Source organism: Aedes aegypti, chromosome 1 (genome assembly GCF_002204515.2).
Source record: "Aedes aegypti strain LVP_AGWG chromosome 1, AaegL5.0 Primary Assembly, whole genome shotgun sequence".
NCBI lineage: Eukaryota > Metazoa > Arthropoda > Insecta > Diptera > Culicidae > Aedes > Aedes aegypti.
The window spans coordinates 270,367,078-270,488,852 of record NC_035107.1 but is presented as its reverse complement, the minus strand read 5'-3'; the positions used below and the strand labels follow the sequence as shown (position 1 = coordinate 270,488,852).

At 39.5% G+C, this 121,775-nt stretch overlaps 4 protein-coding genes and 1 long non-coding RNA gene across 6 annotated transcripts; all 5 read right to left on the bottom strand.

Annotated features, from left to right (window-relative positions):
- Positions 1–10,195: 10,195 nt before the first annotated feature.
- LOC5575791 lies at positions 10,196–11,202 on the bottom strand. Its single transcript, XM_001662163.2, has 2 exons — positions 10,947–11,202; positions 10,196–10,884 (listed from the first exon to the last, which is right to left on the bottom strand). Exons 1-2 carry the CDS (start codon positions 11,163–11,165, stop codon positions 10,549–10,551), a joined length of 555 nt encoding a protein of 184 aa, XP_001662213.2. The 5' UTR covers positions 11,166–11,202; the 3' UTR covers positions 10,196–10,548.
- Positions 11,203–22,080: 10,878 nt separating this feature from the next.
- LOC5575794 (PBAN-type neuropeptides) lies at positions 22,081–23,060 on the bottom strand. Its single transcript, XM_001662162.2, has 3 exons — positions 22,841–23,060; positions 22,679–22,776; positions 22,081–22,613 (listed from the first exon to the last, which is right to left on the bottom strand). Exons 1-3 carry the CDS (start codon positions 22,925–22,927, stop codon positions 22,283–22,285), a joined length of 516 nt encoding a protein of 171 aa, XP_001662212.2. The 5' UTR covers positions 22,928–23,060; the 3' UTR covers positions 22,081–22,282.
- Positions 23,061–35,153: 12,093 nt separating this feature from the next.
- Positions 35,154–66,640, bottom strand: LOC5575788 (intraflagellar transport protein 81 homolog). Its single transcript, XM_021837785.1, has 3 exons — positions 66,213–66,640; positions 64,934–66,155; positions 35,154–35,849 (listed from the first exon to the last, which is right to left on the bottom strand). Exons 1-3 carry the CDS (start codon positions 66,566–66,568, stop codon positions 35,391–35,393), a joined length of 2,037 nt encoding a protein of 678 aa, XP_021693477.1. The 5' UTR covers positions 66,569–66,640; the 3' UTR covers positions 35,154–35,390.
- A 15,080-nt stretch (positions 66,641–81,720) lies between these two features.
- LOC5575789 (protein asunder) lies at positions 81,721–98,508 on the bottom strand. 2 transcript variants are annotated; one of them, XM_021837784.1, is made up of 4 exons: positions 98,421–98,508; positions 97,770–98,328; positions 97,145–97,587; positions 81,721–82,885 (listed from the first exon to the last, which is right to left on the bottom strand). In XM_021837784.1, exons 2-4 carry the CDS (start codon positions 98,308–98,310, stop codon positions 81,872–81,874), a joined length of 1,998 nt encoding a protein of 665 aa, XP_021693476.1. In that variant the 5' UTR covers positions 98,311–98,328; positions 98,421–98,508; the 3' UTR covers positions 81,721–81,871. The 2 variants fall into 2 exon arrangements, with proteins under 2 accessions (XP_021693476.1, XP_001662210.1); XM_001662160.2 differs by having other exon boundaries at positions 97,770–98,315; positions 98,421–98,491.
- A 13,227-nt stretch (positions 98,509–111,735) lies between these two features.
- Positions 111,736–121,169, bottom strand: LOC110674116. The gene is made up of 2 exons (XR_002498681.1): positions 117,442–121,169; positions 111,736–111,877 (listed from the first exon to the last, which is right to left on the bottom strand). It is a non-coding gene; the product is annotated as an uncharacterized LOC110674116 (long non-coding RNA).
- Positions 121,170–121,775: the final 606 nt, after the last annotated feature.

Genomic DNA, 121,775 nt, shown 5'->3' with positions numbered 1-121,775 from the left:
CGGTTTGACAAGTCATGATGAGTCTTGAGTCATGATTTTTAAACGAAAAGGCATGTATGGCAAATCTTTGCATTTTTTACAAAATTGACCATAGAGTAAGTACATCCTAAAAGTTACCAGAATTGAAGTTTATAAAGTTTCCTTCTCAAAAATATTTTATTTAAAAATTTCCGCGATTTCGGGCATAGATTTTCCAGCTTTTCTTTATGAATTTCCCCAACGGTGGAAAATTTTGTAGAAAACTTTTTTCAGTTCATATTTTTTTGGATTTCTGAGAAAATTTGCTTAAATTTTCATATAAAAACTTTGTTTCTACAATGTTTCGTTCTTGAGTTATGATTTTTCAAAGAAAAGTCTTATATGGCACATCTGGACATTTTTCACAAAATTGGCCATAACTCAAAAACGAAAAAAAAGTGCATTCCAAAAATTTCAGTGATTGAAGCTTATAAAATTACCTTCCCGAAAATATTTTTTTGAAAATTTTCCACGAGTTCGGGCATAATTTTTCCGGCTTTTCTTTACGAATTTTCCCAACGGTGGAAAATTTTGTGGAAAACTTTTTCCAGTTCATATCTTTTTTGGATTTTTGAGAAAATTTGCTTAAATTTTCATATAAAAACTTTGTTTTTACGATGCTTCGTTCTTGAGTTATGATTTTTCAAAGTAAGTAGTGTCAAGGGAAAACCAAAAATTTCCACCTGAGTTTTCCGGAAAAATAGACGGCCCTGAATTTTTCTCAATTTTTTTTATTCATATATCCATGAGCCCTGCCTGTAGAAAAAGCTTCATGAAAATCTGAGACCCTTCGGCCCAAACCCGTACGGTAATAAAAAAAAATCCCCAAATGATATTTGGTGCTCCTAAACATAATAATCAGTTGCTACAGATATCAATAGGTCCATCAAAAAGTCCAATTACCTGTTAAATCAACTCAAAAAAACTCCGAACTCTGCACGCGGGAACTTTTGCAACCGTCATTTTTTACTACAATTGACAAGGATTATTTAATGTCTAGCACCATTAGTCTTCAATATGACATTCAGAAAAAAATTGAATGATTTTTGATTTGGGACATGGTAGAAATTATTATCCTTTAAAATAAGTACATTATTCATTCGTGTTGCCATAATTCAAATATCAACTTATGTTCATACGGATTCATGCTGAATGCCATCACAGAATCGGATGATTTTTGTTTAACAAATAGTGGATGCATCATATTCACTCAAAATCATTCAAAATAAGGAATTTTGAGATATGCAGCCGTGTAAATTACGAATCATTTAGTTCATGGCGGGAGATTTTGTTCAGTGTACGGCAATATACTGGGTGTCAATTTAAAATCTAAAATGTTGCGACCGTCACGATATTTTGTTAGAGTTTGAACTAAAGGAAGGCTGCAACTATGAAAATCGACTAAAATTCAAATGCAGAAAATCACTTGGCGTAGTTAACGTCTGCGGTCGTGTCTTGTACACAACCCCCTTTGATTTTTTTTATTATGTTGAGAGGGGCCAACATAATAAAGTTAACTGTGAAAATGATGCGATGATCCATAGGACTCTTATAATACAGCGTTTTGTTTATCAAAACGAATCCCTACACTTTTTTATTAAATTTAGGGGAGGGATAAACAACATTTTTAAGAGAAAAAACTACAAATTTAACTTTAACACTTCACTTTTGCAAAAAAAAATAAAACACTAAAATCACTTGTAAGGCGAGCAAATACCTTGCTCATATGATGCTCATTAGAGTGGTTCAAAAAATCGTTTTTGCTCCACACCGCTTATTCGATTCTAGATCAAATTCTGAATGTCCTCCCAAAGTTTGAGCTCATTTGGCTGAAAACTGAGACTGCGCAAGCCCTTCAAAGTTTATATGGGAATTACTATGAGAAAAGCAACCAATTCATTCAATCGCTCATGGCATTTGTCAATGTGTTCTTGGGGTTTAGAACTACGTTGATACTGTGAGATACATTCATCAGCTACAACTTTGTCGAAGGCCGTTTTCAAATCGGACGAAATTAGTTATTGATTTATATCCAGTCACAAATTCTTCAGCAGTGCTCATTCAACTTCTGAACAGGCAACATTGCCGCACCTGGCGCGAAAGATAGCACGCACAAATCATGGCTACTATGTTTTGCTGCATACATCCAGTGATGCCTGCAGAACAGCCCAATAATTATAGCCAAAGTTTTACAACTCATTCAAAAATCAATAACTAATTACTGGGGCATCCGATTTAAAAACTGTCTTCGGCGCACACTGTAGCCGTCGCTGAAAAAACGTGATCGAAATTGTTTTGACCTTGAAAACATGATTTTAGTACTATAGTGTCTTCGGGAAAGTTTTTCCATAAAATAATCGCTATTTTATGAAAGTGTCAATTTGGTGATTAATCCACCTAAAAGTGAGAACGAAATTTTATTTTTCGTATTTATGAATTTAAAAATAAACTTTATTCGGGAAAGTTGTAGGCAATATTAGAAGAAACAACATCGCTGAAGACACCGTATGCATATTTTTTGATTTTCATGTACATTTGTGGAGTTTTTTGTGGAACACCCCTAAAAATCACTTTTTTCATCATAACTTGGTTGGATGATTTTGTACAATTTTCAATTGTTCTAGTGTTATTTGTTACTTGCAAAAACGCATAACTTTTCTCTTCTACTTTTCGAGTTATTGAAGGTTTTATATAAAATTTTGCACCTTTTTGACACTAAAAATCATTAGGTCGCGCACATTTCCGCAGTCTGAAACATGTTCATCTAACGGTTTGAAACTAATACTATGAAATGCAGAGAAAGCCGCTTTTAGCCTGCTTTAGCCTGACGGTCAAAAGAAAGTCTGAAAAAATGTTTACTTACATGCAGATATAACATACACTTATTCACTACCCCTTATATTGGCTTATCTTGAATATCTGGCATCACTGTATCGAATTTTATGCAATCAAATCAATCAACAACAGATCGGAATAATCTGTTCAGACAGGTTTACCACAGACAAACAGACTAAATATCATACACTCTTTTCATCGTTCACTTTTCTAACGTTAGTTCCATATATGAAGTAGGTGGTCAATTAGGGATTCCGGCTCCGACTACTTTTGCTGAATACCGATTCAACGGTACTACATCGATCAGTATCGGTAGGGTTTATGGACAAAAGGTCGAAAGACAAAAAGTCGAAAGGACTAAAGGTCGAAAATGATTTAATTGGTGGGAAATTTTTCCTTCTTTGAAAAAAGATTTTAGATCTTTTGTCCCTTCTTTTTTGTTTTTCGACCTTGTGTCCTTTCGACCTTTTGTCTTTCGACCTTCTGTCCTTTCCTTCTGTCCTTTCGGCCTTTTGTCTTTCGACCTTTTGTCATAGATTTATCGGTAGTACTAGTAAAATACCGATAATGAAATTTTTTCCCACTAAACCAATAAAAAATGTTATAGTTTTCGTTTGTTCATAAGAAATCCCTATATTTTAGTTTTATTCACAATTATAACATTTATGCATTTTACAATAAATAGTTGATAATTTGTGGAGAATGAAAAAAAAGTACATTTGTTGAAATATTTTAGAATATTAGTAATAGTTATCGGAATATTTTCCCTCGTTCATGTGATTTGTAATCACCAGAACCGCTTGATTGATGATACGATTGGCGAAGGTTATTTATCAGCATCATACAAAATAAAACAGCGGAATTACTGAAATCTTAAGATGATCATATTAAAGATCATGTAACAAAATTTGTTCATACATTTTTCTATGATACAATTTTGTTGAATTCGTTCATTTGTGGTGATCGAACCCATGTATAGAAGGGACCATTAATAAATTACAACCTGCTTACACTGCTCATCTACACTTACTTGTCCCATTTTCTATGTAAACCTTATGAGCTGCGAGCCAAATATGCGTAGAACGGCAGTACACGAAGGCGATCAATAAATAGATTCGACAGTTCAAATGTGAATTGATTCAGTAACATCGATGCTATGGAGAAATTTGCTCAACGCTTTGTACACTGAATCCTTATACGAGGAAGTGAGGTAATTTCTTTCTTGGTCTCTATTGGACAGTTGACCGAAGAGGCTCAAGAGGATGTAACAAGGATATTAAGAGTTGCAGGGAGGATCTCCAGAATTGATACTGACTAAGAATTATTACACTGTTTGTTGGCGACATCAAATCCTGTGATTACATCTATTAGAGCATTCAGAAAAAAGTGTGTCCTTATCAGGATGGGAAAATCTTTTGGTTAAAAAAGATAACGAACAAACCAGTGATAGCGAAGCTAAAAATAATGATGATAATCTTAAACATTAATATTTACTGATTTATGGATTGAATATGAATTTTAAAGGAAAAAAAATAATGTTTCATAGTTATATTAAACATTTTAGTTTTTGCTGCGAGCTCCGAAAAATTCTCAAGAAAGGACTGAGACTTCCTGCAGAAAAAATAGCAATAAGTGTTTTTCTGCAAAAAATAAACAGCTAACGTTGGAAATGTGAACGACGAAAAGTTTGTTGGATATGTTGTCTGTCTGTCTGTGATAAACTTGTCTGAACAGATTATTCCGACCTTTTGTTGATTGATTATATTGTTGACTTTATTGCATAAAATTCGATACAGTGATGCCAGATATTCAAGTTAAGCCAATATAGGGTGTAGTGAATAAGTGTAAATTATATCTGCATGTAAGTAAACATTTTTTCAGACTTTCTTTTGACCGTCAGGCTAAAGCAGGCTAATAGCGGCTTTCTCTGCATTTCATAGTATTAGTTGCAAACCATTAGATGAACATGTTTCAGACTGCGGAAATGTGCGCGACCTAATGATTTTCAGTGTCAAAAAGTTGCAAAATTTTATATAAAACCTTCAATAACTCGAAAAGTATGAGAGATAAAAATATGCTCTTTTGGAGAAAGTTATGCGTTTTTGCAAGTAACAATTAACACTAGAACAATTGAAAATTGTACAAAATCATCCAACCAAGTTATGAAGAAAAAAGTGATTTTTAGGGGCGTTCCACAAAAAACTCCACAAATGTACATGAAAATAAAAAAAATATGCATACGGTGTCTTCAGCAAAGTTGTTTCTTCTAATATTACTACAACTTTCCCGAATAAAGTTTATTTTTAAATTCATAAATACGAAAAATAAAATTTCGTTCTCACTTTTAGGTGGATTAATCACCAAATTGACACTTTCATAAAATAGCGATTATTTTATGGAAAAACTTTCCCGAAGACACTATAGTACTAAAAAACATGTTTTCAAGGTCAAAACAATTTCGATCACGTTTTTTCAGCGACGGCTACAGTGTGCGGCGGTTGTAGCTGATTATTGTATCTCACACTATCAACATAGTTCTAATCCCCAAGAGCATTTGGGCAAACACTTTGAGCGATGGAATGAACTGGTTGCTTTTCCCATGGTAATTCCCATATAAAGTTTGAAGGGCTTGTGCAGTCTTAGTTTTCATCCAAATGTGCTCAAATTTTGGGAGGACATTCAGAATTTGATCTAGAATCGAATAAGCGGTGTGGAGCAAAAACGATTTTTTGAACCACTCTAATGAGCATCATATGAGCAAGGTATTTGCTCGCCTTACAAGTGATTTTAGTGTTTTATTTTTTTTTTTGCAAAAGTGAAGTGTTAAAGTTAAATTTGTAGTTTTTTCTCTTAAAAATGATGTTTATTCCTCCCCTAAATTTAATAAAAAGGTGTAGGGATTCGTTTTGATAAACAAAACAAAGGCCTAAGGAGTGTATCGAAAAAAAGCTATCCACATACATTTGCGATGTACGCATGTATTTGTGATGATTTTTATGTTGTCATCACTGCGTGCTGTTCGTTTGCCTGTCAGCTTCCGTTTGTTTACTTGTTTGCGCGGTTCAAATTCTTGGTTTTCAAAATGTTCCTTATTGAAAAGGAATTGAAAAAAAAGTTTTGGACACATGGCTGAGTGAGAAGGGTATTACTATGCGAAAATTGGCGAAGCGCTTTGGAATTCATCATGCAAGTGTTAAAACCATCATTAACATGTTTGGGGAGCACTATACTTTGGATGAGCTACCAGGAAGAGGCAGAAAATCCGGTTTTTCCAACCCGAAACTGGACCGGAAAGTGGTATCTCTAATCATGAAGAACAAATCGATGTCAATACGTGATTTGGCCAAAAAAGCAGGAACAAGTGTCGGAATGATCCAGCGAATCAAGCAGCGGAACCATCTGAAGACCTACAAGAAGCAGAAAATCTCGAAACAAAGTGCAGAACAGAAGAAGCGAGCAGCAACAAGGGCCCGGAAGTTGTACTCACGTCTTTTGCAGCGTCCGAATGCATGCGTTTTGATGGACGATGAGACCTATGTAAAGGAGGACTCAAAAACCCTTCCGGGTCCACAATACTTTACTGCCGTCGTAGAGGAGGATGTAAGCGATGCGGACAGGTCGATTCAAGTGGAGAAATTTGGTCGAAAAGTTCTGGTATGGCAAGCAATATGTACATGTGGTTTGAAGTCGACAATTTTTTACACTACCGGAACTATAAATGCGGAAATTTATCGATCTGAGTGTCTTCAGAAGAGATGGCTGCCTTTATATAAGAAGCATAGTACCCCTCCACTGTTTTGGCCGGATTTAGCGTCGGCTCACTATGCCAAAACTACTCTCAATTGGCTTGCAGAAACGGTATAGATTTTTTTTTGGGCTCAAGCGTCCAAAAAATGTGATGCAACTCTTGTCCGGAACTTGATGAACAGTGTTCGATCAAAAGTTCGTAAAAGAGTAGTTTTAATTTCATCCGGTCTTCTTTATGTTCAAGTTAAACCTTGTACAATACAGGATCAGTTTTTTGTTTGAATAAATATCATTTTTTTACATGATTTCAAAGAAAAGCTCATTTTCGATACACTCCTTATTTCGTCTGCAGCTTACAGACTTCTTCAGTGTTGAGTGCTCGACTAGAGAACATCGCATGGATCCTACCTATTTATACTAGAAAAATGTGTAGGTATGTTAGAACTAGATACTGCCTGTAATCATATACAGGGGGTCATTTGAATGAAAAGATTGTCAAAACTACAAATTCCTTCTTGTTTGGCAGGTCAATTGATGTGTTTGTGGTTTTGTGTGTGAAGGTTGGGTATAAGTTTAAACATTTTACAACTTTTTGTAGTGTTGTCTTCCGAAATTCAAATATTGTCTAATAAATTTCTATAAAATCAGTACTCCATTGATCTTTATCAGTTTATGCAATCGATTTTTCATAAAATAAATTTAACATATCATAAAAATAGTTTAAATACCAAAAAATAAAATGACACCCTGGGGCGAAATTGATCACCATATAAAAAAGCAGGTTTAATAATAAAGAATTTCCCTATCTACTAAATTAGGGTCTTCTGAATCTGAAAATGATGTCAAAATTCTTACAACTCGAGTATTTGATCATTTTATTGCAAAATTTCACTTTGAAAATCTGCCTAATACGCCTAAATGTAGGCAATTTCCCTTGAAAATATGCATATTATTTGAGAATAAACGGTTTTATGAGCAAAAAACTATACTTGCTATGCTGTTTGACATAAAAATTAGTTCGGTAGTTCATACTTAAGATTACACAACATTTTAAACACTGAAAGTTGACATGTAGGCATAGCACCAGTGGTTTGTTTAGCACCGACATTTCCAACTGTATTGCTTACACCTTCAAAAAATGTGAATATTTCTATGCAAAACTAACTTAAATATAAATGAAATAGTTCAAAATCATCATTAGACATCTGCGAACTAGAAAACATGAATGTCTGTGGTGTCAACGAAACCTTCAGCATTCTTGGGAGGAAATCTTTTTTGGTACCGATCTGATCAAATTCGTCCCAGTGATCAATTTGCCCCCGGATTACGGTACATAGGATTGGAAAAATATTTCCTAGACTGACTTACTTTTTGATGATCTGAAGTGAACTTTAGTCCTGGTCCACCTTGCTTTTATATAGTCTTATTATAACGTTATTTGAAAAAAAGAGGTTTTATGTCTTTTTGAGAAAGATTTGGGCTTTTCCCTCTTTCTAAATTTAAAGTTAAAAATAAATAAATAAATGAATAAATAAGCCAAGAGTACCAATTTTCTTAATCTTTGTTAAGTATTTGTTTAGTAACAATCATGAGTATTAAATCAACAAGGACTGTTATGTATTGGCAATTCAAGGACTCACGTGAATGCTGATTTCTAAACAAATTTTCTAGCTTGATACGGTTTTGCTGCTAATTTTCTAGTATTTTTCTGGGACTAAACTAAAGGCGAAACAAGGATTAGACTAGAGTTCCGTTGCATGGTCATATATCAGTAGTACCGATTTGGTTCCTCAGAAATTAAATCGATTATGTTTGCTAAGAGGCGCGCCTTCGCTTTGATATGTCTCTATGAAGGTGCATGCGAGACAAAATGTGAGCCTAGAAGCTTTCAGGATATCCCCTGCCAAAATGAATCAAAAGTGTCCGCGAGATACGCCTTTCTGTTTGGAAAAAATCGGCATTTTAAAAAGTTCCGAATAGAAATAAAAATTCCTTGTAATCAGTAGATAATCTTCGCATAAATCAGCACTCCAGAAGAAACTGAGGTCAAGAAGGATTCACCCCCACACCAAAGGCACGATGTACAAAACGCTTAAGACCGGTAGTCCTCTATGGGCATGAGACGTGGACTATGCGGCGGCGTACACGAGAACGGTGTGTGGCGGCGAAGAATGAACCACGAGCTCGCTCAACTCTACGGTGAACCCAGTATCCTGAAGGAGGTTAAAGCTGGAAGGATACGCAGGGCCGGGCATGTTGCAAGAATACCGGACAACAGCCATGTAAAGGGGGCCTTCTTTAGGCGAGTGGTTAGAGTCAGCGGTTACAAAGCAAAGCCTACTGAAGGTGTCTGGGTTCGCATCACGGTCGGTCCAGGATCTTTCCGTAATGGAAATTCCCTTAACTAGAGTATCATCGTACCTGCCACACGATATACGAATGCGGAAATGGAAACATTGGTAAAGAAAGCTCTAAGTTAACAACTGCGGAAGTGCTCATGAGAACACTAAGCTGAGAAGCAGACTCTGTTCCAGCGAGGACGTAAAGTCAAGAAAAAAAATGAAGAAGAAGTCCTGTAAAGATGGTATTTACCATGAATCCGGTAGGAACACGAAGGCGTGGGGCGCAGCGAGCTTGGTGGATTGACCACGTACCTACACCAGAACCTTGAGAAGGTGGATCGCAGTCGAGGATGGAGAGCAGCGGCCATGAAAGGATTTGTCATGAAAATTAATGTAAACCCAAATAAATTAATAATAAATAATCATCAGTGCTTCCAGCGTAAGGGCTGTGCACGTTTGTTATGTTAAAGTTGAAGAACCGGCCTTTTATCCTCAACTTGCACATTATCTAACTGACCGGCCACCACCAGATCACGCGCCTCTGCATATCACCCATCACATTAATAGCTGCTCCCAGCTCGAGTAAGTTACCACAGCTTTAGTTGATGGTATGGTTTCCTCTAAACATTCGCACCATTCATCCCTTCCAACACACTTCCTGAAACGCTACAATGTCCTTCACCACATCGGCGAGTATACGCGTACTTCCGATAAAGTTGAGAGATTTACAGTTCCACGTACCGAACTTCCAATCGCTAGTCCTTTTTCGACGCTGTGGTCTTCGCCGATTGTCCCAGTCCGTTGAAGTTCCTGTGCTGATGTATTTTTTACGGTTGGCTTGCAGGGCCTGACACCAACCCCCTAGATTTCCGGAGGGCCATAGTGCACAGTTGAGCATAGAGTCCTTCTCTAGCACTCGGACGACGGTCTGCCGCCCCTGACATGGGAAACAGATGGTTACCCGATCTTCCCTAAGATAGCTCGTACCCCGGCCAGTACCGCAAGGAGATAGGGATACGAGTTGCTGGGCAGGAGGCTAAGGACCACACAAAGGGGGACAAGACGCATTGGTACAATTGGTACTACGCGTACCTGAAGGAATACCATGTATGTAGCCTGAAAGTTCTAGTAAATGCTTAAAATAGATTCCCGTCACAAAATTATTTATCATAACTTGTTTAGATTTGATTGTTTCCTTTTTTTCTTGATTTCTTCAGGAATTATATAATAAACTACCTACGCTTAGGCGTTTATTGCTGTATTCTTGTGATTCAATTCAAGTTTTATTTTCCAAAAACTTTAAATAGATAACAATTTAGCAACCATTTGAACAGGATTAAGGCATTCCCGAAAACATATTTGAAAAACATAACGTCAAATGATTGAAGAACATTCAAAAAATATTTCATTATTTAATACATAAAAATAACAATATTCCTTCTCAAATTCGCTTTGCCTGGTGCGTTTACTCTAGTATGTTTCTATACACTATTTTCAACCTAGCCAAACCTTCACACAGAAACACTTATGATTAATATGCACTTGCTATAAATTGAATCCAGTCAACTGTGCACTCTTCAGTTCCTATGTCAAGTATCTAAGACTTTTAAAATACTCCGGCATCCGCCACCTTGAAATAAGATTCCACATAGAGCAGTGGATCACCACCGGGTCGAGAAACAATAATAGACAACCGCCACAACCCGTTCGGAAGATACGGAGGAAACATATTGGAGTCCAAAACCATGTTAGTGATGCGGTATTCCTTCGGCTCGATCGGACATTCTCCCACCTTCGGGAAGTTCGACGAGCTCTCAAAGTACGGATAGTAATCGCGCCAATCACCATTGACGAAGTCGCAAAGCTTAGTTGGCTTGATCTTCATCGGATATTGGTTGAACTGGTTGTTTCCCTTGGGACTGTAGGCGGCCTTCACGGATATCTGAATGGGGATAAGTCATTTGAAGGTTTGATAGAAGAACATAATAGACTGTTGATGATTACTTCGTAGTTATTGTCTGCCTCTTGCTTCAGATCCATGACTCCATCCAGCACGGATGTGGTTCTGTTGAACTTTCGGACTCGCATCGATTTAAGGCTGCAAACCTCGCTTCCGTTGAACTGTTCAAATTTTTCGTACATCACATCGAAAGCGGCCGAACTGAAACTAATCCACACTGCTAACAATAGGCCACTTAGGGCAAGCGCGCTGTGTTTGATCATGGCTGGCGAGCTAACCACTCTAATGGGAAACCAGTTCAGGCCAATCGGTATTTTATTAACAGAGAACCATCTTGATTGGGACGTGGAACGACAACTAGTACTAGTAAAATTGTCTGCTAATTGACCATTAGTTGTCGTAATTTGGCTAGGAATGAACACTCCATTCGTGACACGGAACAATTGTCACGTATCGTTTGACCATAAGTGGCGTTAACACGAAAGATCATAACGAAGCGGAATATAGAACGTAGATACCGTATGGAGAATAACAGTTTAGCAAAGCACTTGCAATAGCAACGATGGAAAACAAGAAATCCTCATGATGTTCATGAAATTACTTTCAGTGCATTTCACACGACATTGAACTTGAGCTTCATAAGTGCGTAAATTGGAATAAAAGCGCAGTGTTGTCTCCTACGTACGTATACATCATTATAAGCCATAATATAAACCCAGACCAACAGCTAGCACACTTTAAAGCGTGCCATGCGAATATCAACACCTAATGCTAGCAATTTAACTGTATTTGACCAACCTTCCACAAGATAACGGTAGTGAACGATGACAAACTCGAAAAAGCTATAACAAAGTTATACTAGTGCCACGAAAGAGTCGATGATTACCTAACAAGTATTAGAATTGATTGCGATGATGTTTCATTTCGCGGCGCTCAAGTAGTACGAACCTCTACAAGTTAAAGTTGTCGTTCTCGGAATCCGTCAGTCCTCCGGAATCGGCTACGATATTTGGAAGTTCTGCGTACAAGACTATCTACAAGCCTCGAATGTGTGGGACTGTGGGACGCAGTAGTGCAGGATGTTCCAGGACGGAAAAAAAACGATGCAGGATTCGTGAACAAAAAGTCATGAAATAAAAAAAAACTTTATTAATCATGAAATAAAAAAAAAACTTTATATACTCCAACCTCTTTTTACGACCGTTTTTTTACCGACGGTTCTTTTTCCGACCACTTTTTTTGGACCGAAATTCAGATTAACAACCGTTTTTATAAATGATCATTATCATAAAAAGTATTCAAAATAGAGGATCATGATGTTCAGCAAAATTGTTCAGTAGTTCAAGGGCTAACATATGGTGGTCATTGAACTGCAGAATTCTGGCACTAGGTGGCGTTAGTGAGCATAAAATTTTGTTTTGCGGATATCTCAGGATCCTGACCACTTAGAAAGATGGCGTCTTCGACAAAGTTGTTCAGCAGCTCAAGGACCATCATTATAAACGCTATGAGGTTCAAAATTTTGCCACCAGTCGGCGCTAGTGAGCATAGAAACTTTTGTTTTGCGGATATCTCAGGATCCTGACCACTTAGAAAGATGGCGTCTTTGGCAAAGTTGTTCAGTAGCTCAAGGACTATCATTATAAAACTATAAGATTCAAAATTTTGCCACCAGGCGGCGCTAGTGAGCATGAAACTTTTGTTTTGCGAATATCTCAGGATCCTAGCCACTTAGAAAGATGGCGCCTTCGGCAGAGTTGTTTAGTAGCTCAAGGACTATCATTATAAAAGCTATGAGATTTGAAATTACACCACCAGGCAGCGCTAGTGAGCACATAATGTTTGTTTTGCGGATAGCTCTGGATTCAGAAAGGTGGCGTCTTAGGCAAAGTTGTTCAGTAGCTCAAGCGCTATCATTATAAAAGCAATGATATTCGAAATTCCGCCACCAGGCATCGCTCGTGAGCATAGAATTTTAGTTTTGCGGATAACTCTGGATTACGACTATTCAAAAAGATGGCGTCTTGGGCAAAGTTGTTCAGTAGCTCAAGGACTATCATTATAAATCTATAAGATTCAAAATTTTGCCACCAGGCGGCGCTAGTGAGCATGAAACTTTTGTTTTGCGGATATATCAGGATCCTGACTACATAGGCATGGCGTCTTGGGCAAAGTTGAGCTACTCAACAAGTTTACTGAAGACTCCATCTCTCTTAGTGGTCAGGATCCTGAGATATCCGCAAAACAAAAGTTTCATACTCACTAGCGCCGCCTGGTGGCAAAATTTTCAATCTCATGACTTTTATAATGATATCGCTTGAACTACTGGTCAACTTTGCCGAAGACGCCATCTTTCTAAGTGATCAGGATCCTGAGATATTCGCAAAAAAAAATATCATGCTCACTACCGCCGCCTGGTGGCAAAATTTTAAATCTCATAACTTTTATAAATATACACTGAAAACATTCTACAAGCTGGATCAATGTGTTTCACACGTGAATTTTCACTAATTGTAAAACTCATCAAACGATGGTGTAAAACCAGCCGCTATCGGCTCCAAATTCAAATTTAAAACACGTGAATTTCCAATTTATCGTAAACTTTGCAGAAGGATTTATTAGTGATTGCTTGATTCTCTGATTCCATGCACCCATTACGGGCACTCGGTTTCTCCAAAAATAACATGTCTTGTCACGCGTGAACGGCAAATGTGAGTCCTTGTCATGATAGGAAAACTAGTTCTACTAGTGATGGATATCGCCATTGTAAAAAAACGTTCAAATCATGTGTTAAAGACTTTGCTATCGAACCAAAGTCAATCCTTCACAGAATGACAAGTTTAACACGTCATTTCATCTTGCAATTCGACACGACAGATCCACGTTGAAAATAATTAGGATCGAACGTGTGGATTATTTTCAGTGTAGCGCTTGAGCTACTGAACAACTTTGCCGAAGGCGCCATCTTTCTAAGTGGCTAGGAGCCTAAGATATACGCAAAACAAATGTTTTATGCTCATCAGCGCCGCCTGGTGGCAAAATCTCGAATCTCTTGGCTAGAATAATGATAGTCCTTGAGCTACCGAACAACTTTGCCGAAGACGCCATCTTTCTAAGTGGTCTGGATCCTGAGCTATCCGGAAAACACAAATTTTACGCTCACTAGCGCCGCCTGGTGGCAAAATTTCGAATCTCATAACTTTTATTATGATAGCGCTTGAGCTACTGAACAACTTTGCCGAAGGCGCCACCTTTCTAAGTGGCCAGGATCCTGAGATATTCGCAAAACAATAGTTTCATGTTCACTAGCGCCGCCTGGTGGCAAAATTTTGAATCTCATATTTTTATAATGATAGTCTTTGAGCTACTGAACAACTTTGCCGAAGACGCCATCTTTCTAAGTGGTCTGGATCCTGAGCTATCCGGATATCAAAAATTCTATGCTCACTAGCGCCGCCTGGTGGTCAAATCTCGAATCTCATAACTTTTATAATGATAGCGCTTGAGCTACTGAACAACTTTGCCCAAGGCGCCATCTTTCTAAGTGGCCAGGATCCTGAGATATCCGCAAAACAATAGTTTCATGTTCACTAGCGCCGCCTGGTGGCAAAATTTTGAATCTCATATTTTTTTATAATGATAGTCTTTGAGCTACTGAACAACTTTGCCGAAGACGCCATCTTTCTAGGTGGCCAGGATCCTGAGCTATCCGGCAAACAAATAATCTATGCTCACTAGAGCCGCCTGGTGGTCAAATCTCGAATCTCTTGGCTAATATAATGATAGTCCTTTAGCTACTGAATAACTTTGCCGAAGACGCCATCTTTCTAAGGGGTCAGGATCCTGAGATATCCTCAAACAATAGTTGCATGCACACTTGTACTGCCTGGTGGCGCAATTTCACTTAAGCAGTGGTGCCAGCTACGAAAAAACTGTTGAACCCTTCATGAAAAACTGGATTACAGTTGAAAAGTATTGCTTTGTTGCTAAGCATTATATTTTTCTGTTCCGCTCAAGTTTGATGGTTTTGATCTTTACTTCATTCTTCTTAAACAGTGTTGCCAGCCAAATGAACATTTGTGATTCGGTCGACTGTATGGCACGCAACACTTCCTTCAACTTTGGTGAACATTCGGTATCGTTATCTTTAATTTTTTTCGTATTTGCATATTACACCCCCATAAAATTGACTCTTTTGATAACTATCGAGCAGTGTTGCCATCTATTACCAAAACATGAAAACTTGAACGGCCATTTTGGAAAGTTCTCAACCCATGCTTCAACTTTGCCGAATATCTTGAATCAGTATTTCCGCATCTAGACGTTGCATTTTTCAAAAACATAATTATAATTCTGATTTTTTTTACGACCGATTTTTTACGACCCCCCCATAACGGTCGTAAAAAGAGGTTGGGGTGTACTTCACAATAACAATACTACGAGTCATGAGACCATGACTAGTATTGAAGAATTTGTATGCTCAAGGCGTTAGGGCGACTGGTTGTATTTACCCACGTTAAGAAAAACAGCGATTTTAGATGTGAAAAACATTATTTTATGTTCTTTTTTAATAATGATCGGATAAACAAACATGTTTTCTTTCAAATAGGGAAGGTGTACCGGTATTCGCCATGTACCAGTTATTCGCCACCCCAGATTTTATACCGTTTTACTTCATATATGGTTGCCAATTGTTTAGTGTTTGCTAAATTGCTTTAAGATGATACGGAAACATTCTTGGAAACCGCAAAATTTTCTCAGAAAATAATAGAAAAAAATCATTTTCCTTAATTTTTTTGCTCCTTTGGACCTATTTTTCGCCACCTGTTCCTGAATTCGCCACCCTCCATAAGAAATCAACGTAAGTGGCGAATTCAGGAACCGAAATTAAAATCGTGGCGAATACTGGTGCAAGTGGTCCAGTATTCGCCACCACCATTTTTAATACAAAAACAAAGTTTCTGATTAGTTTTTATATTTTCCCTGCTGAGCATGGATTGAAAGCTTTCGTTTAATGTCCAGACAGTAACCAAAGGTCTTTTGATTTATAAATAAACAATATTTTTCCTTAGGGTGGCCAAAACTGGTACACTTACCCTAGTAGAAACAGTTATCCATTTTAGCTTTTCTGGGGTTTATTTATATAATTTATAATATATAATTATATAATTTATAATTTAAAAAAAAAATGCTTCCTTACTTCTTTCTGACGTTATATCCCCACTGGGACAGAGCCTGCTCCTCAGCTTAGTGTTCTAATGAGCACTTCCACAGTTATTAGGGATGTCGAGAAAATTTCCACAACCCGAAAAGATCCTCGACTGGGGGGATTCGAACCCACAACCCTCAGCATGGTCTTGCTGAATAGCTGCGCGTTTACCGCTACGGCTATCTGCCCCCCCCCCCCCTAGGGGTGGGCGTTTTGCCGCCAGAATTGATTAAAGTAAAGGTCCTTTGGTAAGCTTTTAAGGACACATGTAACATATGTTTTGCATGTAATACAAACTATGACAGTGCACAAGTTGACTCTCGGCGATAGTTTCAAAAATTTAGTTATCTACCGACCTAAAAAATGACCTTGAAAATCGCACAAAATTGCAACGAAAACAGCGAAAAACGTTTTTAACGATTTTCTTGAGAATAACACATAAAACTATATTATTAGAAGCGTTTTTATCCATTTTCTATGATCTAGGGTGAAAAATAGCATTCTAAAACACATAGTTCGTCCAAATAGAGGGTGGCGCGTTTTGCCCCCTATGGGCATATTACCCCCAGTTCCCCTACACAGATCTAACTGTCAGTTTTTCTCATCAATAAGTCGTCCTCATCTTTTTGGAAGTCTGCCATCATATCGATGGCATCATTTCCACATTATTTCGCGACACAATTGAACCGCCGGTGCTGTTAGGTGTTCCGAAATGTACTTGCAAGCCTTCATTCTGACTATGCAGTGCCGGGCAATGATCGACTTTAAGCATTCTTTTTTTAACAAGCTCGTCAGCGATTTCAACTGTTCGGATGTGATGCATCAGGCCCATGACAACCATATATCGATACACAGTGTTCTTCGTAGCCAGGATGTCCCTGGCAATAAGTGAATATCGCCCACTGTCAGTTGTAAGCAGGCCCATGGCACGGGACGACTTTTAGCGTAGTCGTATGTGTTTACTCATTTTCGGGTAATTTGAATCGAGAGTGCAATCAGAATGCGAAGTTTTGTTTAATGTTTATGATCCATAATCGAGCAAGTGTCGCAATCAAATCACTGATTGCTTGCTTGGAGGCTTGCAGGATGCCTTTCAATGTTTGCTCTCCTTCCAAAATCATCGAAATGTTGAATGTGCTTCAACTTTTCGGCACAATATTAGCTGATATAACTATATCAAAAATTGATAATCAAACCATAACAAACAATTAAACAAAACAATGGTCTTTATTTTCACAGTTCTTACAACTGACATCCTGGCTACGAAGAACACTGTGTATCGATATAAGGTTGTCATGGGCCTGGCTTTTATAGTGCGTTTTCCAACCCACGTGTTTGAACGTGTTTGGTTGCGTAAGAATGAGGTTCACATTTTCCCAATTTTCAACAGTCTATCGTCAAAAATCAAAAGTATTTTTGATTTGAGTAAAATATTGTGTAACTTTCCGACCGATTGGTGGGAAAATATCGAAAATCTACCGATAAATGTCTGAGTTATTAGTATTTAAAATCTTACATAATTTCGTGACGGTCGCAGCATTTTAGATTTTCAATTGACACCCATTATATTGCCGTAAGACGTAGTTAACGTCAAAATTCAAGCAGGCATTCCCTCATTTTAATGCCTTTTTTTGGAACTTAAAAATGTATTGAATGAGAGAGATTGTACGATTGTTACCATTCAAGGTATTCTCAAATATCACAATTTGCAATTTCAGTAGAGTACTATTAAAAACAATCATGGTGGAAACTACACGCAGCGAACTGGACTATCGAAATTCATACATTTTGCCTTATGAAAGATGGAACAATTATCGCAATACGAACGCTTTATGTATCGTTTTAGCATCACTCCACTTCAAGGCGTCGATAGGCGCGAGGTGTACGCACGAGCCTATCGATCGCAAGGTCCTTGGTTCGATTCCAGGTTAACGCAAAAACTATTTTTGTTTTCAAATTTCGGTTTCATAAGACAAATTTATGAATTTCAACCCGATTCTTTGTGGCGAATTTTCATAAGGGGTTCCTATGTTTATCGATAGTCCATTTGCCTGAGTGTAAGACCGCTTAAAATCTTGCACTGCAGTTCAGGACTAACTATGAGTTTCTGAAAAGATCCTTGACGAATGCTTCTCATAATTATAATATCTTTGTGAGATGCCCCCAAAAACCTTGATTTGACTTTGAATTTTGGACCCTTTATGAATGAAAATTTAAACTCTTAAGATATTTTTATCAGATTATTTGTAAAACCATGATTCAAGAAGCCCTAGCGGTATTTTCTTACATTTTCGATAAATCTCCGAAAAGATTTTCAGCGAATTTTTATGAAGTGTTTTTAGATTCTATGGAATATATTTTTCTGACATTTTGAGTTATGTCCTCGCGAGATCTAGGAGTAAAAAATTATTAAATTGCGGGCAAAACGGTTGCAGGATACATAAATCGATGTTTTGAGAACCTCGGCTAGTTCTTAAGGCAATACCATAGACAAACAAACGTAACACTTAGAACAAATTTCCTCAAAATCCATAGCCCAGTTTACACCATCTTCATCTGGTAAGCATGTTGCAGGAAAAGGTGTTTCGTGCAACAAGACCGACAGATGGCGGTAGTGTAAAATGTCAAACGCAAAGAAAAACGATGCGCGCGCCACTGGTTGTGAGATTTGTAACATAGCGAATTAGCAATGATCGTCGAAGGAAATTTCATCAGCGTTACGTCTGTTTGGCTGTGGCATTACCATGGGTGGATTCCTTGTGAGAAGCTTAGGAAATTTTAAGTAGACTTCAAACAAAAACCTTGAGAAAACTTTTGTCAGATACCCAGCAAAATTGTTGATAAACTTCTGATTAGTTTATTGTGAATTGTAAGATTCTTGCGTAGTGGATACAACCTACTGTTTTCGAAATGCTTCTTCTTCTTTCTGGCGTTACGTCCCCACGGGGACAGAGCCTGCTTCTCAGCTTAGTGTTCTTATGAGCACTTCCACAGTTATTAACTGAGAGCTTACTATGCCAATGACCATTTTTGCATGCGTATATCGTGTGGCAGGTACGAAGATACTCTATGCCCTGGGAAGTCGAGAAAATTTCCAAACCGAAAAGATCCTCGACCGGTGGGATTCGAACCCACGACCCTCAGCTTGGTCTTGCTGAATAGCTGCGCGTTTACCGCGTTTGCGCTTTTGAACTTGTGCTTGGAAAAATCACTCAAAAATATATGTTAAAATTGAAGTTATATCTGATTTCCTGTGAAAATTTCATTCAAATCGGTCCATAAATAACTGAGATCTAGCTTACCAAAGTTGGTCATTTTGTATGGAAAATCGAAAAAGTTGCAAATGTTTTGTCCAATACTGTACACATGCAAAAATGGTCATTGGCAAAGTAAGCTCTCAGTTAATAACTGTGGAAGTGCTCATAAGAACACTAAGCTGAGTAGCAGGCTCTGTCCCAGTAGGGACGTAACGCCAGAAAGAAGAAGAATGGTCACCCTATACATGATTTCATGACTCAACTTGCCACTTTCATAAGGCGCCGTCCACAAATTACGTAACACTCTAGGGGGAGGGGGGATTAGGCTCAATCGTTACGACTCATACAAAAAAATAAAATTATTCATACAAAAAGCGTTACGGAGGGAGAGGAAGGGGGTAAAAAAATTTCAATTTTAGCGTTACGTAATAAATGGATGCCGCTCAACCAAAATCGAAATCATGAAAACAGGCGGTGACCATTAATTTATTGATTAGGTATTATGTTTATCGGACTTTATAGTCTACATAATCTTGGCAGATTAACTTATAACCATTGGTGACTTCCAGATCTTTACCTTATCCCACTAATCGAATATCCTATCCAAGACAACTGTGGAGTTGCAGAGGTATACTCGGTCTCTAGTAACAACGGTTGTCTAACTAACATTCCTTCCCTTCCCCGATGACCGTAAGGACGTGGCCGGCGCCATTATTGACTTTTAAAATTTTGGCTCTCGATTTTTGCACATTGAAGAATGGTTAGAAACTTTTTTCACAAGTGTTGGATTGTTTTGCGGTCTTCGGCAATATTCTCCATCGTAGAAATACCGTGAGGGCCCGTAACTATGCGCAGCTCCTAACTTTGCGCACTTTTACCAAAATCTGGTAAAATACTTATTTTTTTGTTTAAATTTGTTTGTTCATATATTGCTACAATAGTAATGAGAACGTACGCGAAGAATTTTTTTGACAAATTTCCGTTTATTACTTTAATAAAAAATAAAATAGCTTTAAAAATGTTGAAAAACGTCCAAATTGACTGCCCGTTAGCAAAAATGCTAAGGGAGTACATCATCACTTAAGTTATTTGAAGCAAATTAAAGAGAAAATATTTCAGATTTTTAGTACGTAGGCACTAGTTTATTTATCGAGCAATCATCACTGGTATAGTGCAACTTATTTTCTCTTCATTTTCGTATTCTTCTTGAGTGCGCATAGTAAGGAACCATTTTTCAACTATGTTCCTTACTATGCGCAGCAGTTAAAAAAACGTTATTTTCAACATACAATCAACCCTCCAGAGGTCGATATTGTAGGGAACCATCGACTTGTCGACACCATCGAGATGTGGAATAGAAATACTTTGGAAAATTGTTTGAGAGGATCATCATAGTAAGGGAAGATTAAAAAATGACGTCCATCATATTTTAAGGATTTCTACACTCCGTCTCCATATACCCTTTCGCTCAAAACATTCTTCGTATTTAGTAGAACTGTTCGGGTTTCACATATAACAAACCAGAACCAGGTTCTTATTTATTTTCTTCAAACCCGGATCCGACCCGAATCCGAGACAATTATTTAATACCAAACCCGGACCCGAACCGAACCTAAGAAAATTTGGTTTTTATATTTTCTAGTGAAAATACATAAACAGTCAAAACTAATTTTCCTCTACACGCCAAGGGTGAACGCAAAAAAGACGTAGTTTGTACCCTTTTTGTATGTTGGTTTAGATTTTAGAAAACTAAGTTAATTACATGTTTTGGAAATCATATGATGATTTCGATTATTTTGAGAGTTGCACTTAATGGCATTCAGTAACAGTAATTATCATGGATTGAATTATAGATAAAATTTACTTCACTTAGTAAACTTCTATGTTAGAGAGATTCCACGCTCCACAGTGGACGTAAAGCCGTATAAAGCAAGAAAATGAAGATTAATTCAGAGTTTAAATGCTAGTGATGCTTTTAGTAAAATACTTCAACTGTTATAAAGAATTTATCGAGTGCGCAGAGTTAGGAACCTAAATGCGCAGAATAAGGAGCATTGCAAAAATGAGTGCGTAGAGTTAGGAACACGGACACCTTTGAAAAAAATTAAAAATTTGCAATAAAAATTATTACTTAGTGAAGCTTTTAATTTTTTTTCTTATACACAAGATCAATTAGTATTTGCTCCCAAAATCCCAAAATTTCAGAGTATTGTGTTTTGTTTTCAATTAATTACAGCTGTTTGAAATTTGAAAAGCCTGAAGTGCGCATAGTATGGGGCCTTCACGGTAGCTATCGAGGTCTGTGTTCAGAATTTTTATAGAGGTCAATAGGTGACCTCTGGCAATTTTTCTTTGCAAACGAAAGTTTTCCCATAGTAAATCCCATACAAACTTTGAACGGCTGGCGCGTAAATATAGTTTCACCGATCGAGCTGAAATTTTGCACAGTTGTTATGGAACCTAAATGCAAAAAGTGAACTGGAGCGAGAATCTAAATTTTGTCCCACACTATTCCAACATACTTATACCAGACAGCCATCATAGCAAAATTTCGGAACGCGCCGATTTTCTTTGATTTAAAACAAATCCTTTTGGGGCACAGCTTCTCGAAACCAAAACATGAAACCATGTGGTTCATGTAAGATCCGTTTCTCGTTAAAGACAAAACAAAATGAAGTTTCTTCATATAAAAGATTCAATAAACAGTACTCCTGAAGTTTTATCGTTAATCATTTAATCACGTAATGCACAGTCATCTGAGTTACACGAAACAATCTATACAAATATCCGTCGCAGTAGGCGGATTCCATTGAAATTCCAGCCATAATGAGAATTTAAATAAACTCCAATGGAAATGGCCTACTGCGTCGTTTGGGGGGAGTTGGTGAATCACTTGGTATCCTTCGTGGTCAGTCTAGTATGCGAAACTGTCCACGACCGGTGCCCCGAAGGATCTTCCTAACCGTGGCGAGAATGGTAAGTTCCGGCCGAGTCGTGGGGCAAACGGTGGCCGGGAGTTGTTCTCGTTGGAAGATGATGCATCACGTCGGCCAAGTCTGGGAGTAGTACTGTGGTAGAACACGGGCTGTGGCTGCCGAAGAACACGACCCGTCAACAGCAGGACGACATACGGAGTTCCCTGGGCAATTTCCGACGCCACGCGCTGCGGTGACTCTCCCGAGTAGTACAACGGATTGTCGTCGATTTCGTCCATCATTTCGTCGTGCAGTTCGGATGCAATTGTTCTGCGAAGAAATTTAGTTCTAGTGCTGCATTGTCTTGAAACAAATAACTTTTTTATCACACATACCGCTTGCCTAGCCGAGGCCCAAACCACATTGCCGCAGCTCGTTTGCTCAGGTCTTCACTATCCTTTCCCGACGCCAAGAAGTTGTTAATTTTCTGCTCCTGCAAGGTAGGCAACACGGTTAACACTTAAATCCAAGATCACATCAATCACACTATAAGTTACAGTTGCATCAGGAACTTCTCCACCAATGGCACTCCTAATGGCCAGGAAAATGCAAATCACATTGAAAAAGAAGTACAATCGGAACATGTTTGTCCTAGTTTCAGCGAAGCTGTTCACCAACTTATAAAATTCACTATTTCAACAGCCAAATAATTGCCGGCAATCTTGACTGTTGAGCTTTGATTTCACTTCTGCATGGATTGCACTGGCTGACGCCGTATTTTATACCGCCATACATCTCCATCTCAGAACCTTTATTCAAATGAGACACTTTCAGCGCAGCAACTCCCACAATATCCAGTGTGTCGTGTGAAAAACCCCTGCAGTTTATGCAAAACGCTTTGCAAGCGCGCCTGACAGTCAGTCCCCACATGTGTAACGGATTCGGCTCAAAGCTAATTGTCACTTCCACGTGACCGTTGGTTGCGTTGGTCCAGTTCAGTTCCGATGCGATGCGAGGTAGACAAAACAACATTAATTTCAATCTTCGGATGTCAATCGTCGCCAGAGACGCAACATTTCGGACGAAGGAGGAGCCAGGACGGACATGGAACAAACAAAAGGATTATCGGGATACTTCTGCTTGTCTTGCATAGCTAAAAATAATGGTTGCGACGAATCGCACACACGATCGCAGCAGGGGGTGCCTTTAGATACCTGATTTCAATGTGTGGGGACATGTCAATGTTAACACCTCTCTGTCAAGCATGCTCGTTTTGCGTCACAACGTTTACGTCATTAGTTGCTCTACGTTAAATTTATGCCATCGAGCTCAGCATATAACTACATTTCTTGAGCTTCAAGTTGTCTAATTATGCTCTTTTATGAATTGAATCTCTTATACTTACTCTAACCTACTTACTTATGTGAGAAATCGATTTGAAATATAAAATGATTGTAACTGAACAAAACAACAATGGGTTACATGCATGCCCTGATTCGCTACTCGATACATACACGCAAAAAAAATTGTGCGGTGAGGGATGGTACACAATTTTTTTTTTCTTTTTTTTTTTTCTATCTTTATTAACGAGATTTTTAGCCCTGGGTTAGTTTATCTCGGGACCAACGGTTTTACTTCCCTTCCGAAGGAAGTCGTCACTGAAATTTTGGTGACTATCTCGGGGATGGGATTCGATCCCAGGTCCTCGGCGTGAAAGGGGTACACAAATTATGTCACGCTAAATTTCAACTTTTTCGACCCCCTCCCCCCCCCCCCCTTTGTCACACTTTTTGTATGAGTCCTCCGAAAATTTTGTAAGGCTTGTCACACTTGGCTCGACCCCCTCCCCCCTTGGAGCGTGACGTTATTTGTGCATGACCCCTAAGAACTACTATTTTAGGGGGTTAACTTAAGCGCTCGCACCGGCAATTTTCAGCAGACCAGAAATGCGCTTGATTTTACCATGTCTGTAGTCGAAATCAGATTGTTGTAAATTGTTTCTGTCAAATGTACCAGTTATATGGTGGTATATACCGTAAACATAGTAAATTGGTCTGAAATTCCATGGTACTTTCAAGAATGGGCATAGTCAGCTACAATAGTAATTATTACCACAGAATTTTTTCCCGTGTAGTAATGCACATGCGCTAGTGTCTATGCACGAAAAATCGCTAACAGGTAAGGGTTTATTCACAAATTTCATAACGCCAAAAATGGCCTTTTTCGACACCCACCCACCCCCTCTCGTAACGCTTTTTGTATGAATATTTTACAAATTTTGTATGAGCTGTAACAGCACGATGACACCCACCCACCCCCTTCAGCGTTATGAAATTTGTGAATGGGCCCTAACGCGAAAAATATTTGTATGGCGATATGTATCTAACGAATTATTTCTAAAATTTAGGAACTATTTTCGAAAAAATATTTGGTACCGGTTGTGCGCAAGGAGGATGGCTATCACGCCTACCAAATATTTTTTCGATTAAAGCTTTCATTCACGAGAAATTTGAAGTTAGATGCCTTTACCCATACAAAATGAAATGAGAAAACTTCTGCTGATCAACTGTGGACATGAGCGAAGCAGGTAATCCATTGGATAGCGTTTTCAGTGGCCAATTCAAAGTTGGGAATCGATATTTTGGCAACGTTTAAATGCAAAAAAACTAGAATCATAGGAGTAATCATACTGCGATAAAATTCGAGTGTATTTTTTTAACAATAATTGGATTACCTGCTTTGCTCATGTCCACAGTTAATCAGCAGGAGTTTTCTCATTTTATTTTGTATGGGGGAAGGCATCTAACTTCAAATTTCTTGTGAATGAATGCTGTAATCAAAAAAATGTTTGGTAGGCGTGATAGCCATCATCATCACGCACAACCGGTACCAAATATTTTTTCGAAAATAGTTCCCAATTTTGAGAAATAATTCGTTAGATTCATTTCACCATGCAAATATTTTTCGCGTTAGCTTTTAGCGATTGTTCGTGCATATACACAGATATACACTAGCGCACGTGCGTTACTATATGACGAGTAGCGAATAGGGGTGTCGTGACACTAAGTCTGCTGGATTCTCAGTACTGGATATATGGTTCCGATTCCCACCATGAGTATAGTGTTGTACCTCCGACACCCTGTTGGCAACGAAGGTCTTCCACGTACTGGGAGGTGCGCAAAGCCAGTACAAACAGACAACAGAGTCCGTCCAGAAATAAGAGGTGGAAACGTGAACGTTGAGTGAGTCCTTGATCCTATGGTGCAAATGTGCAGCTAGGACACAGGCGCACAGTTCGAGACGGGCTATGGTCAGTCTTTTCAACGGCGCGACTTTGCTCTTCGATGCTAGTAATCGTATCTTGACGGTTCCAAGGGCGTTTTCACAGCGGACGTATGTGCATGCTCCATAAGCGGACGTTGAGGCATCGGCAAAGGTGTGCAGTTCTACTCTAGCCTCCGGCAGGAAGGCGTATCGGTCGATTCGGTAGGTTGCAATCTTCGGTAGTTCGTTTCGAAAGTCTTCCCACTTTAGCCGAACGGTATGCGGTACAGGCTCATCACAGTCGCAGGAGAGTGACCACAGTTCTTGCATCAGGATTTTTGCTGTGACTACGACTGGAGCAATCAGGCTGAGTGGATCAAATAGTCTAGCTATATCCGAAAGAATAGATCGCTTCGTCGGAGGATCATCTCGTGGCTGCACCTGGGAATCAAAACGAAGTTGATCGGTTTCTGGTTCCCAACGGATTCCCAGAGCTTTTATGGATTCGTCAGGACAGAATTGCAAACTTGATTGAGTCGCAATCTGGTCATCTTCAAGTCCCTGCAACACTTCCAGGCGATTCGAGGCCCATTTCCTCAGAACGAAACCGCCTTTTTCCAGCATTTCGGATAGCTCCCCCCGAAGCTGGATAGCTTCCTCAATAGAGTTTCCTCCACCCACGTAGTCGTCCACATAGAAGTTTTTTGGGACCGAAGGGCCAGCTAGCGGGTATGCGTCGCCTTCATCAGTTGCTATCTGCTGAAGCGTACGCGTCGCTAGAAACGAAGAGGGTGATAGACCGTAGGTCACGGTTCGCAGATCGTATGTTTGGACGGGCGTGTCCTTAGAAAATCGAAAAAGGATTCGTTGCAGAGGGCAATCTTCTGGGTGCAGCAAGACTTGCCGGTACATTTTCGCTATATCGCCGACAAGAGCTACGGGATAGGTCAAAAAACGGAGGATAATGGCGAGAAGATCATCTTGGACCACTGGACCCACGCAGAGGGCTTCATTGAGCGAGAAGCCGGTTGAAGTACGGGCCGAGCCGTCGAACACGACTCGCACCTTTGTAGTCGTACTCTCCTCCTTTATCACGGGGTGGTGGGGTAGATAGTAAGTGTGGGAGTGATATCCGTCATCCGTCTCGACCAGTCGCATATGGCCGTGGGAGAGGTACTCCTTTATGAAGTCGTGGTAGTCCTCCTTCAATTTCTGGTCCCGATCGAGTCGCCGCTCGAGTTGATCAAAACGTCGCATAGCACTGGTCTTCGATTCTCCTAACATCGCATCAAAATCGGGCTTTCGTGGCAGTCGGACGATATACCGGCCGGCTTCATCCTGGCACGTGGTAGATTGGTACAAATCCTCGCAGCAGCGTTCTTCAATGGAGTAGCCGTCATTGATTTTGAGCTCTTCGGTCTTCCAAAATCGTTCCATACTTTCTTCTAGAGTCAGCATGGAGACTGCGACGACACTAGAAGTGGCTGGTTGTTGTTGAACTTCATGCTTGCTGATCCCGTAACGACCCATCCGAACACGCTATCCACCAGAATCGGAAGATTTTCGGCCAGCTGGAGACGAGCGGTACTAGGGAAGAATGCATGGAAATGCTTAGCCCCCAAAACCATGTCGATTTGTTGGCTTTTGTTGAACGTGGGATCAGCCAACGCCAAATCCTCAGGAATTCGCCATTCCTTCACGGACATGTTCTGTGCCGGTAGATCAGTAGTCACAGTATCCATTAGTAGGAACTCAACGCCGCATTCGAAACCATCATTTCTTGACTTGATACGAGCAAAAATAGATTCACGCACCTTCTTGGTCAGATTTCCAGCCCCTTGGATAGTCACGTTTACGGAACTCCTTCTCAAATGTAACCGGCGAGCCAAGCGTTCGGTGATGAGGTTCGGCTGAGAAGCGCTATCGAGCAATGCACGAGCAAAATGATCTTGACCATAGGCGTCGACAACCTTCACCAGTACTGTTAACAGGAAAACGTCTTCACGAGTCTGTGGAGTGGAAGCACTGACAACGACCCTGGGTACACCCTCGGATGCTGCACCGCTGGACTGAACAGCCGATTCTGCCTCAGAAGAAATGCTGGACTAAATAACTCGTGTCGGCATGGACGTACGAGAAGAAGATGGTTCGCTATTTGGCCGAGAATTCTCTCCGGAGTGGAGCATAGAATGATGACGCTGGCTGCAGTGCTTGCACTTGTAGTTAGACGGACAGTTTCGAGCATGCCCTTGGTCGCGTTGTGGATCGAAGGAATTGACGAAAGCCTCTGCCCGACCCAGCGCGGTGATCATCGTGGCTCTCCGAGACAGCAAAGTTGCCTTCTGCAGCTGAAGCGCCATTTTTCAAGCAGGAGCGAAAAAACAGGTGCTCGATGGACGGCTCTGTCAAAACGAAAAGACCACGGTAGGCCCGGAGAGAAAGGAAAAAGCCGCTTGGAATGGTACTCACCAATTCCAAGGCAAGTATGTGCCTTGAATTCTTGAAGATCTGTGTACCGAATCGTGTCCTCGCACTGTTTGTGCTGGGCCAGTCCGATGATGATTGAGCCCGCTTAGCTTAGCTTAGACTGACTACACATATCAATGGTTGCTATTCCGTGATTGACCGAAGTCAGTGAAAATGCACAAAGAATCAACTAGAAGTTCAGCTGGGATAGGCCATAATCTTCTTCAGTGTGCATAATTCAGTGCCTCTATTTATACAAGGTCAATAACGGCGCCGGCCACGTCCTTGCAGTCAGGTGGGATTGAGGGAAGGAATGTTAGTGTGTAACCTTTGCTATTTGGAGACCGTGTTTGCCTCTGCATCTCCACAAAGGTTACTGGGAGGGATGTTTGTTAATGGGGAGGATCGTTGGGTCAAAGGATTCACTTTGATAAGCGATTAGACCATGATAAACAATGATTTGTGAGATATATACATGCTTATACGTAAATATAATTGTTCATATAATTTCTATGTAGAGGAAAATTATGCCGACACTTGAGGTGACGAACCATTCAAAGTTTGTTGAACAAATACCTAAATGTAACATTCCTACAGCTGTCAGTACGAAAGCATGTGTTATTATATTTTACTCATTTGAAAAGAAACAAAAGACTCAATTGGTTGGGACATCATAGAACACTCTTATTCTTATGCCGACACTTACAGTGGCGAACCATCCAAAGTTTGTTGAATAAAGTGGACCTTTCGCAAGTCTACACTTGTAGTGTCGAACCATTCAAAGTTTTTTTAATTACAAAAATAAAGGTATATAAGGGGTGTTCTGAAAAAAAAAAAATGTTAAACATAAATAAATCATGAATCAGAGTTTGTGTCGACACTCACAGTGACGAACCATCCATAGTTTGTTGAAACATCATATTTACATCCCACCATTGTAACGATTAAATGTGCAGTCATACATATTTTATAGATTAGAAATAGTAGCATGAAACGAGCTCACCAATTGATCCGTTATCCTTGACTGAGCGGCCACAATCCATTTTCAGCTTCACTCGTTTGCTCGGCTAGCACCCAGAAAAAAAAAAAAAAAAAAAAAAAAAAAAAAAAAAAAAAAAAAAAAAAAGGCGCGCGACTCGAAAAAAAAACACGGACGACAGCTCGGGCTTTCTTGACGCACTGCCCAGGAGCAAGCGTCAAGGTCGTCGAAAGATCAAAAAGAACGAACCGATCGCGGCACTTTTTAACTTACTCCAACCGAACTCCCCGATCACGCCACTTTTTCACTTACGAGACCGACGCGCGACATGTTTGATCCTGCCCTCGTCGCTCGCTCCGGCAAAAGCAAGCGTCAAGGTCGAAAGATCAAACAGAACTAACCGATCGCGGCACTTTTTCACTTACTAGACCGACGCGCGACATGTTTGATCCTGCCCTCGTCGCTCGCTCCGGCAAAAGCAAGCATCAAGGTCGAAAGATCAAACAGAACTAACCGATCGCGGCACTTTTTCACTCACTCCAACCGAACTTCCCGATCACGCCACTTTTTCACTTACGAGACCGACGCGCGACATGTTTGATCCTGCCCTCGTCGCTCGCTCCGGCAAAAGCAAGCGTCAAGGTCGAAAGATCAAACAGAACTAACCGATCGCGGCACTTTTTCACTTACTCCAACCGAACTTCCCGATCACGCCACTTTTTCACTTACGAGACCGACGCGCGACATGTTTGATTCTGCCCTTGTCGCTCGCTCCGGCAAAAGCAAGCATCAAGGTCGAAAGATCAAACAGAACTCCCAGTCCGATGATGATTGAGCCCGTTGGAAGAACTCCGGAAATCCAGATGAAATCCTTCCCAGCCGGTTTTTCGAAGAGAATTGGCTTCTCGGTGATGCAAAAATTCGGGATGCTACGATACGTTGCGGGTAGGGTGCAAGCACACAATGGCGACACCAAGCCAATTGAACAAACGTAGATGCTTCCAGAAAGCCCCCAAACTTTCAATAGTAAATGGCGGGATGGCGTGGCTTGGTGGTATTCACAATAGCGCTGAATGTCCGAAACGTGATGGCGGTATTCGGACGATATGGACGGAATGTCCTCACGATGGCGGAAGCCGGACGAAAAGCGTGCCCCGGAACTGCTCGGCAGCGTCAATACTTCGTTCCGTCGGTTTAGTGCATGAAAAGAAACGAAGCAAACATCTAAAGGGCACCTGTGAGCCTCTAGAAGCGGTTGGGACAGGTAATTACCTGGCGCCCGATTGATTAGGGCCTTGACACAATACAATTCCCCCAGCGGTATGGCGCGCGCAAGATGGCAGCGCCCAGTGGATGATCACACGTGATTCCTGCTCCGTGATGGCGTCGAGTATCCTGGTCACGGCACCAAATTATGTAGCAACTTACTCCTACGTTGTGACTCACTATATCGGATGATTCCAAAAAGAACGACGTGGGACAACTACCGTTTTGATTCATATTACGGACAGCTTCAAATTCCGAACACTGTAGTTTGTATGGGAAACATTTCACGAGAAATGTTTCCATTTTTGCCGTTCAAAAGTTCTCACTTTCGAGGCTTGTTTTAGTCAACATTTTCCATAGATATCTATGAAAATTTATAATGCTCAGCTGCCTTAAACGCCTCTTTAGTTGTTTACCGATCTCAATTAATGATTTGACTTTTTTATCTATGGATTTCATAAGCTGCCCGGAATTCAAATCAAAGTGTCCGGAATACGAAGCAAAAGTAAGGAAGTTTCTGGAATAAGAATCATGAAAAGTCCACACATTCCTATTTATTTAAAATTTTTCATGTTGCTAAATCAAAATCTTCATCCACTATTCGAAAGTAAATTGTTTTGAAGGCTCCATAACGCGGAACAATCATACAGAATGATAAATTTTATATGCTTTCTGATGAGTTATACTTCACTGAGGCCTTAAGTGTCCGTAATATGAATCAAAACGGTATCGACGCAAGACCCTACAGCGAAAGGCACTGCAAATCACCGTGGAGTGGGTGGTAGTACACTGGGTCGGTACGCAACACGAACGGCAACAGCAGCAAACGAACTAATTGAATGCCAACACCGCAGTGGGGATGGCGAGTTAATTGGCACAAGTTCACCACTGAAAAGTCTTCTTTCTTCTAGTAACTACACTACTCGAGCCTCTAGATGGCACACAGAAAGATTCACTTTATTACTGAATGTTAGTTATGTTCGGTCTGTGCAGCCTCAGGCTGAAGACGGTGTAAATTGTCTTTATTTTTAATTGTCTTTTTAATAATCTCAATCCAAATGAAATTCTAAAAATAAAGCTGCTGTCAAAGGTATTCAATTTGAAAAGTGGTTTATAACAAATCATTCCCGGTATACTTCAGAACGAAGAAAAGTGTCAGTTTTCCAAACAACAACCGTTCTTTGTGACTAACATTTTGTAATTTCTTTTGTGACGATTATAAGCGAAAGTGGATAATGTTTTCTAATTTGAATGCATGACTTATCATCATACGGTGGATATTTTTATACTTTTATCGCTCTTTTCAGTGTGTGGAACTAGGTATTTCTAAAATATCAAGTTTGCGCAAAAAGCCATCATGTTTTTATTTCGTTGGTCTGAGTAGAGCATTCTATACGATCACACTGAAAAAAAATCTTCTTGGAGAATTCATTATAGGGGGACATGGGGCAAGAAGGACACCCGGGGCAAAAGTGCCACCTCTAATTCCACGTAGATAAAATCAATTTTTTGATGTTTAACGCAGGATAAGAATACTTCTTCTTCTTTCTGGCGTTACGTCCCCACTGGAACAGAGCCTGCTTCTCAGCTGTTGTTATGAGCACTTCCACAGTTATTAACTGAGAGCTTACTATGCCAATGACCATTTTTGCATGCGTATATCGTGTGGCCGGTACGAAGATACTCTATGCCCTGGGAAGTCGAGAAAATTTCCAACTCGAAAAGATCCTCGACCGGTGGGATTCAAACCCACGACCCTCAGCTTGGTCTTGCTGAATAGCTGCGCGTTTACCGCTACGGCTATCTGGGCCCCAAGAAGAATAGAATACATTGAGTACTAATTGAGGGTTGTGTAAATATTACAGTTAAAAAATTTTAGTACAAAAAATGATTGTGCGATATTTGCCAGAAAACCATTCGCCAGACAACTATTCGCCAGAATGACATTCGCCAGAAAGTACCATATGCCAGAAAACCATTTGCCAGAAAGTACCATTCGCCAGAAAACCATTCGCCAGAATGTACCGTTCCCCAGAATTGACCATTTCCTACAATTTTTTTTCAGGCAAATCAAATTTGCAATTGTAGAGCCTTAAAAAAATGTGTGAGATTATATGGATAATTGTTGGACTAGGTACATATTATAAAAATATCGATTTCTCGAGCATTCAACGATCAACATCAGTATTTGAAGTTATATAAATATGAATTGAAAAAGCAACACTAAAGGCCCAAATGCAATGAAAGCGGAACGGCAACGGAAAGCGGAACCGGTTCGCCAGGATGAACTATAACATGCTAGTCGACTCAGTGTTGGTTCACTTTCATTCGTTGACAGCTCAGTCGAGATGATGTGATTCATACTGGCGAACCGGTTCTGCATTCCGTTGCCGTTCCGCTATCATTGCGTTTGGGCCTTTAATACTGGGGGACCGCGGGATTAGAAAGAAGAAAATATACAATAGAATAACAATTGCATCCATTAAAAGCTGCTTCACTATGTATGAAAGATACTGCTTACTGATGTAACGATTTGATATTTAGCATGACGGATAGTAAAGTAAGTATTTTTTAATATATGTTGTCCCTGTAAAATTGTATTATGGTTTGAAAGGCTTCACAAGAGGTTCGCCTTCTTTTCAGCATAAGCTGTTCTTCAAAGTTTTGTTGCTTCTTATGGACTAATTCATTTAATATTTACGAGATTTCAATATACGTTGCAACTATCGTTCTACAGATGTTATAGCATGAGATTGTGCTAGTTTAAAATTATTAAATTCCATCTTTCTGTTTTTTCAGTTTCAATTAAATGTTTTTTTTTTTAATATTATTAAGTTTTACAGGGAATAATGGTTTGGAATATTTCACAAGAGGTGCTCCTTTCTTTTCATCAAAAGCTGTTCTTAAAAGTTTTGGTGCTTGTTAAGGGCTAGTTCATTGGATATTTACAAGATTTCGATATACGTTGCAACTATTTGTGCCGTCCATTCGATGAAGCAATGAATGCATCCACTCGCAAACCAAAGTTACATGTACTATAACAACTTTCAGGAGCTTTTAGGCAAATAAGACAGTGGTAAAATTAATAAGAACATCCTATATATGAAGAATGGAGAATTCTTGTTTGCCAAAAACTATGTCAACTAGCGGTAAGCAAATACTCTTTTTTGAATACTTTTTCATGTACTGAAATTTAGGTGACCATCATTACTATAAAACCTTTTGGTCTATTTTTACCCGAATGTTGTTCCTCCGAATATCATTTCCTCGAACGCCAGATACCCGAATGACACTTTTTCCGGCAATCCATTCTCCCGAATGACCCAAAATTTGTATGGATCGTGGTATTATAATAGAACTCCCTCTTGAACGACCACGTGGTTCATGGACGGTCCCAAATGGATGAGAAACAATCTTCAGAGACAGAGTGGTGAACTAGAAAGAACGATAAAAAACAAGAAAAAATGCTGAGTTCGGAGAAACTTTAAAGAGCCGCTGATCAAAAAAGAAAGGTGCATTTCATATGAACCGTTTATCACCCTGAAATAACCAATAAGTTCTAATAATTATGAGTGCCAAAACATTTTCGTGGAAATAGGCCACTTGAGAAAACCCCAGGGAAGTGGTTTTCAGGGAAACATCATTCGGGGTATCGATATTCGGGAGAAAGTAGCACAACCCCAATAAACTGTCCATTTAAAAGCAAGTTGTACGAGAACTTCTGTACAATACAATTTTTCTTAAAACTAGGTAAAACAGCTTAGTATATTGTATCAAAACCTCATAGCCAAAAATCTCGCAAGAGATGTAGAATAACAGTGATATATTGTCTCCGCTCTGTGCACAAGCAGAAAGCTTAAAATGAGAAGCACGAGATAGTTACCGTACTATTTGTTCAATTTAGTGCTTTTGAACATGTGAAACGTGGCACAAGTCGAATATTGTGACGGCCATCCTTGGATTCCGAGATATTTCATGATCAAAATCGACAAGAAAAATAATTCTGGGGAATGGTACTTTCTGGCGAATGGTACATTCTGGCGAATGGTTTTCTGGCAGATGTCATTCTGGCGAATAGTTTTCTGGCAAATATCGCACAATCCAAAATATTAGAAAAATGTCTTTAACTCACCAACGCAAAAAATGCGAAATATTATTAGAATGGTAGACTGGAAAACAAGGTTTGACTCCCAATAAATACAAAACATATTGATTTTTCCACACAGTATTGATGATTTACAATTGTTTAATATAGCTGTGAGGAATATTTTTAGAAAAAGTTACTTTGACATTAAGTTTTACATGTTTAAAAACAGTATGTCTTAAGGGGCAAGAGGGACACCGCAATTTTCTCATATAAAATCAAATGAACTTTTATTTTTCTTGTTTGATATTGCATTAAATCAAAGTTTCCTACTAAATAAAATCAAAACAAACCATCTTGGACATTCAAAATGGTTTCTGACAATTTTTACTATCATTGTTACAGTCAAATAAGATGAGAACTAATTTCGTATATTACTGTTTAACTATAACTCAACTTTTATCCCCCAGTTTTTATCTTTACTTACTCTAGAATGTATCGTTTAAGCGGGGAAATAATAATATACAAAATTTGTGGCATTTTTCTCTGGTGGTCTTCTTGCGCCATACGAGTGGTACTCTTGCCCCGTGCCTCGTCGAAAAACTCCATAAGAAGGGACATATTCAAAAATCTAAAACCAACATGTGTTTCTTATATTTTTGAAATCTATCGATTACATCATTTAGAACAAGAGGTGAGCTTGCCCCTACACTGGAATAACCTTAAAAAATTGTGCTAATCAACCATGATTTGAACCAATATATCTTAAGGTGTCCTTCTTGCCCCCAGCCCCCCTACCGCATTTTTTGACAATTGACCGAACAAAAGGATGCTACAATATCCTTAGTTACCAACTGCTGTTTAAATAGTATGTTGAGAATAAGTTTAATGTTGATAATTTCTCGCTAAAACTTTGCTCAGAGCAATGCATTCTACACACAGAAATCTATTTATTTATTTTTTGTGAATATATTCCACCTTAAAATTACAATATACACAGATTTTCAGTGCTGACTACATTACGTTACGCGTCATCATCAATCGCAACTCACTGCAAAATAAAAGTTTCCGCACCGCCGCGGCTAACGCTGAGTGTCCCCCCGGGACCTCGCTGTTTGTTCTCGTGAAAGCACCGAATTTTCACCTCAAACAATCGCTTCAAATCGCCCCACATTTCCTGCTGCCGTTGGCGTTCCATTTTGCTGCCCTGCAGAGCCGTCTTCTCCTCAGCCAACCGCTTTCCGACAGTTTCCTGTTCGAAAATTTGCTGCGCCAACGTTTCCTTCAACGAAACACGTGTCCCCGAAGAGGACCCATCGCCGTTGATCGCTGCCAGGTTGGCTATTTCCTCGTTGGCCTTCTCGAGCAACAGCTCCGACCGTTCAAACTCCAGCTGCAGCTCCTGCCACTGCGATTCCAGCGATTTGATCGACTTGTCCGTTTCGGTAATCTTGCTCTGCATTACGGCCGATTCGGCATTGAGGGTGGCAACCAGAGCATCGAAGGACTAAATGGGATGGGAAAAGAAAAACGGAAAGCAATTTATTATTAGGGACTCTGTTTTTTTTGGCTTAAATCTTAGTCTTTATGAATGGATCGGTGTGCCGACAAAAATGCGAAGAAAGAGAAAATGAGAAAACACCCACACGTCTGGACAGCACCGGTGCGAGGATCATCAATGCACGGGTATTTTTGGAAATCAATTCTACAGGTAAGATTTTTTCGGATGATCGATAACTAAACTTTATCTTTGTATTACGTCCCCATTTGGACAGAGCTTGCTTTTCAGCTTAGCGTTCAGTGAGCAATCTTACAGTTATAAACTGAGAGCTTTCAATGCCAAAGTAACCATTTTTGCATTCTTATATCTTGTGGTAGGTACGACGATATATATTTATATAGAAAATTTCCATTACAAAAAGATCCTGGACCAACCGGGAATTGAAACTTCAACATGCCTTTGCTTTGTAGCTGCGGCCTTTACCACTAGGCTATGGAAGTCCCCTTACTGGCCTGAACGATAACTATGTAGATATAATAGAAAAAGCGACAAAGAATGAATACCTTCTTCATTCCGTACAGGTGGGAGCAGAACCTTTTTGTCCTTATATGTCCATCTGCTGAAACTTACAGAAACAGAACACAAGCAATTTCCCCATCTAGGATAATAGTTGAAATTACGAGCTGATAAAAGTATCGTTTGGCACCTTGTTGAGTAACAATAGTGATGATGAGTCGTGGTTTTATCATTACGACGGGTACTGTAAAAATCAACTTCTGCGCACATAGTTGCGTACTAGTAGTTTACACAACATGGTGCAGAATGCAGATTTTTACAGCACGAGTCGTACATTTATCCAACGAGGCTTGCCGAGCTGGATAATTAAGACGAGTGCTGTAAAAATCAAGTTCTGCACCGAGTTGCGTACAACATTTAAAGTTTGTACATTTGCAATTGCATGAAATAATTTTCTAACTATTTTTCATCAATATGCACATGATCGTCCGTAACCATGTTTGAAAAAAATGATCATAGTAGGTTGTACTGAGCAATTGTCACAATTTTTCTAACCATCGTCCGAATAGCATCATTATTTGAAAAAATGAGCGGCTCTGATTCTGATGTTCCGATTGATCAACAGTCGACAGCGGAAGTGGCCCTGGCTGATCTCCTATCGGAGAAATCTAATCTACAATTTTTAAATCTCCCATCACTAGCAGATTACACAGGACACTGCTTTTTTCGGTCGTCCGCATCTCTACCGGTAGATTCTGGGTAGATATTTATGTTCTGATATTTATGTTCTGATACGTCGAAAATTCCTCTATAATTCAAAAGCTCGAATGTTTCAAAGCCGGTTCAAATTAAAAATATGACTGACTGTATTATTATTTGTTACCAAAATAAACATGTAGACAACTTTTCAATAAAACATAGTCATTTGAGCTGGTAAAAGAAATGATTTGTTAATTCAATAAAAGAAGAGCAACTTGTTGAACTCTTTTGAACTCCCCATTTTGTTCTAATAATGATAACTACACAAATTCTAAAAACGAACATTCAGAGACATCTCCGTTACTCTAAGAATGATAGTTCTGTAAATCACATGTGCTTTATTACTTTACCGAAATGTGTTGCGTAAAAAACTATTAAAATGCGATGCGTAATGAGTCATTACCAAACGCTTTTCAGTTGGGTAATAGACTCATACGACAATGTGGGAAAGTAGGCCATTCCATGACGGGTTAGCGTGATGAAAAACAGCCTATTACAGCATATATGCGCCAACGAACGATAAGCCCGATGACATGATGGATGAGTTCTATGAGAGCCCGGAGAGTGCCCAAAACAACATGTCAAGATAGTCATCGGCAACGGAAATGCTCAGATAGGGAAAGAAGGTTTCAGGACCTTCCGAGGCCCTAATATCGACTCGGATCATTATGTCGTTGCAGCTAAAATTCGGGCGCGGTTATCTAGCGTCACAAGTTCCAGAGCAAACAGAACGCTGCGCTTCAATATACAACGCTTATCGACTGATGGGGTAGCTGCACAGTACCGCCAGCAGCTAGACGAGCAGTTGGGAAGAATCAACGTTGTTGGAGATCAGTGCGCATCGTACCTTCGTGCTGTGCGTACACGAATTCTCTCTGCTCTTGGAAGTTTTCTTAAAAACTACCTAAAGCAATAAAACAGTACTTTTCAGTGCTACAAAAACAGTACTTTTCAGTGCTAAAATTAAAAACGGTACTTTTCAGTGCTACTAAAACAGTACTTTTCAGTACTATTTTTTCTACTATTGATCCCTTTACGATCCTTGTTAGGACCCGTGCCTTCGATTTTTCGTTGGACCCGTTGGCGAAAGCTAGCGGTGGTAATCCTTCTTGGACACCGTCTTGGGAAAAAACCTTTCGAAGGTCACGTCTTCTTTCGTTTATTAATTAAACATGGTATCAACAACAAACAAAAGGAATGCGAACTTTCTTCCAAGGGTGAAACGAATAATTGTATCGAAATGAGCAATCAGTTCGATGCTCTAGACAAATTTTCCGAACACCAAATCGAAGCAGCCTCTAGCCCAGGCTCTTTGATTCAAGTGAGGAAGCAAAGAGTGCCGCCTATCGTGGTCAGTTGTTCCGAATTTGGGGGATTTAGGCAGGAGATCTTGAACTCCATTAGGGGAATCAAGGTTTCCTTCCAAATCGCAAAGAAAGGAGACTGTCGCGTTTTGCCGGAAACTCTTAAAGATCGTGAGCTTCTTCTCAAACATCTTGAAGAGAAGAAGCACAAATTTTTTACTTATGACGACAAAACTGAACGTTTGTTCAAAGTTGTCTTGAAAGGTCTCTCAAGTGACTATAAATCACCTGAAGAGATCAAAAATGGAATAAATGATTTACTTGGATTTTCCCCAGTCCAAGTAATCATTATGAAAAAGAGAACCCAATCTGGCATTGTTCGGAAAGGGCTTTCTCAAGAATTTTATTTAGTTCACTTTAACAAAAAAGAACTAAATAATATTAAAGCTTTAGAAAAAGCAAAACTTTTGTTTGATGTCCGTGTGACATGGGAACATTTCCAGAAACCTGGAGGAAATTACCAGAACCCCACTCAGTGCCGTCGGTGCCAAAAGTGGGGTCATGGTACAAAAAATTGTCGCATGGATGCTAAATGCATGATTTGCGGAGGTTCTTCTCACGCCAAAGACGTCTGTCCAGTGAAGGAAGATACCACCAAATTCATATGTTGTAATTGCGGGGCTAACCATAAGTCCAATTTTTGGAATTGTCCTTCACGCAAAAAGGTCATTGAGGCTCGTGCCAGGCAGATGAAAGATAATATCCGTTACGATAACGGTCGTTTCCGGAATTTGCCTGGTAGAGTATCGAACAATGCTCATTTTTCAGTTAACGATCGCTTGATCATGAATCATACCCATCAGGAAGATCATAATCATGCTCATTCACAAACTAATTTTATTCCGTCGGGTAGCCGTTCGAATCTTTCTATTTCGAATGTATCTACCCACGGTAAATCCTTTGCCGATATCGTAGCAGGAAATTCGAACTCCTCCCCTGTTCGATCCATGGATACCCATTCTACTTGTTTCAAATCAAATGGAAAAAACCCTACCGCCACAGGTAACTCCGCTTCTTCGCCTACCGGAAATTCCAATGGGAAATCACATGACATGTCTGCCTCTGATTTTAATTTTCTAACTGAACAATTGAATCTAATGATTGATGCAATGTTCAAATCCACCACTATGACTGAAGCAGTCCAAGTAGGTGTAAAATTTACAAATCAAATTGTTATTGGATTACGTTTTTCTAATGGATCCAAATAATAATTTAAATATTTTAAATTGGAATGCTCGTTCTCTGAATGGTAAAGAGGACGAGCTGTTTAATTTTCTTACGGTTAATAACGTGCATATAGCAGTTATTACTGAAGCGTATTTAAAACCTGGATCTAAACTCAAAAGAGATCCTAACTTTTTTGTTTATCGTAATGATCGACTTGATGGGGCATGTGGGGGAGTTGCAATCATCATTCATAGGCGTGTAAAACATCAACTGTTTTCATCATTTGAAACTAAAGTTTTTGAAACTTTAGGTGTTTCTGTTGAAACACAGTTTGGTAAATATACTTTCATAGCTGCCTATTTGCCTTTTCAATGCTCTGGGCAGCAAATTAATTTGCTCCAAACTGACTTGCGTAAATTGACTCGCAATAAGTCAAAATTTTTTGTCATTGGTGACTTTAATGCCAAACATCGGTCATGGAATAATTCTCAAAGTAATTTCAACGGCAGAATTTTATTTGATGAGTGCTCTTCAGGATATTTCTCAATTCAATACCCTGATAGCCCCACTTGTTTTTCCTCTTCTAGAAATCCATCTACGATTGATTTGGTCTTAACCGACTCTAGTCATCTTTGTAGCCAACTGATTACTCATGCTGATTTTGATTCTGATCATGTCCCTGTTACATTTCAAATATCCCAAGAAGCGATTCTCAATCCTATCAGCTCCACTTTCAATTATTTACGAGCCGACTGGAATATATATAAAACGTATGTTGACTCCAATCTTGATGTTAACATTTCTTTAGAAAATAAACTTGATATTGACAATGCTCTTGAAACTTTAACAAATTCCATTGTTGAAGCCCGGAGCATTGCAATTCCAAAATGTGAAGTAAAATTTGAATCCGTGATTATAGACGATGATCTTAAACTCTTGATCCGTCTTAAAAACGTGAGGAGAAGGCAATTTCAACGCACTCGCGATCCTGCTATGAAAATTATATGGCAGGATTTGCAGAAAGAAATCAAGAAACGTTTTGCTCAATTGAGAAACAAAAATTTTGAAAATAAAATTTCTCAATTGGACCCTGGCTCTAAGCCCTTTTGGAAATTATCGAAAATCTTGAAAAAACCTCAGAAGCCAATACCGGCATTGAAAGAGGAAAACAAATTATTACTAACTAATTGCGAAAAAGCTCAAAAACTTGCTATGCAGTTTGAAAGTGCGCACAATTTTAATTTAGGACTTACTAGTCCAATTGAAAATGAAGTTACTCAGGAGTTCGAAAATATTCTCAATCAAGAGAACGTTTTCGAAAATGCCTGGGAGACTGATTTGGAAGAAGTGAGAACTATTATTAAAAAAATCAAAAACATGAAAGCTCCTGGCGATGATGGAATTTTCTACATCCTCATCAAGAAACTTCCAGAAAGTAGCTTATCATTTTTAGTTGATATATTTAACAAATGTTTTCAATTAGCATATTTTCCTGACAAATGGAAAAATGCTAAGGTTGTTCCAATTTTAAAACCAGACAAAAATCCTGCAGAAGCTTCTAGCTATCGTCCAATCAGTTTGCTTTCCTCCATCAGTAAACTTTTTGAAAAGGTTATATTGAACAGAATGATGGCCCACATCAACGAAAATTCAATTTTTGCCAATGAACAGTTCGGATTCCGCCATGGACATTCGACCACTCATCAACTTTTACGTGTTACAAATTTGATCCGTTCCAACAAATCTGAAGGCTATTCTACTGGTCTTGCTCTTCTAGACATAGAAAAAGCATTCGACAGTGTTTGGCATGAAGGTTTGATTGTAAAATTAAAAAACTTTAATTTTCCAACATACATTGTTAGAATAATTCAAAGTTATCTGTCAAATCGTACACTTCAGGTTAATTATCAGAACTCCAGATCTGAAAGACTTCCTGTAAGAGCTGGTGTTCCTCAAGGCAGCATTTTGGGACCAATATTATACAATATTTTCACATCTGACTTACTTGAGCTACCTCAGGGATGTCAAAAATCTTTGTTTGCGGATGACACAGGCCTCTCCGCCAAAGGACGAAGCCTGCGTGTCATCTGTAGTCGATTGCAAAAAAGTTTGGATATTTTTTCTTCATACTTGCAAAAATGGAAGATTTCTCCTAATGCTTCCAAAACTCAACTAATAATATTCCCACATAAACCAAAAGCTCTTTATTTGAAACCTTCAAGTAGACATGTTGTCACGATGAGAGGGGTTCCAATAAATTGGTCAGATGAAGTTAAGTATCTAGGGCTCATGCTAGATAAGAATTTAACTTTCAAAAATCACATTGAGGGCATTCAAGCCAAATGTAATAAATATGTAAAATGTCTCTATCCCCTTATTAATAGAAAATCAAAACTTTGTCTTAAGAACAAGCTGTTGATATTCAAACAAATTTTCAGGCCAGCCATGTTGTATGCTGTACCAATATGGACTAGCTGTTGTAATACCAGGAAGAAAGCTCTGCAGAGAATTCAAAATAAAATTTTGAAAATGATTCTGAGGCTTCCTCCCTGGTATAGTACCAATGAGTTACATAGAATATCCAATGTTGAAACATTGGAACAAATGTCAAATACAATCATTAATAATTTCAGGCAAAAATCGTTACAATCTTCTATTGCCACGATTAATGCGTTATATGTTTAGGTTAAGTTAGGTTAAGTATATTAAAAACGTTTTTTTTTTCTCTTATAAGCAGGTGAAATCAACTCACCTGTAAAAAAAACTGAACTGCTACGGCAAATGAAATGTAATATGTTGTTAACAAAATGTTAATTAAATCTTAAATTTGTTTTACCAAATTAGGATGATAGTGTTGTCAAATAACACAGAACACCTAGATATAAGAAATGAATGTAATGTTTGGAATGATACTAATAAAGAAAAAAAAAAAAAAAAAAAAAAAAAAAAAAAAAAAAAAAAAAAAAAAAAAAAAAAAAAAAATAACGTTGCTGGAGATGTCAGTAGCCTGTGGGACCCTATCCACGAAGCTGTGACAACAACGGCGCGGGAAGTGATTGGCACTGGTCAACGACGAAGACGAAACGTCTGGTTCGATGAAGAGTGCTAGAGAGTGACAAACATGAAGCGGGAGCCGAAGAAAAGCGAATCCACCGCAGAAAGTGTGGAAGCTGAAGCTCAAGAAAGCATGGACCGGAATGATAGGCGGAGATTCTATGCAACGGTCAATGGTGCGCGGCACAACACCGTACCAGTGTCCGCCATGTGCAATGATCGAGAAGGGAATATGCTGACCTATAAAACGGTGGTGGCTGCTAGGTGGAAGGTGCACTTTCAGCAATTGTTGAACGGAGAAAATGGAAATGTAGCGAGGAACAGGATGAACATTGATGATCAAGCTGTGGAGCCACCGACCATAGGAGAGGTTACAAAACTATCTGCGAGCTGAAGAACTGTAAGGCTGCTGGGAAGGACGAGATCCCGGTCGAGCTTCTCAAGCACGGAAGTGAGCAGGTTTATCATTCTATCCACCGAGTACTTCTGAATGTATGGGAGGACGAAGAATTGCCCACCGGCTGGTTCGATGGACTCATACGCCTAATCTACAAAAAAGGGCACAGATTAGAGTGTGCCAATTATAGAGGAATCACCCTGCTGAATTCGGCGTACAAAATTCTGTCGCGCATCCTGTTTAACAGACTGAGACCGCTCGAGGAGTCCTTCGTCGGCGAATAGCATGCTGGTTTTCGTGAGAGCCGTTCGACAATGGACCAGATGTTTAGCTTGCAAATGATCGTAGCTAAATTTCGGGAGTATAACTTGCAGACTCACCATCTGTTTATTGATTTCAAGGCGGTGTACGACTCAATGAAAAGAAATGAGCAGTGGCAGATAATGTCTGAACATGGTTTTCCGGCGAAACTCATTACGTTGATACGTGTAACGCTGGATGGTTCAAAATCAAGTGTTCGGATCGCAGACGAGGTGTCAACCTCGTTCGTGACGTTAGACGGGTTGAAGCAGGAAGACGCACTTTCAAAATTACTGTTTAACATTGCACTCGAGGGTGCTGTTAGGAGATCTGGTGTGCAGAGAAATGGCACTATTATCACAAGGTCGCACATGCTCCTTGGCTTTGCGGACGATATAGACCTAATTTGAATCGATCGCAGGTCAGTGGAAGAGGCCTTCGGGCTTCTGAAGAGGGAGAGAGCGAGGATAAGCCTAACAATTGATTCTACCAAAACGAAGTACATGGTTGCGGATAGAGTCAGGCTTGGTGGTGTAGGTGCTAAGGTAGTGTTTGATGGGGATGCGTTTGAAGTTGTTGAAGAATTTGTTTACCTTGGAACACTTTTGACATGTGACAACGACGTTTCCCGCGAAGTGAAAAGATGTGTTGCGGCTGTGAATAGGGCCTTTTACGGACTACGTAACCAGCTTAGGTCCCGCAGCTTGCAAACAGAAACAAAATTCGCCCTGTATAAAACATTGATTCCAGTGGCTCTCTACGGGCACGAAGCGTGGACGTTGAAAGAGTCTGACCGGAAAGCTCTCGGTGTTTTCGAGCGTCAAGTGCTGCGGACAATACTCGGTAGGAAACTCGAAACTGGTGTGTGGCGCAGACGCATGAATCACGAGTTGTATCAAGTGTACAAAGATGCGAATATTATCAAGCGTGTAAAATACGGCAGACTTCAGTGGGCTGGTCACTTAGCGCAAATGTCGAAAGAAAGAATTGCGAAAATAATATTTAGCAGGGAAACAGGTAGAGATCGGCGGCTTAGGGAAGACCACGAATACGCTGGCTGTACGCAGTGGAAGAGAACCTGGTGACCCTAAACGTTCGGGGGAACTAGAGAAGTTTCGCCCAAGACCGACGAAGATGGAGCTCTACAATACGCCCGGCAATGGCGTGACGCTACGCTGTAGCCATCGAGGTATCAAGGTATCATACCAGTGATGCAATTTCTAAATAGATTTTTTTTTCAACGATGGCAATCGCCAACGATTCAAAACGAATTAATATCGATCGCTTTCGTTGACCGGGCTATAACAAACTTAGACAAACTATAACACAACAAAGTTTTGGCAAAGATATTTGGTCAGTACACACATGACAAATATATTTCTTAAAATTTGGCAAAACTTCGCAAATATGTTATAATGTATCAGTTACTGTATAGTACACACATACACACATGGCAGTGATTTGTTTTTGGCTTTGCAGTCAGTGTAAATCAAAAGCTGATTCGTTTCAATTGTCCGACGTTTCGATGTATTTACACTGACTTCAACGACAATAACAGATCACTGCCAGTTTCCCTCAGTCGATAGCATTCCTCGGAATACACACATAGCTTTATAACTAAAAATGAATAAATAATTTGACATCAGTTTGTTCTGCAACATTTCATATTCATATTTATTTCTCTTTAAGTTTCTTGGCGGTACGACTGTTATGTTGATGTTTGAGGTTATGGCTTTCAGTCTTAAGAGCCAGTTCGCGAGAACCGCAACCCCCTTTTCAAGGGAAGTTGTTTTCATGTTCTCCGATAAGGCTGAAATTTTCAGACATCGTTCTTCTATATAAAAGAAGATGTTTTGCAAAATATTAGATTTTTATATTAGGAGAAAGTGGGTCAAAATGACCCTCAATGATTTCATGTCACTAAGCATGCAAAATCACAAAAACTGATATAACTTTAGTAAAAGTGCACGGATTATGTTGAAATTTGGCATGATTACTCTACGCTATATAAACTTCAATATAAGCATGGTATATGAATTTTGAAAGCACTTCAAATCGAAAAAAAAAAACAAGTTTTTCATAAAAATTTTAGTGATTTTCAAATCGATTTTTTTCTTTCCAACCGAACTAGGTCAAAAAAATAAATATGACGTTTTGTAGGGCAACTCATGGGCTTTCATTTGAGGTGTAATCCAGATATGCCGTTTCACAAATTTTCGAAAAAAAAAATTTTTCGTGGTAGTGTTTGAACTTGAGCCATTTTGCGAGTACCGCAACCCCCTTACCTAGAGAGGTTGTATTGATGTTCTCCGATCGAGCTGAAATTTACAGGAGTTGTTTTCCTATTCGAAAGAAAATATTTCGCAAAATTTCAGATTTTTATATTAGGGGGCAGTAGTACAAAATAACCACTTATTTATTTTTTAATACAAAATCAATTAAACTGCTGAAAGCTGTAGTAAAAATGCATGGATTTGTATGAAATTTGGCATGTTTACCTTACGTTGAATGAACTTCAAAATAAACATGGTATTTGGGTAAAAAAAATGTTTCAAATTGAAAAAATATTTTTTATTTTTTTCTTGTAAAATATTTTTTTTACAAATCGACTTATTTTTTGTCAACCGAACTAGGTAAAAAAAAACTAAATATGAAGTTTTGTAGGGCAACTCATGGGCTTTCATTAGAGGTGTACCGTGGGGAATCAAAATCCGGACGGTATAAGCAGCGTATGGAGGCCTCTTGTCTGTAGTTGTAATACCGGTTTTATCATACCGTGTTGCCGCTGCCATATTTGAAAGAAATGACACTTCCTTGCGAAAGTGATAATGTGGATAACAATTAGGCATTGCACCTATGTTTTCGTTGGCAGCCTCGGTGGTTTAGTAATAAGCGTTGTTTCTTCTTACGCTGTTTGGTTGGGAATCAACTACCGCATATTTTTTTTGGGTAATGTTTTGATTGGATCGATTGGGAGGCCACATGTGTGTGTACCTTATATGATGATATGTCTGCTAGAGATCATTTTGTATTTTTTTTTTTTTTGAGTTTAGCTAAGTTCAGACAGATTTTTGGCTGAAATTCGTTTATACGTTACAGTAGTTCTTATGATTTTGTGTATTTTCCAACACAAAAATATTGAGGGTCATTTTGACTCACTTTTCCCTTAATAAAAGTATAGTTCTGTCAAATGGGCTTCTTTTTAAACAATAATAAATACATCTTGAAAAACTATAGATTATTATGAGATAGTTGACAAGCTTTAAATTGTGCTCATTGTACCTTGGTTACCTGATTAAGTTCAAACACTACAACGAAAAATGTAGCAAATCATAAATCCGGACAAAAGTGCGAACAACTATGTTTTAACATGAAATTGTAATATTGAACCATGCAAAGCTTTTCAAAATCAACTAAATATATCACGCCTTTAATAACTCGTAAACTATAACTTTGTATATTATTATGTTACAATAACTATATAAAAATCATGTTTTTCATTCAATATAGTTGTATAAACGTTGTGGGTGTATTCGTCTACACTTTCACATAAGTTCACCACGGAGAATAGAAGTTCGTCTGGAGTAACCTCTGCGTTGTTTTTTCCAATTCAGGCTAAGTAGCCCGTCATTCGTTTTTGCAACAATGATGATTTTACAGCTTGCATTTCAAAGTGAGAATACTCAGTCTTGATAGTTTATATTGACTTGAAAAAGTATCAATGTACGCGCTAACATGCATAAAGTATGCTGATACTTTTTCAGCTGTGTCAGTGCAAAACCAACTGATTTTCTTTGATTCGATATCGTGAGATGAATTAACATCAATCATCAACGACGCGTACAAATTTCAATGACGGCCTACTTCGCCTTAATTGTCTATGGTTACTGAATTATAAATGCGTGTAAAATGATCAATCATGTTTATAACAAGGAAAGAATTAAAATAATATTTACCTTGAATCTTATTGGTAAATATTCTCAAAGTGTCCGGATATTGGTACCGTATGAACTTTGATTCACCACGGTACACCGCGAATGAAAGCTCTAGAGCAGGGTTGGGAAAAATCTTGAAATTCACTTTACAGTAGCCAAGCAAAGCAAATCACAGTCAGCGAAGCCTATGAAACTCACACCCATCGCTGCTGTAGGTAAAAAGCCTTGAAAATAGCAAAATACACGTTGCTAAGGGCAACCCAAAATTACTGTACATGTTCTATTTGCCACAGCATTTCCCGCATTTAGAGCCTTCAATGACACTAATGATTTAGAAAAGTCGTGCACCCAACGTAGGCTACTTGATGAGATTCACATTTTTGAACTAATTTACTGGGAAAACTCAAGTGAGTTTCTCGAAATTCAAGCCTACTACTATTACCATTCCCAGGACTGCTCAACAGTTGTCCTACAAAATTTCATATTAAGTTTTTTGACCTAGTTCGGTTAACACAAAATATGTCGATTTGAAAAAAACTGAATTTATTTAAAAATCGTTTTTTACGATTTGAAACATTTTTTAAAATCCAAATGCAATGTTTATTTTGAAGTTCATATAACGTAATGTAAACATGCCAAAATTCATCCAAATCCGTGCATTTTTACTATAGATACATATTGCAGTTTAATTGTTTTTTTCATATAAAAAAGTGGTTATTTTGTACCACTTCCCCCTTATATAAAAATCTGAAATTTTGCGAAATCTTCTTTTATATAGGAAAACAACTCCTGCAAATTTCAGCTCGATCTGAGAACATCAATACCACCTCTCTAGGTAAGGGGGTTGCGATACTCGCAAAATGGCTCAAGTTCAAACACTACCTCGAAATTTTTTTTTTTCAAAAATTTGTGAAATGGCATATCTGGATTACACCTCAAATGAAAGCCCATTAGTTGCCCAACAAAACGTCATATTTAGTTTTTTTTGACCTAGTTCGGTTGGCAAGAAAAAAATCGATTTGAAAATCACTAAAATTTTTATGAAAAACTTGTTTTTCTCGATTTGAAGTACTTTCAAAATTCATATACCATGCTTATCTTAAAGTTTATATAGCGTAGAGAAATCATGCAAAATTTCAACATAATCCGTGCACTTTTACTAAAGTTATATCAGTTTTTGTGATTTTGCATGTTTAGTGACATGAAATCATTGGGGGTCATTTTGACCCACTTCTTCTTGTATATAGAATAACGATCCCTGAAAATTTCAGCCTGATCGAAGAACATCGATACAAGAAGGGGTTGCGGCTCTCGCGAACCGGCTCTTAAATAAAACTCAAAAACGGATTTTTGCTTACATCCGACGTTTCGGACACATGTATTGTGTTTTTTTTTTTTTTTGAGTTTTATTTAAGACTGAAAGCCATAACCTCAAACATTTCTCTTCAAGTGTTGTAGTTTTTCTGAAAATACTGATATCACCGTGGTCGGTTCTTTATCATACTGTGAACTTTTGCCCCCACTATGGGACAAAGCTAGCGTTGTAGAGTAAAGTGGAACAAAATGTTCTTAAATGTTACAAATGTCATGGTGGTTCGAATGCTATTCAAGTAAGAGACTTTCACTCCAAATATTATACAAATCGATTGACATTTGGGAAACTTATCACCACAGACAAACAGTTATACGTGAATGCATTTTTGAGGTCGCTTAATCGAGTAAGGAATAGCTGACTGTAATAAAGGAATAATTGAAAAATAGGGCTGTATCATTATGAATTGAAAAACATGCGTATTACATTTGGTGAATCGTCAATATATTTTACAAACCTAAACTAAAATAAAATATTTTACAATTATATCACATTTGTGCGTGGTTCGGCTTATCCGTAACTCAGTCTTTTACTCTCCCTTCTCATCCCCTTAAACTATCAATGGCAGCACGCAGATGCCCCTGGTGGTGTCGAACTTCACCGCCTTCAGTTGTACTTCGCTGGCCTTGAAAGCGTAAACCGGCGACAAATCCGCCACCAGCAGCAGCTTCTGCTCCGTAACCGGAGCCTGGTAGAGCACCGTCACTTCGTTGAACTGCCGCCCCATAATTATTATCTCCGAGCTGCCACTTTCATCCAAGCAGATCGACTCGATCACTACCACCCCCTCTTTGGTGATGACGAAGTTGTCTGGTTCTTTAGTCGTGAGTGTAATATTGGCGTTCATGAGGAGAACGGGATCTTCGGAGTCCGACTGCTCAAGCCGAGGATATCGGTGCCGGTACTCATTCAGGCGGTTCTCCACGATGGCGGTGGTATTCTCTTCCACTAGTGATCCGATTTCTTCCAAGGTGATCGAGGAACTTGATTGGATTGATTTCAGAATGGCATCCATTTGGCGATCGTATTGGTAGCCGTTCATGCGACACATGGGTCCAGCCTTCGTGTTGACTTCTTCGAAGTGAAGAAGATTGTGAACGTTGTAGTCGATCAGGTGCGATCCGTACAGGATGGAGTAGTCTGCCACGAAAGTGTTGAGCAATTGTCCGGCAACGTAGGTGCTACATTCTACGTAGAGCTCCGTGCTGATCAGGATTCGTATCGCCAAATGGAGATAAAGAAAGTGAATGTAATACTTCTGTGGTAGATAATTCTTCAGGACGATCGGTGAGTAGTAGAGTAGGAATTGTCTCCAGTCGTAAGCATCCCAGTCGGCTAGATTATCCAAGCTTTTCGGTTTCTGGCGGAACTCCTTGGGGCAGCAGTGTGCCATTACAGCAAGATCGGCACTGATTCGGCGGACGGATTCCTTGTTTAATCGGTAGTCGAGTTTACCGGTGAGCCAGAGATTCATGAGACGTTTCATGACACCTTCGCAAACGACGTACTTGTAATCGAGCACGAATTGGGATTTTAGTTCCAGATTGAGTTCACGAAGTATTGGAACACCCACGTGATGTCCGTTCTGCAGACAGTAGATAAAGTCGTCGTCGGTTCGCATGGAAGCTAGATTGGCCGTTGGTGGAAAGCTAGTGATCCCTTCGTTGAACTGTAGCTGGCCTCGTTGGTTGCACTTGCTGCAACCGAATTGCGAATTTGGCAGCGACGTGCAGGTAACTAAACTGTTTGCAATCGGATCACATAACACAGCTCGAATGTTGATGCAATACATTCTTCCGTCGACTTCGAACCGGTGGTTCTCCAGGCTTTTGAGTTCATCCACCAGCGGTTGAAGGATTTCGTTGGCGATAGTTGGGTTGGGGAACGTCCCCTGGTAGATGCCTATCACAAAAGGTTCATCCAGTTGAACTGAGAGCTTACCCATGATGATCATGTACTGCGGAAGCTGGATGCCGTTGATTTTCTCAGATTTCACGACGTAAAAAGCAAGGTCCATGAAGAGCATCTGCATGTACCAATGATTCGTTTCATCTACGAACTTCTGCAAATAACTCACGACCGATCGCTTCACACCAAAGTTCAAGTAGCGACCAACGGACATTGGAACGATCGTGAAGCTATGTTTGTGGTGCAAATAGTCTTCCGTGCCTTTTGATATTCTAACGCCATTTTCCTTCATGATCGACAGCAAATCTCCGACCAGTTCTTCCGATGGATTGTGCTTTATCGTAAATTCTTTCAACTGATCGCGCAGCGTTGGTTTGTCAGGACTGAACTCCTTGCATGAAAATTCTATGCATTTCACAGTTTTCTTAGCTTTATTCTTCTCTTTCTTCGCATCCCCCACCACGGTATAGTTCGAACAGTAGTGATATTCCTGTTTGATCTTATTTCGCTGCTGATCGATCACTTCGCTGCGCATCAAATTCTGAATCGGTTTCGCGACATTCTCGTTCAACACCGTCAACAGATTCAGCTTGGCCATTCGCTTAAGCGATTTGTTAATCTTCTTCGAGAACTCACTGCGTTTTGTCTTCATTTTTATGCACTTTTCCAAATCCAGATAGTGATCACCGAGACAGGATGAATGTTCCTCCCATCGAGGTAAACTCACTGCAGTACACTTGAACCACACCGAACGACTGCACAAACTCGACTAAGGAAGCATTTTGACCTGCTCCTGATCAGGAGATGGGATTACTAGCGACAAGGATATGTGGGAGGGAAACGAGCCGAGGAAGAACGTCGCTTGAAAAGGATCTCCGCAAGCAAACGCAGATATCCTGCCCTTTTCGGGAAACACATGTTCCCAAAATTTTATTGTCTTTCGATTTTGTATTTTTTTTGGGTTCGATGGATTCTGACCTGCTGTGCCTGTTGTGCACTTGAGATCGGTTCTTAAATCGACTAGAGAGAGAAACTGGGATCGTTTTGATTTGGTCGTGCGCTAGAACTGTTTACATTTCTCTCGAAATAATAATTATATCTAAATGATTACCTAAATTATTCCAAGTAGTTGCTCTTGAGCAGATAAATTCATTTATTAAAGTTTGATGAAACAAATTCTCATAATGTAGCATGATTTCGACACACAGTTGACAATGAAATGGAAATCGGTACAATGCATTTCTTTGCTTGGGTTTTGCAGGTACGTTTACCTTCCCAGATGCATTGGAATTTCTCTCTATTGTAGAAAAAACGTGCAACCACAACTTTCACAAGCGCAGATTTTTTGTTGAATATGGCAGCTGGAAACATAACATACGCAGAGAGAATACCTGTTCTAACTGAACACAATGGACAGATCTTTGCAAACCGTCGATTCTAGTCACATACGTTAAGCATCCTGAGCAGGATTCATTAAGAAACGTTAACAAGATTTGCTAAGAATCCTAAACAAGACTCGCTCAGGATTCTTAACAAGATTCCTTAATAATCTTTGCAAAAATTGCGATAAACGCTTATCAGGAGTCGCACAGAATCCTTTGAATGATTTACTCAGATTCCTTAGCGGGACTCATTCAAAATTCTGAACAGGATTCGTCCAGAATCCTCAACAGGATTTGACCAGAATCCTGAACACGATTCGTTCACAACCCTGAACAGGATTGGTCCAGAATCTTGAACAGGATGTTTATATCTTTATTACCGAGATTATTAACTCTGGTATAGTTTATCCCGGGACCAACGGCTTTACTTCCCTTCCAAAGGAAGTCGTCACTATAACTTTTTCATGTAATTTATGACTATCTCGGGGATGGGATTCGATCCCAGGTGTTCTAACCACTACACCAGGTCCGTCCCATGTGAGCAGGATTCGTCCAGAATCCTAATCAGGATTCATCCAGAATCCTGAACAGGAATCATTCGGATTCCTAAACAGGATTCGTCCAGATAACAAAATACACTCAGAATCCTCAACACGATTAGCTCAGAGTTCTATACGCATTGGCTCAAAATCCTGAAAGTATTTGCTCACAATTAATCAAGAATTATTAACCATATTCGGTCAGAATTTTTATTAGGATTTAACTAGAAACCTTACGAGGATTCTCTCAAAATCCTCAACAGAATTTGTTCAGAATTTTGCTGGAGACTATCATAATTTTCTAAGAAATCCCTTGCTAAATTCGAGCAAATCCTTAACAGGAATAGTTCATTATTGTCAGAATCCTTAGCAGGATTCCCGTGAAATTCTTAAGAGCAGGGATTGAATCCTGAGAGAATTGAGAGAATCTCTCGTGTATCGCTCTCTGTAACTATCGTAATATGCTGCACATTATGAGAGACTGTTTATCGTATACTGCTACAACTTTGATTAGATTAGGGAGATAGTAGTGCATAATAAAACCCCTCTAAACATGCTCCAAACCTGAAGGACACTATTGCTATTGGATTTTCGAGGATTGTTTATCCTGCCAGTAACGAAAAACACCTACCCCCAACGGTAAACAAGCGAGAAAAATGGATTTTATCATCGCTCTCTCTTTGGGGCTTTCGTTCGCTGCATCCATTTATCAGACTTGTTACAACTTGCGATACATTGACTATCGTGGACCGCAACAGATGGGATGTTTTTCTTTGCTTGCTTTGATCGTGCTTCATACTTAAATGAGAGCAAATTCTGCAATGCCTTCTTATGAGTAGGGGAAGTGGTGGTAAAATGAACAGGGGTGGTAAAATGAATACCGTGCCTTTAACCGAGAAAAAAACAATTTTGATGAATTTTTATCACGCACGGACGATTTAGAGTATAAATCTGCGTGTTCGAGTTGATATCAAGGTCAATTGAAGTGAAAATATCAGCGAAAACTAAATTTTTAGAAAACCACGTTTGAAAATTATAACTGACGTAACTTTTAGCTTGGAAGAATGGAGGTTTTTCAGAGAGGTGAATATCATTGTGATATATGTCAAATCTGATACCTATAGAATTCTTTTTGAATGGTTTACAATCATTGATGGATGTATTTTCGGTGGGGCAACGAAAATTTTCGGAAATATTTGTTTTGCTCACGATTTTTGCGTGGTGTTCATTTTACCACCAACCGCTGTTCATTTTACCCACATAGTTCAGGTAAAATGAACATTTGCATCGCTTTTTGATAGCGATGAAAATATGTGAAAATTATTTTAGTCTGAATATATGAAAACTATTTTAGTCTGAATCCATGTTGCTGCTATAGTTTACATCCCTATTTTTGATGTTGTGCGATAGAACTACACAAATTCCTCGTTTTGTGGGCTTCGTGGCCTTGCAATTAGCGGCGTCAGTCGTCTAGGCGTATTGTGCCACGGGGTGTGGGTTCGATTCCCACTCCATTCGGTGAAAACTTTTCGTCAAACGAAAAATTCATCGCTGGGCTACTGGGTGTTTCGTGTTGTCCGTTGCCTAATGTTAGTGATTGTTCAGTCTGTGCAGCCTATGTGCTGAAGACGGTGTAAATTGTCTTTTTTTTTTCTATCAGAAACAAGATGATTTCCTTAAGGTGTTCATTTTATAACCCCTTCCCCTATTTGCTTCCTAATAGGAATCGCTCAAAATCTTTTACATGATTCACTCATAATCCAGGTACCGCATATAATCATCAGCAAGATTTGCACAAAATTTGTATAGAATTCTCTGAGGGTTTAACCAGAATTCTTAACAGGAATAATACAGAATCCCGAACAGGATTTGTTTAGAAGAATGAGGATTCACACAGAGTAATCAACAATATCTCGAAATCCAAAAAAGCATGAGCTCAGTATACTCAACAGGGTTCCCTCAGGATCTTCAACAAGTTTCGCTCCAACGGTATTTTTATTAATCAAACGCTTTATCGCATTCTCAACAGGAATCCTCGCTCAGAATACTTAAGAAGATTCTATCAGTAACACTTGCGATGCTTGTACGACTTTATAGCGCTGACAGTTCTGCGAAACAGCGCTATGCACATTCTCCGACGCCTGCTCATTATTTCAGACTAGTCCTCAACAAGTCGCATTGCAGAAGTCTTTTATATAAAACTTGGTGATATGATATTTCGAATCTCCTTGGTGATATGATATTTCGATCTTCTCAGCTTTCGACAAACTTGTTCAAATTACTTTCAAAACTTGGATCCAGCTCGAATGAAAGCATTCAATACAAAATTCTTCAATTCCTTAAAAAACATAACAAAATAACATATAAGTTGAAACTCTTATTTGAACTTACAGTGAAATAATCATTTAAATCTTAATTTTCTTGGATCATATGAAAAGCACAGATTAGGAGTAAGAGTCTGTGCATAGCAATTTTTCACAGACATTGGAGCACTATAAAACCGTGCAAACATCGAGGTTGTACCGTTCAAATCTTTAACGCGCAGTTGTTAATTTATACAGTTTCCATTTGAAAAAATATGTATAAAAACAAGTAGGGTGGATCAGAATGGAATAAATTGAAGTTGAGTATAATTGAATATAATATAACGGACTATAATAGAAAAGAATTAAATAGAATTGAATAGAATACAGATGTATAATAAGGATACAGATATGCGATGCTCGAGTGAATCGATCAACATTGATACAGTCATTGTTCAACTATATTGAATTGCATATATTTCAATTATACTTCGGCCTTTTTCTAATGACAGTCTAGACAATATGTGTACACTCAGAAATAAAAATTGTCACAGAATTACTAAAGTTTATGCATTAATGACTATTTTCTATCTGCATCTCTTTCAATCTGCTGTGAATTTCATATCGGCTGCTTCAACCCAGGTGAATTGACAAATAGAAATAAAATTTCCTGCAGAATGAAAGAGAGGCAGATAGACTATAGTCATAAATTACTAAAATTTTATTATTCTGTGACTACTCGTGTTTCTGAGCGTACGAGTAAAATTGGAATCGTTCAAATATAACGGATCGTAACACAATAGGGGGAGGAAGAACGTCTACAAATATATACTACAAATAGTATACAAAATTTCTAAATTTTCCATACAAAAGCTGTTACGACCCTCCCCTCAAGTTGGAAAATTCTGCACTACGTAATATTTGAATCATCCCTTTTATGAAACTGGCTCAATTGAATGAAAAAAGAACAACGGCAAAAGTGTAATGATTACGTATGCACCTAACCATTGATTACAGATGTAACGGAATTAACCAAGCAATATTCTTTCCATACATTTCAAAAGGGCGTATCTGTATGTCCTGTTAAAGAATTATTCATGCATATTTAAATGCTTTAGACAACTTCCTAAAACCACAAAATCACAGCGTAAGATTGGTAGATATAATTTTTCGTGTTTTGGCTGATTAGTAATAACTAAACAAACATAGACCCTTTTCAAATATTGGTCTAGAAAAAAATAGAGAAATGTATTTTTCAATATCTTAAACCAGATAAAAAAAATAAAACTGCAACATTTTAGTATAATCTGTTTGTTTAAACAAGCTAAAGTGGCATACTTTATGTGATTTCTATCATACAACTTCAAAAGAGCGTAACTCAAAATTCTTACTATGGATTTTTTTCGAATTCGGCCTAGAGGTGCAGAACAACGTCAGGAATCAACTGCCGACTGCCGTTTGGATGGTATATTTTATTTGATAATAACGGTAATTGGAGCACCGTGACAAATGTTATTTAATTTTTGAAATGCACGAATGATCAAGGGGTAGAGATTCTGACAATTTATATTGATATAAGGATTTAAAGCCTATTTTTAGACGATTAACTGCATTTCAACTCTACTCTGGCCCAGTTATCGAACCGAAGCTTTACCCCTAAATATTCCTATTCATGAATGCCAGGATCGTTTAATTAGAAAAAACTTTCAAAAATATTTTGTAATTTCTGAATCCTAATAGTCTTGTCTAATACTTACTAATTTCGAATTCTAATAAAGGGCCATACACAAATTATGTCACGCTTCAAGGAGGGTGCCCAAGAAACATTTGCCTATTTTATAATCATTTATTAAGCAATTTTTCACAACTAAATACTGAATAGTTGCTTTATTATATTACTTTGCAGCTGCTACGCACACATTGTTCAAGCAAATCTGGCGAATTTATTAAGCTTCTTATCATTTAGTGACTGTAATCATATATTTTAATGATGTTTATTCAGGTTTCACTTAGCTTAATAAGGATTGATGATTTAACAACGCTAGTTTAACAAACTACATTATTGCAGTGTAATTCAGCATCATGTTTAACAACATTTTAATTATTTCCAAGTGAAGCCTTTGTTCAGGCATTGTTCACACAAATTTGGAGAAGTTATAAAGCGTGTCGTTGTATATTGACTTTATTCTACAACTTCAAAATCGCTTTATAAGCATTCATCTCAGCTTTTATTCAACTGCCACAAAATTGATTGAAAACAAATAAATGACTAAAAATAGCTAACACTGTATACATCAAATGCAGTGGTACCTTTTCCATGAATTAATAACCACACTTTTAATAATTACCTGAATACTGGATTCAAACTCGAGACCTTCCCATCGTCAGCGGTATACCTTGCCATCTGCGCCATCCTTGAATTCATATATCAGCCTTCCAGTGCCCAATATAAACCTCTTGTAGCTGATTATTGATCATGCTTGAGCTTCTATTCAACAATAACTAATCAACACGTGCTATGCTGATCAACAACTGAATAAGCGCATTACTTCTGCTGCTGTTCAGTACTGATGCGAGCTGAACTCAGTCGGCTATTTATAGCGCACAGTGAGAAAATTTATTTCAATGCTGGTTAAAAATAAAGTTTATTCACAAAGTAAAAACAGTCTGAAATGATTAATCGAATTTCATAATAAGTTTTAACTTGTTAAAACTTTAATTGAATTGTTCATCTAACTATACTAAAATTCATTTATTAAATGTATAAAATTTCTACTAGGTATATTTTTTTATTTATTTGTCGTACTTTTTCCATCTATTAAACATTATACAAATATAAAAAATATATCTCAATCAATAATCCTATGTCAGAAGACTGATTCAAAATATTTTCTAAACATAATTGAATATTGTATTGAGAAAGCATTAGTTATTAATGTATCCAACATGTTTTTATATATTAGTAAGTTAGTGGCGAATTCGCCAAGGGCGAAAAGCCACTCAAATAAAGATAAATATTAATAATATTTGTAAGTTGAATATTGCAATACAATAAGGAATTAGGAAATTTTTAGATATTTTGTCCATTTTTTAAAAATTTGGCTATAGTGTGACCTCTTTTGTAAGGCTTCTTTGTTGCTGAACAATATGTTTAGTAATCGTTATTTTGGACTTCTTTGGATGACTTGCTTGGATGATATATCTATGTTGTATTAGGATTTTATTAAATACCTATTCAGCTTTTAATCATGTTCATGTTAAACATGGAAACAGCTGAAGTGCGAAGCAACAAAAACGTTAGTTCGTCTCCTGTACATTTGTTTACACAATTATATTTGTTTGGTGGAATATTGGCTCTTTAATAGAAGGAAAAATGACTTGTTCAACTCATTAGTAAAACAATCTTGACAAGTCGGCAGAGATTCTTTGGAGAAGTTTAATAAGTGTTGATTCTACTATTATTCTTTCCAATGAAAAATGTTGAACATTGACTTAAATTTGGATCTAAATACCATCTTCTCAGCTCTTTGTAGGGCATTTTTTCAGCTGTCACCATTATTCAACAATAATTAACTATGTATGTTTATTTGTGACACTCGACTGTAAGTTGGGTAACCACTTTCATGTAACTATTGTTAAATTATTATTTATACTTCGATTATCATTAAAAATGTTATGATTAGTAACTTTTTCCGATATCAATAACGTCGCAGATGATGATCACTACATTTGGAAAATTTAAATAAATTTTGATATTTTTAATCCAATGTGATTCGCACTTTACCCTCGTTGATCCATTACGTCGCCATTACGTCCATTACGTTAATCCATCCATCGCATACACGTCTTGGATTTGATTTGAAAAACATTTGAAACATTTGAAAATAACATAATATGTTTTGCTTGAATAAGAGCATACTCATATTCTGTTATTCACATTGTTTATAAGTTTTACTAATCATGCTGGTCAACATTTTAAGTATTAGACACTGAAACTTTTGTACGATTTGTTGTTAATCAAATGTTCAATATTCTACTAAAATGATGGCTACAACCTATAGAAGCTTTTAATCAGTCAATTGTTAAACTTCTTATGTGTTGTAGAACAAAAGCTACTATATTTGCATTTTCGGAGGTTTATTCAGCTCTTTTTCAAAACACAAACTGCAAGTGGAATAACAGCTTTTTTATAAGCGGAAATTAATTTTATTCAATTAATGATTCAACTAAAAATTTGTTCAGCAATGGTTGCTGCTATGCAGCTTATATTAAACACGTAAGTATCTTAAGAGCTACCAATTGTTCCTTGGGTGAAGAGGTCCAGCCTAACGTGACAGGTCTTACAATTTTTTTGGAATTCCAATACAAAAAGCGTGACAAGGGGGAAGGAAGGGGTCGAAGCAGTCGCAATTTGGCGTGACATAATTTGTGTACCATCACTAACTTACGATTGAGGTTTTTGATGCGTGAGTTATTATTCACGCAATTTAGCAGTCAAAAACTCATGGATGAGTTGTCTCATCTGTTTGACTCATTGCCTCATTGCCTGAAAACTGTGGAAATAGAGTTTTCTCGCACAAAGCAATGATTTATTGTTAGTCTAGTAGAATTATAGTAATCCTTGTTAACTTAAGGTGAAACATCTCGGAATCCTAAGAGGGCCTCTACAATAGCCGACTTGTGCCCCTACTCACATTTTCAATGGCACTAAACTGAAGAAATAATTAAACGATTCTTCTTATTTTAAGCTTCCTGCTAGTGCATAAATCCAAAATAAAAGCAGGTACTGTTGATGGATGCTTTTTCACGAGATTTGTGCCTTTGAAGTTTTAGTGCAATCTTTGAAGTTGATCCCAAAATGTTTCAGCTTAAACAATAACATTCGGTTTTTGATTTGAGTTTTCGATGATTAAAATAGGTACCGCGTGAATCGTCTAAAGGTAGCCAATTTCTAGAGGAAACATTTTATTTCTCACTTATTATTAATCACTTACTTGGAATTCATGAAGCATTTCATAATAATTCCACAAATATTCATCCCAAATCTCTATAAAGGGAGTCGCAATGTAGATACAACGACAACACCCTCCTAAATTTTTCTAGAATTGTTTTTGCATTCGACATTTTTAATAATGTTTGCTGTATAGAGTTAAAAATTCCAACAAAACGAAAGACGCACAAGGCTCTCAGTTAATTACAGCGGAAATGCTTTTAGAACACAAGGCTGTTAATTTAGCTCTGTACTACTAAGTAGAGATGTGCTATCATGACAAAGAATGAAATGTCTGCCTCTTTGAAGGTTCACCTTATGTGTCTGTAATTTACCACTCTCTACAATAAAGCTTGTTGCAAATACCTCACTCATAAAAGTAAGAGGTTGTTTCCGAGATACGACCGCCAAGTTGACGTTGGATAACGTTAGCTTCTTCTATTTTCTTGATTTAAGACCGTCACGAACTTATGAAAGATTTCTAGGTACTGACAAAAAATCTAATCAATTTTCAAACTATTTGTTGCATATCAATTCTGATCTGTTATGGACATTGAGTGTTATTATTTGGTTGGTTCGGTTAACACTTCAACACCGATAGAACCGGTCGATGGAAGATGAAGCATAAGCGGTAACTTTTTCTCTCCAAACAAATATACCGGTTGAAAGTTAGGTCCACGCATGATCAGTTGATACTGTTCGCTCTAGCATGCGACAACGACAACGGCATCATTCAATCATCGCTAAATGCGAGGCAAACCGGGAAGCGATTGCGAAGCGATTTATCCGACTCATGCACATTAGCCTGGGACACGGTTGTATGAAACATTTAGATTCTCGCTCCAGTCCACTTTTTTGATTGCGTTTAGGTCTTATAACAACTGTGCAAAATTTCAGCTCGATCGGTGAAGCTATATTTTAGCGTCAGCCATTCAAAGTTTGTATCGGATTTACTATGGGAAAACTTACTTTTGCAAAAAAAATCGTCAGAGGTCGCCCATTGTCCTCTATAAAAATTCTGAACAAAGATCTCGATAGGAATTTTTACGATGAACAACAATGCCGAAGACCGCAAAGTAATCCGATGCTAGTAAAAAAAGTTATTAAGCATAGACTATTCCGAAATTTTGCTCGATTTTGTTATTATTGTTACTCCTTTACGTGTTAGTCAACGTCACCTTGCCAATAGGTTTTCATTGAACAATTTTTTACATAAGTATCGGATTGTTTCGTGGTCTTCGGCAATATCATTCATCGTAACAATACCTATCGAGGTCCGGGTTCAGAATTTTTATAGAGCGCAATGGGCGACCTCTGGCGATTATTCATTGCTGGCGCTAAAATATAGTTTTACCGATCGAGCTGAAATTTTGCACAGTTGTTATGGGACCTAAGTGAAATCCAAAAAGTGGACTGGAGCGAGAATCTAAGTTTTGTCCCTCACTAATGCACACACTGTCGACGATTGTCCGCGCGCGCACAATGGGAATTTTATATCTTGACACTGTGATTCTCGAGAAGCATTATTTAGCCGAGATAAATGATTGCATGCAAATGACTGACCAAAATTGAAATCAATCACATCACCAGTAATGTCGCTCTTCACGGTGGAACATTCTCACAACTCTTCCAAAATGAAATGGTCGTCCTGAAAAGGACGGTTGGGGCTAGTTGTCAATCAATTGTTAGACAGATACACACCAAAAGATTACCGAGGACGATTAAATCGAAATGCGGTCGGTAATTTTGTGCTTCCTTGTTTTCGTTGGTTTGCTCACTCCTCCGACGGAAATTTTCAAGGTTTCTGGACGCGTTCTCCACGAAATTGAGGGATTAGCTGTATGCCTATGGTCATGATGAGCGATTTCACGGAACCCGCAGCGTTTAGTTTGGATTGGGAATAAACAAGAGCAGAAGCAGCGGCAGCGACGAATGTGTAAAATTTATTCCGATAGGAGTCGTTCTCCAATTCGTCATCAAACGTCAACATCCCACCGCAAAATCGCTAGTGTTTGGAGGGGATTTTAACCTCCAAATTCCCAAATAACCTCCAAAGCATCACCTCCAAGTTAGTTCAAATACCCTCCGTTATATGAAATATGGTGGCGCGTCGATCGTCGCAAGTTTTTCGTTAAACAGTCAATAGGGCGATATTCAAAACTGAAAAGCCAATTCGTCATCAAACGTCAACATCCCACCGCAAAATCGCTAGTGTTTGGAGGGGATTTTAACCTCCAAATTGCCAAATAACCTCCAAATCATCACCTCCAATTTAGTTCTAATAATCTCCGTTATATGAAATATGGTGGCGCGTCGATCGTCGCAAGTTTAGCGTTAAACAGTCAATACGATTTACGATTTTCATTATTTCCATACGTTTTGACAGTTCTCCGACTACCATTCTTCCATGCGCTTGTGTTGAAAGTTTGAGAAATTTGAGAATCCAGCGTAGCGCGCGTAGTGAGAGGAATTCAAACATCAGTGTCACCGCTCGGCGGCCGGTAAGAGAAACTGAATGTTCGAAAGGTTGTTGTCTGTAATTTTTGCCCTATAGGCACAGAGAACAGACGTTTATCTTTAATCGTCAGCGTGTGTAAAGCTTTGTACTGCTCATTTCAAAGTATGTCGTTATGCTCCTGTTACGCGGCGCTGTCATAGGAATATAGGAGCTTCTAATTTGCCGCTTTTTACATTTTGGCGCTAGTGTCACCATCAAAAATTGCCACTTGTCGCTAGCGTTGCTGTGTGTGCCAATGTATGTTGACGTTCACTAGTGCCATCGTGTGGTCGACACGAGTTTGTATGTCGCGCTGTCTGCGTTGGCGGCAGCGTTGCCAACCTTCCAGATTTGTCTGGAATATTCCAGATTTTTGAGGCTCCATTTTACAAAAATCTGGAAGATCCAGATAAAATTTGAAATGAATTTGTAAGGTTTTGTAAATAATTTGTAATGTTCTCCATATACGACCCAAGCGATCCAGACTTTTCCAGACAAATTTTCAAAATCTTCCAGATTTTTTATAAATTGACTTGGCATCCCTGGTTGGCGGCGCTGATGATTGACTCTAACCTTTACACATGATTTTGATGGAATTTTGTTCGAGCATCCATGTCTGTTCTCTGTGCTATAGGGTAACGACTGTTTATTTCGATCTTAATCGCTAACAGTTGGCGCCAGTGGCAAAAAGTACAGACAACAACCCTTCGAACATTCAGTTTATCTGTGCTGGCCGCCTAGCGGCGACACTGATGTGTGTATTCCTTTCACTGATCGCGCTACGCTGAATTCTCAAATTTCTCAAATTTCAAACACAAGCGCATGGAAGAATGGTAGTCAGTGAACTGTCAAAACGTATGGATAATAATGAAAAACGTAAATTACTTGCAATTAGGAAACTGGATCGAAAAAATAGTGATTAGAAATCAAGCGTAATATGAATACATAACTTGTTGTGTTTAGTTCATCTTCCATTGTGCTTTCTTTGCTTCAGGATTTCGTTTTTACTACCACTAAAAAAGAGTCATCTATTCGTGATCAAACGTCAACATCCCACCGCAAAATCGCTAGTGTTTGGAGGTGATTTTAACCTCCAAAATGCGAAATCATCTCCTCCAAGTTAGTTTTAATACCCTCCGTTACATGGATTATGGTGGCGCGTCGATCGTCGCAAGTTTCTCGTTAAACAGTCAATTGCCTTTTCAGTTTTGAATATCGCCCTATAGGATAACGACTGTTTATTTCGTTCTCAAACGGCAAAAAGTACAGACAACAATCTTTAGAACATTCAGTTTCTTTCACTGGCCGCCGAGCGACGACACTGTTGTGTGTATGCCACCCACTGATCGCGCTACGCTGGATTCTCAAATTTCTCAAACTTTCAACACAAGCGCATGGAAGAATGATAGTCGGAGAACTGTCGAAACGTATGGAAAATAATGAAAAACGTAAATTACTTGCAATTAGGGAACTGGATCAAAAAAGTAGTGATTAGAAATCAAGTGTAATGTGAATACATAACTTTTTGTGTTTAGTTCATCTTCCGTGGTGCTTTCTTTGCTTCAGGATTTCGTTTTAACTACCACTGAAAAAGAGTCATCTATTGCCTTTTCAGTTTTGAATATCGCCCTATTAGGAAACTGGATCGAAAAAGTAGTGATAAGAAATCAAGTGTAAAGTAAATACATAACTTTTTGTGTTTAGTTCATCTGCCATGGTGCTTTCTTTGCTTCAGGATTTCGTTTTTACTACCACTGAAAAAGAGTCATTCATTGCCTTTTCAGTTTTAAATATCGCCCTATTGCTGGTCGACGATTGACTGATGTGCGCGTGGTTGATTGAAGCTTGGTTGGCTTCGACTGAACACGATAGAATAAAGAGAAGTAAGAAGAAGACCAAAAAGGGCGTTTCTCTTTGCATGACAAAAGTGGTTAAGATATCGAGCAATGATGTCTGTGCTAGGAATACACAAGAAAAATGTGCTTTTCTATGGAAAATAAGACATGCCTCGATATTTACCCATTTTTCAATAGTTTATTCATGAAAATCAATAGTTTTAATTATTGGAGTCGATTCGTAGAAAGATTTCCAATCGATTGGTGCAAGAATCTTGGAAATCTATCCGGGCGTTAGTATGTTATTAACAGTCAAAATCTAACCAATTTTCGTGACGCGAACGATTTTTCGTTTTTGGAAATTGTACCCCTGTATGTTGCCGTAAGACGTTATCCAACGTCAAAAAGTAATCCACCATCATAAGTTTATGTTCTGTTTTGCAAAACGATTTGTAGTTTTATTTGAGCGAAATAAAGCCATTATGCAGTGTCCAAATCAGCATAGCTCAAACCGTTTGGTTCTTTACTGACCGCAATAACTGAAAACAAACGGCCTTCTTTGATGGTTTGCTTTAGAATATTCTACCCACTTTGATTGAACAGAACCGATCGTCACAAAGGCGACAATGAACTTATCTTCTCACTACAGTTTTTTATCACGTTACCTGTGAAATCGGCTTTCATCCAAACCTAACGGGACTGCGAAACAACGTAATTATCTAAAGCATGTAAAAGCCCTCTCCCCAAAAATGCTTACCATTATTGCACCTACCTGTTTCTTCGAATCCATCTCGTCCTTCAACTCAATCACCCGTTCCCGGAGCGGTCGCAATTGCTGCGACAGTGGTGTGACACGTTCCCGCGCGGCCGTGACAGCCCGTTGTAGGCCATCGACCAGCCGGGTCAGTTCGGTCATACCACGGGACGCAATTCCCGGCGAGCCCGGGCGGCTGTCGAATTCACCTCCACTGGCCAAACTGCCGGCCATGGACGAATCTTCGTCAGTCACCTGGGACAGGGTGCTCGAGAGGGACGGATCTTGAGTTTTGAGATTTTCCAAAGTCTGCGTGAGATCGGTCACTTCGGCCTTGACCGATGCCAGTTCAGCTCGTTGCTGCTTGTAGACGTTACTCTTGGCGCGGAGAGTGTTAACGAACTGTTTAAGTTCTTCTCCTCGCAAAATTACCTCTCCGACGGTTTCCTGCAGCTTGCGCTGCTTGTCCACTAGCTGTTTATCGATTTCGCGGAGTTCCTTCGTCATCTGATCAAGTTGCTCAGCGGCTGCTTCTTTGTTGCGAGCAACCATGGCTGCTTGTTGCCGAAACGGTCCCAACGTGTCATTCTGGGTGTTGTACTCGGACATTCGAACTTCAACGAGTTTCTGAATTTCTCGATTGAGCTCTTCGATCTTGCCTTGCATGTCGACGAGATCGGATCGACTAATGTTTGGTTCGTCAATCACCTCCTCCAGGATTTGCACCTCAGATCTGCGTTGGAGCAACTCTTGCGGTAACTTCTGCTGAACCATAAATTCCAGCACTTGTGTCTCCTCAATAGTACTCTCCATCAAATTCTGCGGAGTAGCACCTTGTACGGACATCTTTGCATTATGCAGATCTTTCTGCAGCCGATCATGAATCATGCTGGCTCGGTTGAGTCCTTGCTTTTGTTCTTCGATTTGCGATAGAAGTTCCTTCTGGCGTTCTTTCTCAATACGCAAACTGTTGGCAGCCTCGAGCAGCAACTCCTGCTGAGGGACCTTGTCCAATCTAGTTTGCGTGCGCTCGATGCGTTTTTTGACATTCTCGATCTCGGTTTCAATCGCACCAATGTCGCTGCGCAGTTCTCGCGTTTGGGCCCCTTCATGAACCGACTGCTCGTACGCCTTATGCGCGTCTTTGAAATCATCCATTGTTTGAAGATATTGCGCCCAAAGGCTACTAAGATCGGGCATCGACATGGCTTCCGGTGGTAGATCCAAAGGAATCAGAAACCTATAAAAATGGATAAATTACCATCCAAATATTTCTAAACAATCAATTGATGCATACTTTGCCAAATAGGACGACTTCTTCACGCGCTCACGGTTCTCAAAAGTCCACCGCAAAATCGGATGAATCAGCTTCTTTTCCCCGCGGACCAGCCCCCGTCGAAACGCACCCGGGTCGTCAATATCGCCCAGTGGACGGTATTGGATCTTCCGCAGAGCGTCCATCACCTGCACGTTGGTATCTTCCGGGTCATTTTCCCGCACGTCCAGCTTATCGATGGCCTCGAACGCATGAAACACGTCAATCAGCACTTGTAGCAGCGATTCGGGCGAAAGGGAATCGAACGTGATCAGATTGTAATCCGTTTCGAGCAGTTTGTTCACCTCGAGCACAATCAGTTTGAGATCTTCGGTCATTTTAAGAGATTTTACCGAAAATTTGTTTCAATCCAAGTAATCTAACAAAATTGAGACAAATTTCAATTTTTATTTGTTGGTTCAATCGTTGCTAAGTGGCAACGGACAGGTTGCTAAGGTAAAAAGGGCATGCGTGATGGCAACAACAATCGTAGCAACCTGTTGAATGCGAGGCCAACCTGTGGAACGCTGTTGAATCATAGCAGCTGTAGGCTACCCAATCGTTGCCATAGCGGCCATAGCACATAAGTGATAATAAAAAATACAGTAAACCCTCCAATGTCGATATTCCACGACTCATTCTAAAATCGAAATTCTATGGTTGATCTCCATGGGGATGGTCTCCTAGAACAGCTAAGATGTTGTATTCCATAAGGGTAATGTAAAGTGACCAGACGGATTGTGCGGGGCAGTACCGGATTTTAGCAACCTGTCCCGCATCACCAAGCGTCCCGGAAAACGTCCCGGATTGTATTGATAGTCAAAAATGATGAAATTTGAACTTGAAATATGAACAATGAATTGTTATTCATTGATATATGGAAATTCAAAGTTAAAATCCATGTACTGGTCGGCTTTATCTATGGACAAACAATATTCTAATCAAAATCTTGACAGAATCCAAAAATAATGCTAGTCAATATCTTAACAGAATTTTGTTCCTATTCTTACAAAATTTTGAAATCTCTGCAAAATATTATTGAAATCCTCAACATAATTCTGTGCGCACTCAACATTGCTGTAACTATTTGGTTTATGATTGAAATGTTGGGAATCCACGGATTCACTTGTAGTTGGATTCCTGACATAATTCTGGTAGAATTAAAAATGTTCAGAGTATTCACGACCACGGGTATCATTTTTTACAATATTTCTGCCAGAGTCCTATTAAAATACTAACAGGAAACGAAACCGCATTTATTGTATTTAAGGCACACGATTTAGTTCACAATTTTCTCATAGCACTGTTGGGAAGCCTCTTTATGTTCAGAATCTTCCAATAATTTCCAATGGTTTTTATCTCTAAATATAAGCGAGATTTCGGCTGATATGAGGGTATTGAAGCTACTAATTTCTGCGTTGTATTCTTTGGTTATTAAAACGACTGTTTTGGATTTTTCCCGACATTTCGACTTTATTCCCAGTCTTCTTCAGCGGGAGGATTCTGTTTAGTCGTATTGAAACGTATGAAACGTCAAAAAATCTGAAATAGTCGTTTTGATTACCCAAAAGTACAACGCCGAAATTAGTAGCTCTAATACCCTCATATCAATCAAGACTGCTGTGCCGAAATTAGTAGCTCCAAGATCTCTAAACATATTTTGTATTCCTGCAAAGATTTGCCCAGAATCGTGCCTGATTTCCGAGCATTTTGTTAAGCAAACCAACTCATTGGATGTATCGAGACCCTTCTAGATCAGGCCTGCCCAACCTTTTTGGCCCTTTTTCAACATAAATGGTTAGTGCATTCGCAAGAATAAACCAATATGAACAAAATTAGTCTCAAATGAAAGATTTGTACTATATCTGTCTATTCCATGCTGCAAAATTAAAATTTATATCAACGTCTTTGCCACCGATGCAAGTCCAAAAATTGATCCGACCTGATTTTTACCTTCGTTTGTATCGCTAGGGAAGAGTTTGATATAAATTTAAAATTTTCTGCATGGATTGGACATATATACTACAAAGCTTTCATTTGAGACTAATTTTGTTCATATTGGTCTGTCTGATATGTCGAAAAATAGCAATAAAGGTTGGGCAGGCCTGTTCTAGATTTAGAAGCTTTCTTGGATTATATTCAGTCATAAATCTTACAATGATTCAGTTCAAAATGCTATTTTTTTTTTTTGGTTTGAATAAGTTTTGTCCCGCATTGAAGCCAAACATGTCTGGTCACTTTAGGGTAATGTACAAATTATGTTATTTACGCTCCAAGGGGAAGGGGGTCAAGCCAAACGTGACAAGATTTACATAATTTTTGAAGGACTCATGGGATCGTCTATAAACCACGTGGTCATTTATGGGGGAGGGAGGTTGTCTGGTCAATGATCACGGTCCACACCAATTTTGTTTTTTTTTTTTTTGACTAATGACCAAGAGGGGAAGGGGGTATGGAATCCCATAAAAATGAGCACGTTATAATCTTACGAATTATCAGATTTCCATGTGAATTGTCTTTTCCTGAATTCACGAAATTTTAAGTAACGGATTAAGCGCCACCTTCGACTTCCGAAGGACCGTTACTCTAACTGCGTACTCCGGTATGAGACCACCCTTCTCAGGGCAGGTCGCAAATAGATCAATGCAAAAGCAAAAACTCATCAAAATAGCACACCACACGAAAGGACAAACGAACGGAAACTTAACTTAAACCAACTGAAAACCGGAAACTACACCAAAAAGTAAGAGGTTGTTTCCGAGATACGACCGCCAAGTTGACGTTGGATAACGTTAGCTTCTTCTATTTTCTTGATTTAAGACCGTCACGAACTTATGAAAGATTTCTAGGTACTGACAAAAAATCTAATCAATTTTCAAACTATTTGTTGCATATCAATTCTGATCTGTTATGGACATTGAGTGTTATTATTTGGTTGGTTCGGTTAACACTTCAACACCGATAGAACCGGTCGATGGAAGATGAAGCATAAGCGGTAACTTTTTCTCTCCAAACAAATATACCGGTTGAAAGTTAGGTCCACGCATGATCAGTTGATACTGTTCGCTCTAGCATGCGACAACGACAACGGCATCATTCAATCATCGCTAAATGCGAGGCAAACCGGGAAGCGATTGCGAAGCGATTTATCCGACTCATGCACATTAGCCTGGGACACGGTTGTATGAAACATTTAGATTCTCGCTCCAGTCCACTTTTTTGATTGCGTTTAGGTCTTATAACAACTGTGCAAAATTTCAGCTCGATCGGTGAAGCTATATTTTAGCGTCAGCCATTCAAAGTTTGTATCGGATTTACTATGGGAAAACTTACTTTTGCAAAAAAAATCGTCAGAGGTCGCCCATTGTCCTCTATAAAAATTCTGAACAAAGATCTCGATAGGAATTTTTACGATGAACAACAATGCCGAAGACCGCAAAGTAATCCGATGCTAGTAAAAAAAGTTATTAAGCATAGACTATTCCGAAATTTTGCTCGATTTTGTTATTATTGTTACTCCTTTACGTGTTAGTCAACGTCACCTTGCCAATAGGTTTTCATTGAACAATTTTTTACATAAGTATCGGATTGTTTCGTGGTCTTCGGCAATATCATTCATCGTAACAATACCTATCGAGGTCCGGGTTCAGAATTTTTATAGAGCGCAATGGGCGACCTCTGGCGATTATTCATTGCTGGCGCTAAAATATAGTTTTACCGATCGAGCTGAAATTTTGCACAGTTGTTATGGGACCTAAGTGAAATCCAAAAAGTGGACTGGAGCGAGAATCTAAGTTTTGTCCCTCACTAATGCACACACTGTCGACGATTGTCCGCGCGCGCACAATGGGAATTTTATATCTTGACACTGTGATTCTCGAGAAGCATTATTTAGCCGAGATAAATGATTGCATGCAAATGACTGACCAAAATTGAAATCAATCACATCACCAGTAATGTCGCTCTTCACGGTGGAACATTCTCACAACTCTTCCAAAATGAAATGGTCGTCCTGAAAAGGACGGTTGGGGCTAGTTGTCAATCAATTGTTAGACAGATACACACCAAAAGATTACCGAGGACGATTAAATCGAAATGCGGTCGGTAATTTTGTGCTTCCTTGTTTTCGTTGGTTTGCTCACTCCTCCGACGGAAATTTTCAAGGTTTCTGGACGCGTTCTCCACGAAATTGAGGGATTAGCTGTATGCCTATGGTCATGATGAGCGATTTCACGGAACCCGCAGCGTTTAGTTTGGATTGGGAATAAACAAGAGCAGAAGCAGCGGCAGCGACGAATGTGTAAAATTTATTCCGATAGGAGTCGTTCTCCAATTCGTCATCAAACGTCAACATCCCACCGCAAAATCGCTAGTGTTTGGAGGGGATTTTAACCTCCAAATTCCCAAATAACCTCCAAAGCATCACCTCCAAGTTAGTTCAAATACCCTCCGTTATATGAAATATGGTGGCGCGTCGATCGTCGCAAGTTTTTCGTTAAACAGTCAATAGGGCGATATTCAAAACTGAAAAGCCAATTCGTCATCAAACGTCAACATCCCACCGCAAAATCGCTAGTGTTTGGAGGGGATTTTAACCTCCAAATTGCCAAATAACCTCCAAATCATCACCTCCAATTTAGTTCTAATAATCTCCGTTATATGAAATATGGTGGCGCGTCGATCGTCGCAAGTTTAGCGTTAAACAGTCAATACGATTTACGATTTTCATTATTTCCATACGTTTTGACAGTTCTCCGACTACCATTCTTCCATGCGCTTGTGTTGAAAGTTTGAGAAATTTGAGAATCCAGCGTAGCGCGCGTAGTGAGAGGAATTCAAACATCAGTGTCACCGCTCGGCGGCCGGTAAGAGAAACTGAATGTTCGAAAGGTTGTTGTCTGTAATTTTTGCCCTATAGGCACAGAGAACAGACGTTTATCTTTAATCGTCAGCGTGTGTAAAGCTTTGTACTGCTCATTTCAAAGTATGTCGTTATGCTCCTGTTACGCGGCGCTGTCATAGGAATATAGGAGCTTCTAATTTGCCGCTTTTTACATTTTGGCGCTAGTGTCACCATCAAAAATTGCCACTTGTCGCTAGCGTTGCTGTGTGTGCCAATGTATGTTGACGTTCACTAGTGCCATCGTGTGGTCGACACGAGTTTGTATGTCGCGCTGTCTGCGTTGGCGGCAGCGTTGCCAACCTTCCAGATTTGTCTGGAATATTCCAGATTTTTGAGGCTCCATTTTACAAAAATCTGGAAGATCCAGATAAAATTTGAAATGAATTTGTAAGGTTTTGTAAATAATTTGTAATGTTCTCCATATACGACCCAAGCGATCCAGACTTTTCCAGACAAATTTTCAAAATCTTCCAGATTTTTTATAAATTGACTTGGCATCCCTGGTTGGCGGCGCTGATGATTGACTCTAACCTTTACACATGATTTTGATGGAATTTTGTTCGAGCATCCATGTCTGTTCTCTGTGCTATAGGGTAACGACTGTTTATTTCGATCTTAATCGCTAACAGTTGGCGCCAGTGGCAAAAAGTACAGACAACAACCCTTCGAACATTCAGTTTATCTGTGCTGGCCGCCTAGCGGCGACACTGATGTGTGTATTCCTTTCACTGATCGCGCTACGCTGAATTCTCAAATTTCTCAAATTTCAAACACAAGCGCATGGAAGAATGGTAGTCAGTGAACTGTCAAAACGTATGGATAATAATGAAAAACGTAAATTACTTGCAATTAGGAAACTGGATCGAAAAAATAGTGATTAGAAATCAAGCGTAATATGAATACATAACTTGTTGTGTTTAGTTCATCTTCCATTGTGCTTTCTTTGCTTCAGGATTTCGTTTTTACTACCACTAAAAAAGAGTCATCTATTCGTGATCAAACGTCAACATCCCACCGCAAAATCGCTAGTGTTTGGAGGTGATTTTAACCTCCAAAATGCGAAATCATCTCCTCCAAGTTAGTTTTAATACCCTCCGTTACATGGATTATGGTGGCGCGTCGCGATCGTCGCAAGTTTCTCGTTAAACAGTCAATTGCCTTTTCAGTTTTGAATATCGCCCTATAGGATAACGACTGTTTATTTCGTTCTTAAACGGCAAAAAGTACAGACAACAATCTTTAGAACATTCAGTTTCTTTCACTGGCCGCCGAGCGACGACACTGTTGTGTGTATGCCACCCACTGATCGCGCTACGCTGGATTCTCAAATTTCTCAAACTTTCAACACAAGCGCATGGAAGAATGATAGTCGGAGAACTGTCGAAACGTATGGAAAATAATGAAAAACGTAAATTACTTGCAATTAGGGAACTGGATCAAAAAAGTAGTGATTAGAAATCAAGTGTAATGTGAATACATAACTTTTTGTGTTTAGTTCATCTTCCGTGGTGCTTTCTTTGCTTCAGGATTTCGTTTTAACTACCACTGAAAAAGAGTCATCTATTGCCTTTTCAGTTTTGAATATCGCCCTATTAGGAAACTGGATCGAAAAAGTAGTGATAAGAAATCAAGTGTAAAGTAAATACATAACTTTTTGTGTTTAGTTCATCTGCCATGGTGCTTTCTTTGCTTCAGGATTTCGTTTTTACTACCACTGAAAAAGAGTCATTCATTGCCTTTTCAGTTTTAAATATCGCCCTATTGCTGGTCGACGATTGACTGATGTGCGCGTGGTTGATTGAAGCTTGGTTGGCTTCGACTGAACACGATAGAATAAAGAGAAGTAAGAAGAAGACCAAAAAGGGCGTTTCTCTTTGCATGACAAAAGTGGTTAAGATATCGAGCAATGATGTCTGTGCTAGGAATACACAAGAAAAATGTGCTTTTCTATGGAAAATAAGACATGCCTCGATATTTACCCATTTTTCAATAGTTTATTCATGAAAATCAATAGTTTTAATTATTGGAGTCGATTCGTAGAAAGATTTCCAATCGATTGGTGCAAGAATCTTGGAAATCTATCCGGGCGTTAGTATGTTATTAACAGTCAAAATCTAACCAATTTTCGTGACGCGAACGATTTTTCGTTTTTGGAAATTGTACCCCTGTATGTTGCCGTAAGACGTTATCCAACGTCAAAAAGTCAACCAGAACTGAGCGGCAGAAATAGTCTTAACAAAAGGAACCAACAAATCTAAATAATTACTCAAAATAAACGTAGAAGAAAAGTAGAGTCGTTTCTAATCCGAACTCCAAATTGTAGAATATGGAGCAAATATTAATGATTGATAGCCTTCCCACATCTTTACTCTTCCACAATACAGTTGCTGTGGAAGCGATGTACGTACGATAGGCAAACAGTTACAACACTAAATATATCGCACTCGCTCTTCCAGCGTGTGTAGTTAACATGAGATGGATGGATATGGGTTATGAAAGGGGTCCGCGTGGTCTGTAGGAATTTGAATTCTAAATTTGTAACCAACTCAGTTATTGGGTCACCAAGTGGCTCGGTAGCTTAGTTGGTAAAGCGCTCGTCTAGCATACAAGAGTCCTGGGTTCAAATCCCAGCCGAGCACGTGGATTTTTTCATAATTTCACCACTAATTTGTCCAGCTTTACCACGCTTCTTCTTCTTCTTTCTGGCGTTACGTCCCAACTGGGACAGAGCCTGCTTCTCAGCTTAGTGTTCTTATGAGCACTTCCACAGTTATTAACTGAGAGCTTACTGTGCCAATGACCATTTTTGCATGCGTATATCCTGTGGCAGGTACGAAGATACTTTATGCCCTGGGAATCGAGAAAATTTCCTTTACGAAAAGATCCTCGACCAGCGGGATTCGAACCCACGACCCTCAGCATGGTCATGCTGAATAGCTGCGCGTTTACCGCTACGGCTATCTGGACCCCAGCTTTACCACGCGTAATGAGTTAATTAATTTAATAACCATGCGGATTGGATTACCGAACAGCTCAATATAAGCGTCAATACCATGGCACGGGACGACTTTTAGCGTAGTCAACATCTCCATGTGTTTACCCATTTTCGGGTAATTTGAATCAAGAGTGCAATCAGAATGCGAAGTTTTGTTTAATGTCCGATAATCATTATGTGAAGATCTAGTTGAGTTTAAATAATAACAATATAGCAGCAAATTTGAATTCTACATAAAACTTATTGGACACCATTATCCATTGGTTCATTACAAAATCATATACATGATATCTGATTTTGTAATGTGAAAAACATCGGTTTTCATTTAGCTACACGATGGCGTGGCCACTGCACAATATGTTAGCAAATTTTGGTTTCAAGACGAATTGTTGGAATTTTTCAAAAGTCTTATCAAAGGTAAGCTTTAGAAATCAGCTCTTTTTGATTATACTGCTATTTTCTTAATATGTTTCAGAATATGGAACCACTCTTCATGAGCCTTTGTCTTGGTCTCTTTCTGAAATGATGAAAAATCTGCCTGAATATTATGCCCAAAACTATTTACCAAATAAAATAACTTTCTTCGATAACGTCAGGCAGAACATCGAAAGTTCATAGTTGCATGGAATTCAACTCTTCAACGACCAAGACAAAGGCTCATGAAGAGTGGTTCCATATTCTGAAACATATTAAGAAAATAGCAGTATAATCAAAAAGAGCTGATTTCTAAAGCTTACCTTAGATAAGACTTTTGAAAAATTTCCAACAATTCGTCTTGAAACCAAAATTTGCTAACATATTGTGCAGTAGCCACGCCATCGTGTAACTAAATGAAAACCGATGTTTTTCACATTACAAAATCAGCAGGGATTGAATCCTGAGAAAATTGAGAGAATCGCTCACGTATCGCTCTCTGTAACTATCATAACATGCTGCACATTATGAGAGACTGTTTATCGTATACTGCTACAACTTTGATCAGATTGGGGGGACAGTATTGTATGATAAAAACCCTCTAAACATGCTCCAATCCTGGGGGACACTATTGCTATTGGAAGTTCATGGATTGTTTATCGTGCCAGTAAAGAAAAATACCTATCCCCAACGGTAAACAAGCGAGTAAAATGGGTTTTATCATCGCTCTCTCTTTGGGGCTCTCGCTCGCTGCTTCCATTTATCAGACTTGTTACACCTTGCGATACAATGACGATCGTGGACCGCAACAGATGGGATGTTTTTCTTTGCTTGCGTTGATCGTGCTTCATACTCAAATGAGTGCGAATTCTGCAAAGCCTGAAAATCAGATATCATGTATATGATTTTGTAATGAACCAATGAATAATGGTGTCCAATAAGTCCACCTCACCCCAGGTGAGAATTGTCGGTCTCGTATAACGAGGTGACAATTCTCGACTCGAGTGAAGTGACTTTCCATTTGATTTACAAGGCGAGTCACTTCACTCGAGTCGATAATTGTCACCTTGCTATACGAGACCGACTATTCTCACCTCACGCCACTCGTAGAATAATCCCGAAAGTGATATTTTGCATATGTCGGTATTACCGACCTGACTTTTTAGAGACATTCTAGCATCTTGCTTTTTCCGGAAAAGTTAGGCACATTTTAAAGGGGTCTGGGTCATTTGGCATAAAGCCATTTGGCATAAGGTCATTTGGCATAACGCCATTTGGCATAACGCCATTTGGCATAAAGGACATTTGGCATAATTATGAACAATTTGAAAATAAAGGGTCATTTGGCATAACGGACATTTGGCATAATATCAAGACATGTGTAAAGTAAGAATCAATTGGCATAATATCAAACCATATGTGAAGTAAAGGTCATATCAGACATTTGGCATAATATCAAACCATCTGAAAAGTAAGGGTTATTTGGTACACGCAAAAAAATTGTGCGGTAAAAACTACTATTTTAGGGGGTTAACTCAAGCGCTCGCACCGGCAATTTTCAGCAGACCAGAAATGCGCTTGATTTTACCATGTCTGTAGTTGGAATCAGATTGTTGTAAATTATTTCTGTCAAATGAACCAGTAATGCGGTGAGGTGTACCGTAAACATAGTAAATTGGTCTGAATTTCCATGGTAGTTTTAAGAATGGGAGTTGTCAGCTAAAATAGTTATTTTTACCACAGAATTTTTTTCCCGTGTATAATTCAGATATTCCGTTTTCTATGTGAAAAAACTGTTGTAATATTACGCAAAAGAAAAAGTCATGTTAAAAAGAAGGGCAAATTCCTATATAACAAAATAACGCGTCGAATCGCTATAGCAATAACTTTCGAAAGAATACCTTATGTTTAAAAGAAGGGTAATCTCTAGATAAATATCATGACTAAACAGGATAACAGAAGATGAACTAGGGTGTCAATCAGTGACGCAATATTTCTTAATTTGAAATTAAAAATTGAAAACAAGGTAATGACTTTGTAAAACAGAAGAAAAAAATGCAGCAACATTGCTACTACAATTATCTTTTAAATAACATTTCGTGTTCCAACGAGCCCGATCAACCAGTGCACACTGGTCCAGGAAGCTAATTTAGGCGGACATGAGGTTGTCGTCTCGATTTATTGATTTTAGAGCCATAGTTACTTCTGATAATATGTTCAGAATTGTCGGTTCCTAGTCATTTGGCCGAATGTCATTTGGTCGAATGCCATTGACCGAACGCCGTTCGGCCGAAATTGAAAACAAAAGGGAACTAGCATGGATTTATAATGGATTTCAAAGAATTTATTCAGCTCATTCACCATCATTGACATACGCATAATTAGCTTTTTAGTAGTATTTCAAGAAACATTTCGTGCTGAAAGAAGAACATCCTAAATGTAAGCAGTTATTCACTTCTCTGCTAGCGGTGATAGCCACCTGCAGATGTTTGTAGTTAGATTTTGACAGTAACCACAATGGTTTAAGACTTATTCGTCCTTTTGCTGGATCTGGTTGTTTTGATCCCTCGGATCGTACTAAGTAATATATGTCATTATACCACAATAGATCAATTAATGGTCGCAGTGGTTCAAATCCCAACAAAAAAAAATATATATATATATATATATGTCATAGCTCTAGAAACCACAAGTCTTGGTTTCTTTGACTTAAATATTCCCCGAGTCGTTTATTGCTATACGCAAGCAGGAGGAGAATGACACTCACCCAAGTTGAGGTAAATAAATGTGTTTTGAATAAGACGTAAGGGAATCTGGGGTAATATACACCCTTGAGGCAAACCAACTCCACGGTGCCTTTTATAAGTATTTGTAAACAAATTGGAAAAAAATCGTCAAGGGCGGATAGGAGTGACCATGCAATTTTACAAATCCAACTTCTAGAAAAATGTCTAAATTTTTCTAAAATATTTGTAGAATCCCCGAAAACTCCACGCAGAGAAAAGACACCTTTTTGTTTCAAAAATAAAAATTATTGAAATATTTTTTTAAAAAATACAATTTTTTTTGTTGATTGCAAATATTAGATTTTGTTGTCTCAATAAATTTAATTGTTGTTTCTACACCAAACTGATGGGAACACAATTTGCTTAGATTCAAAAAAAATATTATTGATTGTTGACATAATCTGTTTTGATTTCAAAAAACATGTTTTTTGATTTCAAAAAACCCTAATGTTGACACACATACATATTTATTATATGAGAGTGCGTGTGTTTTTTACGCTAGTTAGTACGCACAGCTTGTCAGACGCCATTTCTATGATTATAAACAAAACTCAAAATGGATTCAACAAAAGAAGTACTCGTTTTGGAAGTTGAGGAAGATTGTGACGCGCTGGTAGATTGCTGAGTTTCGGACTCTCTGAGGAAATTATCAATCGTTTTCTGGGTAAGAAATTGTTTCGTTTGTCTAGTATACGAAGTTTGACCCATCGTTCGATTTTTTTTCTCTAGAAAATCAGTACACTCTCGAAACTCTGCAAATCCTGGAACGGAAGGAAATAGAAGAGTTGATGCTGCCGCCATTTCTTGCTGAACGGACGAAATCATTAATATTTTTACTGAAAGACAAAAGCAACAATTTAATACTAGTCTGTAGTAGCATCATGTGTCGTAGATTTGACGAGAATTTGCAATCTTATGAGGTTTATAACACACAAGTACCCAAATTGATCTCAAATATTGGTTGTTACGAAACACACACCATCAACATATATAGCGTAAATGATAAATTATATTTCAGATTTAGTAATTTTAATGTAACGGATAAGGTTATTGAATCATTATTTGTAAACCAGATGTAAATAAAATAGAGAGAAAATTGTATTTTTATTTGTAATTATTTTAAATAAAATAAAAAATAACAAATATAGAGAGCAACCTAAAAAAATAAAAAATAGGATCAAAAATTATATATTTAAAAACAAAAATATTTTTTTTTTATTTTAAAAATACTTTTTTTGATTCAAAAATTATAAATTTCAAAAGCAACACAGATATTTTTCGGTTCAACATAAGGTTTTGTATTATCAAATACATTTATTATTAATTCAAATTTTTTTTTTTTTGATTTGCCTTCGCGACTGATACTAGAAACAAAAAAATATTTTTTTAAAACAACAAAGTTATGTTGTTAAATTCAAAGAAATATATTATTAGCCGAGAAATGATAATTTTTTTTTGTTAATTTCAATACAGAACAGGCGTTGCAGAATTCGCTCTCATTTGAGAATGAAGCACGATCAAAGCAAGCAAAGAAAAACATCCCATCTGTTGCGGTCCACGATCGTCATTGTATCGCAAGGTGTAACAAGTCTGATAAATGGAAGCAGCGAGCGAGAGCCCCAACGAGAGAGCGATGATAAAATCCATTTTTCTCGCTTGTTTACCGTTGGGGATAGGTGTTTTTCTTTACGGGCGCGATAAACAATCCACGAACTTCCAATAACAACAGTGTCCCCCAGGCTTGGAGCATGTTTAGAGGGGTTTTATCATGCACTACTATCCCCCCAATCTGATCAAACTTGTAGCAGTATACGATAAACAGTCTCTCATAATGTGCAGCATGTTATGATAGTTACAGAGAGCGATACGTGAGAGATTCTCTCAATTTTCTCAGGATTCAATCCCTGATACAGAATATTATTGATTTTAAAATTCATTTTTCTGCGTGTCGTTTTACTCCTGGGTGCATATTACTCCTGATACCCTTATTACAAGCTTTAACATGAATAACTATGAGAAATACTTCACTCTTGAAAGAACAGCCTATGATCAAAAGAAGGAAAAATCTCTTATGAAAATTTAGGCAAGTGTAATACATATAATAGTTTTATCAGTACAACTACAAAGAACTTCCGATAATATCATTCTCTTAGAGCTCTTATGGAGTGACAAAAAATTACGTCCCGTCACATTATGAAAAACAACAAATTAATTAGCTTATCAGTTATTGGGTCATACTAATGAAACCTATATATCAGAGGTGGTGTTATTTGATTTTTATTTTCATGATTCAGCCAAACGGCATTCGGCCAAGTGGCCGGACACCGAATTTTCAGTACTACAAAGTGTACGCATCAAAAAAATTTTACGATGATTACAAAATTGAAGTAGGCATAGGCCAACTTCTTTATTTTAATGGATCGTGAGTTGGTATGTTTAGCAAAGTTGTAGCAAATGATCAGAGTTGCTCAATATCAGTCGTAACAGCGTATGGCTGATTTACATAAACTATTAATATCAGTTGCGAGCTATCAATATCACTTTGATTTGGCAACCAAAAGCAGTGATGTGACATCGCACTCTAGATTATAATCAATTCAGAATGAGTGATCACGTGACAATTCTCCCTCTCCATGGGGCCTTCCTTAGCCGAGTGGCTAGAGTCCGTGGCTACAAAGCAAAGCCATGCTGAATTCCAACTGAGAAACAGGCTCTGTCCCTGTGAGGACGTAATGCCAAGAAGAAGAAGAAGTGACAATTCTCCAAGAACAATAATAGTCTTCTGTGACCAACACATAGTTTTAATTCATCTGCAGCTTTATCAAAAATATCGTATTGATAAATTGTCATTTTATTTGCTTAATTGAACTTAACCCATCATTGATATCCATAGTCTATCGCTATCAATCATCAATGCATTGATGATGGAGTAGACAGCATGATGTTGATGTGATATAGAATGATCCGTATTGTATCGCAGTCTGCCTGTACAAATCAGCAAGTTTTAGGCGTGGATAGTGACAGCGAGCAACTCTGCAAAAGATTAGCTTAAGAGCCGCGATAATTGAGTATTTTCAATAAAAAAATCGTCGCTTTCAAGTGTTTTATTTTTTCGATTTATTGGCCTACTAAGTTCTACAAAGTTTTAATACTTATCATTTGCTACAACTTTGCCATAGTTGTATTTCTTATGGCTTTCATGTTATTTGAGTTTTTCATCTTAAAATTTAATATTTTGTGTGCCTTGTATCTCAACTATGAGCACCTGAAGAAAATGATTCTTCCCACCTAATGATTTTGCAGTCTTTCGAGTATCTCTGAGCAAAATTAAGAGAAGATGATATTGCTGTTTGCATTTGACGTGCAAATCCAGTATAACTGAGCTGCAAATGCGGTAACACAAAGTAGCCAAAGGATACTTAGCAACCATGATCCATGTCACCACCAACATAGCAAAGAAAATCACTCTTTGACTTCGCATTCCTTATTAAAAATCTTACCGCGTTTGGTGTTCCCGCATTTGATATTTGCATTTCAAACGCACACAGCAATATTTTCTATCTCGTTCAAAATCAATTTTACTAATAGACGAAATGAGATAAATCCATATTTATTGAATATTCACACATGCTCAATTCACAAAAGTCATCACCTGAGCATATAAAATCTGAAAGAAATTCACCATTTTTCCTTTATCGGTATTTCGTCTATTAGTAGCGAGATCATTGGAAGTCAACATAAGTCGTATAAAATACATCTACAAAGTTTACAATCCGATTGAATTCGGTGGTATGATTTAACCGGAATCTTCTGATGAATTCATACCGCACTTGTTGTGCTTCTTCGGCGGCTTACCGGAGAAGAGAATAAATAAATTATTTTAGAACAGATTCAGCTGTTACTAAAATGAAACAGTAATAAAATGCTAAAATCTTCAATTTAAATATTACAGAAAATATATTGAAATTATGCCAAATGTCCGTTATGCCAAATGACCCTCATCTTTCACTTAGTTAAAAATTATGCCAAATGTCCGTTATGCCAAATGTACTTTATGCCAAATGGCGTTATGCCAAATGACCTTATGCCAAATGGCTTTATGCCAAATGGCCCGCTCCCTTTTAAAGTACCTTTCTTCTTCTTCTTTCTGGCATTACGTCTCAACTAGGACAGAGCATGCTTCGAAGCTTAGTGTTCAACAGCACTTCCAACAGTTATCAACTGAGAGCTTTCTTTACCTATAGCCCATATATGCATTTGTATTTCGTGTTGCAAGCACGAAGATATTTTATGCTCTGGGAAATCGAGAAAATGTCCAAATTGTACCTTTAGATAATATTCTAAGAAAGGGTTCTATGTACAATGAAACATGTGCAAATTTATCACGATGAATTAGGAGTCAAAAAATGATGGGACTTTAATAATTAGGCTTTCTCTACAAATAACAAGCAGTCGGATCAAATGTTAGAATATCTTATCTATGCATAACTACATCACATAAAAAGATAAGAAAAATTAAACATAACGCGCCAGTCGCCTCCCCTCATTTCACATCTGGTTGTCTGCCCTGCGGTGTCGAATCCTCCTTCATGCCCAGATTGGGATACAGCTTGGCCACCTGTCCCTGCGGTGTGCAAAGTCTTCCGCTGAAGTCTATACGCTTCTGACTTTGCGTTCGTTCCGCCGTGGCCAGAATGTCGAACAGTGACTTGGTCCCGCTGCCGAGAAGTTTCTTGCTGCCTCTGCTGGAACCTGCGAGCAGCGCCGCTACAGAACTGTCCACCACTGCCATCGTGTGCGGCGGAGACATGGGAGAATCGGTTGTGGCACGGATTACTGAGGCCCGGTGAGCTTCGGCTGCCGCATCGTCCTTGTCGGGTATTTCGATCGGTGCCCGACTGCGGCAGTCACGGATGCATTTCAAAACCGCCTTGTGACCAGGCGATGTACCACTGGAACTGACGTTCAGTTCGAGTTCGGCCCAAAGTAACCGGTACTGCTCTTCGCGTTTGTTGCCCTTCAAGCGGTGGCCCATATTGGGTAGGGCGAGCGATTCCTGGCGACCTTCCAGAGTGGCTAGTTGGAAGATTGTTTTCTGACACTGGAGGACGTCTTCTTCAGCGAGTTCCGGTTTGTGCGTCAGTACCAGAATCGGTTCTACAAACTGTCGAACGTTGTAGAGAACTGTTGTTCCGAGAGTCAGAGGCCAGTAGCGAGAATTTTTCGCCAATTTCGTTCGCATCTTCAGCAGATTCTCATCCATCGTTCGTTCGGGAATGGGCTTCAGCGGTACGATGCGGTGCATTTGCATCAGCTGACCAAAGTCGTTTATCCTGTAATCAGTGACTCGGCCTCCCCCACCTTCTGAGATTGAAGGGGGTTCCTCCAGGCAACTTCTGGCGGTGTTCAGAGAATGTATGAAGATTTCACCGCCGTGAGCCGACAGGAGATGACTGGTGATCTTGCCGCCGGACTTTTTCGGCATCTCCAACAGTACGGAGCGTCCGTTGAGGAGAAAATTGATCAAGCAAGAACTCGGTCGAGATGTCACGTCCACCTGAAATGTAAGAAAAGCGTTAGATTCTTTCAAATCTGCAAATAAAGAATAAAATAATATGTTGATCTTTCCACAGTCCGGGAAGCCCTCTTTTCTGCACCTACGCCAGCCAGTATTTAAAGAACATAAATCCCGTAGGTGCGAACAAGTAAAAGGTACCAAAATCATAAAGTAGAATAAAGAATTCCGCTTAAGATAGGTATATATAACAGATTCGAGCACTTTTTCCGTTGCCTAAAAGCATAGACTGACTGTCATTGGTTGCTACTCCGTGATTGATCGGAACTGGTAAGAATTGCACTTGGATCAGGCATTGCAGAATTCGCTCTCATTTGGTTTTGAAGCACGATATTCATATTTATTCAAGGTCCGCTTGTGCTAGTTTGTTTTTTATCACGCGCCGAAATTTAACAGTTTCCCGTGAAATATACATCGTATTTACCTGCGTTTAGTTTACCGCCATAAAATACTGTGCCGCGCTCTTCGTCAAGTTTGATAAAGTCCACATATCCTGTGTTAAAACCAAGGAAAGTTCGATAATATTATCGCCTCACGTCGCGCCGTTGATAGTTGTTTTGCTTTCGCTATGTTTTCGCCACTGGTCTCTCTGTGCACTTTTTGGACTACCGTACTTTACTAGAATAATAAAGTCACAGACAAACAGACAGTAACTCCAAACCATGTCTGATGCTTGTGATCAATGTGCTAAGCCGGTCAAATCCGATGACGAGTTTATTACTTGTATGGCTTTTTGTGAACGAATGGTACATATTAGGTGCTCGGTTACGAAGCTCAACAAACCGTTTGTGAAAATCATTCATGAAAGCCCAAATCTAATCTAGATGTGCGACGAGTGCGCGAAATTGATGAAAATCGCTAGATTTAAATCTGCCGTTTCTTCGTTCGGTGAGGCCTTCCAGTCCATTACCGAAAAACAAGAATCTGTACACGCAGAGATTAGAAAGGAACTTGCAAAACAAGGCCAACAAATTTGTTGGTGAAATGATTTCGGAGATCTTAGAAGCAACTCGTCTGTGTTCCCGATCAAGATAGCTCAAAGCTGTAAATTTATTGCGGGTTAATTTTTGTTTACATTGAGTTCAATAAAACTTACATTTATTCTCCCTTTAGTTCGCCAACACTTCAATTCTACCAACAAAAACTCTACAATTAAATATTTCCGCTTTGCTTCTGTAATTATTTCAAATTTAGTTCAAACTCGGTAAATCTAGTATATAAATTTATGTTTTTATAATTCTTACGTAATAAACAATATTCTGCTAAATTGCATAAATCCAATGACTTGACAAATTACGTATTTATGACATTTCATGCCTGACAGATCATCTGACAGTTTTGAATCTAACGTTTATCCATACGCACACTAGGTAAGCTGGCGGGGGACTCCCCAGTGACAGCGTTGCCAGCAACATCCTCCCCCCCGTGGCGCCTGGAGTCCTTTCCGGCGTCACCATCTGGAACTACATCTAGAACTGCAAGTTTGTTGACCGGTCTGCATAATACTCCATTGGGAGTTTCCACGTCTGCTCTTCGCACTATTCCATCTTTACCAGGGTATGTACGGATCACCCGACCTCGTATCCATTCATTACGGTTACCCTGATCTGCAATCACCACTAACATTCCTTCCTTAATCGGTGGTACATCTTCGAACCATTTGCTTCGTCTTGCAATAATTGGCAGATACTCGACGATCCATCGCTGCCAAAATGTGTCACACATGTGTTGGATTAAATTCCATCCATTTCTCAGAGCTTTCTTAGCGTCCGCAGGAGCCTTAACTGCCTGGCGTACTCCACTTGAATTCAACATCAAAAAATGATTCGGTGTCAACGACTCTTGTTGTTCATCTTCTAGTGGGACGAATGTTAATGGTCGTGAGTTGACCATGTGTTCGACTTCAGCCAAAAGCGTCATGAATTCTTCGTCGTCCAACTTTCGCGCCGAAGGTAATGCACCCAATGCAGTCTTCACAGAACGCACCATGCGCTCCCAACAGCCTCCCATATGGGGAGCTGCTGGAGGATTGAACCGCCATCTAGTGTTCGCGTCTGTAAACGTACTGCTCATCGCAGTGTTAATAGCTCGCAACTCGCTTTGAAGCTCCCTGCTAGCCCCGACGAAATTCGTCCCGTTGTCCGTATATATCTCCTGTGGTGCTCCTCTACGGGCGATGAACCGACGTATGGCCTTCTTGCACGCATCTGACGACAAACTGTATGCTAGCTCCATATGTATTGCCCGGACAGTCAGACAAGTAAAAAGAGCAACCCAACGTTTCACTGTACTGCGGCCGACTTTCACGTAGTAGGGACCAAAATAATCGATACCTACAAAGGTGAATGGCCGTAGGAACGGCGTTATCCGGATCCTTGGGAGTGGTCCCATCTTTGGAGCTATTGGCTTTACTTTATAAATACGGCACCATTGGCAACGACGAGCAGCCAAACGTACTTCAACCCGCAACTTGGCAATATAGAACTTCTGCCGGACTTCATTTACGATGGTTTCGTTATTCGCATGTTGATATTTGCGGTGATACCAATTCAGTAAAAGTTTTGTGACCTGATGTTGCCTCGGCAGAACAACAGGGTATCTAGTGTCGAAGCTGACGTACTCAGCTGCTGCAATGCGGCTATCGAGCCGTATGATTCCATGAACATCCAGCAGAGGTGGTAGTTTTGCAATAGGACTACTTTTATCCAACGCCACCCAATGTCCTGGCTTCGTGTCCACGTTACGCTTCAATATAGCCAATTCATCTGGATAGTACTCTGCCTGCGCAATTCGCCATAAACTTCGCTCAGCTTTCTGTAGATCCTCACAGTTTAAAACTCCTGGTTGAAGACGAAGTGGTTTTCTTAACCGTTGCGTTGCAGCATAACAAAAATGATGTACGAATGCTATGCTTCGCAATAGTCGCTCGTACTTGGAGAAACGATCCACATCGACAACAGGAAGGTCAATGAGATGGCTGCCTACAAACGCTGGACGTACTTCTTCTGTTGTTTCATCCGATAATGTTAGCTCATTGCTCGGCCAATCACTCTCCTCTTCATACAAAAACGCTGGTCCACTCATCCATCTACTATCTGGCTTACAGTTTGGACCTTTTCCCCATTTCGTTGCCTCGTCTGCTACATTTGCCTTCGTGCCTAGCCATCGCCACTCTTCAACTTTTGACAAGTTCAGAATCTCGTTGACGCGAAATGCTACGAATTGTCGGTAGCGTCGCGTGTCTGATCTTATCCAGGATATTACTGTACTTGAGTCGCTCCAAAAGCAAGTTCGCTTGATCCTTATAGAATGACCTTCTTCTATTGTTTTGCGCAGGCGTGCACCGATGACAGCTGCTTGTAGCTCAATCCGGGGGGTTGACAACAGTTGTAATGGAGCAACCTTTGTTTTTGACGCAACTAATGAGCATCGTATCCGTCCTTTATCCTGCACGCGAAAGTAGGCGACAGCGGAATAAGCTTGCGCGCTTCCATCAACGAAAATGTGGAGTTCCATCGAATCGTAACACGCAGGATCGTAGCCTTGGAAATAACAGCGTTGAATTTTCACGTTGTCTAATTCCTTCAGAACTAGTATCCACAATTTCCAACGTCCGAAAAGGTCTTCCGGAATTTGTTGATCCCACTCAACTTGAGCTCTCCATACGTCCTGAAGAAGTATTTTTCCTTGGATGACTAGGGAACCTACTAGCCCTAAGGGATCGTATATTCTCATGAGGAAACTAAGCATCATCCGTTTGGTGGGGGCTATTTCTCCTTTCGCCAGTTCTTCCAGATCTCCTTGCAGGCCCAGTTTGAAGCAGAACACGTCCTCATCAGGTAGCCATGATATTCCCAGCAAGCGTTCGAATCCACTCTGGTTATTCATTGTTAAATTCTTCACCGTAGCTGGATTTGCTTCTCCAATAGCCTCTAGAACCTTGGGTCTATTTGAAACCCAATTTCGGATGTGGAACCCGGCCTTTCGATGAACTTCCGCTACTTCTAACGCCAACTCGATAGCTTCTTCTTCTGTATCGACACTGTCGAGATAGTCATCGACATAATGTCTGTCCGTAATTGCTGCAGCCGCACGTGGATGCTCCAGCGCGTGCTCTGCCGCATTCAGATTCTTCACAAACTGCGACTGTGCTGGAGAACACGTCGCTCCAAAAATAGCTATATCAGATGCCATTGTGATAATGGGCTGGGAGGGAGAGTCACGGAAAACAAAGAGAAGTGCACTCCGATCTTGCTCTCTAATCCCAACTTGAAGAAACATCTCCTGGATGTCCCCGGAGAATGCTACTTGTCGTTCCCGGAATTTAAACGTAACGGTCAATTGCGGGGTCAACAAATCCGGACCTTTGAGTAACATCGTGTTCAACGAGATCCCATTCACCTTGGCTGCCGCATCCCAAATTACGCGCACTTTTCCGGGTTTATTCGGGTTCAAAACCACTCCAAGCGGCAAATACCAAATGCGGCGTGGATCGAATTTGGCCTTCTCTTCTTCTGTCACTATGTGTATGTACCCTTTTGACTCATAATCCGCCACCTGTTGACGCACACTGTCATACAATTGTGGATTCTTCGCCAAACGGCGTTCAAGACATTTTAAACGGCGTTCCGCCATTGGTCGACTATCAGGGAACTCGAAGTCGTCCTGTTTCCATAGCAAACCAGTCTCGAATTTTCCATTTGTCTTTCGCACGGTCGTTTCTTCAAGAATTTGGCGAGCACGTTGATCTTCTGTCCCTTCAAGATTCGGCGCAACAGCGACACCTATGCTTTCCACCGAGAAAAACTCTCGGACGTAATTGTGAAGATCTAGCTCGGTTGATTCCGCGCAAATGTGCATTTGGCGATGTTTAAGTTGACTCTCTTCTCCGCGCAAATGTCCACAAACTACCCATCCGATACGTGTCTTCGCTGCTATTGGTTCTTGTTCTTTCCCTTCACGCACTTTAGATGTTGTTAGGAGATGAATATTATTGACTCCAATCAGTAATCCAGGGTTGGCTCTGTCAAAGCTCTTTACCGGTAAACGCCACAGATGTTTGTACTGCTTTGTCAACTGGATATAATCTACTGTCTGCTCCGGAAGTCCCAGATTTTCCACGGTGTAGACTTCTGACAACTGCAGCACCATATTACTCCCGAGTTCAGAGATACCCAGATTTGCGATTTGAGTTGTAGCAACCTTCTTATCGATTCCACCGGTCCACTGCATGCATAAAGATAGCATTTTACCGTCCATCCCTAATTTGTCAGCTATCGCCTTTTCCAGAAGTGTTGCCGACGAACCATCGTCAAGAAAAGCGAACGTGTCGATGGAGCCAGTTTTCCCATAAAGCGTTACCGGTAGTACCTTGAACAAGGTCGAAGCAACAGGTTGTCGATGGATCGTGACGGTAGCGTTCGCAGTAACCAACAGTTTTTCTGATTCGGGATCGTAATGAAGCAGTCGATGGTGACGTTTTTGACATTCGTTCACTCCACAGATTTCCCCTTCACAAGGCCAGCGAGTGTGTGCGATGAGACATCTTCTACATAGCTTCTGCTCTTTCACGAACTTCCAGCGCTCGTTCACCGACAGTTGCTTGAACTCAGTGCACTTTTCAGCGGTATGTTCGTGAGATTTGCACATCGGGCAGTCCCTTATCTCTTCACTTTTGCTGCATCTCGTATTTGTTGATTGCTGATACTCTCCTTTCCGGATACCATTAGCAGATCCAGACTTTTTTTCGTATGCTGAATGAGTGTTCACATATGCCTTTTCTTTCATCCTTAGATTGTCGTCCTTCGGATGCTTCGTAGTCAGAAAAACGTTAGTTATTCCACTTGTTGCGGCGGTTACCTTTGTCATGTAGTCGCCAAACGTACTCAAGTTGACAGCCGGTTGTTGCTCTTGATACAGAGCCCAGCTGAATTTGATATTAGGCGGAAGTTTCTCTACAAGTTCCTGTAGCAGAATGGGATTTGAAAGGTGACTATCCATTCCAATCGCTTTCAAATGTCCACAAAGGTTTTGGACAACTAGACCAAACTGGACTAACGTTTCGAGGCGGTCCGCTTTTGGAGCAGGAGTTGCGCGGACCTTGGCAACCATATGATGCACTATTTGTTCTGGTCTACCGTACAACGTCTGTAGCGTAGACATAATTTGTGACACCGTTGACGGATGAAGCAGAAAACTACTAACTGATTCTTTGGCAACACCCTTCAGAGCCCGCTGTAGACGAAGTAGATTTTCGGAATCTGAGTAGCCGCAAGAGATTGTTGAGTGTTTGTAGCTACTAATGAAGAGTGGCCATTCAGTTGGGTCCCCAGAAAATAACGGAAGCTCTTTTGGAATCACTTGCCTAGCTGCTAATTGTTGCCTAGTAGGTTCGAAATGTCCCTGCAGAAAATTATTGCTATCAAGGCCGTTCAACTCTGGAGGACTATACGGGTTGAACTGATTTTGAACGTGGTGCCCTACATGTGTCGGTCCTTGATCTTGGTTTATATTGTAAGTGCAATATGTTCCTGCCCTGCCTGACATACTAGAAAAGGGTGTATCTCTACCAGAGTAGAATCCTGCACATGAATCTAGCTCCAAACGATTACATAGGGCGTCACTTACCAATGTTCTTCGCGGATTACTCACGTAACTACCTGGCCCTATAGAAGGCACATCACTTTGCTGAAGAGGAACTGCGGCATCTCGTGTCTGCAACCTAGTAGCCTCTTGTGATCGAACCGACTGTAGTTGTTCGTGTTGATCGTGTAGACGGAATGATTCCAACTGCTGAGTAAGGCGATGCTCTCGCTCGCGATACTGGCGTAGCTGTTCTTCTTGTGTTGCTAGCTGCTGTTGTCGCTCTGCCTCCAGGGTTTGGAACCGGAGTTGACTCTCCTCCAGTTGCCTCCTCAACGCACATTCCGCATCTTTCGATTGTTTCCGTTCTTCCGCATGTTGGTCTTCCAGACGATTCAATCGATTTATCAATTCCATTTCTCGTCTCCGCCTCAGTTCGTTCTCTTGCAGGTGCTTCTGCTCCATCTCTCGTTGAACTTTCAAGCTAGCTTCGATTTCCTGCAATCGAGTTTCATAGCGCTTTCTCTCGTCGTCGCCTTGGTATAACATCTCTGATTCACGTTGCCGTCGAAGTCCGCAAGTTTCACGATGCCACATTTCAAAAGGGGTGGGGTTCGTTATCTTTTTGATAATCTTCGGATTGGTTCCGGTCATTAATTGCTCAGAAGTCGGCACGAGGTTTGAAACGGATTGTGACTCCTCCAATAGTCGTGCGTATTGTTGAACATTCACCATCTCTAACTTTGGGAACTCCACATCAGTACGCTCTGGACTTTCCCCGATCGTAACGCTACCTATTGTACGAGGTAACGATGCTCGCTGCGTAGTGACGGCCTGACGCTCACTGGTACCGACTTCACTGCTTCCCAGCGGCGTAGACGATACAACCGATGGCTGCTTTGTTGGCTGAACAGGGACCTTATCGTCGTTGGGGCCACTAGCGGAAGTGACATGTTGCTGAACCCAATCCTCCACTTTCTTTATGCTGCTTCTGCTACTTCGTCGGCTCAACTGACTTCCGTTTTCTTCGTCCTTTTGGCGGAGTAGTTCATGTTTTCTCGCTATGAACTGCTTTTCACGGTCTAATTTTTCCTTAGCGGCTTTCTCGATAAGAATTCTTTCTTGCCGCAAGCGCTTTCGTTCTACTTCTTCCTCAGCACGCCTCTCCTCTTCCAAACGTTGGAGTTCAAGGTCAATGTGCGAACTGCGACCGCTTGTCACGCTAGACCGGCCAGATACAGATCTAAATGACCGCCCTGAACATCGCTTCGATGAACACTTCGCACAGCAAAACTCCTTCGAATTAACGGTATTGGTATCCACTCTCGCACAAGTGAAATGGTGCCAACGCTTGCATCTTCCGCATTGAACCATATACAACTCGGCATTGTTGGGACGTGTGCACACCGCACAGTCGAGGTCCTCTCCGTGCTCGAAATCGGTTATAGATGGCACAAACTCGTCTTCCGACAGATCCAGGTCTTGGCCTACAGGTCCCGAAGCTATTTCAACATTCGCGGCCTGCGTCTTTGAACGAGTTTGACGAACGAATGATTTCTCCATTCTCCAAACGGTCCGTAATAAATCTTTGAGATTATGTTGGTGAAATGATTTCGGAGATCTTAGAAGCAACTCGTCTGTGTTCCCGATCAAGATAGCTCAAAGCTGTAAATTTATTGCGGGTTAATTTTTGTTTACATTGAGTTCAATTAAACTTACATTTATTCTCCCTTTAGTTCGCCAACACTTCAATTCTACCAACAAAAACTCTACAATTAAATATTTCCGCTTTGCTTCTGTAATTATTTCAAATTTAGTTCAAACTCGGTAAATCTAGTATATAAATTTATGTTTTTATAATTCTTACGTAATAAACAATATTCTGCTAAATTGCATAAATCCAATGACTTGACAAATTACGTATTTATGACATTTCATGCCTGACAGATCATCTGACAGTTTTGAATCTAACGTTTATCCATACGCACACTAGGTAAGCTGGCGGGGGACTCCCCAGTGACAGCGTTGCCAGCTACAAAATTGCTCTGTTGTCTAAGCGTATGACTCCATCGTCCGCCTTCTTGCGTGAATCTGGATCGTTTTCTCGACAACCGCCCTCAAAAAGACGCCGTGATGAAGAGATCAACTTTAACCCGACTGCTTCAAAACCGCTGCTAGGTGGCACAAAAGAAACAACTACCGCCAGCATACTTACTGTCTCCGAACCGGTTGAGTTGTTCTGGCTGTATCTTTCTCGTGTCCATCCGAGTGTCAAACCGGAAGCAATAGAAAAGTTGGCTAAAGACTGTTTGCAGAGTGAAGATCCTGTCAAGGCGATTCCACTCGTAAAACGTGGAATTGACGCTAGCCGCTTAAACTTCATTTCCTACAAGATTGGCATTGATCATAAACTCCGTCAGACTGCACTGAGCCCTGACACGTGGCCAAAAGGAATTTTGTTCCGCGAGTTTGAAGATCTAAGTGCAAAAAACTCATGGTTACCCCGATTGAATACGCCGACAGTTATGGTGTCGCCCAGTCTTGGGAATTGTGACCACAATTCACCACAGTTCATCGATTCTGCCATTCCACCAAAACACAAAGCAGCAGCAGCATCAATACCATCAGGCGTTGCGCTGCCAACGGTTCACACACTGCTTGACTGTTTTTGTCTCTCCACTATGACCATTTTCGGGCAGCCATTCCAAGCTGAATGATTGAAAAAAGTGTTAAATCATTCAATCGCTAATATTCCGCTTGTGTTTTCAACTAATTGAAATCTATTAGCTCTAACAGAAAGACCACAATCATTCCGTTACGATACATATAAACAAGTTCAATTTCATACTGCCTTTATCGAGCAAAAGTGCAAAACCCCGAAAACCGCAAAAATCGTGTCACCACTGTGCTCGAGTCATTTCGCATTCGGGGTTGAAAAACGTTAGGAAGAAGAAGATTACATTTTTTGAAGAGCCGTGACATTTTTTGTTTTGAACCGTCATGGTTTGCTTTGGATTTTGATGGTCGTGTAGAAAGATGTAAATGTAGAGGCGGTAAATGTTTGCTCCAGTACTTTTCTCATCCCTGGTGTCGCCCGAATTGGGAGCATCACAGTTTTCCACTCCCTCAACCGGAGTCAATCTAGCTGGGTAATTTCGAATATTGCGTATCGGAGTAACGTGATTGAACGTGTCAACATTTCCTGTAATCCAGAACGCTTTGCCTGCCGCCTTAAGGGAGCCCTCGATCCACTCGACACAGTCGCGCATGCTGGTTCCTGTCATCGAAGTCGTTCTGGACCTGTTGTCGAGACTGGTGACAGGGTCTCCCAATCTTCTTTCTCAGGCAAGTACACATCCATTCTTCGCCTGATCAGCCTCCGTATTCCAGCATTCCTTCTAATGCTGTCCAGCATAATAGCAACGACATTGGAATACTCACCATTAGACAATCTCAGCTTGAAACAAGCAATATTCAACTAACACCGAGGCCTCCAAGACTACAAGGAAAACGCATTTATCCATCTACCATACTACCAGGACGCACTGCAGATTGCACTTTGGAAGTCTCTGGAACCTCTAGCTCAGTCGTGCCTTTTCCAGCCAGCGTTCATCACAGTCGTCCTGGTCCTGATGCTAGATGTGGTTCAGAGATCTTCCAGACTCCTTTGTCAGGCAAGTTGTTACATCAAGTTGTTGCTTCTTCGAACCCTGATGCCGATCCGTATTTCAGCACTTTGGATACGCTTACTGGAAACCCGGAACGCACCTTAGAAAGCCCAATGGAAGTCCTCAATCCCTCCGACGCAGTCCTGCCTCCTGCTGCCTTCGTTCATCATAGTCGTTCCGGCCCTGCTGTCGGAAGTGGAGAGAGGGTCTTCCAACAACCTAACAACGGCGAGTATTTTAGTATTGTGAACCCTCAGTCTTTGCCTGATGCACAAATGCCTTCCAGAGATATCGGCGTCCCAGCAGTGCAGCGCAACCAAGATACACTAATGTATTACCAGAACGTTGGCGGGATGAACTCATGTGTTGACGACTACCGCTTGGCTGTATCGGATACGTGCTACGATAACATCGTTCTAACCGAAACGTGGCTTGACTCTCGAACGCTGTCCAGTCAGGTGCTTGGGATCGATTATGAAGTGTTCCGTTGCGATCGAAATCCTAGCAATAGCAGAAAATCTACATGAGGTGGAGTACTTGTGGCTGTTCGTCACGGTTTAAAAGCAAAGGCAGTTGAAAAGGATCTGTGGAGTTGCCTGGAACAAGTCTGGGTATCCGTCGAGCTAGGTGATCGAACCTGCCAACTGCCAATCCTGTTGACGACATCTTCATTCTGGGTGATTTCAATCTAGCTGGCATTTCGTGGAAACGCTCGGACAACGGCTTCCTCTATCCGGATCCTGTACGATCGTCCCTGCATGCGCAGCTAATCTCCTCGATAATTACAGCACTGCCACGTTGGCACAAATCAACCATATCGTCAACGAAAACAATCGAAGTTTGGATCTTTGCTTCGTTTGCTTGCAAGATAAAGCTCCAATAATTGAGGCGGCACCTTGCGAGCTGGTGAAAGTAGTCCCTCATCATCCTCCGTTGATCATCACCGTTGATAATAACCACGTACACGATTTTAACAACCGCCCCGCTACCGTGTCGTACGATTACGCGAAAGCTGATCATCGTAGCATCGCAGATGTGTTAGCCACCATCCACTGGGAGAGCATTCTTGATCACAACGACATCGAAGTAGCTGCGCAAACTTTTGCACATGTATTGTCATACATCATTGATAGGCACGTTCCGAAAAGAGCACAACACAACCCAGACAACCAGAAATCGCATGAAAGTTCACGGTACAACTCGTTTATTTATACTAATTACATCAAACTCGCTAAACACCGTGGATAAACTCGTCAGATTGATGAGTTTCCTCGCATAAAACACTTCTTTTCTGAGTTCATTTGTACATTTTGTTTCGCCCCGTACACACGTACAAAGTAAGTCGAATTAATTCGTAGCAGCTGTCAAATCATCATTTGTTATCATAAGTTAAGTCGCATAATATTTCAGGTTAGTTCGGTAGAATATTTATACACTCGCATTGTATGTTATTATTCATCACATAATATATGCACGCATATCGCCTCCACTTTTGTACGTAGAAGGCCGTTTCGCAACATCTTATAAGTGAAATCTTGCACATATAGAGCCTCCAGGTGATTTCGTTATACGTACATTTTGGTTGTCTGGGAATGCCTCCCGACCTCCTTGGCAAACCAGTGAACTGCGGAAGTTGAAGTCGGCCAAGCGAGCTGCTCTAAGGAAGTTCACTAAGTACCGAACACCTTCATCGCGCTGTTACTATCTAAGGTCGAACTACGAATATCAGCGAGTCAGTCGTCACTGTTTCCAGCAGTATCAGCGAAGCATTGAGCAGAAACTTAAACGCCATCCTAAGTCTTTCTGGAAATACGTGAATGAGCAGCGTAAGGAGTCTGGTCTTCCATCCTCGATGGAATGGAATGGTAGAACCGCAACGTGCCTCCAGGAGATATGCCAGTTGTTTTCTTCCAAATTTGCCAGCGTATTCAGCGACGTTCAAAAAAGTAATGAACAAGTCATCCTAGCAGCCAACAATGCTCCTCTAAACGGACAAACGCTGAACAATTTCGATGTTGACGATAATGCCATTTCCAGGGCCGCATTGCAACTCAAGTCGTCGTATAACCCTGGACCAGATGGAATTCCGTCAGTAGTCCTCAAGAAGCATATCGACAGTTTGCTTACTCCGCTGCACAGTTTATTTCGTCTATCACTTTCCACCGGAATCTTTCCGTCATGCTGGAAAGTAGCAAACATGTTTCCAGTGCATAAGAAAGGGAGAAAACGTGACGTAGATAATTATCGTGGCATCACATCTCTGAGCTCAGTAAAAGGAATGCCATAAGAGCTTTGACTATTGCGGATGTGTTGCAGGGACGCATCGACTGTGGAACTATTCTGGAACAAATTAATTTGAACGTCCGACCACGCTCGCTTCGCAACAACATCATGCTAAGACTGCCTCTATTTCGTACAAATTATGGACTTCACGGTGCTCTTAGTGGACTACAGCGAGTTTTCAACAGAGTATCTTCATTGTTTAATTTCAACATTACCCGAGAGACGCCCCGTCGAAGATTTTCATTGTTTTTCGCTGAACGAGATAATTAGTCTAAGTGTTTAGTTTAAATTTTATTGCCTGACTATTTAATATTTGTTTTTAAATTCATTCTTATTGTTTTTGACGTCACTGTACTTTGTTATTAATGTTTGCATATACATATATTTTAAGACATCATTTGGGCTACTACTTGCCTGTTGATGTAGTATAAACAAATAAACGATCAAAACATGCGAAGAAAAGCATGCCATCTTTTGCGGCGCACGAACGGCAATGTATTGCAAGTTGTGACTTTTTTAAGATAGAAGTTTACAGATATGATGGGATTATTATAATAATTAATTACTATAATAGCCCTGCAAACATCTACAAGCATCCCCAAAAATGGCTCAAAAGGGATTTATTTCTTTAGCAACATTCTTCATTAAGTTTTGAAGAATGAGTGTTAATTATGAGATGATAAGTTTGTAACTTACATTACAGTTATTTCTATTGAATTTTAAAACCACACAAATGCACCTTTAAGGTGTAAAGTATCGAAAATAAATAAAAAAAAGTACTAACGTGTGTAGAACATCAAAAGTCCATAGGATTTTCTGTATAAACAATGTAGGGCTTCAATGCTAGTAATGGACCCCTTAGTAGCTGAAATTCATTCTGAACGCTTTTCCGCAATGATATCTCAGACGCATATACGTTTTGTGGAGTTCAATGTCAATTCAATTCAATGACAAATTCAATGTCTTTACTTCATAATACGTCTATGAAACATACAAAATCATTCGATTTTTCCAGTGAAATATGCATTTGAAAAACTGTTGTCCGAATGCCTATTATGGACCCTCCCGGGGTTCATAATAGGATTGTTTACAAATTTGACGTTGCGTATTATGGACCCTCCATTTGATTCCCATGTAATCCGGCTCGCTGCCGACGAGCCTATTATGGACCCACCTGGAAATGCGTATTATGGACCCTCTTGTGTGGTTTCATGTACAAAACTGTTCAAATATCTGTATTTATGCGTCTCAAACCAAATATTTTGCCTGAAACTGCTGACTAACAATGTAATCGAAGTTCCCCCGGTGAATTTTCATAGGAATAAAGTTGCTTTGAGTGTTAATTTTATGTTTTTCTGTAGGGGGTCCATAATACGCAAAGGGTCCATAACCGGCATCGACTCCCTAGGTTTATACAGAAATTTCTATGGACTTTTGATGTTAGTACTTTTTTTTATTTATTTTTGACACTGTTTGGACCACCTTTAAATTAACTGCCGAAAAAGAAGAACATTTCACAGAACTCTATTTTTATGGTAAGGAAGATATGGGAGATTGAATTTTCAATCGTTTTCAAATTCTGAATCGCCCTACTCCACAGACTCCTGACGTGCCCAGAATACAAGAAGAAATTGCGGTATTTCCGAGATGCTTTTTAATACTGACTTTGCAACTGTTAGATTTGATTAGATAAAAGAAAGTTACTTACAGGAGTAACACGGCACTGCGCCAGGCAGGGTTGCATTTCCGACGAGCCACAACTTCTCGGAGTGCACCACTTCAGCGTCACCGTTTCGTAATCCGAACCATCTTTTATACTGTGTGGCAGTACTAGTTCCGTGCCCAAAAACACCGAATGGGCTTTGCTTCCGTGGAATATCTCTACGTCGTAGTTCGCGCTCGAGCTCGCATTCTGCTCCTCCTTCATCGGAATGCCCGTCACCGTCGTACTTGCCAGATCAAAATGTGGCAATATCAGATGGGTCAGCTTGTTGGAGATCCTGTTCGCTTTGTTGGAATGAATTTCCGACTTCAGAATCGGAGAAATGTCGATCAAGCCCCGATTGTTGACCATCGATTCCATGTTCGCCGGGTAGAGATTGATGATGACCAGGTGGCACCGGTCAATGTTTAGGTATTCTTTGTGGTTCGCTTGAAAAGGAGAAAACAGTAAAGTAAAATGATTTTAACGCATCAATCGATAGATTTCAAATCGTTCTATCATTCAAATGTATGACAATCACAACTTATTGCAAATTTCGCACAAAATCGAGCTCGTCTGGGAAAACATATCAGATAAAGTAAGTGTAGGTAAAATTATGTTCCACTCTTACCTGAAATCGTATTTTGCTGCACCAGCACCGTCCGGAAAATGTCCTCCAGGCTCTTCATGCTGGCATCGTCCCGCGCCGAAGTGATGCAGATGACCCGTCCCAGATTATAAACCGTGTGCTCCTTCCCCGCCAGTTGTTCCTTTTGGAAATCGGTCGGTTCGGCCAGCGCCTCAATGGCCGCCCTCAACCCATGTATGACCGAATAGTCATTGGCTTGGGTTTGCCTCGGGGGAACGCCCACCATCGACATGGCATTCATGACGTGGGTCAAACTTTGGGTGCTTACGTTCCAAGTGTTCACTATGTGAGCCGCCGTATCGCTGACCACGAACCGGATGAGCTTCCCCGCCGGGAACAAGTCCCACGCGATCCGGCAGTACTCGACCGATGCCTCCACGGCACATGTCCACAGACTTTTGCTGATCGGAGGTATCGGAATTTTGCTCTTGATGAAATCGCAATCGATGGGCGATTCGCACGAGATTCCAAAGTACGGCGTATGGTCCAACACGAACACGGTTTTGTGGTTGAATTCGTTCATTTCGCCTAGAAGCAATCACTGGATTAGCTAGCTTTATACATGAACTTACCGCCAGCTAAGGTAGATTTGTTATAAAGTACAAAATCAAGCGGGAATCGTAAGAAAATTACCAGAAATTAGGGAGAAGATACCGAACTATTTTTGTTTACATGCATACTTTGACAGGTAAAGCCGGTGTTCGAAAAATTCGAAATAAACACGACGGTGTGTTGGAAAATCCAGAGTCTATGAATGAAGAGTTGCGCGAAGAGTGAAACCAAATCTACCTATCGAACTGTCAAACCGTCTACCTATCGAGCAGCCCAGCAAAATAGATAGGGGCTGTTTTCGAAGACGAAGAAGAGGAGGCATTCAAAGAAGTCTCTTCGCGCAACTCTGTGTATATAAACTCTGGGAAAATCCATCGTACTGCGAAATGAAATCAGAAATTCGAACACTCTAAAAATAGTGCACTCGTTCTTTAGAGATTCCCACCCGTTCGAGAGCAAAGTAATTCAATGGAAAATCTATTTTATTATTTGATATTGAACTATTCATGTTTCCAGTTTTAAAAATTTTAACATCTTCCTCAATTTAACATACATTTAAATTAATTATTATTCTTCGAGAGTTTTTTGTAAATGCCTGAGTAGAATATTACTCACCGTGTTGAATAGATAGTACTCCTTATTTGTCTGTAGATGGCGCAAAGACTGGTCGAAGGGATAACATGTAACGAAATTACCTACCGTCGGGCGTTTGTTTCCGTTTCACATTCTTCAGTATCAGTTTCGCGAAGCAAAATCCGGTGCGGTTCCGGATTCGGAACCTTCGGTAGTTTTCGGTACGGTGTATTCCGTGTGCCAACTAGAAGAACATCTTTTATCGTACTCAGTGGAAGTTGTGGAAGTGGAAGTATATGCTACAGTTGGTACATATGATAGCATATTCCTATCTTTCTTCTAAATACGCGATGCCGCCGTTGAAACCACCAGAGACGAAGCTAGGGGTCAAATGAAAACGTAAGTGTAAAATAAAATATTTCTTTAAAATTAAAAATCAAATTTTGAACATTGCTCCCTTCTTCTTCTTCTTGGCGTTACGTCCTCACTGGAATAGAGCCTGTCAGCTTAGTGTTCAATGAACACTTCCACAGTTATTAACTGGCAGCTTTCTTAGCATATGTCGCCATTTTCGCAGTCGTATATCGTGTGGCAGGTTCGATGATACTCTATAGGCCTTTTCATGTGACAGATCCGTCTATGCATTTGTTTACATCGGTGGAGGACCGGCGCTAACACGGGCCTGTCATTTTCATAGAAGAACTGTCAAAGTGCTTCCCGATCAGCTGATTTGAGACGTCATGTGAATAGGCCTATAGTATGATAATGTCCTAAGAGCCATTAGTATAGTTCATTTCAGGGCAATATTTTTCTCTTTCGCTCTTCATGACAGTTTGAAAACAACGGTGCCAGTACCCATTAACCTTGAGAGGTACTGGCAGTTTTCCAGTTTTCACAAAGAAGAGAGAGTGAATTTCTGATGACGTCACCGTACAAGTGAGTAGCTCGCCATTAAATGGGCTATGTAAGTTGCAAGTTGTCAGGGAAAGAGAGCGCAACAGCACCAATACACGGCACACAGTAAAAGTCAAAAGAACAAAGGAATTTATGGCTTATACCCAATGTGATGGATTTTACCAAGGTGGCGCAGATCATTGATGCGTGCCACTAGTTCTACCTGGAAGGGAGGCACCGATATTACACACGAAATATGACCCAAAGTTATTTAGAATTGCAAGAAAACTCCAGCTTGCCAACGACACTCAAGGCAGACTTGATGAAAATCGCTAGTTTTATTTTGTTGTGTTCCTTCGATCGTTCTGGTCAAACAAGGAAAAAGGGCCAAAGTTTTCTGTGCATTTAATTTTCGTTTTTATTGGAAAAAGTAAAATAATGCGTATTTGATCATTTTATATTCAATCAGGATAAAAGGTGCTATTGTGACATTACTTTTGAATAAGCATGAATAGCTTTTCAACCGATTTTTTTGTCACCTTCGATAGAATGCAAAACTACGTTTTAATCAATTACGCGCTTTTATCATGTTTGTCCATTGTTTTAGATCTGGGCTCACAGTGACAGTTCGTGACAGCAGAATCTCGGCTCACCTTACACACACGTACATAAATTTCGTATTGGTTGCTCCCTCCCAGGCTTATACCAACTCATTGATTGGACGGATAAAACGACGTATGCGTTTGTAGATGTCAAAGTAAGGAATTATTCAAAAAGTCTTCCCCAGTCAACATTTGTATTATTAAATAGAGCCCTAAAACATTATCTTAGCCTAATCGGATGTAAATGCCGGGTGTTCACGCAACTAACACCACTATCAGGAAAATTAGTGTTGGCTCTTCCTGATAGTGGAATTGGTGAGCGCGATCGCGTTTAATTGGGCTCAATAGCGTCGTGCAAAGCCATTGTTTACCAATGTCGATGTGCCTTTTTATAATGTTTGTCCAGATATATACTTTAAGGGTCCAAAATTTATGAAATTGTCCAAAATAATGGAAAATAGTTTTAGTTTTGACTACAATCTGGTAAGGCAAAAAAATTATAAACAAAAGAAAATGTTGATGGATCTTAAAGGCAACTTCACCGATGGTCCATGTTTTGGTCCAAATTTTTACCAAAAATGGACCAAACCGCACGCGCCAACTATCTTGAAAAACGCATGTAGATCACCGCAGGTACTTCAAATCGTGTTGGTATCTTCTGCGCAATCATTGGACAATCAGGAATAATCGCGCAGAAAACACCAAAACGATTTGAAGTACCTGCGGCGATCTGCACGCATTTTAAGAAGTTTTCAAGATCGCCGTCGCGATAAATAATCGCGCAATGCACAGTATTTTATCTATCTATTTCGGAAGTGATCACCAAAAACAAACAAATAGTAATTAGAACCAGCAGAATTGATTGAACAAGCAGAATGCCGAAGGAACTCCGAATGAGTATCTGGATGAACTTTAAAGCAATAGACCATTTCCGTCAGATCTAACCCCCAGTTTTTGTATTTTTCTTCGAAAGACAATCATTTTTATTAACGCTTTCAGATTTTGTTTACATGCACTCCTGATTTTTTTACAAATTTTTGAAAACATGGATACTCACCACATTTTGAAAAATGCGGCACAGTTTGTTCAACCCTATGGGTATCAGCGTGGTGATTTTGCAACAGTTTTTCGATTCCACCCCTGCATTGGGATGCTAGTTTACATTTGCAAACGTCAAATCAGGTGCGCGCTCAAACTGACCGTGATCCCGGTCAGGGCGCCCCAAACGTTTTCCCGAACTCCAACCCGATTCAAGTCTTCCTTTAGGAAAATATATTTTCCTCCACAAATTCAAAATTCAAAACCACCTCCTAACAACAAATCTCTCATCCACCCAGCAATTACGGTACCGCTAGTTCTATTAGAGGCTATTTTTTACTATTCATGCCGACAAATGCCTTAATCTATCTGTTGGCTGTTGATCCGGAAGATTTCCGCCTTGAGGCAGCAACAGCCGCGTAAGGACATTTTGAGCGGCTGTTGCTGCCTCTAGGCGGGAATCTTCCGGCATATTCATTCCCTTCAATCCTCGTCGGCACAAAGCAGAGAGATCTGCCGACTATAATCCTTGCGTTACAGAACCGTGTAGTGTTTGCCGGGTGCGGTCATAACCGGCCGAAGCGGTGAAGGTGGTTTCTGCGGTGATCAGAGCCGTAGCGTGGTCTCATGGCGCCCTTGGCGAACTGCCATTCGGGCGCCCCTTACTCAAAGCTCTGTTGTTTTCAACATTATACAAGTTCACATGGAACATTTCAGAAAAACTTCAACGATATTTTTTAAAGTCCGTGGTAGCTTCATGATAGAGCTTTAGAAACAACTAAAAATTGGAATTCATTAAGATATTGTAAGAAAAATGTTTCAAAACTCTTATAATCAAAGCTTTTCCTCAAATCTCAAGCAGCAAAAATTCTGACAACCAAACAGCGGTTCCAACTTAAAACTTAATCGATTAATCATCACCAGCTAGTAACTGATAGATCAAGTTTTGAGCATGAATGGCTGTTTTTGATTCTCTAAATTTGTGTTCTTGCAGATTTGAGGTATGGCTTCGGTTTATCTTCAGCTGAACTGTCAGATACTCTGAAAGTTATCTAGAAGATGTTTTGAAGTGAAGATGAAACAAAGCCATACCTCAACTCTTCAAGAGCCCAAATCTACATAATCAGAAAATAATTCGAGCTGAAAACTTGAACAATTGATCAATAGTTGGATCAAGTTTTCAGCTCGAAATCCTGTCTGATTCTTCAGATTTGTGCTACAGAAGTTTTGAGGCTTCGATTCGATACATACTCACCTTAAATAAATACTTTATAAAATAACTGTTTTTTTTGTCAAAGATGCACTCGCAGGAATTACTGGATTTATTAACTTAAACCTTTATTGAAATCTCAGTACAATTCATATTCTGAAATAAATTATCCTGAGCGCTAATGGCCGCCATAATCAGGCTCGCTTTCTGGTAGGAATTAAACGGTCAGACATATGGGTTGGGTCGTATGACAGCTATTCGATAAGTTTTTGACCGATCTTATCAATTTGCTATCAAACGACCCAAGCCAAATGTCAGATCGCCTAGTCCCTACTAGAAAGCGAGCTTCTTTGTGGCGGCCATTAGAGCTCGTAAAAAGCTGGATTGTATACATTTCTAAACTATGTTTATATAGTTTTTTAATGCATGTGGTCAATATTTAAAAAGGATACATTTAGGAAATCTTTTTGATAAAATCTATTAGGGTTTATTCACAAATTTCATAACGCCAAAAATGGTCAGTTTGGACACCCACCCACCCTCTCGTAACGCATTTTGTATGGATAACTTTCAAATTTTGTATGAGCTGTAACATCTTAAGGACACCCACCCACCCCCTTTAGCGTTATAAAATTTGTGAATGGGCCCTTAGGCACATTTTGTCGACCGTAAGGCGCAAACATCGCGAGGAAATTGGAGGATTTTTTAAAAATAATTTCTTAAATAACTCTTTAAACAAACAAGAATTTTTCGAATATTTTTGCATTGAATCATAAATATACTTTAAGAATTTTTGTGAACGAAGTTAATAAAAATGTGTAAAAAATAGAACAAGTTATCTACTTAAGGTAATACTCAAAGATGATGACCGTACAATTCGTAGTTGCTACTCCATGATTGACCGTAATAATCAAAATTGTATAGGGAACCAACTGATGTAGCTTGGAAGTAGCATACCATTTTCAATGTACAATTTTGAGGACTCCAAACTCAGTAATGTCAATAACGGCGCTGGCCATTTCCTTACGGTCATCGGAGAAGGGAAGGAATAGTAATGTGAACTCCATTGCTACTAGAGACCGAGATCACCTCTGCATCTACGTGGTTTTCACAGGAAGGAGTTTTGTGGGAGGGATCAAAAGCTACATGATCAGGATTCACCTTGCTAAGTGATGAGATTCATGTAGCCTCAAGTTAAAATAAAATATCTATCAGTGCGTCGACAACTCTAATGTCGAACTAATCAAAGGTTGTTTTCAAAATCATGAAACGGACTCACCAGTTGGTATTCCATCCTTAACTGAAGGCACAATTTCGGCATCAACTCGCAAAGGCTGGAAACCACAAAATAAAATCGATGATCCAGGAATCGATGCAAATCTCTCAGAAACGTCGTTTTTAGGAATCTTCAACAAATCATATTGAACCATCTAAATTCGAAGATTCTTGAAATCCTCGAAAATTTTCTCTCTTGAAAAGAGAAAAAACTGTTAGACGCAGGAAAAACAGCTTCTTCATAACACCCCAACCATAGTGATTAAGAAAAACAGTTCGCTGAATGGTTGCATTAAAAATGGTAGCATGGAATAAAACAGAAAATGCTGTCACTAAAATGCCTTTCTTGAGGTGTTAGGGAGTTCGGCACGTATTTTAAAGCAATGTTTTTTTTCTTTGGGGTAACAATAAAGTATTGCTGTTGTTAGGGTTCATGTACTAATTTCAATTTTTCATTCGCCAATAAGTCTTTGGGTTCCGCTGAATTTCCTTCTATTTCTCATGGTCCAAACATTCGATTTGTGGCTGTTTTTAGATACCTACTGATTTTCCAAAACATTTTCTGCCATAACTGATTTGTGGGTTTCATGGCCTTGCGGTTAGCGGCGTCAGTCGTCTGGGCGTATTGTGCCATAAAGTGTGGGTTCGTTTCCCGCTCCAGTCGGTGAAAACTTTTCGTCGAACGAAAAAATCATCACTAGGCTGCTGGGTATTTCGTGTTGTTAGTGATTGTTCAGTCTGTGCAGACTATGTGCTGAAGGCGGTGTAAATTGTCTTAAATTACAAATTATTGCCATGAAGAACTATTTTAAAATAGCTTTAATAAATTTATAAATAATAAAAATGTATTGAAAGAACTTTCATTTAAAGAATTCCTCAACATCTGTTGGAATGCTTCTAAAATATTTTGTTTGAATTTATTCAGAAACTGTTTCAACTAGTCATGTTTTTATCAACGATTTTTTTCTCGAAACTTTGACTTAAGAGGTACCTTCAATCAAAACACATCTTCAAAAAATTTACCATATGCGTCACGCATTTTGGCGCCCTCCTGAAGGCTTGCGCACTTGGCGGTCGCCAACCTGGCCAACAACACGCTACGGCACTGGCGGTGATTACGGAGACTTCAGGAGCCGTGAAGGAAGGAGTGAGCGAAACCGCAACGGATCCCATTATGATGAATGAAAACATAAACAAAAATCATCTGGTCATGCCAGCTGATCGTAAATTCACCACAACGTGGTGGCAAAACCATAGGGGAAAAAAGGGGCCTGCATTTTTTCGAGGTGAAACAAATTGTAGGGGACCGAGGGGTGAACTAACGTGCCGCAAGTTTTTCATTGTTTTCTAACAGTTAAAAGCTCCAAAACATATCGGTTCCTTAGGAAAGTTTCAGTAAATTGACAGAAAGCATATAAGCCAATAAAAAAATTTCACGGAAATGGTCTATTTTCGGAGAAATTCCAATAGAATCCGCGGCGGAGCTCCGAAGTAGGAACTCCCGAAGAATTGCTGGAGGAACCATGAAGAAATCTGAAGGATTAACCGGTGGAAGGAATTTCGGTAGAGCTCCAAAGGAATAACCGTGGATTTGCTAGATCAAATTCAGAGGAATTACGTAAGGAACCCTGGACGAATTGATGGAAGAACTTTGAAACAATTCCCGGTGGAACTTCCGGGGAATTGCCGAAGGAACTTTGAAGAATTCCTGGAGAAACTCTAAACTTCGGGCGGAAATACGAATTCCCGGTGGAACTCCAAAGGAATTTTCGTAGGAAATCTGAAGGAATTGTCGGAGGAACTCTTAAAAAATTCATAAGGAACTCTGAAGAAATTCTTGGAGGATTTCAAAATGAATTCCTGGAGGAACTCCAAAAATTTGCTGGAGGAACTGCGGAATATTTTCTAGAGAAACTTCGAAGAAATTCCTGAAGGAACTATGGAGGCAATCCCGGAGGAACTTTCTGGAGGATCTCCAAAGGAATTCCTGTAAGAACTCCGAGGAATTTCTTAAGAATCTTCTAACGAATTCCTGGAGGTTCCGTAATGGAATTCCCGGTAAAAATTTTAAAAGAATTCTTGAAGAAATTTTTAGAAAACCTACAAAGGAATTCCTTGCTAAACTCCAGAGCATTTGTTTTGGGAACATTTCCTGAAGAAAATCCCCGGAGGATTTCTTGAGGGAAATCGCCGGAGGAATCCTTGAAATCTCCGAAATTCATGAAGCTCGAATGAAATCCCCTGAGAAAATCCTGGAGGTAGTCTCTGGATAAATTCTCTAAAAATCCATGAAAAAATTTCTTGAGAAAATCTTCGGAGGAATTTCCTAATGAATTTCTGAACGAAACCCCAAGAAGATTTCCTAAACAAAATCCCCGTAGGAAGCGCTATTGGAAATCCCCTGATGAATTCCTAGAAAAAATAACCGGAGGAGTTTTTTTTTTGGAAATCTCCGGAGGAATTCTTGGAAAAAATCTGTGGTGCAAATCCCCAGCGAAATTCCTGGAGGAGATCACCGGATAAATTCACTGAAAAAATCCCCGAAGGAATTCCTGTTGGAATTCCCCTGGAATTCCATACTGCTTTTCATCGTTTCTCGATTTTTTCCGAAATGGTTAGCTTTCTTTCGGCATCCTTAAACACTGGTAAACAACCAAGTGTCAAACCAGATTTGGAAGAGCTCAAATCTTGGTCCAAATCCGACCAAAAATGGACAAGGCAGTTAGCTTGTTGCATAAAAATAGGCAAGAAAACTGATATGAAATAAAATTGGAACATCATTTGCAACACCGGTGCAAGCGCTCCAATTTTTACCATGGTCCAAAAATCAATAGGGTACTAAAATTTTTGATAAAAATTTGTTGTTATTAAAGATTGCTGTGTGCGTTTGAAATGCAAATTTCAAATGCGGGAACACCAAATGCGGTAAGATTTTTAACAAGGAAGGCGATGTCAAAGTTCTTTGCTGGGTTGGCGGCAGGCATTACAATCTCATCTGATCACTTTGATCATCTTCAGATGTTGAGAGATATTATTTGTTGTTATTAAAGATTGCTGTGTGCGTTTGAAATGCAAATTTCAAATGCGGGAACACCAAATGCGGTAAGATTTTTAACAAGGAAGGCGATGTCAAAGTTCTTTGCTGGGTTGGCGGCAGGCATTACAATCTCATCTGATCACTTTGATCATCTTCAGATGTTGAGAGATATTATGCAAATTTCAAATGCGGGAACACCAAATGCGGTAAGATTTTTAACAAGGAAGGCGATGTCAAAGTTCTTTGCTGGGTTGGCGGCAGGCATTACAATCTCATCTGATCACTTTGATCATCTTCAGATGTTGAGAGATATTATAGCGCTTTGATATGATTCCATCTCTCTATCAGATGATGATCTTAACGCTTGTTTGCTGACATATGGGTATTTTTCTGTTTAAAATTTGATTACACTGTTATACTGTCAAGGTTATTGTACAGACCCTCCTCCCCCAAATAATGGACGTCATTTTTGGATGATTCCTACAGAAAAAAACGATGATGTAGATACTGGTGACGAATATTGCTTGCGCCAGAGGATTAATGAGGAGTTTCTGAATTTCTCTTCAACAAGAAATGCATGCAATTTTTTAGGAAGCTAAGTTTTTTAATAACATTTTATTTAAGGTAGAATAATAAGAAAATCATTCTATTTTGTACGTTTTACGGAGCAATTTTTTATTTCTTTTTTTATAAACATTTTCATATTTTCACAATCCTGGCACATCTTTTTTCTATCTACATTATACTTTTGTGGTCTTCATTTCTTATGACAGAAAATACAATACCTCCAAACCTAAAAATATATAAAAAGTTTTAATTTTATTTCCTCAAGGAACATATCAGCTATACTTCCATTGATTGATATCCAACATAATTTTCAGTTTTGGTAAGTCGGACGACCTGTCACCGGGCTTTTCCAAATCGTTCTGCACGGATTGCTCAGATGATAAGATTTCATCTTGAATCAAATGAGTCAAAGATGAAATTCAAAAATCGATCAAAGAGCTCTAAGATAAAACCCTAATGTTTGATCCGTATCTTGCTCAAATGATCGAAAGATGAGATTCGTCATCAAACGTCAACATCCCACCGCAAAATCGCTAGTGTTTGGAGGGGATTTTAACCTCCAAATTCCCAAATAACCTCCAAAGCATCACCTCCAAGTTAGTTCAAATACCCTCCGTTATATGAAATATGGTGGCGCGTCGATCGTCGCAAGTTTTTCGTTAAACAGTCAATAGAATGCAATGCCTGGTTGGCGGTGATATGGATCATTGAGCTCTCGCCGAGCGGTGTCACGAACACATGCGCAAATTTGCTGGTTGAAAATACTGCCATTTGATTTTGCTGGGAACAGTTGATCTTTGTTTATATTATCCACCAGCAATTTTTAAGTGGTGTTGATGACATGTACCGTGTATGTATACGAGCGCAGAAACCACTATGGTTGCTAAGTATCCTTTGGTTACTTTGTGTTACCGCGTTTGAAGCCCAGTTGGGCTGGATTTAAATTTTAGGGGCCTATTTTGTAAATCGAACACATTCATATGACTCGTCTGTAATCACTGTCGAACAAAGTAAGCATGCATATTTCAGATGTCACTCGTCGACTCCCATAGTAATCCAGTCACATAGAGTGACAACTCTCGCATAACTTCTGATCTCGCCCTAAAAGCCATTGGTAACCATGTGTGTAGCTCGTTGTTTCTGAGAATTTGAATGGATTTTCATGTTATTTAACAACGCTATGGGGAAGAAAGGATTAATATCTACCTGCCCGTGATGTTGGTTTGAATGATATTTCTTTCATTTACTCAGAAACAACGAGCTACGCACTTTGTTACCAATGGCTTTTAGGGCGTTATCTCAGAGTATGCGAGAACTGTCGAAAAACTCGAATGACAGACCGTGTCGAACGATATTTTTTGGTCGACAGTGACTCCAGTCGAGTCATTTTGATCGACTCGACTTATAAAATAGGGCCCTAAGGGTTCAAATTTGAACCTTTAGGGGTCTATTTTGTAAATCGAACAGATTCATGTGACTCATCTGTATTCATTGTCGATCAAAGCAAGCATGCATATTTCAGGTGTCACCACCCGGATAAAAAATACAATACAAAAACAATATAACGTATTGAAACAGTACCATTCAATATATTGGAAATACAATACAGTATATTGTAAAATGACAATACAATTACAGTACAATATATTGTTTTGAACAGTTCACTGTATGGTATATGAGATTTTTGCAATATAATGTATGGGTGGTTAAGTATCGTAACAATACAAATATAGATATTTTCTCATACAAACATTTTGAAAACACAATATGATATATTGTTCATGTATTGTCTTGATAAGCAATTCGTGTATTGTTGTACAATACAAAAACAATTCAACAAACTGTATATGGTTGCATGTCAGCTAATGTCAAGTGACTTCTAAAAAACTACTTATTTTGACTTTTTGAATATTTTCCACCCAACATTTCTTGCTTTTTGAACTTGTTTTGTTTAATTCTTTCAGCAAAGCTACATAGAAAAAAGCAACAGTTGTTTTACGCGAAAATAGGAATTTGACCAAAATTGTAAGGTATAAAACCAATTAAATACAATACAATGTTCTGTTACAATATATTATATTGTTTTTGAATTGTATATCCAAACATGAATAATATTGCTTCGACATTCAATTACAATACGCTGTACTGTATCCAATACGTTATATTGTACATTATTGGTTTATTCCATTCACTGAATGATACGTTTTTATCCGGGCAGGCTTGATAGAAACTCCTCTGCGAGGCAAAGAGGAGGCGATTTTGCCGTTTTTCTGAGGAGAAAAAAATAAACTCAAAATTTTCAACACAGATCCTCAAGCGATTCGAGTGAGAGTGCAGAAAAATGCGAGGATTTTTTCAGACACTCTCTCTCTCTCGTTGCGATGCTCACCATCACTCACACTTCAAACGAACTCTCGAGTCTGCCGCCCGAACAGACAGTCCTCGGGGAGTTGTGAGAGCACCCTTTTTTGATGGAATTGAACTCGGTTTTTTTTTGTGCTGCATCTTCCTCGCTCATTTTTCGTTGCCTCGCTGCTTAGCATTTTTTGGCTCCCTCGCAAAGAGGCACAGGCAGCACGCTGCTCTAGAGTATGTCACCGAACTCTGATGATGTTGAGGAGAATTATCAAGCCTGGGTGTCACCCGTCGACTCCCATAGTAATCACATAGAGTGACAACTGTCGAAAAATTCGAGTGACAGAGCTGATTCGAGCGAATTTTTCGGTCGACAGTGACTCCAGTCGAGTCATTTTGATCGACTCGACTTATAAAATAGACCCCAAACTATAGAGGAAGAATGTCGCTGGCGTCGCTGCAGGATCATCTTTTGCTGGCGGAGATAGGCGGGGCTAAAATGTCAACGCGAAAAAGTATGCAGTTTGACACTTATGTACCCAACATGTTTCTGAGCGAGAACGAAGGGAACACCAGCGACATTCGTCCTCTATAGTTTTATATCTCTATTCGAAGGACAGGCATGGTAAAATCAAGCGCATTTCTAGTCTGCTGAAAATTGCCGGTGCGAGCGCTTAAGTTAACCCCTTAAAATGGTAGTTTTTACCGCACAATTTTTTTGCGTGTATGGGAGTCGACGGATGACATCTGAAATATGCAGGGTTACTTTGATCGACAGTGACTACAGACAAGTCACATGGATTCGCTCGATTTACAAAATAGACCCCTTTATTACCTCTTTTGTCCTTCGGTCTCTATTTTATAAGTCGAGTCGAGCAAAATGACTCGACTGGAGTCATTGTCGACCAAAAAATTCGCTCGACTCAGCTCTGTCACTCGAGTTTCTCGACAATTGGGTCCTAAAGCCCTGTCCCAATTTTAGTGCCAAACGCTTAAGTTTAGGCCATAAACACTTGTTTACTCATTTTTTTAATGTTGTCCGTTTGTTTAAGTCCACAAATTTTTTTTTATGTTTTTTTATAAGATTTTGTCACACCCCTTGGCTTAAACTCAAATTTTGGGTGTATTTTGTTTTCCGTGTCCCTTCCAAAATGTCAGATAGGAACAACCCCAGTGAAAAAACTATAACCCCTGTGGTGTTTTTGTCGACTGAGCGAACGTCAAACATGATCTTAAGTGTCAAGGTTCATTTATGGACCCAATTTTTAAATTAAAGTTTAAACATGATATAGCCGTCATTTGAGCGGGAAAAATTGTTAAAGTAGTTACAGTAACATGCTCTTTCGTGTTATTAAATAAAAACAAGATTTCATTCAACATTTTAGGACCCAGTGACTGGATTACTATGGGAGTCGACGGGTGACATCTGAAATATGCATGCTTGCTTTGATCGACAATGAATACAGACGAGTCACATGAATTTGCTCGATTTACAAAATAGGCCCCTTACATAATAGACCCCGAAATCAGATTGTTGTAAATTATTTTTGTCAAATGTACCAGTAATGTGGTGGGATGTACCGTAAACATGGTAAATTGGTCTGAAATTCCATGGTAGTTTCAAGAATGGGCGTAGTCAGCTAAAATACTAATTTTTACCACAGAATTTTTTTCCGTGTAGTAATCAAGTCACATAGAGTGACAACTGTCGGAAAATTCGAGTGACAGAGCTGAGTCGAGCGAATCTAATGACTTTTCCCAACTGCGCTTGTACGGCACGCTCGATTGTGATCTATCATCTACTAAACCAAACAAGAGACATTTTGTTTTTGAAGCAATCATTAATTAAAAATACGTTTTCTTTATTATTCATTCTTTTTTGATTCAGTAAAAAATAGATAAAAAATTAAACTACAATATAGGAATACAAGAGTTTTTTTTTCTTCTCTACGTTGAACTACTTCTGTGTGTCTGTTTTCCTCTTCACCTTTCTGGCTGCTTGGGCACGTCAGGAGTTAATCATCAATATTAACCTCCTTTTCCCGAGCAGCCTAGATAGCCGTGTAGTTTCGGTAGCGGTTGTTTCAACTGGCTAAGAATTAACACTACGGATTGCCTGTTCCGGTGGTAAAAGTCCACCTCACAGGTGACCCCTAATTTATGGTGTGATGCGTACCGTGCCTAAGAATGAATGGTTAGGGGGGTCTAAATAAAACCTAACCGCAAACGGAGCCTGTGGAGTACCAGGGCGCCCTCCACAGTATTGAGTCCTTCCTGTGCTACCCGGAGCAATGGTGCAGGTGACCTTGTGTTTCTCCGAGATAATCGGCTGCCCTTCTTCAGTCTCTATCTTGAGGCTTAATAAGGGTGGGATTATGAATATGTTGACATTTAATTTAAATTATCACCTATATGGATTCGCATTATGCGTTTTACACAGTGTATTCTGTGCTCTTTCGCCTTTGGCGACTTTAAATAGATACCGATCTGGTTTTTTCGTTGCTGGTCCTTTTCGTGCTGAGATTGCAAAAAGCTTAATCCTGCCTAGTTTGGGTAGTGGCTACGGTTAGGTTAGCTCAGATCAATCTTCAGCATAAAAGAACAGCAACGATCAATCTTTGCAGACTCATGCAAAATGGTGCAGCCCAAGTGGCGCTAGTTCAAGAACCCTACTTTCGTAGAGGGAACTTCTATCTAGGTAACCTTGTGGACCCAGTTTTTGCTACTTTTAGCAAGCTTGAAATGGCAAACTCGCGCTCCATGCCCCGCGCATGCGTGCTCGTTAATAAAGCAATCGTTGCTACACTCATTTCTGAGTTAACTACTAGAGATGTATGTGCTGTCACAATCGATGTTTCTGTTGGTGACCTCAACAGGAAATACGTCTATTGTTCGGTATATTTACCACATGATGAACCATCCCCAACGGATGACTTCAAACGAGTTGTCATACACTGCGTAACAAAAGGCCTTCCGCTGATTGTGGGCAGTGATGCCAATGCTCATCACATCATCTGGGGCAGCTCGGATATCAATTTGAGAGGCTCCAGTCTGATGGAATACTTAAGTAGTACAGACCTTGGATTACTTAACATAGGCAATCGCCCAACCTTCATGGTTTCTAATAGAGAAGAAGTGTTAGACATAACGCTCTGCTCGAATAGAATCAGTCACGAGTTGACGAATTGGCATGTATCCGATGAGGAATCATTATCTGATCATCGCTACATCTTCTTTGAACATTCAAATGTAACTGCGCAGACTTTGCGTTTTAGGAATCCCCGGTCAACAAACTGGGAACTCTACATTGAATTGGTTGCGACCAAATTTCATGGATATTCTCCGTCCATTGAAAATCCAAGTGATCTGGATGATGCAGTTGATACTACAACATCCTACATTATGGAAGCTTTTGAAGAAGCATGTCCTCTGCGGTCTGTAAAGACTACAAGAGGGACCCCATGGTGGAATTCCGATCTGACTAGACTCAGGAAACAATGTAGAAGGAGTTGGAACAGACGCCGTTCAGCTGGATCAGAGTCGTTCAAGTCAGCTCGCAAGGCTTACAAGAAGGCTCTTCGTTCTGCTGAACGATCCGGCTGGAAAAACCTTTGTACAAATGTTTCCAGTTTGAGTGAAGTCAGTCGGTTGAACAAAATTCTTGCAAAATCTAAGGATTTCCAAGTGAACGAAATTCGCTTACCTAATGGTGACTTTACTTCTTCCGATGAAGAAGTTTTAGAATGTTTATTCAATACACACTTCCCCGGATGTGTGGACATAGCATCTACGGATGAACCAAATGTCTTTTCATGTAGTTACGAGTCTCTGGCCTCGGCTCGCAGTATCGTAACTACTGAATCGATTCAATGGGCACTTAACAGTTTTGCTCCTTTCAAATCTCCAGGAGCGGATGGGATTTATCCTGTTCTGCTCCAAAAGGGATTTGAGTCTATCAAACATGTTTTGAAAAAGCTACTTGTAAGCAGTTTTGCTACCGGGTACATTCCCAAATCCTGGCGTGATATTACTGTAAAGTTTATCCCAAAAGGAGGACGTGCGTCGTATGAGGAAGCGAAGAGTTTTAGACCAATCAGTCTGACCTCTTTTCTTCTGAAATGTCTGGAACGCATTATCGATCATCACATCCGTGATGTTTATTTGGCAAACATGCCTCTTCATGTGAATCAACATGCTTACCAATCTGGAAAGTCCACTGTGACTCTTTTACACAAAGTTGTATACGATATCGAGAAAGCATTCGCTCAGAAGCAATCGTGCTTGGGTGTTTTCTTGGATATTGAGGGTGCCTTTGATAACGTGTCTTTCGATGCCATATTGGAAGCCGCACGAAACCATGGGCTACCTACAATGATTACCAATTGGATTCATCAAATGCTCAAAAACCGACATCTCTTCTCGACATTGCGTCAAGCAGCGATTCGAAAATTGAGTGTTTGCGGATGCCCCCAAGGGGGAGTCTTGTCACCACTTTTGTGGAATCTCGTAGCAGATACGCTATTGAGGCAACTCAATAATTGCGGTTTTCCAACTTATGGATTTGCCGACGACTATCTAGCTCTGATAGTTGGTATGTGCATAAGCACCCTATTCGACCTGATGCAAAGTGCTCTTCAGGTAATCGAGAGTTGGTGTCGCCAATATGGCCTTTCGGTTAACCCGAATAAAACATCTATTGTTCTTTTTTCGGAAAGACGAAACCGCGATGGAATTCGACCTTTACGTCTTTTTGGCACTGAGATTAATGTGACTGATCAAGTAAAGTATGTCGGAGTCATTCTAGATTCCAAACTTTTATGGACAGCTCACATTGATTTCAGAGTCAAAAAAGCTTGTATGGCCTTCGGTCAATGCCGGCGAACCTTTGGTAAAACTTGGGGCCTCAAACCCAAATATATCAAATGGATTTACACAACAGTTGTTCGACCAATATTGGCATATGGATGTCTTGTGTGGTGGCAAAAGGGCGAAGTGAGAACAATCCAATCAAAATTGGGCCATCTCCAAAGGATGTGCTTGATGGCGATGTCTGGTGCGTTCTCTACAACTCCCACAGCAGCGCTCGAGGCCCTTTTCGACGTTGCGCCACTACACATATATCTTAAACAAGAAGCACTTTCTTGCTCTTACCGTTTATGGGTACTGGATCTACTGGAGAAAAATCCAGTGAATCGTAGATCTACACACACTTCGTTGTTTCCACTTTTGGTGAATTGGGACAAAATTGTCCTTGCTCCAAGTGATCTCACAATTGCTTGTAACTTTCCTTACAGGACATTTACCACACAATTCCCTTCACGGGAAGAGTGGACGTCTGGCTATTTGGAAAGAAGTATATCAAACAATATAGTATGTTACACTGATGGCTCCCTTCTTGAAGGTAGAGCTGGTGCAGGAGTATATTCTCGTGAGCTAAGGCTGAATCAGTTTTACTCACTTGGTAGAAACTGCACCGTTTTTCAGGCGGAAATATTTGCTCTTATGTGTGGAGTGCAATCAGCACTTCAACAGCGCGTAATGGGTAAAGTCATATACTTCTGTTCAGATAGTCAGGCTGCTATAAAAGCTCTCGCTTCGGCCAACTCAAGGTCGAAGCTTGTTATCGCATGTCGAACTCAAATTGAGGAACTGAATTCAGTCAACTCTGTAAACCTTGTATGGGTACCTGGCCATTCTTCCATCGCTGGAAATGAATTGGCTGATGAGCTAGCTCGCGATGGAGCATCGCATGACTTCATTGGCCCTGAGCCGGCTATTCCAATTTCGAAGTGCTGGGTGAAGCTTCAGATAAACTCTTGGGCGGCAACTCAGCACAAGCAATATTGGAATAGTTTGGAGTCGTGTCGTCAAACAAAATTGTATATTATTGAGCCATCTCCAAAGGTGGCGAAGTATTTAACAAATCTGTCAAAGCAGAATTGCAGTCTCTTGGTCAGAGCGTTGACAGGCCACTGCCGACTCAACTATCACATGGCAAATATTCAGCGTGCTGACTCATTTGTGTGTGATAGTTGTGACTCCGATTATGGAACTTCGTATCACCTGATATGTAACTGTCCAGTTTTTGCGCAAATGCGATTCCAATTACTTGGTAAACACTTATTAAGTGAAACTGAATACAGAAGCCTGAATCTTCAGGACGTCCTGTTATTCTTAACCCGCTGTGGTAATGAGCTATAGGCTCTCTTTACGCTCATGCGTTTTGCAGTGCCCTTTTTAGGGCGCTGTTCGAACCCATTGTGGTATGGAGCTACATGCTCTTATTTCGCTTATGCGATCTTCCCTCTTCAAGGGACCCCACTCCTATTTCCTCCCATCTTTCCCTTCCCTTTCCTCTCCCATCGGGTAGATGATGAAATAGGCTCAAATATGGCGATGGCACAAATCTCCCAACTGGTGGGGAACGTGCCTTTGGAGCCGGCCTTCTGATACCTGATACCATTGTCGACCAAAAAATTCGCTCGACTCAGCTCTGTCACTCGAGTTTCTCGACAATTGGGTCCTAAAGCCCTGTCCCAATTTTAGTGCCAAACGCTTAAGTTTAGGCCATAAACACTTGTTTACTCATTTTTTTAATGTTGTCCGTTTGTTTAAGTCCACAAATTTTTTTTTATGTTTTTTTATAAGATTTTGTCACACCCCTTGGCTTAAACTCAAATTTTGGGTGTATTTTGTTTTCCGTGTCCCTTCCAAAATGTCAGATAGGAACAACCCCAGTGAAAAAACTATAACCCCTGTGGTGTTTTTGTCGACTGAGCGAACGTCAAACATGATCTTAAGTGTCAAGGTTCATTTATGGACCCAATTTTTAAATTAAAGTTTAAACATGATATAGCCGTCATTTGAGCGGGAAAAATTGTTAAAGTAGTTACAGTAACATGCTCTTTCGTGTTATTAAATAAAAACAAGATTTCATTCAACATTTTAGGACCCAGTGACTGGATTACTATGGGAGTCGACGGGTGACATCTGAAATATGCATGCTTGCTTTGATCGACAATGAATACAGACGAGTCACATGAATTTGCTCGATTTACAAAATAGGCCCCTTACATAATAGACCCCGAAATCAGATTGTTGTAAATTATTTTTGTCAAATGTACCAGTAATGTGGTGGGATGTACCGTAAACATGGTAAATTGGTCTGAAATTCCATGGTAGTTTCAAGAATGGGCGTAGTCAGCTAAAATACTAATTTTTACCACAGAATTTTTTTCCGTGTAGTAATCAAGTCACATAGAGTGACAACTGTCGGAAAATTCGAGAGACAGAGCTGAGTCGAGCGAATCTAATGACTTTTCCCAACTGCGCTTGTACGGCACGCTCGATTGTGATCTATCATCTACTAAACCAAACAAGAGACATTTTGTTTTTGAAGCAATCATTAATTAAAAATACGTTTTCTTTATTATTCATTCTTTTTTGATTCAGTAAAAAATAGATAAAAAATTAAACTACAATATAGGAATACAAGAGTTTTTTTTTCTTCTCTACGTTGAACTACTTCTGTGTGTCTGTTTTCCTCTTCACCGTCATCTATTTATTTATTTTTTTCACGCACCCACACGATACGCGCCATCTTTGTTCTTCTTGTATCAGTGTATGTGTGAGTGAGTCCGTGTACTTTGTTTTTCTGATTTTCATTTAATAATTTCTCGTTTAAAAACTACTCAAAGACTTTTTATTATTTTTTTATATTCTTCCTCCCGCATCATTACGCGGATTTTTTTTCTGTTTAAAGTTGCTTTTTTGTTGATGATTCTAAAAAATCGTACTACATATTCGCTACCAAAATGGTACAAAAACAGTTTTCTCACATATTTTTTTCTTCTGTTTACTTTCCGGTTGTTGAGTTTTACATTCTCAATTACTCAGTGGAAAATATTCTAACCGACTCGAGGATGTGTCTGTGTGTACGTTTATATTATTGTTTTTGGATGTATCAGTGTGTGTGGTTGACGGTCGGATAGTGAAAAAAGTCGGTCGAGAATTTTGCGGAATCGGAAAACTTAACCAGAAATCTGATCCTACGCGATCTTACAAGTAAAAATTTGCTCTACATAAACAAAACACTTACTTTGGCTACCGCGGACAAAAAAGTTCTAGAAAAAATCGATATTTATAAACAAGAATAATAATATGTATTTGTATATTTTGCTAGTACATTTTCAATGTGGTAATAGCGCGTTTAGACCTGTTCGAACTAATACTATTCAGATTGATAACGACAACGATCGACACGTATGGCCGTTTTGGTTTTATGCTTTTGCTAAAATTAGTTTAAAAACAATTATTTCGCTAGCATTTCAATTGGAACACAGTAAAAAATAGTTAACAAAACACAAACGCTAGAGAAGAACGGCGAAACAAACTAGAGGAGGCACGTGATTCGCGCCCATGGCAGAGAGTGAAGGGGTGTTATTCTTTTTTTCATGTTTGCATTTTATCTTTGCACAAAAGAGGGACAATTGGAAAGAGTTTTTTTTATAGAGCCGAAAATTTCCTCCTTCTAACGTCGCATTTTTCGTCCGTGATGTCTTCAATGGTATAATATATACTTTTTCATATAATTATTTTTTGGTAATATTTGTTGTCTCAAAAATTAGTATTTTCACATTTTTTGCATTTCTGATTTTAAAAAATTTCAGCTACAAGTATAAAAAACATTCCATTCACCTAAAGTTCATTACTTTACTTTTGTTTTTATTTATAATCTTATTACTTTGTTTACTTAATTTTTTTCGTCATTTTTTTTCAATACTTTTTCTGTGAAAAAATTGTTCTAAAATTATAATAAAATTCTACTAAAAAGTATCTCTTTTTTCATTTAATGTTTTATTAATATACTTATATGCTCATTTACTACAATCTCTTCCTCCTCATTTGCGTGAGTCAGTGTGACAGGGAGTGAATCTATCTACTCCGGCCACAAGCACAATTCGACTCGGTGTATGTGTGTGTGTTTTTGTGTTTCCAATTCGTTAATCTTCTTCAGCCAAACATACTTTGTCTTTTTTGTATGTGTGTTTTCTAAATGGTCCATACCGTTTTTAATTTTGAGATGAATTTTGAGAGAAACAAGTACAGCGTGACCGGCCACTGTCGTTCTTCTATTATTTGTTTTTTTTTTTACTCTAAAGGGTTGTACAACCCAGTAGCTTGCAAAGAGGGAAAGAGAGCGTGTGTTTTGTTTCTTCTATATTTCGGTTTGCTTTTTCTTGGTGGATACTTTTGGTTAATATTTCTTGCATGAATTTGTTTTTCAAGTACAATCTTGCTTTATCTTTCGTTCAAAAACAGCTATTCGATCTGAAGTTTTGTTAATTTCACATTGAGAATCGATATTGCAGTGTTTATTTTTTGTTAGATTTTTGTTTATCTATTTATTTTACTTTTTCTTACCTAGCTGCCGATATGAGATGCGTAGCTGTGTATCTTGTCTTAATATATATTTTAACTATTTCTTATAAGTTTTTTTTAGTTATTAGATAACTGCGGTTATACAAAAAATAGAGAAACAATAGCAATAGTCAAACAATGAACGTCTTTTCATATTTGTGTGTGTTTTGGTTTTCTGTTATAATTCGATTCAAGCATTATTTCGTGATTACGGTAGTGCACGGGAGGAGAATGGATTACTTGTCGGAGGGGCATTTTCGAGAGGAATAGTAGGACGAGGAGATAATGTACAACGTATAGGTTCTTGGCTACATTTAAAGTTAGAGGTTGTGGTTCAATAGTGGCTTTTTGTAAGTGGCTGTTCTTTTTTTTAATGTCGAAATTTATTCAAGTGATTTATTGGTGTTCTAGCACTAAACGCAAATCCGAAAAATGCTGCTTATTTGCCAACCATGTTGTTGGAATTAGAGTGCTGCACCACATAACCGAAGTTTAGTGCAGTGCACTACTTTCGGCCTCTCCCGACGTTGTTCATTGTACAGACAAAACCCTTGGAGGTGAAATGTCTTAGATCAGGTTTAGTGCTAGAGGTTATGGGCCGAGTTGCAGGAGGAGGATACAATTTATATTCACCACTGACTGATGCAACAAGCTGCTTGGCGGCGCTAGTGTCTTCATCGTGGGTACATCAGACTGAGTTCTTACACAGCTTTTGAGAATAATTTTGTTCTATTATCAAACCTCCATGAGTCGATATCTGAAAGGACCATCGACTCATGGAAAGCTAATCGAACATGACAGTTTGAGAGTGAATTGAACCTTTTAGATAATCATTGAATGATTATGAAAAAAAAATGTTTGTTTTCATTGGGCTAACAAGAAGGGTCGCGTTGGCTTGAACTTTTTGTGAGTTTCCACTGATTTTAGTGAGTAGTTCATGTTCTTGGGATTTTCTATTCGTCAGACTGTTGATATAGTGACAGTACATCGTATCCATAGCAAATATATTACGTTTATATTACCCTCAAGTAACTGAAGATATTAGCGAAATGATGGAGTTTCTTCCAAAAGGACGAGTAAAATTGCCTATCTTAATTTATTTTGCATAGAACAATAACTCTGCCCATCACTTGAATAAAGGTTCAAGCCTTTTCTTTATATTCGTAAACAAATTTTAGACAGTAAACTGCTCGTGTTAGTATCATCTCTCTCATATCGTTTTTCTTTCAAAACGTTATCAACGTGTTGTTCGCTACTTTCACCAAGTAAACGGATAGAATCACATAGGCGTGTACACACTGCAACAGCCAACACACGACGTTTTGGTCTATCCTACGCACGTTTATGAAGATGCAACACCATTGAACCATTTATTGTATTGTTAAGATCTCTGTGGTTTGGTTGGATTTTTTTAGGGTATGGGTTTTAACCCGTATAGGCCTGAGTGAAAGCAAAAATACTAAAACCCTTACCACCCAGCGAATACTTAACGGATTCAAATAATTTTTTGTCAGTATACTGGCCCACATATCTAGTTTCTAGAAATGGCCGGAGGAACTCGGGAGTACATTTGTAGATGGAGTTATTGTGGTGAGTCACTGGGTCAAGTCGGGTAGAAAAACGCGATTTTTAGGACATGCCAAGTTATCTTTATTTATTTCCAATGGCATTCATTTTATTTTTGCATTATTCATTAAGATCTGATATTCAACATAACAAATGAATAGTTTTGCACCGTTTAGAGTGTACCAGATGCGGCCATTCGGGCTTAATTTCCTGAAGAACCGGCTCTACATTTGTTAAATATAAAACCGTTTCAAATCTCTAAAAGTATAGATCGAACATAATAGTTCACTAAAATGCGTTCACATAATCTTGACACAGATGTTAAGATACAAATTGTGCACTTCATCATAAATTTGAGGCATCCCGAGGACCCGAAAATGGTCATTTGTAGGATAAATCAAATGCAGTTGACATAATTATTCAATTTATTCGATTATCAGAAGACTTACGCTGATGCGTTTTTCTTAAAACTCCTTGATATAGTGGCCACATTATATCCGATTCTGGAAATTATCTGTGACTTGAAATTTGCCTACCTCCAGGGGCACATAAGCATAAAACCCTTGTCATCCGACCTGACCCAGTGATCCACCGCAATAACTCCGACCAGAGGAATATTCCCGAGTTTCTTTGACCACTTTTAGAAACTAGATATGTGTACGAGTATACTGACAAAAAATAATTGAAATCCGTTAAGTATTCGTTGAGCGGTGAGAGTTCTAGTAATTTTTCTTTCACTCAGGCCTATACGGGTTAAAAACTTTCTCCACCCGACTGAGAGTCGGGCTCATCTGAGCTTATTATTCGCTATGGTAAATCTGATTTTCGTTAGAAAGAATGTTTGTGTTTGCTTACTTTGTCTTCGATTTTGAAAACTTATCACCCGTCGCTGATAATTT

Coding starts and splice junctions, on each gene's coding strand:
- LOC5575791 (XM_001662163.2), bottom strand. CDS start 11,165: ATGATCAAACACAGCGCGCTTGCCCTAAGTGGCCTATTGTTAGCAGTG. Junction 10,885..10,946: donor AGGCAGACAATAACTACGAA/GTAATCATCAAC, acceptor ATCCCCATTCAG/ATATCCGTGAAGGCCGCCTA.
- LOC5575794 (XM_001662162.2), bottom strand. CDS start 22,927: ATGTTCCGATTGTACTTCTTTTTCAATGTGATTTGCATTTTCCTGGCC. Junction 22,777..22,840: donor GAGAAGTTCCTGATGCAACT/GTAACTTATAGT, acceptor CCTACCTTGCAG/GAGCAGAAAATTAACAACTT. Junction 22,614..22,678: donor GGGCCTCGGCTAGGCAAGCG/GTATGTGTGATA, acceptor ATTTCTTCGCAG/AACAATTGCATCCGAACTGC.
- LOC5575788 (XM_021837785.1), bottom strand. CDS start 66,568: ATGACCGAAGATCTCAAACTGATTGTGCTCGAGGTGAACAAACTGCTC. Junction 66,156..66,212: donor AAGTCGTCCTATTTGGCAAA/GTATGCATCAAT, acceptor CCATTTTTATAG/GTTTCTGATTCCTTTGGATC. Junction 35,850..64,933: donor AGATGGATTCGAAGAAACAG/GTAGGTGCAATA, acceptor CATCCCATTTAG/TCCTTCGATGCTCTGGTTGC.
- LOC5575789 (XM_021837784.1), bottom strand. CDS start 98,310: ATGAACGAATTCAACCACAAAACCGTGTTCGTGTTGGACCATACGCCG. Junction 97,588..97,769: donor GCAGCAAAATACGATTTCAG/GTAAGAGTGGAA, acceptor CTCCTTTTCAAG/CGAACCACAAAGAATACCTA. Junction 82,886..97,144: donor CGCAGTGCCGTGTTACTCCT/GTAAGTAACTTT, acceptor CTTACATTTCAG/GTGGACGTGACATCTCGACC.